The 133,191-nt window shown below is 31.4% G+C and overlaps 2 protein-coding genes across 16 annotated transcripts; one reads left to right on the forward strand and one right to left on the reverse strand.

Annotated features, from left to right (window-relative positions):
• Positions 1 to 19,893: 19,893 nt before the first annotated feature.
• Positions 19,894 to 116,814, forward strand: LOC113522925 (ras GTPase-activating protein nGAP). Of its 15 annotated transcripts, none has more exons than XM_052897449.1 (17): positions 19,894 to 20,029; positions 35,034 to 35,243; positions 96,840 to 97,065; positions 99,806 to 99,875; positions 100,227 to 100,354; positions 102,300 to 102,443; positions 103,921 to 104,066; positions 104,634 to 104,879; positions 105,755 to 105,954; positions 106,698 to 106,903; positions 108,084 to 108,196; positions 109,397 to 109,563; positions 109,984 to 110,229; positions 110,495 to 110,592; positions 110,681 to 112,673; positions 112,971 to 113,083; positions 115,472 to 116,814. In XM_052897449.1, the coding sequence occupies exons 2-17, from the start codon at positions 35,069 to 35,071 to the stop codon at positions 115,719 to 115,721; spliced, it is 4,521 nt and encodes a 1,506-aa protein (XP_052753409.1). In that variant the 5' UTR covers positions 19,894 to 20,029; positions 35,034 to 35,068; the 3' UTR covers positions 115,722 to 116,814. The 15 variants fall into 15 exon arrangements, with proteins under 15 accessions (XP_052753409.1, XP_052753407.1, XP_052753408.1 ...); XM_052897447.1 differs by having other exon boundaries at positions 19,895 to 20,132; XM_052897448.1 differs by having other exon boundaries at positions 19,895 to 20,110.
• A 657-nt stretch (positions 116,815 to 117,471) lies between these two features.
• LOC113522923 (uncharacterized) lies at positions 117,472 to 119,832 on the reverse strand. Its single transcript, XM_026908770.2, has one exon. It carries the CDS (start codon positions 119,705 to 119,707, stop codon positions 117,659 to 117,661), a length of 2,049 nt encoding a protein of 682 aa, XP_026764571.2. The 5' UTR covers positions 119,708 to 119,832; the 3' UTR covers positions 117,472 to 117,658.
• Positions 119,833 to 133,191: the final 13,359 nt, after the last annotated feature.

A 133,191-nucleotide genomic window follows, 5' to 3' on the forward strand; every position in this document is an offset into this window, starting at 1 on the left:
ATCTCTAGTTGGTTTGTATTATTGTTTTTTGCCCATACATTCAGACTGTGAAACACACAAATAACAGTTAAGTCCCAATTTAATTAAGGAATAAACTTTAAGTTCTCTTACCCAAGCTTTTTTAGTATTCAATTCTAATATTTTAGGACTATTTTAGGACTAGGCAACATTAACATTTCGACACTATGTAAAATCTATAATTATGTAGATTGCTGTGTGTTTAGAATTTTATTTTATAACATGAAGGTGGCAAACACGTATAACAATAATAATATTTTATTAGATACGTAACTGTTTGAAGGTACAGTTTAGAGACCGGATATAGTAAATGTCACAGGTAATCCTTGAATTTGATCAATATTTCTACCGGAAAATCTAATTTGTTGAATGACAATTTCGAAATAAAAATCCAGTTAATTAATTACAGACATAAAAACATCAAAGAAACACGGGTTTATTTAATTGATTTTTTTAATTATATTATGGTGTGATTCGGAGCAAGTATTATTTTAGCTTGTATCTACAACTAGATATAGGCTTTCCCCAAGGTCTTCCACCATGTGCGATCATCAACTTTTCGCACCTATTTTCAGATATCTTTGCACTTAGAAGGAGGACATCCTACGCTCTGTCGTCCTGTAGGCAGCCTCCACTATAAGACTTTTCTTCTTGATTCATCACTATTCTCGAGAAATATTGCCTCGTTCTGGATCATGGTTCCGATTCAATAGGTGCAGTATCAATGAATTAATGATCTGATATTTTCACTAGAAATCTTGCTTCAATCATAGCAAAATTAATATAACCTATTAAGCTGTGGATTGCGTAATTTACGCAAAAAAGTAGAGTTGAATTAAGATTTTCTTCTTTTTTGAAGTCGGTTAAAAATAGACTTTTTATATTAATTAGCTTACGAAACATCAAAGTAAGTCAAGTATAGAATCAGATCGTTAATGATGTGTCAGTCACCGCAACTCGTTGAGTGGCAAGCTCAGTCAAGTGCAATTTTCTATTAACTGACAGCACCACCTGTCGTAGTCACTAGTGTGGACAGAAACAAACACTCGTGTGAAATGTTAACTTCATCTGACAGAAAGACTAGGTTCGCTACTACTTTATCTAGCGTTTGTATAAATATAAATAATAGAATATAAGTAATCATTTATTAAATTATCACAAGACTATTAGTTTTAACGATCTCTGTAGCGTAGTGATGGGCACGTTGCGTTCTGTAATTATTTCTCCGGGTCTGTTTGTCTTTGTGGTGCCAAATTAGAAAATGTATTATTGTAAACCGAAGTCTTGACTCTCTGGATATTCCGTGTGTATCCAAGGTGTACCAGACTAGAGGTTCGTACACTGGATAGTCTAGCTTAAGGACTAAGTTTAACGAGACACAATTTGAGTAATATGCTGGATATTTTGTATTTTAAGAATTCTGTTGAATATTGCGATTTAGATAACCTTTTGGTAATGGTTTTTCACTCGATATACATACATACTATTACCATATTTAAACGGTACATCCGTTTTTACGTGATACGCATTATTATAAGTTTAATGAACTTTAGTGAAATCTGTAGTAAAATAAATAATAATATAGAATATTTTTCAAAAATTATACCGTGTAAGTTTCTTTTTTTTAATTAGAATAAAAAAATTTGAGTATTTGTATTAAATAGAATTATGGCAAATAAATATGTTTATAATTTTTAAGGAAATTCGGAGTTGACTTTTTTATCTTTGGGAATGTTTTATGAATATTTTTCGGTAATTTTTTGGAAAGAAATTTTGGGCCTTTATTTTATGAACCTGTAAAGAACAATGAAGTCCAATCTATATACGTACGAAATTAAATTTGTCTGTGATTTATTTCCTAAATTTAATTTATAGTTTAGAATGTGTCTATACTATACTACCAAAATAATGAAATAAACGTATAAATGAGCATGCAGATGTTCGACAATGGGTATGAAGTGACACAGTCAAGAGTGACAAATATTAACTGTCCTCAATAAACTGCTGGAACTCAAACTGGAATATGAAATGACATCAGCGCGATTCTGAAATGCTGTTGACTTCACTGTTATAAAGTACCACCAAGATCTCATCGTCTCAGTTTTTTATTAGTGTACCGTAATTACCCACGATAATTCGCCTTTTATGTTATCACCTCGCTTTCTGTCTATTAAAGGCATTCATCTCAGACGTTTTGTAATGTAGTTTATTATTACACAATTTAGCAGTTATAACAGTAAGTAATTACCATAATGGACGTGAAGTTAAAGGTAGAATCGTAACTTTAGGAATATTTTTTGGGCAGTTAAAAAAATTAAATAGAAGTTTAAAATTTTTTTAAACATTTTATTTGTGATTAAATACATGGTAATTTACTGTATAATAGAAAATTGATTTAGAAATACTATTAAAATATAACAATCATATTCTACGTATATATTTAATTGCGCACTCATTACTATTGAATTTACCATGTTGAATTACTGTAGAGATTATGTAATAAATAAATAAACTGGTATGTTTGTCCTACCATTTCTAGAAAAATAAATAAATTGATATTAGGGTATACTATTTTATGATTTCTAAAAATTGTTAATTATTATTTTCTTTTTTGTAAGATTTAGAATTATAATTTTCTTGATATGTTGAGCTTTCACTTGATAAGCACAAAGTAGCACTTTGTCCAGATTTAATACTGTAACAGTAATGACTAAACTGTGTAATATTGTGTTAATTCAAGACAAAGTATATTATTATTCTGAAAAAAAAAGAAACTTGTCATTTGTTGGACTGCATTATTGAGAAAAATGTAATGTTTTGTGTAAATTCAGCCATGGTCATTAATTTCTATTTAATTATACGATACAGATTTTTAGCTACGATAGTATCTCTGTATTGCGTATTCTTTAATAAATGGTTTACATTATTATCTAACTATGTACATATTTTAACAACCTCCATAATCACTTTGCTTCGTTTAAAATGTAGTGAAATTTTAAATCTACAACGACATCTCATGTATTGTAGTAGATAATCTAATTCTTTTATATGTATTCATAGTTTAATTAAATTTAGAACAGACCATGGATAAGTTTATCCGACATTTATTGATCTTCATTTATAATATTCTGCAGTGTTGCCAGCTTTAAATTTATTATTACAAAGTTGCGCTGTGTGTAATTCTAAAATTATGGTCTCTATGTTCTATTACTAAATTGCATTGAAATCCATTTAGATAATTATGTATGATTCGGATAAATATCTAAACACGTTTAACCTTCATATTTATAATATTGATAGAATAGGGTAACTCTACGTCTTTATATATGATCCTTATACTTTTAAATTATATGTACTCTCTAACTAAACCGAACAGCGGTATACCAAAGCTCTTGTCAGTTCTGATTATAATATTAACTTGTGGCCGAGCTCGAGCGTTTCTAATTTCATGGTGCTTTCTCTGACCTATTTATAGTCCACTGTATAACAAGTGCTTCGCCTATTTCTCTTGTCTTTGTAGTTTGTACTCTCATCTATAGTTTAGTGTCTGGCTGTAATTGGGTCATATTCGTTTACATCGTAATATGGCCACTTGAAGTTTAATAGCGCGTGCGCATAGATAATAATGTGCCTATTTCTCCTTTAAAGTTACTTGTATATGAATATTACGATCCATTTTACCAGCCATTGTACCAGTATTTCAGTATTTTATAATGTTACTTAATTAAGACTTGATTCAAAGTCATCGAAGTCATACAAAGAGAATGTCAGAAACTAGACTGTATAGGATAGTCGAAATTCAGCACATTTGCTAGTATATGTTATTATATACTACTAGTATGTGTCATTGTTATATTCTTTGATATCTGTATACAAAAGATCAGGAAAATAATTGTTTTACAATCGTCCCATCCTTCTGAATATAAAAACGTAAGTTCTAATATAGGTTATCCTTGGAACTCGTCTAGGTATATAGGCTTTGTGAAGTTGCAAAGCCAGACATAGCATTAGCAATAGATTATGTAATAGCAATAGCAGAATTTTTTATTCTTATATCAGTCGTTAACTGTCCACTGCTGATCATAGGGGATTGGCCATATGCAATAGGGGGTATATTTTATGAAAATTGTTAAAGAGTGTTTAAATACCGAAAAAAAATATATATAAACGCCTGAGTTAATTGGTTGGGTTTTAGAATTAAAATTATAATATTTGCTTACGGAACACAAATGGATAATGAAAGCCAATGTGAATATTTAAACTGCGTGCTAGTTTTTTTTTTTATTTGAATTCTACATTCAGTACAGAAACCTGTACAAGATAGAATATTCCTTCTTATTTGTTAATTTATTATTTACAATAAATTTATATTTATCGACGTTCTCCCCTCCTGCTTTACTGTTAATTATCATTACACGATAAATGCATATACATAAGTAAATATTAAAATAGCGGAGTCATTACAATTTTAAATAAAACGATTTAACCGGTGTAACGGTTTTTCGTTTTCAAACCGAAGATTGATAAATAATAATATATTCATATCCATAATTTGTCTACCATTTGCCATTAATGAGTTATGATTGAATTTGATCTTAAGTAAATTGTACATTGTACGTTTACTAATATGGTTTATAAATACATTAATAATATATTTAAATAAAAGTTTTTTATTTTTTAATCGTTTCTTAGAATTGAAATTTCGACATAGATCCTTAATGTTTTGACTCTATCTGTTAGAAAGTATCTACAATTCAATTGGATAGCATGATTTGCTCATTGTTATTGAATTTGGCTTGTAGGTCTCTTGTTCTTTCGCATATTGACATTCATTTCTGATTGTTAGTATTTATGCTGACAATATAGCCGAAGTATCACACTATGCGCTGAAAGTAGATTGAGAATAAACACTATTTCGTTCTCTAGCTTAAGCTATTTTAAAAAGATTTAAATTTGAACGGATCTCAAAAGCGTCCATCCTTTACCTATCAGTGGTAAATAAAAGGCTCAGTTAAACAGTAATAAGGTTATAGTTATAAGCAATAAGGTCAAAATAGACATGAGACGCAAGGACATATATGAAACAGCTAATTGTATCATATATCATTTGATAATCCATGTAGTGTCACGCTCCAAATAGTCTTTAATACATCCTTATATTGTAGACTTAATAAATGATTAGTAATAAATTATAAATTAACAGAGTAATTACTAGAATACGTAGTTTATATTCTTTTTGCGTAATTCACTAAGAATTTTTATAGAACCACGATTACTCATGTCGATACCTTCCACATGTTTCCTTATGAGTTAGAGATTGAAGTCATTACAGGGTTTTAGTTATCCCTTGAATTTCATATAATGAAAATCTTAACATTTTTTATTATTTAAAGTTTGCAATAAATTAGACAAAGTCCGCGCCGTCTTTATGATGTCATGTAATAAACAAGCAACTCAACAATTTTTTTCCAATAATTTGATTAAGAGTAAGCAATATATTTTAAAAAATAGTATTATTTTCCTGTGTTCTGTCTTCATCTTCCTCCTTCATTCTCTCCTGTTGTTTGTGTGCCATTAAGTATGTGTATGTTTAGGTATATCTATTTCTTTGTCACTTACTTTGGCCACCCATCCTTTGTCTTTTTTCGCAATGTTCTCTGCCCAAAGGTTATCTGGAAGAGATTGCTTAGCGATAAGGGTGTCTTTTGTATCACTCTTCATTAAATTTTACTGTATTTATTATTTTTATAAATGGTGCGATAAAGTGTAAATAATTTATTTATTTAGTTTCTGAATTTCTAAATATTTGTGCGAATTGAGGATTGTAATATGCATGAAGACACACAGTTAGTACAAGAATTAATCAGAGGTTGGTAGTTATATACACTTTCACAGCATATAATACTTGACATATGTATTTAGTTTACCTTGTAATGTGTGTGCCTTCAAGGCCTTGTATTGACTTGAAATGCATTTATATGCGTTTGTTCCCACGGTGAGTGGCCGGATAAACTTGAAATTTTTTTATTTAAATAATTAATAATTTCAAATTATTGATTTGGTATGGAATATGCATAACAAATGTACCTAGGATTGTTATATAACCACTTGATAGAAAATAATTATTTTTTCTAAATATTTGCAACATAAAAATGAAGTGGTGATTATATTCTTGCTCTATCCCGTATGACGATCTCCTTTTCATTCTCAAAATCTCGTAAGAAGGGAAACAAACATAACTAAAGCAGTGCAAGAGAAGGAAAACTTTTATATTATAAGATTTTACTTTGGGTTTTTCTTTTGCAAGAACAGCTTGAATGGCGAGTAGAGAAATAAGACAGATATTAATATGTTATATTTTTCTATTCGCTATTTTACAACGCCATATAAATCGAAAGGGGTGGTGGTGGCTTTTATTCAATCATCACATACTCTTCGATATGACAAAGTTCTGTGTAATAACTGCCAGTTACTGCTATTTTAAAATTATATAATATCATCAAATCCAATTACATTATATGTACAATTATTGTAACGACCATTATGTACCTAGTTATTATTAGATAGACTGTTGTAGATAATAAATTACTGCATTATTATCGGTCCCGGCAGCTGCTACCAGTGGATGCGATCGTTCATCTCATGCGTAGTTACTGATTAAAGCAACCTCACCATGAATGAACAGGCGATCTATTAGTTACAGCTGATCGTTAGCTAAGCGCCCGTAACTCGTAGTTATTTTTCAGTGAGTAATCGGTGGTCTTTGGAAAAATTAGTTTCTGTTATAAGCAGTACTTTATTATTAACTAGCTTTTAACCACGACTTAGTCAGCGTGACCGGGATATGTTCAATACCCGGGATAAAAAGTGTGTCTATATATGTGTATACTTGTCTTTTTCTACCCTGTATAGTGTGTACCAAATTTCGTAGTAATTCGTCAAACCGTTAAGTCACTAAGAGGTAACAAACAAATAAACAAACTCACACACACATTTATAATTTTATTAAGAATATTTGCGGAGCAAAATATTATTTTTATAATTGAAAATATTTTATAGCGTTCCTTTCATCACTAAAGCCTAACTGCAGTTGCCAACCCGCCTGCCAAGCGTGCCAACTACTGGTAGGTTACGCTCCTTACCCCGTACCTATATTCAGAAGTGGACATATTTTTTTAATGGAAGATAATGCCTTTTTAGGGTATTTTGCTAGTAATGGAGATGTTAGATCCTCTTTCCTAACAATCACTGCCCCCCCCCCCCCCACCCCCGGGGGCAAAATATTAGAATCAATATTGCTATAGCTGAGAGAAAACTATGTAGGTGATGGCTGATAACTACATAAATGCTTTTAGATGCATGTATGGAACATTGCGAGTAGGTATGTTGATCGCCTATTTATCGTCATACTATCATTCATGTTTAATTACTTATTGACTTAACGTATATCTAAATGAATCATAACCCCTTTGGTTTCGTTATTATTATTAATAGTTAAACATTATTATTTTATCTTTGTTTAACCTGCAATTTATCTGTAAGATAACAAAAAAAAAATGCTTTAAGTTATAGAATCTTTAAACATTAGTTATATGGTATTATTCTGGCTCTACTATCCATGTAGGTACCTTTTATATTAGTTACATAAAAGGAACTGGCTCTCAATAGAACTAATGCGGGTCCGTTCATCGATTACCTTGATTAATACAAACAAACCTTATGAAAGAAATATTATTCTAGCGGGGACATTATTAACCATTGATTGGAATATAAAACCGACACAAGCACATACCATAGAGAAGTATTTCTTTATATAAAATTTTACTATTGATGGCTAATATTTCTTAACATTGTGACGGCTGTAGTTATACAGTTACAAACTATTGGAGATAATCTTACAATTTGACGATTCATTAGTACAATTGCATACGTGTAGTAAATTTTTATCGTTTAGAGAGAACATTTTGGGACACAACAGAAATATTCGAATGATAAATATAATGTTCGATTGGTTACACATACATCTGAGACTGTCGCCAGTTCCTTTTTTTCCTTTTTTTCCTTTTTTAGGCTAATTTTGTTAAAGGAAATAAAGATATTCTTATTCTTATTCTTATTCTTTTACTTTGAGCTTGGCTGAACATGCTATCGCGTTTTTAGATTTTAATAAAATATACAGTTTCTGTCTATACTTAAAGCTCTCAATAGACGCGGTTTCAGATTACCGCGTATGCGCGTACTATGCCTAATCTAGCTATTTTACCACTTCGGGCTAAAATAAATATTTAACGCTCTTTATAATGAATGAGCATTTTAATTTCATTATGTCCTTTAGAGCCATCTGCCTGTCTATCTTGACTCTGAAGCAGACGCTGTATGGTGGCCGTCATAGGTTTTAATGATACTATACGCCGTTATATACATTAATACTGCATGCCGAAACCAATTTTTTTTATTTTTATGATGCCCATTAAATTCTTGCGTTAATCTTGCTGAACAACTTATGTATACATTTAGAAATTTTGAAAATATGTGTGTTTATTCATTATTGTCGATGAGTGTAACTTTCTCGTCGTATATCAGGGTTCTCAATAATTTATTTAATTTTGTTGTATTATTAATATATAACATCCCTCTTAAAATATTTCTAAAAGCCTAACTGATTTTACCAACCCGCCTTCCAAGCGTGGTAACACCTGGCAAAACTTCCCTTATGTGGAAGGCTTATGTTCAGCAGTGAACAGTTAACGACTGAAATAAATGAATACAATTATAATTGTTTTCTAATTAATTGCTTATTTTTTTATACTAGGCCACCAACAACAACGGAGAATATTCATCACGAAGTTTACCTCGCGTGCGGCTAGATGGCGGCGGTCAGGCTGGCACCGCGGGGGTCAGACTCCGATGTTGGGCTGCTCCGCCTTCTATCACTGAAGAAGAAGTGGAAGACGAAATTGAAGAAGATGCTGTGTCATTGAGAGCTTTACCCGTACAAGGTATGTATTGATTCTTATTTATTTAAATATATTTAGTATTATGTAGGGATTCTTTTAGGTATCCAACAATCGATGGAAAAATAGACTAATTTTAGTCTACTTCAAAAAGGAATGGATTTAGCAAATTAGAATTTTTTATACAATTAATTAACTATACAAGTCTCAAATAAAGTGAGTATTGTCATATAATCGATAGATGTCTTTGATTAAAAGTTTTAATATACAGTAGGTATTTATGAAACAAAATATACCCAATATTTTTTTAAATCAAACTACAAAATCCATCACGTGATTGCGAAGTTTGCATAAAAGGTTCTAAAATTAATTCCTTTACTTGTTGACTTTGTTTTAATACTATAATATACCATAAGTTTTGGATTCCTAAAGTATCTACAATAGATTGTAATAATAATAGTATCCCTTAAAATGAAATCAAAATTTAATTATAACCAACAAAATTTTACTGTAAAATGTTTCGAATGTAGATAGCGCCATCTAGTAAGACAACGATTTGTATTGAATTTTTTCCTAGTGGTTTTGCTACTCAACACTAGATGGCGTAAAATTTAAAATATTCTGTTAACTGAGTTTCGCGTATAGATGGCGGCTCTGGTCGAACATGCATAGTATTTTGTATTTAATTTGCAACTAGATTAATAAATAAATTTCGATAATTTTATCATTACAAGACATTATTTTCTATAGTTAGAGACTAATTATTCTAGTTAAATAGTCTAATTTTATTAATGGATTTTCAAGAAATTGTCATTGTTTCCTTAAATAAGCGAAACATCGCGTGTAATGATCGTTTAGATTATGTTCGTAAGGTTTTTAGTCATAACCACATCACATAACCGTGTTATTTGTGGTTGTCAAAAGAACGTCTGACGTTTTGTCATTAGTTGCAACTAGCGGTTCGACTGCGGTAAAAGGGCGCTTACCGTGACGCTCCAGCGCACCCACCCGGCACCAATGGATTACGAGTCAAGCTTCACGCCCCTACTGCATACTTGCGTCGGTTTTATTGCCTTCAATATTGAAGAACATCAGTCTTTATTTTCTATTTAATATATCTATAATAGATAGGTACAAATTATCTTTTAAAAGATACTTTTTCATTATCAGCTGTCGTAAATGGAAACTTTCGAAAAATAATAGACCTACTGAAGTTATCTATTTTAATTGTTTTAGGACATATATTTTAACAATAAGTAAAATCATATATTTGTAACATATTCATAAAGTACTAAGTAGGTATTTCAGCTGTGAAACAAAGTGATTTTGTTTGTGACCTTTAGTTTTCATTACCACGACGACATCTTCGAATCAAGACACACTAGTACGTTTGCTGTATTGCACCTAAGTTTCTTATCAAAACAATGAAACAATTATAATGATGTTGCCATTGGATGTCAGCCGCGGCCCTCCGCCCTCGTGTGGCGCAATCGAGCTAAAATGGGCACAATTAGATCCCGGCCGTTTTTAATTGACATCGCTCCCTAGGGACCGTCGATTCGTATATGTCATACCATGACTATCAATCTCTTTACGGTGAATATTTAACTATTAATTTACAAAAAGTGTATCCAAAAATAATGACAGTACTTTGCCTAACTCATTACTTCCTCGATCTTATAAAAACTTTTCAAGTAAATTGTGTAACAGACTTTCCACATTCGAATTTCTAGTCCAACGGTCTGCTTTCGTACCTTAAAATTGATTTATTCTCTGAGGAATTCTCATATGCGAAAGATACGCATTACAGACTTAGATAAATAAATGTTATCTGAAAATCACATTGTGTTCATATGTGATTTCTATCGTATCTTGAACCTTATATTAATTTGATTTGACATTTGTGGTTAATCAGATACAGGCTATTTGTAAAGCAAAACCAATTAAAGATTTTATACATTCCATAGATATGTACATAAGCATTTAACAATGTAAAAATCTCATGTTTGATTAAAGTTTACATTTTTGTATCGACTCAAATTTACTTATAACTCAAACTTACATATCTATTTTTTATGATATTATCTCTTAATAAATCATATAAATTCATGAAGATTAATAGTATAATATTTAAAAATGTTATTCCGGTATTCTAACGAAATATGAATATAATTTTAAGTACTACCTATTATGTTAAATGTACACGTACGTAGGTACGTAAAGTACGTTAAACGGTTTTAGACGAACTCGTTTGCTTCTGTGTACCGGTTTTATAAATGTAGAACTTGTATGTGTTGTATGTAAATATTATATCATTTCGTGCATTATTTATTCTATAATAAAGTCATAGGAAGTTTCCATTTCAGTATTATAAAGCAACGTTATACTTACTACCTCCTTTAACAGCATTGTATGTAAAACGTTAGTTACACATCATGCATGAAAACGTGTAACGGTAGGTGATTTACTGAATGACTAATATTGTAAACAATACATAATGCAGTTTGAAAATTATTATATTTAAAAATATAATAATTGTGATTAAATTTATAATACGTATGACCAGGATATTTACACTGACCGGAATAAAAAGTAGCCTATGTTCTTCTGCGTCCTATATAGTAAGTACGTGTATACCAAATTTCATAGTAATTGGTTATGTCATTAAAACATTAAGAGGTAACAAATAAACTCAGTTTGACATCTATAATATTAGTAAAAATACACTACATGTAGCAAAAAAATTCTGCACTTTATGGATGTAGTTTTTAATTCTTGTGTGTTGTTTCTTTTGTCTTCAAAGGTTGCCTGGTAGAGACCTTTTAACGATAAGGATGCCCATTGTGTTTTCACCTTTGTTGTTTTATAATCGCAAAATTATTCAGATAATATTGGGAATACATAACAAAGAGTATTATTATAATACACGATACACATCTTAAATTATATCAATTCAAACGTGTGTCCGCGACTTTGTCGACGTGACCAGAACAAAAAGTAGCTTATAGTCCCAGCCCTTAAAATACTACGGGTATGTTACATTTGATAAAGATATTTGAACCGTCAAGAACATCAAACTTACTTTCACTTTTATAAAATTAGTAAGAATATTTAGTTCAATAACAAAAAGTATTTAGTTAAGTACATTCAGTAACAAATATTTCTCTATAGATGAAGCTTATTATTTTGACAAAGATGTGTTATAGATATCTTGGTGGTGTATCTCCAATGTCAATCCATATTTTGGGGTCTTGATCGATGTTTAGATGGACAAAAAAGAGTTCTAATTGTATACATTATTTAAAATACTTTGAAAGAGCAACGTTATACATTTAATATACCGAATATTGTTATAATTATTACGTCAGTTAGGTGAGAGTTTGTAAGATAACACATTTCTCTTCTAATACAGTATCCATAGTATACTTTTTAAAAAGCACAGGTTAACTTGTTCTTTCATCAACGCAACAGATGATGTTACCAACTTTGTCGCTAACAAAACACGGTGTCGATTGACGTATCCAAAATAGCGAAGTGCATTCTAAGAGACACGAAATTCTAATTTCGGAGAAACATTTTGTCGTTGTTAGTCCGTTTCGTCATATTTTGTGGTGAAGAAGTCGCGTTATAAACGGTTTTTTGAGAGCGATATTCTGAACCGAGTCCAGAATTAGTATAGGTAATTTAAGGAAGATGATATTGCTGTAGTTATAGTGTTTTCTGTCATTTCTATGGTCATAATTATATCTATAGACGAAGCACGGTTACCAGCTTATCACTTTCCATTCAGGTAGGTCGTTATTTATTTATTTATTTATTTATTCATTAGTACAAATATGTGTACATGGCGGACTTAATGCTAAAAGCATTCTCTCCCAGTCAACCATAGGGAAGTGTCAGAATACTCGAATGCGGTAGTACTAATTGATGATATACATACATACTAAAATTACATATATAAACGAATAAATATATATAAATAACAAATATACTTACACATATATGACATATACTATATTATACACGAAATTGAGAATAATATAAAGTACTTACTGCTCGGATAAAAATAAAAAGTGTGCGTTAACGCTTTTTTTGAAAGATGGTTTAGTCGGTAGTCTCTTAATGGCATCAGGAAGCGCGTTCCAGAGTCGTGAAGAATGTAGGAGAAAAGAGTTTGAAGCGTAACCAGTACGGTGAGAGGGGAAAGATAATTGGAGAGTATTATTGGAACGAAGGTTACGTTCGTGAGTTTCAAAAAGATAATGGAATTTACTCCTTAAGTAGTTAGGAGACTGGGGGTTTCGAAGAAGAGTGTAGAGGGTACAAAGAGTTCTAACGTTTCTGCGTTGACGAATGGAAAGCCATTTGAGCTGAGACCGATATAAAGAAATGTGATCGAATTTGCGGAGGTTGAAGATAAAGCGTATGGCTTGGTTGAGGAGACGGTCCAGCTTATCAAGAAGATCTTCATTAAGATCTGGATAACACACATCAGCATAATCAATAATCGGAATAATAAGTGCGTGAACAAGATTAATTTTTGTAGCGATAGGCAAAAAGTTTTTAAAGCGATATAAGGAGCGTAGCGTAGCAACAACTGAGCGACTTACCTCCGCAACTTGATGTGACCAACTGAGTGATGAGTCTATATAAAGGCCAAGATCTTTAACACAAGTTTTTAATTTTATAACTAAATTGTTAAATGTGATTGGTGCCATTGTGTTAACATTAAGTTTAGCTAATTGTCTAGAACTGCCAATTACAATAGCTTGACACTTAGAGGGGTTAACAGCTAATCCATAGTTAGACGACCATGCCAGAATGCTGTTCAGATCGTTATTAATATTCGCTACAGATTGATTGATATCATCTACAGTTAGTAGAGTTAGTCTTACGTTAGTCTGTTTACTTTACGTACCACTAGTGACCCTCCAGGCTTTGTATGGTTTTTTGATAATAAAATAATGTAAATTACACGCTGATAATGTAGCTCTCTATAGGTGAAAGAATTATTAAAATTGGTTAAGTTTTTCATGAGTTTATTAATTACAAATAAAAAAATCCTTTCATTTTATATACATAAGATTAAAACGTTGCATAACACAATAAATAAAATTTTGACAAAATATTTTGTTTCTTTTCTGTATTTATTATTTATTTATTACAGTGTATTATGACAGTTATTAAGAATTCATGTACGCTCTTTATTTTACAAAAGTCCATATTTATGTCAGAGTTCAAATTATCATACCTACAATTATAAAAAAAGTGCATTATTTGTATTATAATATAAAGTTCATTAAACATAGTTGTTGATAAAGCAACTGTTACTGCACGCTTTTGATAAAATATAATGCGAATATATTTTTTTCTACTTCATAATATATTTATGGATTTATTGTGGACGTTTAGTTACTTTAATTCTTAAATTTTAAGTTTTAGTTGTACTTGCTGACCATTTCAGAAGAGATACAGAAAACTACACCATAAGGGCACACGCAAATTTTTCTTTTACTTGTTGTCATTATCTTACACAATAAACCACTTCCAGCTGTTTGAGTTTCGTTTAAAAGGCGACGCCTTTGATATGTCCGACATGAAACTTGTAGTCGTGACTCATAGCGAAGGACTAATAGGGAAGTTAAGGTGGTCGTTTGGCTTACACATCGCCTCTATTCCTGTGAACATGTTGACGTTCGCCCTGAATATTAATGTAGGCAAGTCGTTGACAGTATTAGTGTAATTCGAATAATTTAAAATTGTTGCCAGTACCTATGTGGTGTGATCTTTTTGTTTTTGTTTTGTAGATCGAATTGGGGCGATTTGTTATGTAGGATTTACACGCTTGTTAACCATGGTGAGCACAACAACCACAAATGTGTGGGTTGGATAACCTTGCAATCTCTATATGTATGGATTTATTATTTATTAAGCGTTTGTAGTAGCTTGGACAAATGTGTACTCACAAATCTAGCACCTCATTAAATAATACGTAGGTAATGGGTAGAAGAAAGTATAACAAATTAACGACAAGCATCGTTATGGTACAAAAAAATGCTTAAAAATTAGACAATTTTGTAATTATTTTACTGGATTAGGTGTTATTTTGCGGAATTCCATATTACTGGTTATTCAATTAGAAATATTTTGTAAATAAATAACATAATAAATAATAATTAAAGTCAATCTTTGAGTGTTGATTATCGCACACATACTAATAATAGCATAATTATATAAAGTAACCAGTGACAATTATGTAGTTTGTTTCTATACCTTAAACCCCCATATTCATAAAAACGTTAAACCTCTCATAAATCCATTTGAAAGAAAGCGACAAAACAGTGTAACAGTTTAAATAGGTTTGTAGAAGGTTTCAGTTTTTATGAATAAAGGGGTGAGAATAGTACCCGTGGCCCTCGTTTTACGTTTATTGTAGTACAGTTTTGTACAGTTTTAGTATTTATCATTGGGTATATAATTTGTAATGCCGGCGAATATAAACACACCAAATTCCTTACTTAATAAGTAGGGAATTTGGTGTGTTTATATTAGCTGTTACGGTTTTAATACCTACTCGTATTTCCGTAGTGACCTTTTATTATGGAGTTAGCGTAGCAGTTAAGTATATTTATGTACTTACATAAAATTAATGTTATGGCTATTTGCTGCGTAATACGGGAGATATGTAGCTCTATTATGCCCATTTCGATCTATAGTTTTTTACATCATAATCAAAATTGTATTTCTATTTATGTTATCCTTGCATTTCAATTTTCATTACAAACTGGTCATCGAATGTCCGGTAAAAGTATCCAAAGTCGATTAAACTGGAAAACATACACGTGCCCCTTAAATGGAGTGTACGGGTTTGACCAGACATACGTTATTGAACTTTCATGAAAGCAACATATCAACGCTAAGCATTTATACCAATCACCGATTCCGAACCATACTTGTGTCTGTGGCCATAGAAGTATTAATGGTTCTCCTTGTATTAGAGGATAATGGAATGTTTAAAGATATTAGTCACCGTTGGATAAACATTCAAGTAACTTTTTTTTTTTACTAATTTGATCCCGCTGTCTGTTACGTACTTGTTATATATTTTATATGAAGATCATATGTCGCATTAACAATATTATAAATGTTAAAGAATATTTGTTGTTGCCTATAAGGTGCAAGTTGTTTTAGTGAATGCGGAGGCTAATTTTATTATACCAGTACTTTACTCCAACCGAAATATTACGTGTAATACCAAAATTTTATGACTATAGATCGAGCTGTTATGGCGTCAAAATGTAACAAATAAACTTACATTTATAATATTTATTTGGTAAGTATTATAGTCATTTAAATACATACGTATACTAATAAGAAACATGTTGGAAAATAAAATTCAAACACATCGAAAGCAACATTTTAAAATTGTAATGTGGCTTACATTACAACTGAAGTATATATTGAAGAATATCATTCTTCAATATAAGATATCCTAGAATTCTTATAACTAAGGTAATAGAAAGTAGTTGTTTCTACTAATGATGTTGGCAAGTATGACATATCCGCATGGAAATTCCGCATACCGCGTAGAAATCAGGTTGATTTAGGCTTGAGAAAACGGCGTTACCAGAGTTAGCAAGATTTCCAAAATAATTGTATTTTTCTGTAGAATCACATGTTATCCTTAGTTCTATTAAACTTAAGGGTACGAAATTTAGTTTTAGTCTGTAGTAAAATAAGGTTAAAACCAACAATGGACTTGCCTGTCATACTCGAGAACGACTGCTACTTACATTGCTATTTACGATTTATTATTTAGATATTTATTGAACTGTTTAATGTACCAGAAATATAAAAATATACAACGACAATTAAACAATTCAAGTGAAATACAGTAGTATAAAGTACCGATTGAAATATAAACATAAAGGTACAAAAAGTACTTAACTTCATTTTATGGGATTTTGGTAAAATACTAAACATTAATTTCAAATATTGGTTTAAAAGAGTAAAAGTCCATCTTCTTGCATTTATTTATAGTACGATTGAATATTTCGGACTAGCTAATTTCCGACCATATATCACAGTACTCGTAATTGAATTTTGTGTTGTTTTAAGATGTCATAAGTTGCAATTCCAGAAAAATTGAACAAAACTATAATGTATACATGTACGAAATTGCAATTAAACTATCTAATAATATAATAGTTTATAATATAAATAAACAATACTAACAAAGTAAATTATAAGCATTTTTAAATAGTTTTTTTTAATCTATTACCCAAATCGGAATATAAATTCACCTGCAATATACAGGCAAGAAACTTATCTGTTTATTTTTACAAAAGTTATAGTTAATAGTCGACTAAGTTAAGTTTGTATTTAGACATCAGCATCTATGAAAATAAATTCGTACTGCAGATATTGGCTTACGATTAATTATGAATTAAGATGGTTTAAAAAATTAGGTAATTGATTATTTAGTTATTTTTAACAACGATTTACAATTTTATAATAATTCACTACGTATCACTTTGGGGTTGCCTGAATTACGTTTTATGATTTTGTTGTAAAAGTTGGTACCAAATCTTATTGAATACAAAATAATCACCTAAATCGACGCGGAACTGGATAAGATATTGTGTAATTTATATATAAAACAAAGCTGTCGAATTGAGGACCTCCTGTTTTCCCAATTATGTTGAGAAATGTTGTCATTTAAATGTAATTCATGTAACACTATTTCACTCACATTACTAATCTACTCTTCTAATTTGTATTATATAAATTTTGAAGTAAATCAAAACATGTTACCAATTTTTGTTGACTTGTTTCATCATAGGTTAAATTTTAATAGTTTGTAATTTAAAACTTATATTTGTAAACAAATTGCATCGACTGTATAACATTTGATGCAATTCGACACAAATTATATATTTACCAATTTTATAATATTACGTATATTATTTTCTCATGAAAAAACATATTATATTTGATTTCACTGCGTAGAATTCATGTTCGAAGGACCAATGGATCGTCGCACTTGATTAAATTAGGAATTCCTAATATTTAGATGTTTTATTTTTCCAAAGACTATATTTTATTAATTATTATAGGTGAATCGTCTTCGCTCCTACTATATCTTTATGCCAAAATTTTACCGGAAACACCGTATAAGTTCTAGTCACGCATCAGTCAATATAGGAAGGACCATATTAATAACTTTTTATTACCATGACATAGAAAATTGATTTTTAACAGTACTCTATAGTCGTAGACAATTACAATTTTCTATATTTATATAAATGGAGATTCAATGCTGTTTATTGATTAGTGTTCAATTGAGAACGCCTAGATCAATTTGGCTAATAGTTTGATGAACGTTGTTAGGGAAAGAAAACAAAATTAGATTTTGGACGTGATCTCTTAGGCTCTTCATCGGTATTAATTTAAGTTTCGTTGAAAAAGAGTACAGATAGGTAAAAAGCGTTCTTTTTACCTGTCTGTATTCATTTCATAAAGTAATTCTTGTAAGGGTTTCGAATATTTTCAGCTACAAAATCCTAAAAATATCAATGAAAATATATTTCTATTGTAGTTTATGTAGAAACGGATGTTTATTGTTTATAGTTATGCACGTACGTGAAGTTACACCGTTTTAGCGGAAAACGGCGCGAGTGGGCGGTTATGACCTGTAATTATAGTTGTGATGTACTTTTGATGTGGAACATTCTTGGCGTATTAATCTCAATCTCTAACGTAATAATATTCGTTTCTATAACCTTATTTTTCAATTACAAATATTATGTAATCTGTGTTTTCTAGATTATATAATTTATATCCAGTACATTATACAATCTATGTAATAAAAAAAAGAAGAAATTTTTTATTACTATTATCCCATTATTATTGTAAAGGCATACCACCATAATCAGTTTCCGTTAGGCAATCAGCATGTATTTTGTTGACTAAGAATCTACTAAAAACTGTTTTTAATCTGTAAAATTGATTATAAATGATAGAAATCGCATTTTGTTGTGTGAAAAAATCTATAGGGACAATTGGTAGTAGCGCAAATTAGGTCAGATATACAAAATATTTATGCATATATGTTCAGGGTAGAATATGTCGCGAACTTACTGTAAATACAAATTATTTAATTACTTTATTTCTAATTTTCTATACTCAGTTTCGTATAAGTATGCTAGATAGATAGTTATTTACATTAGTTACATCACACAAATAACAACAGATACATATGCAAAGAAAAACAAATAAAAGAATACATATAGAAAAAATGATTATATTAGATTTGTAAAATTTTTTACATTTCAATTCGGTAATAATTTATCCATATATAATAATGTAAATATCTTTTTAATTTTATCAAGAGACGCTGGTTCAGCGGTGGTGTATTATCGACATACTGCATTACTATTTTCTGTGATATAAGTTATAGGGTTGGCACCCTTAGGCACAGTGCAATTTAATATTTTAAATTAACATGTAATATTTTTGTGACGGTAAGCAATATATCAAGAAAATTTGGCAGTTAAGGCAAATCTATTTTATTGTGATTGTAGCTATAATAGTTCTTCTAGAATATGAAATGTCTAGTTTAAAAATAAAGAATATTATTATATACTAAGTGTTTGTAGTTTATATTGTGCCATGAAAATATTTCACAGATATTTTTGAAAAGTTTTAGAAAATATTGATACGTTTATATAAAATAGTTTTAACAAAGTGTAATGTTGGTGTTAATAAATCCATTAGACGTGTCGTATGCATATTTTTAGTGTGATATAAATTTCAACCGTTAATTGGCGGAAAATAATACATTATGAGCATTAATTGCGAGTATGACGCCCCTACTTTTCTCTGACTCAATGGCGGCAGCAGTGGCTGGCTGGCAGACAGTCCGCGTCGCGCCAGTGTGTAGCTTGTCGCTTCCGAACAGCAACACATTGGTTTTATTGCATTCTATTTTCAAATATCGAAAACTGTTTTCTTTTTCACGGCGGGATTATAGCACTCGTTGCTTTTGCCGAACAAAAGTAAGTGAAGTGCGACAGATTAAGTGCTTATAGTGTCTTAACTGTGATTTAATCAGCTGTTTAAGATTGTAACTGCAACGAGTAAGGTTTCTATTGGTGTATTGTGAGGAGTGTTTTTGTTTACTTTCCGTTATGGTCTAGTGATATCATAAATAGAAAATATTTCAACGTGTATTATAACAAACATAATATGAATTACACACATATTCATGACGTGACAATCAAAGTTATACTTGTTAATTGATTACTTTACCTACTGATAAATAATTAAAAATGAATAGGAACAGATAGCTACGAATTTTATACGACGAATATATATATATATATATATATATATATATATATACATATATATTACTTGTCTTCATAGATAATATAAAACACTGTTGAATAATAATTTAATTCAGTATTAACGTGCAGAATACTAACCAAGGTTATCAAATATGTAAATATTAGCTCTGATTATACTATACCTAATAAAATCAAATTCCGTCTTTTGCCCCGCTGGAATAATTAAAAAGTTAGGTATATACAAAAATATTTTTTGAGTAATTTATTACACTGTCCATTTTATTACTATTAACAAATTTGTATTTAAAGAGTTGTAATAAATTTAGTTAAAAATAATAAGTGATCTCACAAAGTCATTTCTTGTTAAGCAACGAACGAATTGATAATTCTCTAATACTAATTAATATAAGTTACATTATTATAAATATGTAGTTAATTGTAAACTTTCGTGTTGCTGACATATATTTTTAATATACTATCGGTATGTAGGTACTATTTACCTGCAATAGCATCGCGTTAAGCGTTATTGCACTAAAACATACAGTAATAACAAGTAGTTAATAACAATGTTAGCAAAGGCGGACTTATCTCTAAAAGAGATTTCTTCTAGTCCACCTGACACAGTAACATAGGAAGTAGTGAGCAGGCAGAAGTAGTGCTAAACAGAAACTAAAATAAATATTTACGCTTAACCGTTCCAAAATATATGAATAATCAGTTTAAGTCATAGGGGTTAGTTTGAATATAATTTTTATATTATTTAATAATATATAAGTATCTTATAAGTAGAACATGGAAGGATATAAATACTTAGGGATACCAAGATTGACCTAAAAAGATCAATTGTGTAGTATCTGAACAAGAAGCCAATATAGAGCTCTCTGAATCGGCGTACATATTCATGACGTGACAAAAAGAAAGTATCTTAATATAAAAAAATGTGTATTTTATTTAACTGTTGTTAAGGTAAAATACAATTTCACTAGATTACAACATCAATGGATAACATACATAATATACAAAACGAAGAAATATAAAACTGAGACAAGATTTATTCCTAAGTAAACTTAGGAAAATGTTTAAATATACAATATTCAATATTACAATCACTGTAAATTATTAAATCTGTAAATTATTTAAATTTATAATCAAATCCCACTAAAATTAAAAATTTGATTTTTTAGATGTTTGTTCTTTAGTCACGTTTATACAATACGGTTTTGAATGAAACTTTATACACACACCAATGGACAATATCTTGGATTCACATAAAAGTTACTGTCACACATTTTAATTCACGCGAGTAATGTAACGTCGCGATTTATAACTTGGTAGCCTAATTGTAACAACAGTAAAATTGTATGCTATTTAGCTAGGATTTTTTATTAACACGGTGGAGTTCAATGGAATTAAAATGTTGTAATTATAACCTTCGCATGTCGTCGAAAACAAAAAAGGACTATTCATCACGAGTATATCCGTCGTCCATAGCATATGTTGCGTAGGAGTCAGCCGCTCCATAAGTTCAAACATCTTGTCTTTATCTTTATCGATTTTGCGTCTATCCTTGTGTTTTTATTAAGTAATTGAGCCAGTTATTACGCTATCGTCGTTCGTATACATAACAGCAGATTAACTAGTTTGATCCAACAAAAAATCTAAAATTGCAACCACAGGCTCAAGTAGCATACATTAGGCCTCAAAACTGGCAAAGCATGAGGAATGAGCGCTATGTGCGACTTATTAATCTGTAATATTCATATTAATATCTAGATTATGGGCGAATAGCATATTCCGGATTCTTGCCATTATATTATTATGGCTTAGATATTTGATATTCTATGATATTCGTTGTATTTTATATTTTATTCTATACACAGTGAGCCCTCAATTTATTAAGAAGTTATTGTGTGAAAAAAGATTAGTAGATATTTCACAAAATTTCAGAAATCATAATCTAATTTAAAAAGCGACTTTAATCAAAGTCAAAAGTTTATTTCGGATAAACTAGGAAGTAAATATAATTGAACGCGAAAGATTAAAAATGACTAACATACAATATGAAAAACAGGCGAATTTTCCCTTTCCCTTTCTGAAGTTGCACAAATCGAGTATTGGGTTTATTGACATACTTCGTTTATGTTTATATTTCTAAAGAAAATGTAGACAATTCAACAAAATCACTGAAGCCATAATCAGCATATAGGTAGGGTAGGTATTAACATAGAGAGGGTTTCAAGGTTTCGATAAGCAGTAATGCGTGCGTTCTTGTTTCGTTCTGGAGGGTATGAAAACAATCACTGTCACTTGAAAAATATCAGAGTTTTGAAAGTAATGATAATATCCTAAAAATCTTATGACCTTAAAAATTTATATATAATATACGTGTATATAAGTGACGTCCATCGTTATTTGTAAATTTCATGGGAATTTATAATTTGCTTTTAGTATATTTCCTTTTCGGGTAATATAACGACAATAAAACATTAGTAATAGATTGGTAGTTTGGCAATCGCATATTCCTTATTAGTTGAAAATCGGAGAGTATTTCTTCATTGAATTAATTTTCTTTATATCATCTTCATATAAATAAAATAAAATGATAATCAAATAAACTAACAAATTTATATAATAATTAAATCGATTTTTTGCACATGATTCTTAGCAAATTTCTTTTTATATCAACTATTTTTTATTAAATTTTATTAAGAAATTCGAGTGCATAATCTCACGAAATGTTATCTAACACTCGTTTGAATACCATTATCCTCATAACCTTAATACTACAAAAATCTGATGAATATGCTTAATGGTAGTAATTGGATCAATATAATATAAAGATTAATTAAAATTAGACATGAAATTGTAGTGTCAACGTGTACAATATAATAAAGATACATATATTTGCATAGATTTTTGTTATTTTATAATATTTAAATATATTTTTAATAACAAAGGTTTATAAAAATGGCAGTGGTATATTACATTTCTATTTTTCAAAATAGAAATGTAATAGAAAATATTTTAAATACAATAGTTTAAGTAATATGTAATAATGATGTATATCATCATCATCATCATTTCAGCTATTATCTGTCCACTGCTGGACATAAGCCTCCCCCATAGACGGCCACAAAGAACGGTCCTGAGCCACCTGCATCCACTGCTCCTGCAATGCATTATAGGTCGTCACTTCATCTAATGGCGGTCGCCCTACACTGCGTTTGCCCGTACGCGGTCACCACTCAAGAATGATGTATATATGTAATAATAATATTATTGTAAAATGTTCTTAATTATACATTACATTGCGTTTCATGCTCATATTACAATAACGGATATTTAAGAAATATAATAGTTATAGGCCTGTATTTATAGGCACCTATAGTCTATTAATAGCATGGAATCTATCAAAATGTCATGATGTTATTAAAATTATACGTATACACTTTTGACTTATATAACGTATGGAACATTCGGACAAAGTATTGCATAAAAATACATAAAAAATACCATGTAAATGATATTTCGTGCACAACTTTAATCGGATCAACTTGCGAATATTATTGTTTTTCGTTGTTTCCTATAATTTAGTGATGCAATGATACTTTTCGCGTGCTCGTTCCGATTTACTTGGTCGATTCGATGGTATAATGTTTCGTATCGAGTAATGTTTCTATTGAAAAGTGCACAATGATCAATGTACAGGCTTGATCAGACATTAGGAGGTGTGGTCACGCAACGTGATTGTTGTGGCGTACACGTCCAGTCCGCTGTCTGACAGAGGAATCCAGTGTACATAATTTGACACTAATTGACAACTAAATCAGTCGAATTAAAATGCTGTAGATTAAAATTTATGAGGCGCTAATTGGAGAGTTGCATCTTATTCCTTAATTACTAGTTATCACTATCGTATTTTTAGTATTTAAAATAAATTGAAGATAAAACTATTTAAATTTGATATAAACTGTGTTCTTGAATAGTAGTGAAAATGTAATTGACATAATCGATCGAGATATCGATACCATGAAAAGCCAAAGCAGTAGTATCTTTAATAGGTTCGTGTAATAATATCATAATTTAGAAACGAGATTATTCGCTATTAAAAAAAAAACTATAATACTTTCGAATACAAATACAAGCAAATACAGTTAATGACTTTATTTGGCGTATATTCAAATTCCTTAGCATTATGCACTAAGATAAGGAAGCTGAAGTGGCAATGGGCTGGTCATATAGCATGAATAATCGGCAACAAAAAAAAAGAAAAAAAAGTTTCTTGATTGGCGACCGCGTACGGGTAAACGCGGTGTAGGATGACCCCCCCCCACTAGATGGAGTGACGACCTAAAATGCATTGCAGGGAGTCAGTGGATGCAGGTGGCTTAGAACCGTTCTTTATGGCAGTCTATGGGGGAGGCTTATGTCCAGCAGTGGACGGATAATGGCTGAAATGATGATGATGATGCACTAAGATAGAGCGTAGGTAATTGTAGTAACATTAATAAATCACAAGTCACTATGTTGTAACTTTATCTATTAACATACTTTTCTGTATCATTATTTTGAAGTTCATTGAACTTTACTAGCCCTTTGTCAACCAATGTGCGATCATAGTTTCATATAAACATATTTTAGTTGGCTTTGTTAATAAATAAACAACTTGTGTTTTTAAGGAATACGAATATAATGATTGTTTTTATTTATGAAATTATATACAATATGGATTCTGTCGCAGTTTCCTTGTTAGTTGACCTTCAATTTACTTTTAATATAGTTTTAAAAAAGTTTTCACAAAGCCAACTTCTTATATTGTTTCTATAGTCTTGTTTATACCGCCATATAATGGATGTCGTGATGTAGCTATAAGCATACTCACAAGTAAGGTATTCATTAAAAACCGTTAAGGCGGTTAGACGATAGGCGTTGCGTCAAAGTTCTAGATATCAAATATACACTAGAGAAATATTACACTTTCTTCGACAGTCGGATAAAACAGAAAAGCCTACCAAAGTTTATATATTGATTAAGGTTATGCATATCATAGGAGGTCTGATGTTACACAACACGTACCTCTCTCTTAATCTGAAAGTCTTATCAGCAACACCGTAGAACTTGTCAAACCACATTAATTTGTGGGGCCCAGTGAAACTTGCGCCTCAGCGAAAGTGACAAACTATTTAATGCGAATTATGGAAATTAATAAATTTTCTTTTCGATTACATAAACTCATAAAAAAAGATTTTTTTACATAAATAGGCTTATTTTTAGTTAATTTAAAAGAGAGGATAATATCTATTAGACATTTTTGTATTTATCGTTTTGGTATAAACCGATTTTATGATGATTTTTATAATTAAAGGGGTTTGTTTCCATGTGCATATTGCACTAATTTTGTCATGATTCAGGTCAGATTATTGGGAAACAACATTTTAAATTATTGAGACAGTACAGGAGGTTAAGAGTAAGTTAGGTGAATACAAACGAAGCGCTATTTTGCCCAAAAGTCGATGTGGAATCGTGATATATAATAGAAGTTTTTAATTAAGTCCCCCGTAAATAATGATTAGCTTTTATTCGGAAGGGTGGCTTAATGAACGTAGGTGGTTTCCGAACTGCAGGCTCATCTCACCCTCTGAATTGCACAAAATGCCTTTACCCTAGGCAATTAATTAGGTTTTGCATATTACGCACAACCCCTGTAACTTACGCTTGCTCTTTGCGTCAAAATGATATATATGAATCCTGGAGAGCCGTATAGATGTGTTTAGTTACGCAATAAATGCATCATACATTCTTAATATAAAGAAAAATGTAATAAAATTTCAGACTCGATAAGAGTATTTTATTTATCGAGTCCAAAATTAGTTGGGCTACCTTGAACATATAGTAATATGTGAGTAAAGCCAATATAGATAATTGTAATTCTAATAACCATAAGATTTCAAAAATCTACTACATAACTTATATTTCAGTTTCTCTTTCATTAAAGTTTAAAGAAACAAAAGTTGTTATTTAAATTTACATGCAAATTATCTTCCGTTTCGATACTTAATTTTTTTACAATCTATTATTCATAAATGTATTTTTTCTTTTCTATTATGTGCATAATTGTATTATAATAAAAGCGAAATTCACTTATTCTTTCACTCTTCGACTAAATACGAAATCTCAATGATTACTTGACTTACGAAGTTGAAAAGATCTTAAATAACTGCCTGCAGATAAGGAAATTTTTGTTCACGAAGGACAAAATTCTTCATTGTAAAAGCCACAAGCTTGCATAGTTTCCTGTGTATAATAATATAAATAAATACGTCTGGGCATTTTCAATATATTTAGCACACATATGGACGATATCTTAGAAGCCGTAGAATATGGCTAGTAATATTAATAATATAAATCAGTTTTTACCCGTGACTTCGTTCGTACAAATAAGATGTTTTAATTGACAGAGATAAAAAGACATATTCTTGTGTCTTCTATATAAAAAATTACGTGTATATCAAATTTCATAACAGTTGGTTAAGAACAGAGGTATCATGTGAACTCATTTTCATATTAAAATTTATAGCATTAGTATAGATGTAGAATTAAGTTTGCCCTGATCAGGTTGACGAACTTATGTGTATAGTTAGTGTCATATAATTTCTCATTTAAATACATTAATGTGTACTTGACAATACTTGTAACAATACTTGAGAACTATAATGATTGTGCTAAATACGGTTAAGATAATGATGTCAAGGTCGATGTCAAACCTTGTCGAATGTAATAGGAATCATAATAAATACTAAGAAGGATCTTAGTATTTGTTATGATTTAGTTAAAATAACAAACCACTACTACTAATTATAAAAAGTATTGCATGTTCTTTATATTTATATGTAATTATTTTGACAAGTTCATGCAATATATGAACCCTTGAACAATTAGTTTTTAATGCGAGTAATGAGCAAAGCATGCAGAAATGAGCAATATATTTTCTCTGAGATGTTCCTTGATAAAGGTGTGGACATTAAAGTTTAGTAGAGTAAATTAATTCACTTCGTTTTATATTTATCAAACGTGTGATCGAGTTATCTTATATACAAGTACGTACGTGTTATTATACTCACCTTTGACTTGACATTGGAATATTCAGATTGATTTTCTTCAGTTACAAACGTCAGTCAAAATTATCAATTAACTGTTTATATTTATTTATTGATTATTTTGCTAGCATTCAATTTTATAAAACACTAGCCGTTTTTTACGGTTTTTGCTCATGCGAAACTATTTTTTGTTCTCGTAAATTTTAGAAAGTTTCTTTTTAGTGATGATATACGTTATGTAAATCAAAAATGTTATTACAAGCAGTTTTGTTTGTGTTTAGATCAATTTGTGCTTTTATGTACTTAATTCAGATTATTTATAAATTTTTAAATAATCGATATTCCTGCCAATTTCGAAATTCTTTTTGTAAATAAATAAGGTCTCTTCTGTGTTGATCTTATATTAATTTTGAATCACGATTGAATCAGTTTTTTTTTTCTATTTCTTCGTCATTCACCTTACCATATTAAAGAGTCTTCGATAGTTGTAGGAGATCAACTAAAGACATACATTCTTAATAACAAATGATTACACAAAATCCTTAGGTTATTTATTCGATCCATGGTCATTATCTATATGAAAATTAATTAATTAATTGATTAGAATATACTAGTAAATACATTTGATTTGAACTATATCTTTACTTACGCGTACGCTTATCTATTTATTATGATCGTAACAAAATGTGATGGTATAAAATATAAACAGTTTAATTATTTCACTAAGTGACTGATTGTCAACTTCACGCGTATTATTCATAACAGTTTAAATACTGTTGTCTGTCTCCATGTTTGTGAGAATTATATTAAAGCTTTATCAATCTTTACTAATGTTATATCAATGTGAAAGTGTAGTTGTTTGTTACATATTGGTGCCTATAGCCCAACGAATGATCATTAAATTTGGTATACTTGTTCGATTTGAGATGGAAAAGATATAAGCTACTTTTCAGTTTTATCCCGATCAATCAACACATCCTGGTTATACGGAAAGAGTCAGGGGTCTTCTTAAATAAATTTAATATTTTTTTAATATATTCTTCAATTATTCTCGTATATAAAAGAAATAAATTTTAATAAACAGACCACACGGATTATCTTCTGTAATGACGACAGCTAAATAATATTATCATATTTATAGAACTGAGCATATGGTATAAATATTTTTGTTCGAACCCACCACATTAAAGTAGACAGCACGTGTTTTGCAAATTGATAGTCCGAGGCAACAGTTAGCTACAAGGATATTATTTGATTAGCCCCATTATTATATGTTGGTGAATATTGCCATACAATAGTCGTTACTTGTCGTAGTCATTCTATTCACGTTTGCCATTAAAGGTGTCATGTATACCCACAGAGCCTCTACCATATGATGAAGTTTAACCATTACTTTGTATCAAGTCAAAGTGCTATTATTTATTGAATTAAAGTTTCAAGACGAATTTACGACTCGAGTGAGCTATTTATTTAATACAGAAGTAGGATAAGCAATGAAATAGATTTGAATTTTAGTTGGTGTATTAAAATAAAACATATACCAGATTTTAAGTAAGACCTTTAGAAACATAAAATTGCATCCAATTGTGCACAGAAGTTTTTACGTGATGCCGTAACCAATATTCATATAGACAGATAGACAACATTTTTTTAAATTATTGTTGGCCTTTATTGGGCTTTCACTCCTCACATTTTCTTAAATATCTACCACGTACTGACATAGTATATATTATATAGATTTGCGAGTATTACATGATATACAAATAAATTAAATATAGTTAATAAAATAATTGTTTATACAAATAAATATGTTCTGACTGATCGTATATATATATATATATATATATATATATATATATATATATATATATATATATATATATATATATATATATATATATATATATATATATATATATATAAGATGTTTTAAATATCTTTTTTCTGTAGAAATGGGAAACATAATATTACATTTTTTTAATTAATATTATTAAAGTTTTATTTTATAATTAAAAAAAATGAAATTATTAAAGCAGTATATGACACGTAATATTGATAATTGAATACTGTACTCCTACGCTACTACTATGTAATTACTTATAACATTGATAATTAGTTTATCATAAAACAAAGTGCAATTATTTTCATAAATTATTGTATTGGTTTATATAATGAGATTCATGTTCGTGCAAATATTAAGCATCTGGTATTTTTTAAATAATTTTCCAGGGGTCTGGTCCTTTAACAAATATGCATATGGAACTCTGACATTTTTTTTGCGAGGTTTCTCTCACATTCTGGTGTGGGCAGGGCCTCCTCGGCCCCCATTTAAATACAATTATGATATTAAGATATAAGAAAAAATTAAACGACTAGCTATCATTTTAATTCACAATGTCAAAGCAAACATTACCTAATGAAATGATAATTAAATACCTACTTCTAAGCAGGTAAAAACCGTCAGAGTTCGTTACATAGGAGTGTCATTGTTATGATGATCTCATACTAAATTATTTGTAAACCTAAATCGATTGAAATGGTACCTCTTTGTTTTAAGATTGAGTCACAATTGTCACATAATTAGTCTGTGGTTATAATTTAATTATTAATATTAGATACTTGCTTTTGACCACGATTTCGTATGCATGAATTTTGGAAATATTACCCAGTTCGGATTTGAATTATCAAACTTCCTTTCTTGTCGTTCACGTACGTTATATAAAAACCTATCTGCAAAATTTCAGGACTCGATATTCAGCGGTTTTGGGTGTGCGTTGATATACGGGTTCGTCGGTCAGTAATATACAGATTACTAGCTTTTACCCGCGACTTCGTTCGTGTGAACAAGATATGTTCATTGACTGGCATAAAAAGTAGCCTAAATCTGCATATCATATAGTGTATACGAAATTTCATAATAATTGGTTAAGCTGTTAAAGCGCTATAAGGTAACAAACAAACTCACTTTCACATTTATAATATATAAGGATATATATATAGGATAAGGATGACAGTTTTTATTACAATTATGTACTCATATGTATTTCGTTAGGATAAATAAATAAAAATGTCTTTTATTATTATTATTTATTCTTTTTTATTATTATACGATAAATAATTTCGCAAAAAATAATCTTTATGTATGTAAAATCAATATGTTCATGATATTAAGAATATTAATTTGTAAATAATGAAGACCCTTTAAATTAAGCGTAGAATTAAATTAATTCTTCAATGAATAAATAACGTAAGAATTTAAGTAATTAACAGGTTTGTGGACTATTGACATAGTATTGGAATGCGCAGTTGTCTAATTTCCATTGATTTAGTTCGTCTACATAAACAAAGAAATGATATTGGCATCTTGCCATTTGTATGCGATTAACCGATGTGTCATCGATATTGATGTTCAGCACAAGGTTAATGTAGGGGATAAATGTAATTACATCATAAAGAAGATTATTCGTTGATAAAATAAAATTTTGCTCCTAATATACCAGCTTAGATGTTCTTATTCGATAATAACACATAAGAAATATTTTTTATGTAGGTAATTGATTATTATCAATATTGGTTTATTTCATATTTAATTATTCTGATTTTTAAAACAATAAAAATCATATATATTATTGATATATACGATATATTAAAATAATCACAAAAAATAAAAATAATAAATGTACAATTATATAACCTGTTGGTATTACTATAATACCAACAGGGTATTACAGTTAATAATTTCCTGTTTGCAGAAAATTGTTACAATCAATTATCAATAAACAGACTAACAATGACCAACAATTTTATGAGAATTTAAATTGTTAAAAATTTTAATTTATCAATCAATTTTTCCCAAAAAATTCTTGGGAAATATTCTGAAAACTAGAAAGAAAAGTCACGTAGCTGTAGTTTGACTGGCCTATCGCCCGAAAAGCCTTTCAATTTACGCTTGCCAAATGAATGGGAACGCATTAATCTTGTAGATTATGTTTTCATGATTTGTAGCAGTTTAGACCAAAAACATTGTGTGATGATTTATGAAGTTTAGTTTTTTTAAGTTAAATAATAGTTAAGTCGGCTCCAAAGTCCTACTAGTATTATAAACAAAAAAGTTTATAAGGCTGTATGTATGGACATTTGTGACTCTTTTTCGCAAAAACTACTGAGCGCATTTTAATAAAAGTTCGGCATACTGATAGATTATACTCTAACTTAACGTATAAGATATTTTATGTATTGGATCACACTGGCGAAGGCGCTGGATGTAGCTAGTAGTTGTTCTATTTATAACAAAAATATGTGAAATGTGACTTTACATATAAATATTTACATAAAATAACAAAATTAGATCTGAAACTACTATTTTATCATAGTGGAACTAATGCTTGCTTCGAAATAACCTCCATTCATCCAGAACATAATGACAGGACATACATGATATCCAATTATCTAATACTGTGCGATAGATAAAAATAGATGAATAATAAAATCGGTAGATTAACCATTAGAACTAACTAGTAATCCACTTTATGGTTATAATTTTTTTTACAAAATTTACTGTTAAAGATTTGAACATAATATGCTGTATAATATACTGAAATAACTCCAGTTTTTTTGCTTTATTAAGATGTTATTCGAACAATGTACGCTAGAATGCATTAAACGCCAAGTTATTTATGGTATTCTCTTAATTGCTCTATACGTTATTTCCATAATCGATTTGTAACGTTCAGATAGCTTCGTTTATTTCAAGACATTTCTGTCGAACACTTGTTATATCGGTGATAATAGTAAATGATAAGTCGGTGTCGTGTGTAGGCTAGCTAGGTACGATAGGTACTCACACCTTTGCTTGCGGGGGCGTGAGGATGAGTAATGTATCTGCACAGTAAGACACGTCATTGCCTACACTACGACGTCAAAATTTATATTTATCGTAATTTATAAACTTCCTACGTTACGACTTCCTTTGATGAGATATTACGCTTTGAACGGAAACACCTATATATTTATTAAACATGAAAATGTTTTTCTTTTTGTGCTAATGTTATATGATTATTATTTTTATAGGCGACTTTGGCTGTATGCATTTCTATTGTAAAATTATTCTTCAAGGTAGCGAGTATTACCTGGATGTTAAGTTCATTGTTGTGAACCAGGCCTTCAACTGATAATAGAGGTCTTTGTTAGTAGTTTTGTTTCTGTCTCACTTATTTCTTGCGTGAAGCATTGGTGTATTCGTTGTGTTTTGTTCCAAAAAATAACATAAACATTACTCCAGCATAAAAGGTAAATCGGTGTCAGGATAGCTGAGGAGTAGTAATAGACAAGTGATGCCATCAAGCAGGCCGAGAGCTTGCTCATTGTTTTCAATGGTTAGATGAATATAATTTATATAATGAATTTTCAATCTTCTTGTAATAGGAGAAACTTGAAATTATGTGTGTAATGCAATGCTGATGTCACGTACGTAATTTTTTCGGTATTGTAAGATACGAGTATCTTCTGTGAATAGTAACTTTTTTCACTTGTTCGCAAGTGTTGAACTAGTGTTTCAATTACTGAAAATTATCGTTAACTTATTGTATTGTTTGCATTTGTTTTATCAAGCAGTTATCAGATACTATGACTTAGAATAAAGACTATGTATTTAATCTGTATTTGTTTTTAATTGATTTCAAAAAAGGAAAGGTTTTTTATGTTTAATTACCTCAGAACTCTGTCATTTATGAACCGATTAGGAAAATTCTTTTTTATTTGAAAACATATTTGTAGATTAATTGTATAGAAATTTTATCAAAATTGGTTTAGTAGTTTAGTTTTTGAATCGATAATAACTGCTTAAACCTGGTCGATTAAACCTAGCGTTTCTTGTTGGAACAAAATTTGTAATGATTCGTAGTAAGCTTTCATGTCATTTATTTCATTTATTATTTACAAAGATAAGAATACCGCAGGTAATTTTGAATAATCTAGGTGTAGTGTTATACCGTTGAATCACCATCGACAATATTATGCTGGATTTTTTTGTATTCATTTATTGTATGCAAATAATTTCTTTCCGTTGTCCCTGAGCGATAACCAAACCTATCGATAAGGCATTGTGTCCAACATTTGTAAGACATTTAATATTATGCTGGTGGGTTACAATTTGATAAAGCATTAGAAACAATTAGCAAGAAACCAAATCAATATCAATGAGTTAGGAAATTACTGCTAATTAAACAATTAGAATAAAATTAGTCACAGTAACAAAAACTAAATTTAGTTCGTTCATTTAATAGTATTTTTTTTTGTCCAAAGATGATAATAAGATTGATATAAATAGTGATTTGGCACTTGCTTCGTATATCGGAAGACATGAAAACACGTCGTTGAAATTTTTGAAAGTCATAAATTTTAGTACAAAAAACCTAGTTTTTATACAGCAAATCCACTTATCTATAAAGAAATATGGGAATTATGTTACTTTTTTAATTCACTTAGTATACTGTCTAGTTAATTAGCCAAGATTTTATAAAGATAATCTTTTAAAATAAACCCAAAACGAATTTCGAAATGCACTTAAGTTGTTAATATAAACAACGTTGTTTTGTTAAAAGTGTATTTACTCTGTAATTCCCATCATTGTTTCTGTTATATTAGAACAATCGCTTTAGAATAAGCAATTGTTATTGTGTGCACAATCTGTTAAAGAGGTTTTAATTGTTTTTGCATATATTTTAGTCACCATCTCAAATTATTCAGTGAGAAAGACCGGGAGGCACACATTGGGGTAATGCTGCGAAAAAGTTTATCTCATCGAGTTTTTAATTAGGATTTCGTTGTTGGCTGTAGTCCAGGGTCTACTGAGTTTGAACAGAAGGTGTTCTAATCGTGACCTCCATCGTTGATTGTTAAACCAATATAGTTATTTTTAGAGTTTAAGAATGCATCATCACCCATAAAATATGTTTTATAGCTTCCCTCAGCCATTTGTATTGTTTATAATTTCTTATCATAATGGATTCTATTGAATAGTGGTCCACCTGCCAATTATTATTGTAACTGTCACGGACTGTTATTTGATCCAATTTACTGCATGCCATAAAGTACGTGACGTGCACTTTCACATAATCGTATGTGAGGCAATATTATTTAAGATTGAAAAAGAATTAGTTACTACTCAAAAGTCTCAAGAATTGATTTGTGCTTTTTCCTGTTTAATATCAGAATAATAAACACTATTATAATTTTTTAATTTGAATTACTCGTTTATTTTTTCATTTAAGTACCTATATTGGAATTACATGTTTGCTGTTTACTTGCTTTTAAAATGGATGAGGTAAATTATTCTATGTTCTGTTGCGCATTCTACACAGATTTCCTGGAACAAGTAGATATTGATGTACTTGTGTTAAGCTCAGGCGATAATGCACAGGGCAGCGCCCCTATATTCATTGAGTGTCGTTACGTCTTGTTACAACAGTGCACTGTGATTTATTCGCCAATTGTCGTCATCTACTCACTTGACCCATAACTTTGTACCTACCGCCAATGCCTATCAATAGAAATCTTGAATATTAAAATATTTAGATTCGTAATTCAGTTTAGTAATATTTTATTGTGTCTTGTAGAAAGTGAACACAAAAAGTGTATAAAAAAAATGTAAATGAGTCTACAAAGGCAGAAGAAGTCTAAATTAAACATGTGGAAATCCATAATTCATAGAAAAAGAAAATATAGTGAAGTGAGCACATGTGATCGTGAGTCGTATGCCGCTCTAGCGGCGATGCAAGGAGGTTGCGCCGCGACACTACCGCCATCGCTAGATGCGCTACGAGCATGTAAGTATTATTGCCATTTGACGCTAGATGGCAGTATGTATACTGCACATTACCAGACCAGTGAAAATTATCGTAATGTATGTATATATATTTTTTTATCATTACTTTATTTGAAACATTTTAAAATAATGTTAAATGTTTGTTTTGATTTTTTGGTCAATCACAACATATGGAATTAGATTTAAAAATTGATGTTTATATTTTAAATTTTTGTATGTAAACATAAAGAATATAAAAAGAAAACTTATTTAAACTTATTAATAAGATATTTTTATTATAAATTAATATACGTTTCATTTACAATACTAAATTTAAGAACGTTCATTACATTGCAAATGCACATAGAATAAACTAGGCAGTCTCCATGTACGGTATGTCCTTTGTTTTCAATACTGGCTTCAATGCAGACAGCGTACCAGAAAAGTGGTCATCGCTCTTGGACACCTATTGTGGGAAAATTATGATTCACACTATTGTGTTTATGATGCCAACCATGACAATCTCGTCCTCCGAATAAGGTTAATCTTTGTAATATTTTTGCGGACCTTACCCGCGTGACTGGCTGGACAATAGAGATTTACTGGTGGTCAATATCAATGTAAAATCGTGATTTTAATTTACTGTATTTTTACAGATATTTAAATCCATCAATGAAAATGATAATATTTGATCAATTTATTTTTTATGACAATCACGAATTTAAACTTAAATTTATAGGTTTTGTGACTTTGAAAAGAATATTTTTGTCTATAAAGATTCAAAATCTTAAGGATTTATTTGCTGTCTTTAAGAATTTTGAATCATTAAGAATTTTAAATCTTCAGTTTTTGTTGATGTATCTTAATAGTGTCTGGTTTTTTTCAGCAATATTGCCATTTTTTGACTTTTTCTAACGCTTAATATTTTGTATAAAATAAATAAATTAAAATTTTTAGCTAGCATTCTAAGATTCCCATGTATTTTTTCGCAAAAAAATAAAATACAAAATATTACGTAATAGTGTACATCAAACGAGCATTATATATGAATCTTATCTTTTATTCGTGTATGGGGTTAGCTAAACCGTTATACGTCGACCCATTGGGATCTTTTAGGTTTCCTCTTGTCTTATACTATCGATTTATAGATCCTATGTGTTACCTTTACGATATCCCACGATTTAAGACATCTATAGTCTCATGGTTCTGGATAAGCCGTTCCTAATAGACTCATAAGTATACTTGTCAACGAATCACAGTTGCACATTGTGTGTTGTGCACAATGTCCCATAGATTTCCTATGATCCATAGATACCTATCTTGTATCGTATATGCCTTACTGATTTGTGATCGGTTAAGGCACCCATTATGAGTCTTGCCTGTGCTCTGCCTCCACTTTAACACCTTTAGAAGAGTTTTTCCCATCCTTCAGACTATTTATTCCTTTTGCTATTTTATTTTCGCATAGTCTTCAAGGGCATAGTTAACAACACTTGATGCAAGTACTATAAATGGTTCAGGACCTATCTTTTTCGATTCTGATCCCTTTCTTGCTAACTCATCGATTATTCATTACTTTAAATTTTTGTATGTCTAGGAACCCATACGAAACTGCATAATTATCATTCTTAGTTTTAGAGTAGACAAGAAGTGAAGAAGTTTTTACCCAATTAAGAAATCGCATTTGTTCGTGATCTCGGATTCAAGAGTTTATTCAAATAATCATAATTTATCGTGCACTTCTCCATTGTCTCCGACATGTTTAAGGATATGTTTTATATTATATTTGCATTACTTTTATTTCGATTGATCAATACATTTATAATAATTAGTAGGTAATTCCCTCGAGGTGATTGGAATCACTCAAAGGATATTTCTCATAGTTGTGTTGTCTTTTGGACAATCAAACAGATAATACTCAGTAGAAACCACCAATCAAAGAGCGACAGACAATATAACTCTCACGGCACAATTTCCATGATTTTACGTAAAGATAACTACTGCATTTACACATAACAATGATATTTCTTCATAAAATACTTATAACTGTAGGTACAATGGAAAAGGTTGCAAGTAATGTAAACTTTTTTTCTACAAAGGTTGTTTATATACGTTAATTATAAAAATACTTCGGTAGGTACTTACCTATTATTTGTGTTCATTGTATTATAGTAGCGAGTATAACGGTATATTCAAATCTGAAAACTCTTAGTGTTTACTTAAAATTATAGCTTAATATGTAAGCTATAACTAATATGTGCCATACACCCACCTGAAACAAAAACTAATCTATTGTATATATGTAATATTTACAGTACAAATATGCAGATAAGTATCTTTATGCAGTTATAATTTGTAGAGAAACATTGAAATAGAATATTGACACAATTTTTTTATTTATTTATTTTTAAGAAAACAAACAGCCTCATTAAATCAATATATAGTCAAATTACATATATGTTGACCCATAAATACTTTTCACGTTTTACATTTAACACGTGCATTTTGTTAGTATTAAGTGTGGAATAAACACGATCTCCCATTTATTCTTCTTTTTATCTCCTTCCTGCCTTTGTCACCCTTTTGTATGCATGGTTTCCAGTTTTTATTAGAGAAAATGTGAAAGATTTCTATGTAAATACGTTATTTGTGTGGTCACGGATTAAAAATATAACGTATTAGCCACAGATAATGTAAATTATATTTTATATCCGGATTGTTTTAAGAGACGATGAAGGAAACAAAAAACTATAAAACCGTGCATGAACTTGGCCAACATGCTAATAATAAGCCATCTTCCTATAATATTGATATATAGTTCTGTCATAATCAGTTATTATTTAGATTCTTCTACACGTATATGATATAGGAAAGAATAATGTTGTAAATGGAACGGAATTCCGTTGCAAGTTTTGGCAACTATATTAGATATAGACAGCGTGTCATGTCACATTTTCTGTTATCATATGCGTTTTTTCAGTTTATTATGTAGTTTCGTAATAAAATTAGATTGTAATATAATTTCTAGTATTCCTGTTATCGGTTTACCTTATATTTTATTATTAAGTAGATATTTATATTATTTGTCAGTATTGTTAGAAATAATTAAAAAAAACCTTAACCTATTTTGGATTTCATATCACTTCTTTGAGATAATGTATCAACAACTTGAAATAAATAAAAAACTCGGTTAAATTTGTCATAGGTCAAGTAAAAGCTAGTACATGCCCACTATGGTTCGCGAACTTGATTCCTTGAAAGGATATATGTACAAGATAAAAATCATATTTGCTAAATATAGTCTTTACATTCTCGAGTAAAACTAATGATAAAGACGATACTATATACACTCTCACTGCTACATTATAGCTGTGTAATAATTTATCCGGGAATAGAAATGTTTGTATACATCGCAAATTACATATCATTCACGCAAGACCGAGTGGTTTACAGGTTTGACCCACATTGGCGGCCATCGCCCTTACCAATAACACTCCTGTGGGTTTTCAAATACACGTTTATTAACTATGATTATTTGTGGAATTTTTTAAATTAAATTTTAATAATTGCTAGATGAAGTGCTTAGTTTTAATGATAAAACTCATAATTTAATTACACCACATTGTTAATACTTTTTCGTTTGTTGAAATGAATACTAATTAAGTAAGTACCATATATATTTTATTTATAATGCTTATATTATTTGTATTCAATACACGTTCTTATATACAATTAGTTTATATTCTAAAAAATATAAGCTTGTACAATGTTTTGTAAAAAATTAGCTAATCCTTGGACCATGACTCGTCACGGACAATAAGCGACTCCTGCCTTTGTTTCAAACGGTGCCAAATTAACGCATCCGTCTTCTAAGAACTAAGAACAGACACGTATAGTGAAACTCTTTCATCTTTTAAGGTCGCGACATGCTCCATAGCTTTGCCTTGTCTCAGTTGACATTAATTATATGGCCTGGGTAGTTAGCAACGAGTGTTGCGCAGTCACGATGTTTATAGTAACAATATTTTTATATTTCTAGAAGTGTAAATATATTGATTCCGTTTAATAATCCACACGGTGTTATATACCACGTTTTCCTTGTTATTTAGTTCGATCCATATAAGTTAATCGAACTTGCCTAGAAACTCCTTTCCTAGACTAAGAGAGAGCGTTGATTCGCAAAAAGTCTACAAACGCTCAGAAGATGATCATTACTGGATTCTCATAGTTTTTACTCACTAATGCTCAGGAATTGGTACATCGATTACACATTTGATCATGATCAGAAAAATATCTGTTTATTCTTAAACATAACCTTATTAGAATATTTACGCACATGTGTCGTCTTTGTTGCATAGTAGATACCTATTTGGTAATCGATAATTTATAGATAAATAAACTTATTGAGTAGGTTGAGATAACATCTTGCACTTCGTATTTGGTCGTCTCTCTGAGTAGGCTGAAGTTTCTAGTTGTGCATATAAAATATATATAGAATTGTGGAATTGTGGCACAGATGTAATATCGATGATCAAGTATTTGATATACATATAATCGTTCTTTATGGTAATCTGTGGTTCTCTTATAGATTACGTTCTTGTTATGAATAAAACAATTGAAATAATAAAATATTTAAAAAGTGAAAAGCATTGTAGTTTAATTTGATAATGAGCACTTAAGGATCGATTTTCAACTATTCGCTGTACCTCATTAAAAAATATTTACTGGTCTATAAAATATGCTCTTTTGTACTTTGGGTTCGCTGAAAGAGCTCGATGATTAAGCTCGCCTTTGTACATTTGCTTATCTCTGTCATATTTTTACGTATTATTAATGTGTACAGTAAAGTATAAATAAATATTGATTTTGCTGTAATATCAAATAGAAATAATATCAAAAAGAAAATTAGTTTAATATGCAGAATGTTGCTTCAGTGTATGTATTTTTTCAAGAACGAATAAAATAATGATTCAGCGGAGAGTTGATTAACGAATGAGTCATTTCATTGAGAAGGCATTGTTAGTCTTGTGATATACTCGTAGATTAGACGTACAGTAGATTCGCCATATTCTCAGTTATTGCGTTTTATTTGCTGGTACTTACATAAATGTGAATGATCGATAAAAAATATTAATGTTATAATTTCTTGTTACAGGTAAGTTTCCACTGTATTTGCACAATCCATTTTTAGATGGTAAGTGTATATACCTTACATGTGTATTTAAAAGTTAAATGCCAGGTTATAATTGTAACGTATTTACGCTCTGTAAGCAAGGTCTTATTTATTCTATTGTTTTAATTCACAAGTGCAAATTCAAAGGCATAATGTATGCATTTGAAATGCTGCTTTCTCTAGATATCTATCTTGCTTAATATGTTTTCCGCTACTTACTCTGTTATCTCGCCCAGTATTTACGACGATGAATTTAAATTATCTAATTAAATAGGTAGGTAGGTAAGTAGGAAAAAATGCGTATAATATATAGATCATGTTCAAGAAGATTATAAAAATATGTAAACGATATTAATTATTCATAATAATATATTAGGGCGCTTAACAATCACTAAAATCAAAATCACATAAATTGTAATTGTTAGAATGTATTGCCAAAATATATAACATTAAAATAAATTAACTGTTCTTACAGTCATAAGAGAATATGATTCTCTCTTTAATATCTTGTATATGCAATAAATACGTCAGTATTGGTAGTAATTACTATGTACAATACGCATAATTAGACTTGTTACAATCGCTGAATCGTATGGTTTGTCCACTGTGGGCTGGACACCCACCGGATGTCTGCATTAATGGATGCTGTACGGTGCACCGTTACACGTTGCATCCGTTCGCACCCAATCCGGAACATGTTCAGCATTCAGTTTGTTTATGAAGTTATTTCGAATCTATCGCGTTGCTGTCTTGCGTTGTTTTGTTATTGACTCATATATACATATATCAGTATTATTCAATTAGTACTCAGTACTATGATTGATATTGTTTAACAACAACCGCCGATGATTATGTCACGAGTTATTGTTATAGCAATATGGACACTTGTAATCGGAAACAATACTGTATGATAATTTATTGACACAGATCCAGAAGTTATATGACTTACGTCTATCGTTGTTACAGTTTGCATTTTCTAATATTTTTAAGTGTCAACACATTTTTTATATTACGGTGAGAATATACCTTAACGTAACAATCGTTTAAATAGAAATTGTAGATCTCTTTTAAAATATTAGATATTTACTCACGTAAAGTATTCGCTTAATATTTTTTATAGAACTTAAAATGGTAAATAAGCTGCCGGTCCACCTAATGAAAAGTGGTACTCGTCGCCTATAGACATAAAGTTGTTCATTACAGACAAACATTACAGTTAAAATTTTGTAAAAATTTTACTAATAATTATACAAATTTTTTATCATACTTATGCGTTATTTATGAAAATAGAATTCCTCGATACTTAAAGAAATATTAGGATATGTTAAAAAGAAACTAAGAAATAAATGATTTATATGATTTTATTTTTATTAAGACTAACAAATAAAAAAAGTCAAGTTTTGTATCTTTATAGTATTGTAATAAATGTGCTCAGTTCCGTGTTAATTCGGCCTGATTGTTAAAGTTATGCGCCAAAAATATTATCCCGCAGAGCGCGGCAATGCAGATGTGCTGCTTCACGCATACAAATCGGGAACAAGCGAGTTCTGTCGTCTTACGAGTATTTCCTTGCAGTGATAATAATATTTATTATATTTAATTTCAATAATTAATATTTTAAATTTACCTATCATTAGGAGATTCAGATTCAGAATACAGAATGTATTAAAAGATTGATCCGAGTATGATTGTATGCATGTACAACAACACTTTAATTTTACATACAGTGTCTTTATATCTTGTCTAGTAATAACTAGACAAGATATAAAGACACTACTTCAAGGATAGTAACAATAGTTACTATCCTTGAAGTTGCAGTCAGGTTATATTATGTTAGAAATGCCTACAATAATACCTACATAAAATGTTTAAAAAAACCTTTCTTACTTTGCTAGTACTCGCGTATATTACTATCTTTGTTATACCATGTTGCGAGTTCAAGCATCATGGTTTGATGCCTTCCCTGATATTTTGATAACATAGGGTCAAAGAATCTGCGCCCACGTCGTGTATGTGATATTATTTTTACTATCGTATGAGTAGTCTTATCTTTGCTTTAGACAGGCCACGTGCACAAAGATACGTAGTCGGTTCCTTGTACAGTCCTAAATTCATGACTCATTGAGTAACAGCCGGCAGTACTATCCTCGTTTTCATTTTCCTTCTTTTGTTTATGTTACCTTTGATGGCGGCGCTTTTACTCTGTTTAGATATATTTTAATTATAGCCAGAAATGTTTTGTTTGGCCGTTTCTTCCGGCTGTTTGATGCAGTAAATCTCATCGAGGTATAAACAGTTGGAACGAATTTCCTCTGGTCATTGTTGGTTTATTTCGAATAAAGATCAGTTTAGAATAACTGATATAGCAGGTCAAACTTGACATAATCAAAAAATTATGAAAACTGCATATGATATGGCAATTTCGAAACACATCAGCCCTACTTTAGTATTGTAATGTAGAACGATCTTTGTTACTCAATTGTATTGCGCATGTTTATCAATGCTAGCGTTATTGTTTGAACTAAACGCATCAATCCCTATTTGCTTTTAGTATATGCGGCCGCTGTGTTGTTTGTATTTTTTTTCCTTGATGTGGAAATAATATCTGCATCTATAAAATTGTCGCATCTGCATGTGTACTTCCGTTCTAGTTATCGATGTCAATTTACTCATACGGTGTATCTACTCGTGTCGTACTGAAATATTCAGTACCATATTTCAAATGTGTTTGTCAAGACAATTTGGATTCAGATATGTTCACTAGCGAGGATGAACTGGAATATCTTGTACCCGGTATGTACACTTGTGATTTTAATAATGCACCAAAATAAACTATGTATGTATTTATTAAAAAGTACCTAACATTTTATATCGTGCTATTTTTTAGAAATTAATTAATGTATTTAGATTAAGGATAATGTATCAGATATAAATCCCTTGTAATTAATGTTATAATAGAAATTTGATTTTGAACGAGGCTTCAGATATCAATCGGCTTGTGATATCTGAAACTTCTTTTAAAATAAAATTTATTATAGCGACAAATTACTTTTATAATTATCGCTAATAATTATTACTATTTTTTACTTATATATATGTAAAAAATAGGTATACTTCATAGAGAATATTTTATTTGCAGATAATTCTTTAGTTTCAATTCAATAATATTGTTAAAATAGAAAAGTATTGAATTATAGCCTTTAAATTTTATAGAAAAAGTGTTAAAAATATGAGTAAATATACACGCGATTGTAATCTCAGAAAGAGTAGTTGGGCCATTTTGTTGATTCTTAGCATTGTTGTGATTGTGGTAACAACTTTTTAGAGAACCTAATATTATAAAGCATTTTATTAATGACAATAAACTCTTAAGGATCTCGATCTTTGGAACAAAAAAGTGTGATATACTTTGATCTATATCCGTAAATGAAAATTCTTCTTTTATCTACTTTAAGGTGATGGAAAAGAATAATTGCAGTAGGAATATAAATAGTACTGTGGGCATGCTATGACACTCCTAATCTATTATCGTTCTTGAGAAGTAAGGTGCTATGTCGGAGAATAAATGTCTTATATTTCGGATGGAAAAAACAATACACTCAATATTGTTACACAGTATAAATAGGTGATTGATAGGTACCACCAGCATACCACTAATCCAGACGTGTTAGTAAGAACTCTACCATCAACAATATTGATGAAGTTGGAACGATTGAGATAACATTCTTATATCCTTCCTTCTATAACATTAATAAAGTTATTAGTGATAGTATCAATATTTTCTCTAATAGATCGATCAATTAATTCATAAATTGTCTAAATAAAATTGAATCATCTGTAGCTTCTCGAATGTTACGTTCACAGAACAAGAGTCGACAAATACTTTCGACTTAGGAATTATAGTCGCGAGCATCATCATCATTATCTCCGCCATTATTTGTCCAATGCTGAACATAGACCTCCCCCGAGATATTGATATCGAGTTTTGTACCTCGTGACGTTTATCTAAGTCGTGAGTATATTTATTTATTTTTACCATTATATTTGCAAAGGTAAAAAAATATATCATAAGCTACGTAACCGCGTATCATCGTAAACGGTATATTTGTTTGATGTCACAGAGTTATAAAAAAAACATCAATTTATGTGTCCAATTGTTAATACCCAAAACGATGGAGTGATCTAAATCACAAATTTCGGTGGAACTACCTAGGTCAAATTTGTTTCATGTATTCCATAACATACTTTCCCTAAATTAACAATTTAAATTTTAACTATAGGTTTAGGGAATGTAACTACAGAGTTGGCCCCCACTGGCTTTCTTATTCATTCATTAGAAACAACAACGTGCGATTAACCCAAAAAACAAAAGAAACGCACGGCGCAAATAGAAGTAAGAAAGGATCAAATATAACTCTGCTATCTGGTTGCAGCGAAGAAGAGCGTTAATTTGTTGTATTTTTAACCGACTTTAAAACGAATGAGGTTCTCAATTCAGTTGTATTTTTTGTTATTGTATCCTCATAATTATGTCAGTTGTAAATCGATTTATACTGACTATTCTTTTTTTATTTGAAAGAATATACTTAGAGATTGGTTATATAGAAATTTTATCAAAATCGGTTCCGTAGTTTAGTTTTGAAATCGAAATGACTGGTGATGCCACAATTGAAGTCAGTTTTTTGTGGAACTCAATCTCATCGATGTTAAATTGCAAATAAATTTATTTCAAACAATGATTTATTTCTTTTCGTACACGAAAATTTATGTGTTGTGGCGCTAAGTTAGACATAGCAAATGGTTCTAGGTAAAATATTAATGTACAAATACAAAATACAAATACAAATAACTTTATTTTGTTTGAAAAATGGTATAAAAGATGGAATATAATATTTAAATATTGATCACATTTTTCACCAGAATCGGGCATACAAAATTTATTTAATTGTTCCACTATACTATGCTAATCACTAGTATTACTATCGTACGTACTATCAATAGTATTTAAAATACAGAATCCATACCTATATAATAAATATGGAAGTGAGTTTATTTGTTACCTTTTAGCGCTTTATCGGTTTGTTCAATCATGAAATTTGGTGTATGTGTATGTAATTTTCTGTTTTATAATAATAGGCGCCCATTAGAAAATTACTTAAAATTATTTGTACTCATGTTTTTCAGTCATAAACAGTGTGGATAATTTTAATGAGATAGGCATACTAAAAACTTTGGTTCGGGTAAAAGTTTTTACTTGGAGATAAATTAACACCTGACGTTTTAATTGTTCTTGTATTTAATGCATCAGTATATTAACGAAGTAGTGGTTCCTAAGTAGATAATATGATAATGCTTATCAATTATCGTAACGCTAGTTTTTCTATTAAAGCGCGTGGTGGGCGCAGCAGGCTGCATGCAGACGCGTTGCGTTGGTAAACAGTCTCTCTGCGGCTCGGGTCGCGAAGCGCGCGTCGCGTTGGCCGTAACTGCATAGTGCGCTCAAACTCTTTGTACCCTCAGTCGATACGCGCGCCCAAGTAGGCAAGAAGTCTGTGTTTTTTCCCTCCGTTCAAGTTAAATAAACTATTTGTAAGTTTGTGGTTTTACGTGTTTTTTTGAGTGTCAAATTTTGTATACATTTTTTTCCAGTGAATTATAGTGTCGTGACAAATAACATAATAGTGTGTTTTTCCTTCAGTTATTATATTTTTAAAATATATTTTTAATTATTGTGGTTAAAAAGTATATTACTATGTATTTCCAAAGATTTTTTACTGGAGTATTTTGAAAGTACAGTTTGTAAACAAGTTTTCGCAAGTTACATAAGTGTTACGAAAGATATTCCCGTCAAGTTGGCTCCGCGTAAACTTTCGAATGCACTGAAGTAATGTTGCTATATATGTCTTCCCTGTATCGGGGTTTAATAAAGGTCAACGATGTTGACAGTGGCCCGAGGGGCAGTGCTCCGTGATAAATCAATTAATCACTCAGCGTATTGATCAGCAGTATTGGCCCTACATCATATCACATGCCGCTGGGTCGCGTTACCGTGTAAGAGGATCCTAAATATAGCCACCTCAGCGTGTCATTGGCTACAAACTGCCACCCTGTGCGGCAGTCTATTATATCATTTTATATATGATGTTCCAGTGAAAAGCTATAAGTAGATATTCACTATAATATTATCAAGAAGTTCTTGAGTACTATAGCTCTATCACTGAAAAATCGAGATTTTTCTTCTATTGTTGTCAACGATTAGATCAGTTTTTTTTTTTATAAATAAAATCGTAATGTATAAATAAATATATAACGAGAATTTATATACTATTTATATATTTTCAACTCCGATTCACTAAGTCTTAATAAAATTATAATCAGTGTTTTTATTAGTTGCTTAGAATATGAAAATTTCTTAATAAATTTTTAATTGATGTGCTAGTTTGACAAAAACTTTGTCACATATATTTGTTTCAACAGTGTATCTATGTTAACATTTGGGAATTTTTTAAATATTTATTTACATTTTAGTTCTGTTTACGGTAGAGTTTATAAATGCTATGGTAATTTGTTAACCTATCGTAAGACGCCTGTTTAACATTTATAACACTCACTAACGCAATTCAATAGTATTTTTTATAAATAAAATCAATGTTTAGTTTTTTTTTTTTTCGGTATAGTCTAATGTGCAATACTTATTCGTAAACGTTTATAGACGCGAGTTAGTTCAACCATTTTTCTTCATTGGTCTTCCACATCAATCCTGTTTATCTATTTTAGTTCTACGATATTAACAACATTTTCTTAAATTGTGTATCGATTCGTGATTTAAAGGCCATCGTTTCGCGGTTCGATAGGTATCAATAAAAAGTCGTTTTGTTACACACGACTGAGTTTGGTAGCAATCGAGATATCTTACAACAAACTATCGTGCTGAATCTTTCTATCATTAGATACAATTTATACTAACATTCACAGACATAAGTCCTACTGAATTTCTTTTTAAAAATCTTACGTAAAAACTTGATATATTACACAAAATATTAATTACATACCTAACATTATTAATTCTTTTTACTTATTACCCGATATATGAAATTCTTTATTTGTTAAAAAAAATCTATTCCTGTTTTCTATTCTCTATGTGTGTACAAAGCTATTTTAAATATGATTACAGCATGAAGTATGTAGTATCGAGCTCTAATATTCGGATTATTAAAAAAAACTATTGGTGGCATCTGCCATGCCGGGTGGTATGAAATCACGTTTGCACATGTCGTGCCCGGCGTCTTGTAAGGGAATGTTGAGCGCCCGCATCCCGCTACCTGCCCCAGCGTGTATTGTTATCTCGTTCCCTACTGCCCCATCCAATACACAATACAGACCTGCTTACCCGGTTTTGTACAGAAACAATAGAAGCTTATTGTTTTCAAGTGTACCGTCATCGGTGCACTTGATTTCGTGATTACTTTGTATGTTCAATCGTATAGGTGTGTTGTATGTAGTAGTTATTTCAACAGTTGAACAGGAGTTATAAATTAAACATGAGTATAAATTACAATTCAATTGCAAAATCCTTAAAATATAGAACAGCATAAAAATGTTTACATGATGCAAGTAAGTGATTCCTAATAGATCAATGAACTTGGCAAATCTGCACATATACATAACAAGTTCTAACTTATTTTTCAGTTTTCCGTATAGAAGTCTCGAGAATTATTATTTTTTTAAAAAAAAAGCTAACTTCAATATTAATAAAATGTGCCTTACTTAGGAGCTGATGGTCATATTGTCAATGTTGAATGAACTTTGTTATTTGTATGCTTACCAAAAGGTAAAATTATAGGTAGGTAGGTAGTATTTTTTTTTTGTACTCTTTTGACAAGATTGTTTAACATTTGGTGCAGTTATCATGTAACACGTAAAGAGAATTGAAATAACATAGTTGATAGATATTTTTATATCACTGTCTTGGTGTAAGTCATTATGATGATGTCTCATTCTGAGTAAAAATAAAAAAAGACTACACTATGCATGACGTGTACCATATCATTCCTTAAATTCTAAAAAAATATTTAATGTGATAGATGCAACTGGAATTCTAATCAAGACCAAATGTTGTGTGGTGATTATTTACTATAAGACCACCTTAAACTTAGGAAGGTATTACTGGATTCCACATTTGTTTGGAGAGAGCAGATGAAAGAAGTTATTAAAATATTTATTTATTACATTTATTAAATGATTTTGTAATAACTTGTTTGTATAGTGGAATTACTATTAGTGTTTACTTTTGTTTTTGAGTTTGTTTGTGCATTGTTCACAACGGTCGCCTTTTTTACATTTATTTTTAATAATTTTATTCTGTTTTATACCTCACCTTTTTCTATTGTTTCTATGTTTTACTGATTTTGCTTATTTCAAATTCGAGTGCTACAAGTAAATACTACAAGTTCACATCACCTATTGTAGTTATATTAATTTTGGTATGTAGGTAATGTGAAAATCCCTCAACGTGTATAGTAAAGTTTTCACTTAAAAAGAAAATGAAAATTAGCGAAGATATTGATGTACGTATGTATAAAAAACGACATAGAGATGATTTAAAGACCTCCTTTTTTTTCTAAAATCGGTTCAAAATAATGGCGGCATAACTTCCAAACGTTAATTTGACAGCAGTGAAAGTTGATAGTAACACAGTCGCTCCCCTTGTGTAGTCAACATAAATCGCGGTAGGGAACCATGGTGACAGATAAGTGCTTGGTTATCGTCAAGCCAGAATTCCCCAAAAAGCCGATAACGCGCCGTGAGAACACGCGTCGCAGGGATAAACCAAGATTTTTAGACGTTAAATGCAGTAAATGTTAGTTGAGTTGATTATGGTAAAAGGTTTCGATGGGTTAAGGGTGGTCGTTTGATCTCAAGTGTTCGATGTACATATGACAAACAATGTAACTATATAAACGTAAGAGGTCTGTCATTAATAATAAACATTAGTTGTATCGGTGCCTTACTTGAATTAGAATAAAAAGTATTTAAATTTCATTGTGTTCCCTTTAAGTATGATTAAGCTAAAAACATTCAGACATCATTTAAAATTTTTATATTTATAATGTTAGTTGGATTTCTATATTGCCATTATTTTAATGAATCATCTATTGTCCACAAGTAAAATTATGTGTCCTCTCATTATTTTTTTTTTAATTACGATAAATATATTTGTAATTGAGCTGTAGATTTGATGTGAGGTTTTATAACTCAAAATTAAAGAATCAGTGAATTACTAGACTACTGACCTCTCAGAAAGTAATCTTTTCGTTGCTTAAAAACCTGGATTCATAGTATATTGGCAATAACCGATACGAAATTGTATTCGCTTTCCTGTGAAACCTAATAAGTCAAAGCGGTGGTCTTCACAGTCGAGCTGTCTTCAAAAACCTCAATTTGTTGTTTGCACAATCTTGACTAAACTGTGTCTGTCGAGTTGTGCCTGTAATTTGATCCTGAATTACAAACAATAAGGGTCGAGTATCCCGTACCTTGTAACTACATATCTTGTATCTTTATTCTTTAGACTTACATAAAAATGTACAGTTCATATACATCGTTAATTTAAGCGCTGAAACTGAATGATGCTTAGAAAAGGTACAAAATTAGAAATATGATATATTGTATAAACAATAAAAACATAGTAGTAATAATTCTATTTGCGAAAACTTATGGATGTCCTTAAGAGGACCTAATGGTATTAAATATCAAATGAGTATGGCATCTAGAAACCTTACTTGGAACCTCTATCACATACAATTACTAAAGATATAGAGCATTTTGAACTAACATAGATCGTAATATCACTATAGTGTTATATTTATCTTTAATTTTATCTGATTCCTCATGTTTAAAGCCCGATAAATGAACAGATGCTTCCGGTCTTTTACGAAATATTATAGGTATAATCACAACATCCGAATTTTTCAACTTCGTCTTGACAAATTAATGTCTAGTTTAGTATTATTAATTTGACGTGAAGAACGGAAACAGTTAATATCAATTCACAGCATATATGCAAGTTGGTGCGACTACGCTTTCTATGGAAAGTACATAGTTACCGCTATCATACGGTGCATGGAGTACGTTATGGTGACAATTTTCGCGTAGCCCTGTCGACTCTTCAGTAGCTTATGACGTAACATGGCAGCGGTCATTCCACTCCACTTCTTGGAAATAGTATCTGACTGGTGCAGTTTGGTTGAAATGTTATTTATACCATATGACAATTAAAACATTTGAGTTTGTTGCTTCGTCGTGTTGTAGAGTACTTACCACTTCCACACTTATTTCTGCAGTGAAGCAGTAATTTTGTTGCCATGTTTTGTTTTGGAAGGTCAGATTGAAGGGAGGTAAAAGGTATAACTGGTGAAATAAAGTATTAAGTTATAGACTAAATTTGAATGAAATTGGGCACACGTGTAGTCTTTTTGCTGGATTAACATATTTTATAAAGCTTTTTATCCTAATTTTTGTGGGCAAAGCCGCATGATACGGCTAGTGTTAATATATTTTGCAGTCATTAAACTAATGCAATGTCAAGTTCGTGGCTTGCGGTCTCGTATACGACTGATATCGAATAACATCGAGATAACGTGTTTGAAACTATAGGCTGATCGATAATCAATACATTATATCAATTGTCCTCAGAAATATATAACGTTGATATTGTGTATACTATGATGTGACAAAGTGTATTTTTTTTTAAAATGATATTGTTTCCCTGATGATCAAGTTTGATGTCATTTGTCTTGGTAACGTACCACTTTTTTTCTTTAGTGAAGTTTTAATTAATGCGTTGATATTTGAGTTACATATACATACATATCTGTCACGCCTGTCTCCCATTAGGGTAGGCAGAAACAATGGAACGCCAAATGCTTCGATTCAAACAAACCTCTTTCGCTTCTTCCACATTCATCAATCTTGTCATACACGCTCGTCGGTTACGGGTACTTTTAATTTGGCCCTTCTTCAGCACGTCGCCTATTTGGTCGACATACGTCCGTCTAGGGCGGCCCCTACCGACATCTCCATTCATTCTTGCTCGATAAATCTCTTTCGTAATTCTTCTTTCATCCATCCTCTCCAAATGACCAAACCAACGCAACATTCCTTTTTCGATTTTGGTCACTACATCGACTTTCAGTCCACACTTCTCTCTAATCACACTGTTTCTTACTCTATCTTTTAAAGTAATACCACACATACTTCTCAAAGCTCTCATCTGTACAGCATTTATCTTACTTTCATGCTTCTTTTATTTGAGTTTAAAGCGTTAAATGGCCTTTGATACCAGAGACTCACAGAAGTGGCACAAACGGTATATTAAATTTGTGATGCCCATTGCTGTATCATCATGTGAACCACCAGCTACTCCCAGTAGTCTAAGTCTTATGTGATTACCATATTGATTGACCTGAATAAAAAGTAGCCCATGTCATTCGCCATTCCAATTACTATGTGTATTTGCATGATAATTGGTCGTATTATTAAGGTGTCAAGGGGTAACAAAGAAACAATGGATGAATGGATGGAGGAACTCATTTCTATATTTATAGTATTAAAAAGGATATTTAATGTTTTGTTAAAAATGCTCATTTATTCAACTACCAAACTAGTAGTATATACACTTGGCGTTTGACATTTGTGTAGACTATTTAAGGGAACCTAAAAGGGTACTTGATTGTGCAAGCAGGAAATAGAACTGTTACTGATCGTGATTCGTGTCTTAAACTAATTTCTGTAACCGTTTGAATAGTCACGAATGCTATCTGGTTAACCAATAGTGGACCTATTTACATATGTATAAATGATGGACTTTTTTATTTAGCAATTTAGAATGTGTTACACCATTAATTGGGTATCAAATTAATTAACAGATATTACTTAAAATGATTATTTAACGCATAGCAAATTATTTATAATATTTCAATTTTTTTTAATCGTGTGTTAAATCAACACAAATCACGCTCAGCTACTAAATGTTGAAATTGGTAATTATATCTATACTATATAGATATGCCATGTCTTAGACTAACGCATAGAATATGTTTTTTTTTATCCTAATTGATGCAGACGAAGCCGCGATTAAGTAATCTAAGTAATTGTCCACAATATCTGTTTATTAAAATATAAAATAACTAATCAAATATCAAATATAATCAATCATCTGAGAGGATTTTAATCATATTCATGAGAGTTGGCTATCTTTGGTCATGTTAAACATGTATTGGTGCGTTATTTCTTAAATTTTCGGCTCCATCTGTAACGCTTGCATAAGTCGTGACATTTATAAAGTTTGATAAACACTTTCACTTCCCACAGTAATCTCGTTTCGTATCGATGCCGCATCCCTCGAAGCTTTCGTATCGCATAACATACTATAAAATGGCACATTATTAAGGCAGTTTTCATATATTTTCATAGCTTTCGTCGAGGTAATAGGTAAGTGAATTACTAATGTGGTGAAATCCTTGCATTGTTAAGCGTCTCGCACGTGAATGCATACGTTATAGTACCATAAACAACATAGAACAAGTTGTCAATTACGAGAGTTGTGCTACTGTTTACGACTATGCGTGAGACCTGCATGACTACTTACCTGCAATTCCAAAGAAACCCTTAGGTTCTGTGTATCGTATTCTACAAGATATGTGTAATTAGTATGCTCAGACTGCTGTGACTCTAGATCATTATACGTTACTGGTAATTAGAAATTATATGACGAATTTAGTTATAATTTACAATTGTTAGTACACACTTAGTAGTGATGTTATATAGTAATAGTATTGCCGTTATTCATGTAGGTTCTTTTTATTTTTACCACAATTATTCTTGATAAATTATACAATTCTAATCCAAGAAGCCTAACTTCTTAGTACTCAGAATATAAACAAGTGAATAGATAAAAAACATTTTTTAATCTACACATACACAGATAAGAACCTTGTCCTATCGTGTACTTTAGTGTATATATGTATCTCTTAATATTGTAATTCCAATAATATGAAAAATATATTAATATTTTTATCGTATTAACGATATTTTAAAGTATATCAAATAATAACCATTAATGTATAATATTGTTATCGAAAATAACTAATCTCGTTTACTTTATAATAAAGATAATCTGTGAAGCTATTACATTAGATTTTCTATAATGGGATGGAGGAATGGTTCGGCTATGTTGAGGGGATTAGTGATAGAAGACTGTGTAAGCGTGTCTATAAGTATTAACATGTTGATAGGGTGCACTCGTTTAATTTACGTAAGCGGAACATAAAAAGGATATCACAGTATATGAATAGTCAAGGAAAAGAAGCAAATTATCCTGTGTTCTTTGCCGTAAAAGTGTAAAATGTACAGAGCTCATAATAAAAAAAATCTATAACATGATCATAATATATATTTATTTTATTCTGCCCTTTAATAAAACACAATGTCTCGGAAATTTTGTATTCTTTATATAAATTTATTTTGCTTATATTGCTATATACAGTAATTTTTTACGTAATTACAAAATGTATAATATTTTGCAATGAATCTTATCTCGCAACATCATGTTACACTTTCATATTTTTATCAATCGAAATATTACATATTATTAGGAATTCATATTATTATCAAAGAATGATAAAATTCATCGGCACGGGAGTCAGTCTGGCTTCGTTCCAGGGAACTCTTTATTGCTTGACACTGTTTGCATACCATCCGTTGCCTAAATATGTTTCAATATGAACTAGATCTCTAGCTAACTTGGTTACTGGCCGGATGTGGAACTGAAATGACAAACTTTATATTGCTATTTGTTATAGTATAATTTTAATAAGCTACAAATCTTTATTTAATACGATTGACAATATTTAATAAAAAAAAAGTAATCGTTCCCACATTTTTAAAAAAGAAAATCTCATATAAAGTACATATAGAATACATAATTTTTTAGAACATGATTATTACCATGTAGTTTGTCTTTGGTAATATTACAATATATTAATTTAATTTTGTCTCATAACCAAATTAAGAGTTTTTAAAGTAAGCTTTTATAATAAAAGTAATATTTATATTTTGATAATTGGGTGATGCAAATCCACCGATAGTGCTTGGTAAATAATAATGCTAATAAACACTAGTATGATTTTAAAAAAATATCTAGTATAAAATAAAGTCTGCCTACAGTAGAGTATGTACCTGCATGAGACCTTATTTTAGGCGATACGAGTTATTTTAGTCGGGTTGGTTGGCTCGTTAACTTCAAAGATGAGGGGATACGTTGCACACAATATCATTAGTGATTAAAATATAATGTAGCCTTAAAATAATGGTTTTCCTATATTAAAAACTTACTTATCATGATTTTATTTACGTTCATAATGTTTGCATGGTTATATAAATACTAACGTAATTTGAAATGAAATTATTTTAAATAAACTTATTGAACTTGCTTCATGAAAATTGGATTTGTAACAGACGTCTCCTGAGAAATAGGCTATTATAACAACAAAGTGCGGACCTGCATACTGAATATTATGTTACAAATTACATTTGTAACATAATAATATGCTAATGTCTTTTAATGAAAAGAAGTAACTATCATCTATAGATATAAAGAACATTATGGACCTTACAGATTTGTGATTTAGATATTACTCCCTTATTTGTTGCCAATCCTGAAGAATAAGATGTTATGTCTTCGTACTTTGTAATTTTATTGTTACAGTTCAAATCGTAATACAACCATACAAGTACAGCTGCTTATCTAAGGCACAAGCTTATTATTTAATTAATTAAGCAACTAAAATAATTTTTTGTTATTCCAAATTGCATGAAAAAAGATATGTAAAAATGTAGTATAAGATTATGTATGTCAGTGTAAATATAACTCTGCAAACTAGATAGCAAAGTAAGGTAATGCACTGTATGCGTGCCTAATCTCTTTCATTGAGCAGTTGTAGGGCGACACGACACATGTCAATCTTCTTGGCCTACTACGGAGAGTTCTTAGCACACATTTCTATGGACATCTTATGTATTTATTATTCGAGCAAGAAATATAACCTATGACAGGCTAATGCATCATTACAATTTAGCTTGCATGGAGTAATTTTTTTTGTATAATTTGTTCATTTTCTCTATTTTTTTTTTATTTTTTTTTTATACAACTTAGAATGGCAAACAAGCTGACGGCCCACCTGATGGAAAGTGGTAACCGTCGCCTATAGACATGAGCAGTACCATGGACATAACAGAGTATACTGTTTCGCCCATGTTACCCCCCATGCGTTGCCATTCCTGAGGATTCAGGTGTTGTTCCTCTGTACCCAGTAAATTCACACGCCATATCCCACCATTCAAACCGCAACACAGCCATGCAAACACAACTGCTTCACGGTTGAAACACGAATGGGACAGAGGTACCCAAGCAATCGACTTTTGTACAAAATCTACTTCAGGTAGATCATGACATTACACTCGTATTATAAGCTAACATGTTTTGAATAGCCATATTTGTTTATACAATTACACGTTTAAAGTAGGAGCGAAATATATCTATCGATAGATTTGTTTTCCATTTGCTTAGAGAGGCTGGGTAGAATTTTTATTTTATCTATTTCTGCCTTGAAGCAACTATGTCTTCGTTAATGTTAATTATACTAGGTTTAAAGACAAGAGAACTGTAATAACTCCCATTGGAAACACATTAGTTCTGACGAGTAACTATGTCCAAGAGAATCCACGGATATTTTTAATGAATAATATTATAAATGTGAAAGTGGATTTGTTTGTTACTTCTTAGCACTATGAAATTTGGTATACACGTATTAAATGGGATAAAAAAGTGATTAAGCTATTTTTTATCTGTGAACATATCCCTGTCATGAGGGTAAGTCGTATTTAAGAGTTAGTAATAATATAATCTAATAATTTATGGAATATAAAATTTTTGTAGTTTATATATTGCTACCTATACTAATCCCGTATCATCAGTTTCACTTATACCCGTTACGTATAATTATTCATGCAGTTATTCCGTATATTTTACCGACTTGCGTCCGGCGCGGTAGCATGCACGCACTCATCGCATTCTATTGGCACACTTCTCTCAACGAAAGTTTGTTACTTATTCCGCTTTTTGCGCTTTCCTTGCGAGTAACCGATTCATTGATCTACTATTCTATTGAACTGATTGATTTGGTAATTTATATATTCTTGTAACGCAAACACTTACCCAAATTTTAGTAGGTCCACACAATGGATCAACAGTTACGTTATGTTTATGACCAGTCCTACTACATAATAATAAGCAACACTTTTACAGTTAAATTGTAGATTTATTAAATTCCCATATTAAATAAATATAAATTGAGAATCGGTTTTATATTAATTTTATTTCTGCACACAGTACTCTTATGTAATAGAACTGTATTTATTATATTGTTTTCATACTATTAAAAATCAACGTAGTAGATTATTCTATTCCATTTTCGTTTATCAATTTTATTAAAACTTTTTTTATATAATTTATTTCTTCTTTTGATCTTCTTTTTTTATTACATTTTTATTTCTTATCTACTTTCGTCGCTTTATCATTTTTCTACAGTTCTTTTTACTGTTGCTATTTTTCAAACTTTTACATTTGTTTTGCTTTTCTTTAATTTTGTATAATTCCAAATATATGTCTATTTGCATCTCAGTTGTGTGTAATCATCGTATATTTATTGTTTCTACATTTAGAGCCTTGTAGAACATAAGTGCGACCACCTTATATTTTGCTTTCTGTTTGAAAAGTATACACATATTATATAATTATTCCGGTGTCGTGCTATTTAATCTATCATGGAAAATGTTTGTTCTACCGTCTCGATCTGTTTACTGAGAATATTATATTATAGTAAAATATAGTCATCTCCTAGCTCCACGCATTTTTCTAGACTAACTTTTTATTAGGTATGCGGTACTATAGCAGACATATGCGTGTTCGTTTAAAATGTCAGTATCTGTAGTATACGTATCATCTATATATATCATATATTAACTTCTAGTTTTCGTAAATTAATAAATTACAATGAATGGGATTATTATCATTAAAAATTATTTAACGTTACATTCAGAATAACAGTTTTTTCCCATGCTTGAGATGAATAATATATGAATATTTATTTAAGCACCTATTTTATTTCAAAACACAATAGAGTAATTTGTGGTGCTTAATTAAACTATTATATTATTATGCATAAAAACCTAACATTTTTAAAATATTGCGAAATTTATGTATGTAACTTCTCATTGTCTTTTTTAGATTTCCCTTAATTAATATACAGGGTTATTCGTAAAGAGTATACCAAGCCAGATCACTGATCATGAAACATAACTTTCATACTGTTATTGGGATTTGGCTTGGTATACCCGTCACGAAAAACCCTATTAGAAATATAATATTCCTTATATTTAACAAGTATGATGTCATATTCTAAACGTTACATCTGATGTAGAACTGTTTCTATTTACTATTGGTACTAAAGTATTACTTATTGCGCAAACAAGAGCCCATTTTCGTACCAAGTTCAGCCACCCACAGCCGCCCAGGCTTCTCCTACGCAATACTGATAAGCCTTTCAAACTTCGAGGATTAGCGATTAATATCCGTTTATACAAGATTTGTAAGCAAACAAAGAAGTAATATATAAGTAAAGTAGTAATGGTAACATGCAATTGCTTGATAGCACGCGGTTTATTCTTTTTATAATTATGTTTCATAGGCGTGACAAATATGTATATATATGTATGTAAATAGACGACTGCTAATATATAATTGGGAGTAGTAAATTTAATAATATTATACAAAATAACAAATATGTATTCGTTAATATTAATTATACAAAATAAATCAAAGATATGAATGAAATCACGAGTAAAGTCTTAAACGCACAAGTAACCTACAATTTTACTCAACGTTTTGACTGTTTTTAATAAGTATTCTTTATACAGTTATACATTCGTGAACAAGTGTATACTGCGTAAACAACACACGTTATACCACTTCATATCAAGGCCGACATCTTCTAGAGTTATCGACATACCTTCGTCCTTAACACCCACTTTAAAGTGTAACGTGTAATATAATTGCTTAGTAGAACTTTAGCAGCTATTACTCTTATGGTTCCTTTATTTTTAATCCAAACATTCCATAAATGTAAGCACCTGCAAGGGTTATTCAAGTCGTTAGTACAAAAGTTGTTGTTAGATATGTTAGCAACTTTTAACAACAAAAGTTATATACATATTATAATTGTAATAAATAAATAATATAACATTTGTTACTTAATATCATTGTTGGAAATAAATTTATCAATTACTCGATGCTTTGACATAGACAGTCTGAAATGATTTTACTCGTACCTAACAATTTTTTGATGAAATTCAATATGTATTGTTCATTACATTATTATTAACCTCTGAAACATTTATAAAGTGTATCTTAGTGGTGTTATATGCGTATGACATTCCAACCCGTGTCTATGTTTGCTTGGTGTTGGCTAGTGGGCTTAAAATAATTACACAAGTGCATTGGTGCAACCAACCCTCTGGAGTTCGTTGCTCGCTTCCCCTCTACTTTATTACCTGTTTACCTTTATTTTCCTAAGACGATAGTAAAAGTGGTCGACGGTTTTCAACAAGATTCCAAACATTGAATTTGTGAGTGGCCATTACGATAGCCATCATAATATAGTCACTTTCACTTTTAAGTTTTTATTAGATATATTTTTTATTATAGTTATCGATTTCAACTTTTAAAATAATATAGCCACGGATTCGTGTTATTTACTTCATTTTGTATTTCGTACCATTTTTTTTATCTGTAAATACTTTACTGTTATTCTTTTAATCTCCTTTAATTTTTTTTTTTACTGTTTATTTCTTTTACTCTTCTATAATTTTATGCCTGGTAATCCTGTGTGTTGAAGCATGAAAACTCCATCAGCCATCTGCGCTAGCATGTTGATTATTGGAGCACGTTCAAATTTCAAACTGTGAATAGTAAATAAACGGTCCGTCATGGAGGGCGCAGGCGTGCGCGTGCGTCGTTTGCTTTGAGTCTCAGTGTGTTGGTATCTCTGAATGGAGACACTCACGCGGTTTCGTTGTAAAATGCTCTGTGTGCGTTCGTAGTGCGAAAGTGGATACCTCTCATTACATGCTTAAAAAGGAATGTTATTCCTGAGTGAATATCTGCTTTAAGGTTATCCATTTACTATTATGCTGTCCCAGTGTACATAGTTCCCCGGGCCGTGACGTGTGCGTTTATTTTTGTGTCTTTCTATTTTTGTGATGGTGCTGTTGGTATGAATAAACATTGTTATTTATTACCAAACACAAAACGTTTTGTTAACATTCTAAAGCAAAGAAAATGTCAGGTGTATAAAGAACTGCTTAGGCTCATTCATGTACATGAACGTGACGTACTGTAACTATTCTTGAAATGTAAGCGGCAAATACGATACAGTGTCTTGAGTCATCAATGTTATATACTTAAATATATATTGATACATTCAACACATAGCTAGCAATTAACTCGGAAAATTGAATGTTATTATAATATTATTGTAATATTTTTAAAATTACATGATACGATTATCGATTTTTTTTATGAATTTTTCTCTATTCTCCAATATTATGAATATCATGTACTCGTACTTAAGCTTTTAAAGGGCTTGTGATATGATGAAATCGTATTAGGATTGTTAAATGTCATTAATAATGTATATATTTTCTGGTATTCGTATGCGTATATATTTATAGAATACTGCGAAGTACCAAATTTTATAATAAAGTAGAAGTTAATTTGTATTCAAAACACACTATTATTATTTTCCTTAAAACTTGTATGCGGTATTCAATGTTATTATCATAATATAGCCCTAATGTACCTATAGACAATTATAACATAAAGTGCGGTATTCATATATGAGTACAAACAAGTCCACCACAGGAGCCATCGCTCCATCGCTCTACTTGTCCAATGGCCATATCCGTTGCAAATCGACCGCTTCCTCCAACCGTCTTCTGAATTGCTATTACAAACATGATTTATACCTGTCATTAGTTGCCATGTTAGCGAATGTCGCGAGCGGACGAGTATTATTTACTCTTCAAAACATTATCAGGTATATGTACCTGATAATATTTCAAGGAGCAAATTTTGCCTTCACTCTTTACATTAACGATATACTTACATATTGAAGGCAACTTTTAACATATGAAGGTACATTGATATCTTGAATGGTATTTCATTGTATTCCATGACTGCTAGTATATTTTCCTGTAACGTAACAAAAAGTTTTTGAAATTACGTTGTGAATCTTTTGACTAATTCCATTATGTATATCTGTTTGGTGTATCAAAATTTTTAGAAATAAGAGAAATTAACAACGCTAAATATTGTACTATTTTTTTTTATATAATTATGTTTAAATTGGTTCATTTAGTGGTAACTCTTTATTTTGAAAGTTTTACTGAACAGTAGGACTGACTTGAAAAGTTTATTTTTTCACATTACCATTATTTTGTAACAATTCAATCCAATCTGCAATTGGTTAATTTTCAAATGTTTGGTAAAAAGTAATGTGAGTTTTGATAAAGACAACACTAGGGAAAATTCATGTATAAATACGTGGGTCAAGTAGGTCATTAAGTTTTAATCTTTTGGCCTTTGCGTGCTATAAACTTTTCTATGATGAAGTGCCGGCACGCTAGCAGTAGGTCCATTTGAGACTTCGTTGTTATCTTGGAAAATATCGGGTTTTGTACTGGAAAATGCTAGTTTTATGTTCATTTAGCACTCATTTCTATTACTCTATAGCTAGAAACACTTTGGAAAAGTTTTGACCTTATTGAACTCTTCAATGCAATGTCCGTACTGAACTTATGAACTTCAGCTTCATGTAAAAGCCGAAGATTTAGAGATTTATTTATGTTACTAGCCTAACCCCTGGCCTTAATTATTATTCTATATTAATACAGGGCAGGGGCTATCGATGTATTAAATGTGATTCAGTATCCTTCAAAACAACATACGATAGAACATGTAAAAATCTAAATATCCAGATAGTTTCATTAACTGTAATTTATATAAAAGAACGAACTATTTAATATTCGTTTACACCCAGGCGTTCTTTTATTTTATAGTTTCTGAATTAAAACTTATATATTATGTGTTATGATTTTAACTGCTACGATGCCGTTCCGGTGGCCTGGCACCTTGAGACGGCCTTCAGAACAATGGGAAAATACTTGCTGAACTGCTCGTTATAATTGGTTTGAGAACTATACGTAATACTAGCTGTGGTTGTGACCCGGGGCTTTACCCACGTGTATTAGAATCAAAGTAGGTACCTTATATTAATACAGGTTATGGTCCGTCTGTTTATAGCATTTCATTCAAATCTAATCATTCATTTACATCTATTCGAATCTTATAAACATTTAAAAATATTTTTATACTATTTCATTTATGAATGAATCGCAAACTTACTATTTTATTTATAGTAGACACTAATATAAAAATATAAACAATGTAATTTTTAACACAAAATTATCATAGTGCATGAAAGTTCATTGGTCGATTCCGCCATTTTCTCTCAACATCATCCGCGCCAAGTCTCGCTCCCACAGTGAACTTTCCACTGAGACAATAGCTCGTTGACGATTTCACTCTTTTTGTCAACATGTCAACTAAGTGCATTGCATTGTTAATTAAATCTAAAAATACGTATAATAGTGCTTCCTGTATTGACGTCTTACGTTTGTCTTGTTGACTTTTGCATAAAAAAGTATCATCCACCTTCCTCAATAGGAATGTAATTGTAATTTTATTTATATCCCGTTATTACAAAAGTGAAAGTTCCTAATGCTATTTGGATGAAATTTAATACACAATAGACCATAATCTTATAAAAAATACCTTTTATCTTAATTCACGTTACGTGGGGAAAGCAGTGGGACATAATTTACAAATAATATTTTGTATTTTATACGACTTTATTTCATTTCACCTGACTATACTAGCTTGTTTATAGTTTCTGTTCAAAATGCAATATGATACAAGACTTGTCTCACAGGAACAAGTATTGTTCACCTGCCACATGTTAATAACCATATGGATACTTTATTATTAGATTAAAATACCTGTATCTGTATACTATTCTATTAAATAAATTTGCATCTTTTAGTGAATATTGAAAACTATAAGACAGAATGTGAAAATTTATAGTAAGATGTAGTGAAAGTAGGAAATGCTGTAGTGGTTGTCGTACGATGACAAAATGAATGATATTTAATCAAAATGAGAGAAGAACCATCTGGCCTAACTGGTTTCTTTAATAAACTTTCATGACAATCGTACATATTACATGTAACTAATTGGTAAATATTCCAATTAGGTTGCAGGTATATTTGTATGGGTATTACTCATTTTTACAAAAATACATTAATAAAACGTGTATGAAGGTAAAAAGAAGTATTAGAATATAAAGGAAATATAATAAAATTAGAAGAAATTGAAGATTTGTGCTGATTTTTTATTTTGAAGATAGCAAGATCTTAGGATTCTATATAATTATGGCCGAAAATTTGTTCATGTTATTTAATTTACATTTTTTATACAATTTATATACAATGTATATAAATGAAGAAGGAACTTTAAGCCATTACAATACTTATAGTTGTCAAAAGTAGGATAAGGGAATTTAAGGTTAATTAAAACTTTAATTACAGTTTGTTCAAAAAACAGCAACTGTAGTTAATTGTTAAACACTGATTAGTTATGGTTACTGCGAGCACAGTGGTCAGGGTTGTGTTCTTACGTTCTTAGGTAATCGTAGATTGCGCGACTTTTTAAGAGGAATATGGACAATGTTTTATTCCATCTACGTATTCATAATAGCCCATTTTTGTAACATGATTATGCACGGGTTATTATAATTGATAACGAAATATGTGTGAATAAACATTTAAAAAATAATAATATAACAGTTCTCAAAGTCCGAGTAGTTTTACCTGTAGCTATGTACTCGTCTACAACAATTTTAATATCGACTCATTTTGATCAATAAAAAATTGTACCGTTAATATAAGACGTTATATTTCGTATGGCATTTTAATTTGGTATTCTTTGTTTGGTATTATTTGTTCTTTAGACGACGCCAGATTATGTAAATTATTGTTAGTGTATTTAGTTATCAGTTAATTAGGTTATTCTCTAAATAGGGAACTTCAACTTTCTATTAAGAAGTAATTAGTTGTTCTTTTATGTACATACCAATTTTAAAGTAATTAAATGTAGTTTCTGTTCAAAACATTTATGTGTTTTTGTATTAACAAAACACCAATATTTATTTTTTAGTCAAATAACGTAAATCTTTACCATAACTTCTCTAGCTCACGCGAACATTTCATGGTTAAATCAATTAAATTTATGGATATGAGTAAATCTGAATTAACAAATCTTCCTCTTAGTTCTTGTTTATGGTAGTTATACTAGTAATTGTAATTTTGGAAGTGTTTTAGTGCAAGAAATATATTTTTATTATTATTTATTTATTATTACATTAGTTTCGATGTCATAATTATATCAGCCGGTAGCTGTTCATTGAACTGTTCCTGAACATACGAGTAGACCTCCCCCTAATGGAGGGTTTGCCAGTAATTGCCACACTTGGTAGGCGGGTTGACAACCGCAGTCAGGCTTTGCTAATATTTTAAGAGAGATGCTGCTGCCCATCTCTTGATCATTAAGTTCACTTAGTCGCCTTTTCGACACCCACGGGAAATTATGCTTACTATATATCTTCTATAAAACTCAAGATCTTTTTCTCAACAAAAATAAAATCTATAATAAAATAAGTATAATAGATGTTTTTGTATTAGGCGTGTAGTATTTAGTGGACATAGTTTCTGAACTGAATTAGTTTTCATACTCATATCAAATTAAATACCGGTTTAAATACTGGCGAGGTTTTGTATTCTGTTGTGTATATATTACATACTGTAAGTGCCATTACGTAATTCTTATGCTACAGGGATACCGTGAATAGATGTAGGTACGTTGCATGGATATAGAACTTCTTTGTTCGTCTCCCATTCATTAGCTGAATGTCGCTTAGTAGGCCCATTCTTAGAGAGTGCGTTGAACTGACGCGATTGTCATGTCCCACACTCAAGATTCTGTTGTAACGTGTTTTACGGGTTGTCACTGAGTTTTTGGTATCCTGAATGGTACGTAAGTACCAATCGCCAAGTTCAAACTTATCCAAAGTTATAATGAGTTGCATTGTGATTTTATCTTTGGCTTTATTAAATTACTTGTTTTCTCCTGAGTTTTCTATACTTGCAAATATTATTTTTTATATATCAAGTATGTTTTGATATGCTCTATTTGATTTCATATTAAGTTTGTGTAATGATTAAGCAATGGAAGAAGTAATTTAAGGCTTTCTTAGCCTTATAAAAACTTAATATAAGTTTAATTTTTTATTACAAACACAGCAATTGAAAGAACTATTTTTTCGGTCATATGCTCAATATTGCCAACTTTATCAATTAGACACTGCATCGTATTTGATTTAGACAGTGAGAATTTGCGAATATTTGTTAACAAATTTAGAGTAATTATATCGTAACATTTTCATAACAATATGTTAAAATGACTTTGCGTATTGCATTACCTCAGTTCTTGATGAAATCTTTGTAATTATATTCATGCAATTTATGCTCCGTAATTATTAAAACTTACAACAAATATAGGTACACAAGCGACTTTTCTGTACTCGTTTGTGGGATACAGTTTTCAATATAGTATTTCATACTTGATTAAATGTTCGTGTTATGATTAATATAACTAAAGATTGTGAATTAAAAACAATAACAAAATTTATTTTCTCAATTATGCAAGCAAATTATTCTCTATAAACTTTACAACAAATAAAGATTAAGGTAGTCTTATAGAAGAAATATATATTTTGTTTATTGCATTAATTATCGTCGCAGTAGATCATTGAATTAAAGATTATAAATTTTAATCAGTGAAAAACTTATTATTTTTTTTTTATCAGTTAAACAATAGGTTTGTTTAATTGCTTTACATTGATACAACAATTAAAGGATTGAGGTAATCTTACAAAAGAAATAGTTACATATGCTTTGTTTATTGTGTAGATTACCGTCGTACCTAGTAGATCATTTACGAGGTTCTTGTCACTGATAGTGATAACACAAGGTAAACAACGAATATGTAAAACAAATGACAGTGTTATCGCAAAAGGGGTACGAATTGTACACGTCAAAAAGACAAACTTAGTGAAAAATTACTCACAGTGTTCTAATATTTTGTAAATGAAGTGATGCAAATTGTAAATTGCAAACAACGGTGATTCCTAGTGTTTGATGTGAATTAAAAGTAAAGAAAGTGCAAATTAATTTATTGTTTCTAACATTAGGAATACGGTTTAAATTCGTGTGGTGTGTCAGGACATGAGTGAGAATGAGCACAGAGCGACGCCTCTCTCGGAGTTTCCACTCGTGCCTGAAAGGTTCGTCTACAGAAGAGGCGGCCGATGAGGAAGAAAGCTGCTACCATTCGCTTGGTGGTCGTCACTCGTTGAGTAGACAGCCTCAGGTGTATGTAGAAGACTTGAGCAATATTTCTCTAGCGGATTTCGAGGCTACGCAGGATGAAAAAAATGGTTTGTACCAAGTCTTGCATTTTCTTTTATTTCTATAACAGTTTTTACAAAGATGAAGATTCTACGTACAAGAAAATACACCGTAATTATGTATTTTGAAATATTTCATTATGGGTAAAGAACTGAAACTATTTTATAAAATATTTTCTGTAAATATAATACTTAACCACAAGCCACAATTAATGGTTTTGTTACATCTTTTTGTCATTAGTAATGTAAATACTCCATTTAAAATTTTCTGTAATAATCTGTGTTTATTACGAGTATGTGATGAAGTCTATAGAAATCGTGAAATATCTTTGTTCCTGTAATATATCTTTATATACGTATCTATAAGCTGGCGTAATGCACGCTTAATGCAACCTTACGTTAGATCTGTGGCCTACTTAGATGGATTCTATAATCACTTACCGTCAACTAAGTAGTGATAGAGTCATTATATAAAGTTGCCATAGAACAAATACAGAATTTAATAAATATGTGTCTAAGTGTTAAAAAGTTCTATATTATTGAATTCCGCACGAACAAGTTCTAGAAAATATTACCAAAAGATTATATATATAATTTTTATATTTGGTGACTTGTAACACAGGTTCTTCAAAACCTACCGCAAGCACCAGTCTTTCACAAAATTGGTCTTCACATCAAATTGTACCTCAAGTTATCACTTTATACTACCTTAAAAGGTAGTATCCTTTTGTGAAGAAAAAATAAACCTTTCATTCATTCATTCAATTAATTTTAGTCAATATTATTTATAAATTAAATATCTCATACAGTATGTGTTGCTACATTTATGTATAGTTATATAGGATATTTCTTTTTACAGGCATTAATTATTGACACTAACATTATTAATATTTTAGGTTGTCATAGTAAACACTATTAAAAAAAATGTGTTAGTTGGTTTCTTTATAGATAATGATTACTATTTTCATTACAATATAACATTTTAATTACTAAGACTGTTAAAAATATAAAATCAGAAGTATGTAATGAAATTATTTTGCTCAGTTATGTGCCTATGTGGCAAATACGGAAGCCATCATGGTGTGTTTATGGGGTGGCTAACCGCGATATAACTGTCACTTATGATTACAAGCCACTGCACTGCATACATGATTCAAAATTTGAACCATACGTATGGTACGCAATAGGAATATGGAAATAAATGTAAGTATTGATTACATTTTACACAAGTATTTAGCGTATTCATTTCTGAGGTCACATACTCCTCTTAAAAATGTTAGTTTCTTTATGTATTTATAATTATAATTTAAAATTGTGCTCTACAAAAAAAAAACCGCTTATAATCATAGTAAAGTCAATTATTTGGTTTAAAAAGCCAGCTTTTTTATTTAAAAACTAAGCTACTGAATCAATTTTGATAAAACTTTTGTGACAGCAAACTGAAAGTATATCTTTTCAGATAAAAAAAAAAATTTCTGATCAGTTTATAACTGACGAAGTTATGTGGTAACAAACAGAAAAAAATACAACGGAATTGAGAACCACATCTTTTTTTGGAGTCGGTTAAAAGTGCGCTTTCATAAATTGATAGCTTAATGTATATTGCGAAGCTAGTGGCATTAAACTAGTTTCATGACATTAACTCCATGAACAGTTTCACGTTTAAACATTTAATTTCGTAATACTTGTATTAGTTTCTTAAAACCGAAAGAGTTTCTAACATCATTCGATTTTTAAATAAACCTAAAGTGAATGAGTTGTTTATGGTCCTGCGTGCTCTATATTCGACTTTAAAATCACTTCCTATAAGGTGAGATCTAGGTCAATCCCAAAACCTTTTAACAGTAAAAAATACTGTTATGGAATATATTTCATAAAATCTCTTTTATTTAATTTATATTACGAAGTGTGTATCGTGCATAAGATTATTTTTGTAATGTATATAAATGTTCGAATATTCCTATGATCAACCCTAATACATACATAAATGTGAAAGTGAATTTGTTTCTGTGTTACCATTTGATGCTTTAATATTATAACCAATCATCAAGACATTTGGCACGTACTATATGGGCTGTAAGCTACTATTTATCCCGCTTAATCAAAATATCTCCGTCACGCGGACAAAGTCACTGGTCACTGGACAACTGTTACATCATAGTCTGATGTTACTATCCTTGATTTGATCTTGACATTGATATTTGCAATACATGTACCTACATACCTAGTTTAGTGGTGACTCATCATACCGGATAAGTAAGTATATAACACCACCGTTGCGGTTACTTAAATATACATACAACTATACACCGTTTAAGACACCAGTCACGGTCATATTTGATATGAAAAAAAAACATGTCTGTTTACGTTTATATCACGATCAAAATTAATAATTCCGTTCGTATCGCTTCGGCGCACCTGTAAAGCTATGGCTGCGCGGGCGCAACCGCCAGCCACTACTGGTTGGCACTAACATCCGCTTCCTGTGTTCCTGTCTCTGTTACTCGGAAACCCTTTGGTTGATGGTATTATTCAATAGTACTTAGTAGACAGACCTATGATATAATAAAATATTTGAAACTAGATGTTAATCCGAGATGTGAAAGATTTATTCTTTAAACATTTTTAAATATTCATTTTTTTATGATTTTATAGGAATGCAATTTCGACTGAGGAAAACGGGTAAGAGACACGTTCGTTACTTTTTTAAAGAGTTGAATTTTACAAGTTATTAATTTGTGGGAATACAATAGTGAACCATACTGAAATTGAAGGTCTTAGGATTAAAACTTAGGGCATACTCATCATTATACTGAAAACGAATTAAATCAATTATGCCGTTTAATTTGAATTTATTAACAGATATTAAGGTATAATATTTTTTTATATTTATTCTATTAATATTATGCTATAATTTACGATGTTAAAATTAATAGCGCTTCTATAAAATGCAAACGAAAATGTCAAAATTTATAAGAATGGAGGACGGAAAGATCCATAAAAATGAAAAGTGATGTTTTTTATCCTAGTGGATGTCCTATCTACATCTTGCAAAATTTTACGACAACCGTTGTGTAGAAAATCGTAATTCTATTATTAATTATAATAAATGCGAAAATTTGTGACGATGAATGGATGTTTGTTACTTTGTCATGCAAAAACTACTGAACGGATTTGAATGAGATTTGGATACACGAGTAGGTTATTATTGCTAAGTTAGGATAACTTATCACATAGGGTACTTTATGTACTAAATCACACGGGCGGAGCCGCGAGATACTGCTAGTAACATTTAGAATGAAATTTATTATTTATCCTAATTGAAAGATGAAAGTCATCCAAATGATCTAATGATTAATTTATGTATGATATACATAAATTAGTTATAAGCATTTTCAGCCGACTTCAAAAAAGCAGGGGTTCAATTCAGTTGTATTTTTTTATTTTTGTTGCCTCATAACTCTTATAAATTTTTTTTTTGTATGTAACGTTATGCTTTCAGATTGGTCCCATAGGAATTTCATCAAAATTGGTTTAGTAGTTTGGTTTTAAAATCAAAATAACTGGTTTTGCCCCAATTATAGTCTTTCTCTTTTTCAACTTCAAAAATTAGGAGATTTTCAATTCGGTTGTATTTTTTTGTTTGTTGTTGATTTGGTAAATCATTTCTTATCAGAAAGGATATACTTACAGATTGGTCCCAAAGAAATTTTATCAAATTCGGTTCAGTATTTTAGTTTTTAAATTAAAATAATAATAATTTAGTTTTGCCACAATTGAAGTCAGTTTTTTTTTTGTAGAACACAATTTAATTATTTATGGAATAAATATAAAAAGAAAATGATTTCTGTAATTTTAACACAAGAAATCCTCAAAAGTTAGTATTATCTTATAAAACTACAACTTTGTATAGCAGAAATGCCTACTGTATGACAATAAGTATTTATAATAAACTAACGGACGAAATGAAAACACTACCCATAAATATATTTAAAAAGAAATAAAAAAAGATAGCTAAAAGAAAAATGATTTTATTCAGTTAATATTTTGATCATTTTCAAACTTAAATATAATGTAACTCAATTAATTGACTGTTATTTGTAATCAGTATAACTTATTATTAATAAGTAAATATGTTGACATATATATTATGACAATATAAGTAAATATGTGACATTTGGTTTTGTTTTGTGGTCGTAGCATAGCCTAATTAATCGAATTTTGTATGCCAGATTCTGGTGAAAAGTGTGAACAATATTTAAATATTATGTACCATCCTTTTTACAACTTTTCAGACAAAATAAAGTTATTTGTATTTGTAAAATCCTATCAGTATTTTATACGTTGCTCGCAAATAAGTCTACACAAAAATTTCCTTCATTATATGTTTATTTCTAGTTCAGTTTGAGATTTATAAGTACTATATAATTAAAATAGGTTACTGGATTCTTTACATTTTTATGACAATAATAGGTATAAATACATGTGTTTTGTGATAAGAAGTATACGTCACTAAAGTGTCGTCGGTCGTTAGCCGTCAATACTGTCAATCTAGGATTATTATCGTGGTATGCCATCTCGTTTGCGGGGGCTAGTTTTTGTGTGCAGCATCCATTACCAACGGAAGCCGGGCTGGTTTTGTACCAACGTCGACACACACCAGCCTTTTGTTGTGCGATTGAATGAAATTCGAGGAGGCCAGGAAATCCTCACGTGTTAATTTATAGAATAAATAGGTACCCGTAACGTCGCAAGTTTACTTTCTCACCGAGTTTTTATAACATTCCTTATCTATTTAAGTTTGTCACGATACGTAGTGTCGAGTCGAGCCTCATGTTACGGCGAGTTCTGTTTAATTAGCGGCCGCATTGGCAATTGGCAATTAATACGTTCGTATGTATTCGTGTTTCAACCTCAGTTGTGTTTGCATCTGGGCGTGAATTTACTGGGTACAGAGGAATAACACCGGAACACAGCATGATATCATTTTTGATGCTCATCACAATAGTAATCTTAGGCGACGGTTATTTTAATATAACAATGTTTGGACTATTGCATTGTAATGTACTCACGTGTCTATTTAGAAATATCATCATCATCATATCAGCCTTTAACTGTCTACTGCTGAACATAAGCCTCCCTCTTGGGGGGGGGGGGGGGGTTACCACTAGTTACCACGTTGGATTGGTAATCACAGGTTTTGTAGATGTTTTTAGTGGGACGCTTCTGCCCATCCCTCGCTCTCTCTTAGCAGGCTCTTACGACACCTACGGGAAAGGAAAGGGTGGCCTATTCTATCCTGGGACCACCCAGCAAATTTAGAAATATTAGATTAACTTAAAGAATTTTTCCGTTATTTATTCGTTCTCAATTACAGTAAAATGTTACTGTTTATTAAACTGAACTTTTACTCACTACACCATTATTAATATGAAATAATATGTAATTTTAGTGACATGATTCTATTATTTAAAAAATGTAATTAATAACATTACGTATGTCCTTAAAATTAAACAAGGAAAAATATCGGATTGTTTATACTAATTTCCTCTTTGTTATAATTAGTCATACTAATAAAATACAGAGGAAATTACTAACAACAACAATATTAGTTCCAACATGTTTTTTTTTTCAAGTTATAGTACTAAAAATACCTATAGTGAATTTATTCGTACATTGCTCTCTAATATTCTATTTTTATATTTGGCACGTTATTAGTACTGAGGGAGTTCATTCGTGGCTCATATCATCGTACCCTCATTCATAAATTTACTGACTCATGTGTACAAGAAATGTGTTTTGCTGAATTGATTTCAATTAGAGCATTACTTCTTTGGTAGTATTTGGTACAATAACATTTTTGTATGCGCTCCCTTTTGTTATGGTTTCTGGAACTGCGTTTGTTTCCGGCGTCGCCGCGTCGCTGCGTCGCCGCGTCTTATCGCAAACAATGATTCCCTATGATTACAATACAAATAAAGAATAACGTATTATATGTATACAATTAATAAATACTACTAATAATAATCAAGGCAATTACTTACTTAATTTTTGTTGTAAAGCCAAACGTATAATCATATTATTGATTTGTAATAGTAGCTACCCGTATTGTAACTCTTAAACAGTATAATAATAAAATAATACATACCGCGTTCTCAAGGCGACATTAAAGTTAACTAAAAAAAAATGTATAATGGTGTATAAACTGATACCCAGATATAATCTGTTCAAATACTTTCCAAAATGAATTATGTGAAAAATACATTTAGTAGTTGGTAAAAATAATATTCAAAGAGCTCTGAAGTATAAAAGTTTATAATGAAAGCACTAAGTGACACAGTTGCTTCAGGTAACTGACTGAAAATAATTAGCTCTGAAAAGAGCACATGAATACATGTTACAACACAATTACAACATAGGTATGGCGGTAGTGCGTAGCATAGATAACGTACTCGTATGTGAAAACTGTGTCGGACGCAGGAAATGATAGTTCACTTGTTAAATTGTATAGGCAGGCAGTTGACATTTTTTAAATACGAAATCATAGATACCTAAATAATATTTTTAATACTTATGGCTTGTGATCATCCTAAAGGATCCTGAAGAGATATGGGGCAGCTTTGCATTGTTTAAACATGGGCATACAAACTTTTTACTAACGATCAGGTTGTACGTCTTAGTTTTATTGGTATAGTGAAAGCCCCAAAAATTATTTGTAAGTCCTATGATAAACAATATTTAAAAGTAAATATATATATTTTCTGGGAGTTTATTCAAAGACTATATGACATTCTGAATGTGTTTATTCATGATGTTATAATATTTTTTTTTTGTATTATCTAATTTCTTATATTCTATTTTTTTATTGTTTCAGGTAAGTTTTGAACAAAACAAAATCTTGCACCTGTACAATTTTGTACGAAGTAACAGGTAACGCCCTCTACTTTAATTTTAAGCAACTATTGTCTTGCTACTCACCACTAGATGGCGGTAAGAGCAATGATTAATTCTTTGATTATTGTGTAGTTTCCCAAAATTATTTGAATATTATCATTAGCAATGATTTAAAGGTGCTTATTGGTGGGTGTTTGTTTAAAAACAAAAAAAAAAAATTAACGTCATTAACTTTTTTATATTATTTAAATTAACAAAACGCCACTAGTATTCCGGCGATACAGATAATAAATTTTTGTTAATAATTTATTTTCTTATAAATTATAATACTTAGTGTATACAGACAGTGTTTTCGTCTAAGCGAGCCGTGAAAAATTAAAATTGGCGGGGCCACTGTAGCTTCAGTTATATCTGTCACTTTCTGTCACTATATCTGACAAATAATTTTTTCGTTATAGCATATATTGAACAATATAGTTTATCGCACGGAATCATATGTATTGGACATATCAAATATAAATTTTCATCATAGCAAATTAATCTTACATAATTTTGATTGTTCTATTCGTAAATATAAGTTGTTGAATAGGTACTTAGGTAAATATCTCTTATCGCTGGATTTTAAATGGATTTAAAAAAAATAAAAAGTACCATTACTTTTTCTAAAAGTAACCTTAGACAAACTAATAGCGACCTGTTCTGGATTTATACATATACAATTGGTATAAATTGCATTATGTGTGAATCCGGGGTGGCATCAGCCATTCAGTCAACTTCTTTGCCACACTAAGTTGCATAAATTTTTTATAAGCAATTTAGAATGGCAAACTAGCTGACGGTCTATCGGATGAAAAGTGGTAACTGTCGCCTATAGACATGAACAGTACCATGGACGTAGTATACTGTTTCGCCCATGGTGTTATGCCTCTGTACTTTGTAAATTCACTGCCATAACTGCAACAACTGCTTCACGGTTTAAACACTAATGGAACAGAGGCACCCAAGCAAACGACTTTTGCACAAAGTATCTTTCCTGGCATTATAAAAATAATTTTATTTATATAGATTTATATAAAATTTGGTTTGCAGATAGGATTAACATATAGTATATTTTATATATTGATTCAAGCGGGTGAAGCCGAAGTATGCAACTGATCCTGTATATGTTTGTATTTGTTTGTTGTAAATGATCATTGGAAGATAATTTTACTAGATTCTTGTTATAATTATCGTCAATAAATTTAATAATTAAAATAACTAATTACGATAAAATAAACGAAAAAATAATTACTAAATCACGATTCCCACTAAACTAATTTACTTATTTAATTTCTTCATCAATGCTGATAATATACATATAGTGTAGTAATTTCATACATATGTCGTTAAGTTCTTGAGCGAATAAAAAAGTATATTATTATCAAGTGTATTTGCTTGAGTATGTAAAATAAGGTGGCCTTTAATCTTAGTGTAACGGACAGACATTATCGCGAATATGACAAATGTTATTATTACTGTAATCTTTGGAGGAAACATGAGTATCTATCTATTATCACAAGATATCTCTTTAATGTTTTAAATAGTGCTAAACGCTTCACCTTCGAACGGTAAATACTTACAAACAAAATATGTACAAGTTCTACAACACGTATATGATCCAATTACAACAATAATTAATCATATTAAAATACTACGCGTGGCCCTTGGCTGAGCGAACAATACTGAAGAACCAGTTTAGTGGGTTCATGACCGATCGCCTCTCGCATAATACCGAGCCTTGGGATCGTGATTTATTCACGTACTTGCGCCTGCGGCAAGCAGAAAAAGAGAAAAGCATGCCAGTATTCAGAACCGCCTTCAGTGTACATTATAGAATTCCGAATGGTCTTAAAATCGTTGCAGTTGGCTTAAAAATATATTATATCTCTTATATGATATTGAAATTAATATTGTACTAATATGATAGTTTTAATCATGCTCTATGCGGTGATACATGGTGCGGGTGACAGATCACTAAAACTATTTAAAAATTCTTTTTAACGTTAAACATTCAACAAAACGGTTGTTTTAATTATTATTATAAAGTCTAAAAATCACTTTCAATGCAGTTACTTTACAATAAGAACTATAAAAATATCAGTTGTCACCCGTGTCATGCTTCAATGAGCAGAGTATAATCGTTATTTTACTTGAAGAAAATATACCACTTTCCCTGAATATTTTCGTACTATCTTATAATTATACTAAGTTAGCTTTTATCCGAAACTTCGTCTATAAGACAAAATATGCGATCATGAGGCTGTTGCTAGGAACTCTTTTCTGTTTAAGTAGATATATTTGATAACAATTACATAATGTTTCGACAAATAAAATCTGTACTAACTAGTATGAATGTGAAAGCGCGTTTGTCAGTTTTCTCTTAACATCTCACCGACACGTCTAATTCTCATAGTTGGTGATAGAAAACACGAGGTAGAAGGTTATTAACTTCTACTCTGGTTAATCCATGTGTCCCGGTCACGTGAATAAAGAATAAGGTATAGTTGGATTAAAAAAAGTTACTGTAATAATAATTAATAACTGGGTAAGAGTGTGTCGCATACTTATTAATCTCCATGATAAGGTCTGACGTCTGTTCATTAAAATTGGTTTGATTTATTTTTACATGAATCTTCTGTATACAAAACTTTAAAATTAGGTATAAAGTGGTATAAGTTATATAAATGTGGTTTCAGAAAAAATCCTATATGTCAGATATGTTATATCTAATGAAACCTTTACAAAAAATTCTATGTATGGAACATACAATTACAATATTACGTAATTGGGCTCCTTGGTTCTTTAGATTTCTCGACGAGGATTAGAGAATACTCTAGAAGTTTTCGAGTATTCTCGAGACGTAGTGTATAAGTACGAGTACATACACGTTTGCACTTACTGTGATTTATTCTCGATTATTAAAAAATCTTGGGATTATGTTAAAAAATAAATTACTTGCTGACTTATTACCATAATGTACAGTCAGTACTACACGATTATATGATGATGATGCTAGTCAATGTTCGTAAATATTTAAAACGGGTAATATAAAAACGATAAACAGTTTTAAAGTTTTGGTAAATCACTCATAGTTTTAATGTGATGAATATAAGCGTTGTTTCGGAGTTATTTTTCTCAATTTTGGTTATATTATTTTGAAATCTTTGTTTGAAGATATGTATTTTTTTTTTTATTTCTTAGGTATTATTATTCGATTCAGATGACAGATCATCTGAATCGAGCTACATGTGCATTATTGCATAAAAATTAAAATTATAATATTTTAATCAGTTTCGATAGTTAACTATCTGTTGTATGGTTTTCTATTAATTAGAGAAAATGGAATGGTAACCTCTCTGCGTTATCGGTATACGCTGGTAGGTCATCTGTGAGAGAAGATAAATGAGGATGAAAGCAGGTCAGTTTTTTTTTATGGGTGAAAATGGAATGGTAACCCCTCCCGCGTTAACGGGATACGCTGACAGAGCACCAGTGAAGGGTGATAAATGAGAATGAGAACAGGCCAGTTAGTCCATCATGATGAATTTATCAGGAATTAACCATGATAGTTTCTAGGGGGAACCGCGAGGAGGTCGACCTGGTTGGGTATATTGCTAGCAATGGGATTCTTAGTCTCCATTACTAACAACCCCTTTCCCTCCAAACAGGTCAGTTAGCCTATCATGTCGAATTATACAAGAATTAACCACGATGGTTTTTAGTGGGAAATGCATGCAAGTATATTGCTAGCACTAGGGTTGTTAGACTTCACTATTTTCCTCCCCTTGTATGGTTAATTTTATTCGTTAAACATAAGCGTTTAATTATAAGTTTTTAATTAAAAATTTTTAGTTCAGAATAGTATTATATATAAAAAAAAATGTTTTATAGTTTATATTGTTTCGGGTTTGTTACGATTCTGAGTTCTCAAAATAAAAGGAGCATAGATACTAAAAAGAAACTTGAAATGGTTGAATTTTACATTGAACGAAATACAATTTCCTATTTTGTGTAATGAAAAATATATTTTCGTTAAGTTTTTTTGTTTCTTTTATGTAGAATACTTGTAATCATATCTTAATAAGTTTATCTGATGATAAACTTTAAGATTGATATCTTCATCGCCATCCGATAGATATACTCGTAACTTTTAAATAAATGCATAGTTGGTTGACCAGCACTACCAGTAGAGCTGTATTTCCGAAGACGACCGACTTCGGCCGGAGATTGTCGAAGTTCCTAAACATGGCGGACGGAACACGCTTGCCGCTTGTCAACAAAGTTATTTGAGCGAGATCGCCCGCTTCGCTGGTCGTACCATAGTTTGACCAAGTTACACTTTACGCCGCGAGTTGAAGGTGCCTAAGTGAGAAATTGTGATAAAAAGTGTATAAACATTTTAGTGTGAATTATTATTTTTATTTCGTGGAGTTATATTTTTTGTTTAGAAAAGTGATGCATAACTGTTTACCTATGAAAGACGGTACTACTTGTATAATATGTGGACATGCATACCGATAAGATTTTTTATGTAGGATATTGTGAGAATGAGATTATGAGGATTAATTTCCTATTATTTATTGTGGATTTATATGGAATGTTGGAACATAAAAAGTTTATATAACTTTTTATATATGTGTTTTGTGGAGATTTTACTTATGTATTAAATTTATTGTTATAATAACATATATATTTTGATGCATTATTCAGATTAATCAACATATAATAATAGTCATTATTTACTTACTTTTTGTGATTTATTAGAATTTACTAAGAAAACATTTTCCGAAATTCCCTCGAGAACGATAAAAAACAAATTCTACTTTATAATATGAAAGTAACATAATTTAAAGTTTTCTACCAGTCAGTAATATTATGGCATTAAATAGCAAGGTATTAACAATGACATCAACGTGTAACATGAACTACTTACTTCTGCACTACTATAAAAATACATCCTAATACAAGTTAACTATTAACGTATCTATAACGGTACACAATTTTTTACTCATTAGCATCATGAGTTAAAGTTGAAACACGAACCCACCAACCCCTAAACTAACAGTGAGTCCCTTGCACGTGCCTACTAACTTCTAGCACAAAAAATACCGAAAATATTTTATCTGCTTTGTTATAAGAAATATAATGGTGCAAAAAAGCAATAAAAAGAAACAAAAACAATGTTAGATCATATAATTTATATATTTATGTTCTTGACTTGCACTTATTTGTTAGTGAACACAGTTGTCTAAAATAATATTAAGACAAAATCTGATGATAGGATCAAAATATAAAGATCTGAAGGAAACTGAATTACGCAATACAGTACGAGTACAGCACCTACATCTCATCGCCGGTTACCTCAATAAATAAAACGGGTTCTGTTTTATATAACTCGGTAAATATGTAAGTCGCTACAAGAGAATGTAAATTACAGAGATCATCCTATCCCTGGAGTATTTAACTGTGTCAGTCATATTTGAGGAACATGTAGAGACACAAAAGCCTCGCGCGAATATTAGAAGGGCATTAGATGGGGCTGACAGCGGGGAAAATGAAATGAGTAGAAACGTGATATGATTTTTAATTCATAATTTGACAACTAGACGTAAATATATTCTTGAATTCACTTAATATTTTTTATACTTTTGCTGTCAGACTAAGTAAATCAATTACATGACATTCATAAAAGATTAGTATGTAGGTAAATAGGTACGAATAATTTTTACATAATTAGGTATGCTTTTACTGATATAAAACAAGATACACGAACTTCTAATGTAAATATAAGTAGGTACCTATTCTTTCGTTGTTGGTATAAATCCGAATTGCTCCTAGGCTTGGGCGTTAATCTTCTTATGGAGTTCGCAGGTTCTCTTTGAAAGATCCTTGAGAGTTTAGATAAAACTGTTTTAGTTACCGTGTTGCCTTTTCAACTCTTGATTAGACATATTCAAGAATAACCATACCTAAAATTTATCTCTGATACCGTTGCTTCAGTTACTTTCAAATCTGCAACTGAGTGATATCAATAGATTACAGGTAAATACTTAAGTTTTAGATAAGACAACAAATTCAATATTAAAATTTTTGTTTGGATAGTTTAGCTGGCAGTAGATAGTAATACCTAATACTTTATTTTACTTTACGTCTTCTATCTCTCTATAAAATCCTTCAATATGTAATACAATCATGTTTAATAATTTTGACTGCAGCAGGTCGATCATTCACATTGAATTATAATGTGGGATGTCGTATGACTAAATAAAAAAAGAGCTGTAGGTGTCGTGTAATCCTGTTTATCTATGCACCCACGCCGAATTATTTAGTGAACTTTCTAAACAAGGGTTCGGCGGTATCCAACTGTTATTTAAAAAAGTAAACTTATGTTCACATGAGTCACCATTCGAGTCCCATCGTTGCCGTTGGTCTGGGTCACATTCCAGGCTTGCTGTCGCCGGCGCGCACCATCAAACCGGACCTATGCCAGTCCACTCTACTCGAGATCTTTTTTTTTCAACTTTACGTAATTCTTCGATACATTCAACCGATCAGTCAATACAATTCCAATACGTACTAACTTAGTTTTGATATTTCTCAATCTCGGTCGAAATATTATTTATTTTTCAATGCCTCCCGTAACTTGGATTTTAAATAAATAAACTTTTTCACGGTCGAGTCCCAAAGCGAAGGGGACGTTGGTTTTTGTCGACCATCTGTCGGCAGGTGCCTCTTTACATACTAAGCAGGTGATTTAAATTCACCTTTCTTTTTCGTTCTTTATTTTCTTTCATCGCCATTTAGTGAATGTTCGTATACTTATTTGTTTCCTGTTCATCATATTTTACTACAACTTGATTGAGCATAATGTTTACCAGAAGTCTTTTTTATAGTTATGTAAAATTGGAATCAAATGTTTATTTCTTTATTACTATTTTTGTTCCGTAAAGGTGCACATATAAACTTATAATGAATAACATGTAGTTAATTTGGTTCATATAAAGTCAAGTTTGATATTTTTTAGATACGAGTATGATTAACGACTATCAATAAAACAGTATAGTTTGTGAAAGGTATTATTATACTTACTCGATGCAGCGTTAGATCTTGCACACTCATCACATCAACATTTATGATTCATCATTGATCACTCTTTTTCTTTCCTTTAGGTATTAAATTTTTAAGAAAGTATAATTGAAATGATTTAGGTAGTTATTTATTAAAAATAATGTTTCTTTTGTTAATAATCTGACAAGTATATTGAATCGTTAATAAATAGATTTTAAGTAAAAAGGTACTTTATATACTCGAGGTTTATTTGTACTCATATTCCACGTTTATTCAAATCACAGTTGTTGACGAACGAAATAATGTGATGACTTTTAAGGCAGCACGCTATGAGATGTACATACATACGATGTAAGCTTTCCTATATGGGCAAAGATTTAGTTGCGTTCATTGCGCATTCAGATGTTTATTGTGTGATTCTTAATTTCACAGATGACAATTCTTTGTTAGTCATCAAAGTATGGACTAACGTATTGTTTACTAGCTGTATATCGCGATTTTACCCACGTGAATGAGTACATAAGGTATCCTGTGTGCTAATATAGGATATAATCTACCTATGTACCAAATTTTATTTAATTCATTATTTTTTGCGTGAAAGAGTAATAAACATCCATCCATCCGCTTCAAACTTCCGCATTTATTATATTAATAGTATTTCAACAATAAAGCAAAAATGTTCGGGATTTTGTATTTATGATTTTGGTCAGAAAGTTTAAAATATCTAGATTATCTTTAACACATGCGACTACTACTACATTTTAGTTGTTAACAGTAGTAATACATGAGAGGTTCTATAATATTCATGACATGATTCATGTCTATAAATCATGTACAACTCGCAATAAAAATACTGTGGAATAGTGTTTCTTGGTTTGAAGAACAGAATAATATATTGATTATTTGAATCTTTATTATAAAAACATACTAAAGTAATTTTTTTTTGTTAAATGTATTGTCACTTATGATCAAGTTTTTAGAGAATGTCTAGACTTCGGGAAATAAAAATCTATAAATTTTAAAATTGTTACTTTTACCTTAATGGAAAAGTACACGAACTATTATCACCTGAATAAAGCAACCTTATGTCATTAACAACAGGGTAAATGCAACATCAACGAGTTCGTTACCGTACAAAGATATTCTGTTGGGAAATCCTGTGTGCATCAGTGCATTTAATGTGTAAAGTATAGCCTATTGTCTATATTTTACGGTTCATTAGATGTAATTACTTTGGACGTAGTGGATATATATCTATATCTAAAACAACTGTGTTATTGATTTGCATATGTTATCCGTAACATACGTATATACATCACCTTACACAGTGCAGAGAGTTGTATCTAAGGCAGATGTTTTGATTTATTGGTATTATTATGTATCTTACGTGTAATTTAATATATTTTGTTATCAAAGAACAATTATGTCGACATAGAGGGGCCTATAAAAATTATTAAGTAACTCGATTAATGGCTAATTGTATCTAAGGTAAAATATTGTAAAAGTATGCTTTCAAAACCAATGCCGAAAGAACATTAATGTCGAGAAATAAGAAGGACAAAAGCTATAGTAATAATAAATGTCACATAAATAATCTAGAAATTAAGATATTTCATTTGTATTATGAGCAACCAGACATTGAATTTATAAAGAAATAACCCAGAACAATCATGAAAAGGGTAACTGCCAATATGAAAAAATGTGAACACTTTTAAAATATGTGTGCATAGATTTACAATAGTGTAGTTGCATAATAAAATGAATGTACATATTTGTATATACGTTGCGTTATTTATTGCTATTATCAAACATGATTTAAAATAAGAATTAAATATGTTTGTCACATACAAAAGTACATAATTGACCGATAATACGTATCCCTAACATTGGAACACTCAGGAAATGGGGTTATCTCAATGACAGCTAAATTGCCACGTTTCCGGCCACTACGTTTACCACTTACATTGAATACCAGTAATATTAACGATTGATTTACTTTATATTAATATCTTGCCGAGCTAAAGCTACTAATTATCCAACGAATATAATGCTGCATATTTAAGTAGAATGATCAAATGACTCATTCATATTGGTCATACCAAATCAACTTCAAATTGGCATATGTTGAATCACCAAGTTCGCGACTTAAAAGTTGCAAACAATTCCTGGTAAACCATTATCATTTCACTGAAGTGAATAGCTTTGTAGTTATTTAATAAAATAACATATATGGGTTATTTAGAACGTCGTGTCAAGTTTCAAAGTATTTTTTTTAATTAGAACATGACCCAAAAGTACTTAAATATCTATTAATAATGACACGAGAACATCATTAAATAATTGTTTACTTTGTCATTTAGATAACTAACACTATGTATTAATAAAACTTACATAAATATATAAGTGATTATTTGAGTGTGATTATTAAATGATATCCGATTTAAGTGTTCCGATAAGAGAAATCTCTTAATTTTAATAAAAGAAAAAAATACGATATCATAACGTTATAAATTCATTCACCATTATTATTATGTCAGTCTCTATTGAGGGGCTTTGCCAGCAGTTGCCACGATTGGGAGGCAGATTATCAACCTTTAGGCCTTGGTGGTTGCTTTAAGAGGGACGCTGCTGCCTATCCCTCGACCATTAATTTCCCTTAATCACTTCTTACTGGTAGGTGTCTCACTAATATACATTTGAGTATACTTTTCATAAATTAAGTAGAGTACGCAACTTCACATCTATTTTATTTAAACAAATCATAATGAACATGTTGTTTGGATATCTTTGGAGAATTTTTAAATAATAATAAGTGGAATTCTTAATTATGTAAATTAATAGCTATGTTATCGTCATCGTATGGTCATGACCTTGTGGTGGTGAATGTGATGCTGATCTAAGATCGATCCTAGTAGTATTCAGCCACAACACAACATAAGCTTAATGCTATTTACATTTCATTGCAATAATATAGAGCAATATTTTAGTATAACATATTGCTTTATCCAATTCCTATAAATATATCATATTTTCCATTCATGTAAATTTTATTTTCTCAGTTAGTGTAAAAACAGTTTATATCTTTAATTTGATATAAAGTGTTTACGTCATATTGTACAATTAACATAGAATTATTAATATAGAAGTTTTTAGAATTTATATTAATTTTAGTTTAATAGTAGTCAAACTTCTATAAATCCTTTAGTGATGTAACTTAAGTTTAATAGTAATAGAAATCATTTCTGTTTATTTAATTTTTTACCACATTTCACCTAAATGAAAATTCAACTCGGTTTAACTTTGTAAACCGTCAAACATTGTAATAATTATAATGCAAGCAACCTACAGCATGTGAAATCTTTTGTACGCTATTCAAATGTTTACCGCTAAGTAACTCTTTGTCATACCCAGTGCTAGAGTAGCGTAGAAAATTGCTATTACACAACCCATCTTGCCCTCAGACGTTGCTCCGGCTAGCGCTTTGTTTGTCTACACTATACCAAAACTTGTTATCGTTCACTCTTGAACTTTTAGCTGTAGCCACAGCTATATAACCTCTTATTTTCTTTTTATTGCGGTTCACAGCGATACATGTGGCAAATATTATTGTTGGTGATTCCTAAAATAGCCATGCTCTTCGTGTGAATCGTATGGTAGTCACGGTCTTGCCCTCATTTCAGTCTCTTGTTTGCCGTCGCGCTTCTGTAAGTAAGAGCTTTTATCTTGACCCTCTTTGCCCTATATCCCTGGGGCGTGATGATATATTCCTTAATATTTGGGTTTCTTTATCAGCCAACATTCCTAAGAAGCCAGATAACACTATCACGTTTGCGCTGCAGCCCAAATGAGGAAGATTTTATTTATGTTAAAGCTTGGTTTGTTATTATCTATGATTACAATAAACTTTTATGATTACCTAAAAACTTGTGCGATATAAATGGTAATAAATTGTTAAATCTTTTATTCATTAAATCTATTTTCGGTTTATTTTCTTAGAATATATCTGTAAAATTTACGTATCGTAACTGATATTAGAAATTGATCGACAATATTATTTTACTTTTTTGGCTAATAATAAATAATATACGGGTACTCTAAATCATTGCGCAAAAAGTCAATCTTGGAGCGAATGTAAAGTTTTTAATATAAATACGAATAGCTGCATTTAAATGAGGTAATAATATAGCTGATCAAAAACCACAAACACGTGTACGTCGTGTGTCGAAATGAACCGCCATTCTCGAAACAATCATTGGTTTAACGGTATCTATAGTCGTTTATACTTTATACGATAGGTATAGTTTGTTCTCAAACTGGCACATTTAAATTACGTGATGTGCATTGCAATGTTTATCTTTGTAAAGGCAAATTTATAGCAAGAAATGAGAATTTTCTTTATTTAATTGTAAATTTTTTTACGATACGTTATTTGATATTATTTTTATTTGAAATAGTTTTTAATCGTCTGTTTTTATATGAGAGGGTTTACTTTCAGATAAATTACAGTACTATTATGTTAAAATAAAAGTTAGTTTTTGCCAATAATAATAATTATTATTCAAAGCTTTCTTTAGAAATGTTCAAAACAGAAAGATAATATTTCTTTGACTGATTGTAGTATTAGCGTTTAAATTTTCATGCAAACTGCATAAAAATAATATTCAATCTTATCATTAAGGTACAATATTACGTATTTTACATATTTTACAAAATATTTATTTAAAATGAAAGAAAACAGTTATTCTATAATGTATCAATACAAGATTTGGTACACATACTCATACATGGCTGTGTACCAAATTTCATTTAAATCCATTTAGTTACGCGTGATAATGTTCTAACATCTTCATATTCACATTTATTATATTAGTGAGATGGTAAATGTACTGCTTAATTACATACATCCTTCTCTTGATCTTAAGTTTATGTTATTGGTCAGACTAACGCCATCGTAATCAGACTTCCGCTAACAAGTCAATCTAAATCTAACGGTACTCGGGTTCCAGATATTGAGATATTCATTTACGTTATAAAGATTTTTACATGGATAATATTTTTTACAATTATTTTAATTGGTAAAATGAAAGCTGATTTTTTATAGAGACTACAGATTGCTTAACTTTCTCCTCAGAAACTTTATCAAAACACTGTTAAAGTAAACCTTTATGATTTCTCTGGCTAATAGCAATCTAATGAAGTATGCCGTTCTATAAATTTCTTCTTATAAGAGGAGAGACTAGGCCATTGTAAAGTAATTGCCTCATAGCGGTCCTATGTAAATGTTTGGGTTCGACATATTGACAACTTTGATCCCTTTATAGTGATCACTTGATTAATGATGGCTTTGCAAACTTTTCGTAATTAATTTTGATAGTTTTTGGTAATAATTTTTGCTTTATTATATTATACTTTCACGTTAAAAAGAGTTTTTTAAAAAAGATACGTAATAATAATAATTGGTAATGCGCAATTCTATAGGTATTTTAATTTTAATATTGGTATCATACGTAGGTATGTATACGTATGTACCTACATATATATTTGATGAAGATTAATATTATAATGATATTAATAATAAAATAATTTACAATTCATTTTTATATCGAGGTTTTAAATATTTGATATGTTAATGTATCTGCCCTTTATACATATTCAATGTACCATGCTTCAATTTGTAAAATAAAAGTAAAAAGTTGACATAAGTTTTGTTATAATACCACTCATTGATTTTGTAATGGAAGGGATTTTCCAAATTCATGTAAATAATGGACGCCGCCTTATAATAATTAACAATATTTATACTCCTAAAAAATATCGCGAAGCTTCCGTCTTGATAATGAGTATTCGGTGGAATGTTTTTCATGTGAATAAAAACAGCAGAATGGTGTAAATGGTTTGCATGAGTAAAACTCGTTAATCTAGGCATCCGGGCTGTTGAATACTACTGTATAACAGAGAATTATACTAACAATCCTAAAATTATCTTCAATTATCTTTCGACACAGTCAGGCGGTGAGTTGGTCATTCAGTATGATAATACAGATTAGTTCCAATAAAATAACAAATATTCGTCTAGATTATTTAATTGATATGGTGCATGTATTTTTGTGTACTTTTATTTTGTATATATATATGAGCGTGAGCTCTTGTGCATGAGAGCGTGCGTACGTGCATGTGTGTGTATGTGTACCTGCGTGTGTGCGCGTAAGCGCATGTGCGTGCCTGCGCGTGCGCGTGTGCATGTGTGCGTCTGCACGTGTGCGTGTGCATATGCTGTAACAATTTATTTTTTACCCCTCAGTTATGTACTTCGATTTCAACAAAATTTTGATTTGTAGTTTAAATTAGATGTTAAAAAAATTAAGACTTGCATTTGTGTAGTACTTATAAATGAGTCTGACAGATTTTTTTTTAATAGCTCTTTTAATATTACCACAACAAGTAAAAAAGGAATAATCTGAGACGCTTGCTTTTCATACAGATTGAGGCATTTATTTAAATGTCTGTAATTTAAAATCTTTATGCTCTGTAATATTATAGCAATATAAACTATTATAGTAAGTACATTGTTAGGCTGCATAACAGTAACTTTGTTATAAGATATTTTGTTGCATTCCAGTCTCATGCGGTAGGAAATTACTTACAAGAGCCTACCCGTATGATACTTTCGCAACTATGTTTTAGTTTCAAACCACGTCTGGCGTCAGCTTGCCTCTAATCTTTGTCAGATATGTCTCAGAAGATAAACGTGAATATAATAGTTAATTTCTCTGAACCGCTAACTTTCAGTTTTATGGAAATGATTTTGATTACGAGATTAAATTTGTAGTTTGTATTCATGATAAGTCTTCTCATTGTTTTGTGTTTGTATTTATTTATTTATTTGTTTAAATTTGTAAGCACAGTTCAGTGCCTACAAGTCAGAGATCTTCAATTAGCCTATATTTTTGTATGTTAAACTATAACTTCATCAATGTTGAACCGATATCGATAGTTTTATTGTAACTGATAAGATTTACTCTCGTGCTGATTCCATATGTAGAAACTTTTTTAATGGAAATAAATTTCAAAATATTTTATTTAACATGTACACAATTTTTCTATCTCTAGATTATTAGAAGGTTATATTAGCAAGAGGATGTACAAGTATATGTTTGACTATCTCGTACTATTTTTTAAATAATTGCTGCCGCAGGTAGATTACAGAACGAACAGAGAAAGTTGCCTATAAGTGTATCAGCAAATATCTAAACAACATAATATATTAAAAGATCAAATGTACTGATAAAATAAACCAGTCGTTTTTATGATCTTGTAAATTGCGTTTGTAATTCCTGCTAGCATTTTCCATAACATATTACCGGCGGGCTGGTATATATTCCAACATATAATACCTTCATAAACATTTGCTTTATAAACATTGCCAAGAATAAGAATGGAAAGAATAACGTATCTAATTTATTATTCCATTCTACAGCTGACGAGCAAATTACGTAGATAATTCCTTGCTGGATAATTTGTAAGGACTCCGTGAGAAAAATAAGCCTAGCCTGTTCAGCCGTTTACCGACTTATTTTTTACGTTCATACTTTACTTGAAGTTTACTAATTATAATATTTATGGGCGAAGATATGACATGATTGCTTGTTTATACATTAAATTTACAATACATATCTGCTTTAGTTTAAAAATTATGCAAATTTGTTACTCTTTACTAATAATACTTTTGGCTTTGTTTTACTGCATCGTCAGGAATATTAATATTATCGACAGTATAGTTAAAAGAATAAACAATATAGTTTTCTTATTATATACAAAACATTTCTTAGATAAAGTTTAAAGACCCATAGACTTGGTTACTGCAATGTCGCGTCTACAGTGCGGTGGCTGCCTTGAATCATGATTGTGTGCGCGTTAGTCACGCTACTGGCAGCTTGCAACTCAGGGCTGTTACTATTTATCTCGGTACATTTCGAAATACTATTATTTCGTATTTTATTGTACCTGTTCATTCTACGTCATATCATATTGAAGTTAATCATATAACATCTATAAATATTATTTGCTAAAATCCAATAATAGTAACATAAGATAAATTAATCACTGCGTAATATTATGTTAAACAAAAATTACCTAAACATATAATAACATCTTGAAACATAATATTGTCTGATTGAAAAATTTAACTCGGAATCTTTTTTATAAAAAAAAAAAAAACACTACTAGGTTAGGTACATTCTTTTGCGTAAATACGCATCACAGTATACACTCTTGTACTGTGAAGTTATTGTCATTGTTGTATATCCATTCCTTAAAATCCTCAAATGTAAAGAATTAATCAATGTACACTCGAGAAGCAGCTTGTTTTGTGAACATATTTTAGGTTTCGAATCTTATTTCGACTGTGTCTGAAATCATGGTTATTTTGTCTTTAATTATCGTCAGTGCAGCTACGCGCTGAGATAATCACATTCGTTCCAGTGTTGATTTCATCGTACACCCGATTGCAAGTTAAGATCACATTCGCTTCTGTGCCTCTGTTTCACGACTTGACATCCGGTATTTTATATTTCTTTGAACGTGGTACAATGAACTTGTTTCGTTTATATTGAGTTGTTTCTTCTTTAGTTGTTTCCTTTACAGGTGTCTCCCTCGAAACTATATTGTTATATACTTCATTATTTTTTTCAACAAGTGTGCTATTATTTTTCACTTAACCTATATAGAAATATGAAAGCAGAGCCATACAAAGTTACGTGCGACACGTGCTGTTTACTTATCTTTTATAGCAATAGAGACTATTTACGTTCTGGATTTATCTCGACCTTGTACCTTTTTTAGTTTTGTAATAACGAAATATACAAAACACACGCTTTCGTTAATTAAATTAACTGATTCGCTCGTCGCGAGCTAATTGCAAACGCTTGCTTATACTGGCATGGGAAGTTTCTAAATAATAGTATATTTGCCTGATATATATTATTGCCAAACAGAAACATGGGGCAATATATTGATTTTTTAAACATCTGTTATGTTGTTTAATAACCCAATTAACATTATTGATACTCATTATAATATGAACGTGATAAAGCATTTAGAATCTGTTGTTCATTCATTAGTATTCATACGGATAATCTGAAGCATTCATATGGCCTGTTTTCATTAACTTATTTATTTGTGCTACACGATTGGTCACTACAATCTTATCATTAGGAGATAAACAATGTTGTTTCGATCAATATTCCCTGATAACAAATTAGAAGTTGAAGGCGTTATTCATAAACGAAATTAGTGCAACCGTATGTGTGTGTAGTTCGTGACTGAACGGTCGTAATAATTTGACGTCCGGCTTGTTGAAGACTTGACCTTCAAATAGTTTTATTAGCGAACTAAGTCTTATTATAACTAAAAACTTGCTGTAATACATTCAGTATTAGGTATTAATTTCCGGAATATTTGTTTATTAAGGGTTGGCTAATGAACTACATAACACGGTCCAGGTACCATCATATAAAAAATAACTACTTAAAAGATCTTATTACCATATTGCATTAAAGTTAAAATATTATCAATGATGATAAATGACATAACACTATCATATAACCTATAGCTAATCACTTTTATTATTCCTCATTTAAACTTTCTTATTGATTCATAAACATTATGGGCCTGTTATATTTTACACATAAGATTATTTAAAAAGTAATTGAAAATGATTTTAAATCAAATATTCAATTTATATCATGTTAATATGATATTCACGTAAAAGCTCAATTTATTTAAGTTTTAAGTTAGCAGTTTATTATTAATTAATTAAACAATAAGACTAGATTATTAATGATACCACTTAGCTGTCGATTATAATCGTAAATAAGTAGTTTAGATTCAGTGAGTTCATGATCACCCAACGCAATAATATGTTAACTATCACAAATATAACTAAAATGCACAAGTATATAGTACATATATAAAACAAAGCATTTAATAAAACAACGTTCCGCATTTAATAAAACAACGTTCCATATAAAATAATATCTAAGTGGGTAATTAGAATGCATCACTTTTTTTTATTTTCTAATATTCTTTTAATACCTTAATATTATTTTAACAGATAGATAAGTAAAAAACAATTAAGATTATTTGTGATAAAAGAGAGTGAAATGAAATCTCGGAGGATCTTGGCAGGAAATAGGTTAAAGTGAAGCGAATGGCAGCGGCGATGCGGCGGTTTTACTACGAGGAGGCCAAGAGGCCCTAACGTGGCGTGCATCCGCCATCGCGATCACTATGTCGAGTGCATTGTCGCATAGTGCCTCGCCCACCGGCGACGATCAGAATAGACGCCGTTCCGTTTTTTATGTGCCATTATTTGAAAGTTTCGAAAATTATTTACCCTTGACCCCGGAAGAAAAAGAAGCGCTAATAAATGGACAAAACCTCGATTGTACATCTACAAGACCTAAAAGAAGAAATGTTTCAGATAGTGTAAGGTTGCAAATTCCTTCGCGGGTCGATTCATCTTTTACGGAGAGCGAGAGTGATATAAGCGTTTTCAGTCCAGAACGTCGATTTCGACGACCTTTATCGTCGACTGTGAGCTCTAGTGAGGCATTAACTAGAGTGGGTCATCGTGAATTAACTAGCCCCAGACTCGTGGCTGAAAGTGGTCTCATAAGACCAAAACCAAGATTACGAAGTACAACGTCATGTGAACATCGATACGATAGAATATATTCTCCAATGGGTGGATCGATCTCATCTAATAAACTTAATAATTCATCATCTCATATCGGGAATAATATAGAAAAGATAACATCTAAGAATCCCTTGCAAAATTCTAATTTATCTTTAATAGCGGACTCTCCTAAACTTTTAACTCCGAATAAAGAAAAATCTAAAACACTTCCACAAAATGTTAGCTTGTCTTCTCCTATTAGAGGTAGTAGCAGTTCTACATCTATATTTAGAACTCCTAGAATTACTGTTACACCAGATAGTCCAAATAAAAGTCCCGGCAAGATGTCGGGTTTAAATTTTATTCGACGGTCTAGAAGTACAAAACTATCTAGAAGCAACTCGCTTCTTCGTAGTATAACAACGAGACATATTGAAGAAGGATTAGAAGAACATATTGCAGTAGTCACAGATCTGACCGATGACTACGACAAGTTCGTAGATGACAATGGCGGTGAGACGGAAGTGATTGGTGCTCTTATTAGGAAACATGAAGCTCAGGTGGCGAATAGTCCTCTAAGTATCCGACGTGGATACTTAGATGTAGACGACGACGTTGCAGTGCATTCAGGTGAGTAATATTATCTTCCACGAAGTCATGTATTTTGAAACGGGAAACCGGCGCTTATTACGTAAAAATAATGTTATGATATGTAATATTTGACATTTATCATTTAATTAATACATAATACTACTAGAACGAGACTTTTTAGATGAATTTAATTAAAGGTATGCATTGTAGTTTAATAATTTATAACACAAAATCAAAAAGCACAATGTACTTGTAATAAGATATAAAGAATATTTCACTGATGCATTAAATTATTTACTCATGATGTATTGTATATGCATATCGATGAAAGATATTAAATCACCAAATGTTGATCAGTTGCATATTTACGTGAATGACTCGATGGTTTCCTATGAGTTTGCGTTCAACTATTCATATTGCTATACAATGTGTTCTAATTACATGAATAAGGTCCAAAGTGACAACGCATCTGTTTATAATAGGAATGTCATATCCTTTATCTATCCATTATCACAGAATAATTAATAGTAGGAACTAAGATTTTGTGCTATTATTACGAAAAGTAGAAGTCATCTTCCACTTTGTTAGCGTATATTAGTAATACTAGTAATGACAATAAGAAACGGCTACGCGAAACTTTTGCAGTGCGTTTATCATAGAGTAGCAAAGATTTATCGTTGCTGTAATAACGGTCCTAAAGCAACAATGTAAGTTTAGCATTGTTAGTGGCACGTGCTCGTAGATAGTCTATTGATAGGACAAATGAGTATATGCCAGAACGGACAATACCTGGTCTCAAGTCTATTTCAGGTAATTGTTTTGCTCCCTATTGACCTATTCGCATTGTATTATTTACTCAAAGTTAAACAAAGATCATAAATTAAATTTTTATACGTATGTTTACCTCCGAATATTTTAGTTACTACTATTGAATATTAGTTTCATTTGTATACCACCTTTTATAATTATCATATTCTGTTTTTGTTTGTATTGGCAACCTTCAAATTCTCTCTAATAACAAGTATAGGCCGAATGAATAGCTGTTTACCTTCACTAAGAGACTGTCGTATTCCTAGTAGGTCGTTTTATTACGTATTCAAAATGCGTCTTCAATACAACACCACTTTCGCTCTATAGAGACGTTTGGCTACGTGAAATACTTTTTAAAAAATGGTAATATTTTCTAGGTAAAACTAAATTCACGGATATTTAAGATGGATGAAATGTTAAATTCTAGTCATTTACCATCAGGCGAGCCGCATGCTCTTTTACGCCCCGTAAGTATTATAAACAAAAACATCCTATAAGTTTATAAGATTCGGTAAATTTTTATTATTTATTTGAATTATGAATTGTCAATTCATCTAAGGCCCTAGTGGACTTCAGTTTGAAATAATATTATAACCAACACAATTTAGAACCATCCTGTTAAACTGTTAGTTAACTCGGCCAGTTAACTATAAAATTAAATATCAAAGGTCAGAGAAAGCAACTTTTTTGTAGAGATAACAAGGTTATTGTGATTTGAAATGTTTTGTATAATATATGTATAAATAATATTCACAAAAAAATCTTTTAAATATAAAAAACAATAATATCTACAAAGTTATTATTTTTCTGAAAATTGCATTATTTCTGTCTTTTACTTATAAGGAGAGAGACCCATATCTAACAGCAGGACAGATGGGTTGTGATGATAAATGATACAATACACGCTTCGAAACCAAGTACATTACAAAGATAACAATGTAGGCGCGGCTTGTGTTTAAGAAGTCCGTGATATTTTACATACAAACATGTTATGTATTATTACAATAGTGTTTGTTTATCACGGTTAAGTACTTCCTGGTAGACGCTTATCAAATGAACACAGCGATTGCGATTTTTATTATTAAATTAAATCCATTAAAAGGACAAAGGGATTCACATAAATTTAGTAATTTAATGTAATTTTCACCAATTGCGCCTATCCGATTTGGAATTACAATTGTAACCAATTTTATTTTTATTTTACTTTAGTTCTCTTAGACTTTAGTTCTATAGACTTTCAGAGTAAATCTTGAACACTTGTCATTTTCATAGAATTAAATAAAGTCCTCGATTATTGCTATATAAATAGTCAATCACTGTCAGTTTTATGGTTGCTTGTTATGTCGAAGGTCTAAGGTTAAAGTTGTGCTAGAGCCAGTGAGACTTTCTAAAATGTACCAAACTATACATATTTTTACCAACGAATATTAAATGCAGTCTTTCAGTGTTATTATTATGTCATCATCATAATGTTCATTTGATCACAAAAATGTCAATCAAACATATAAGTAAATACTATCACTATTCGACTACGAAAACAGAATTATGATATCGAATATAGTAGGTATAAATGAAATTTTTCGTGGTTAGTTCTATTAACGCAAAGCCTAAATAGCCGGGATTAGAGATTTAGGTGATGAAGATTCCTTATATGACATAGGCATTCACTTGGAAAAAAAATCCTGAAATTCTCACAGAAATAAGAGATTATGAGTTTCTTGTGTACGGGAGCGCTATAAACAGCTAGTTTATTATTTTTAAATAATTTTAGGCCAGTTAGCCCATCGTGACGAATTCAACAAGAATTGTTCACGATGGTTTCCAGGGGGAACCACATGGAGGTCGACCTGATAGGACATATTACTAGCAATGGGGCTGTCAAACTCCATTGCTAACAATCCCTTTCCCCGCAGTTTAAGAAATTGTGCCAACTTATAGAATATTAATGATTGCTATTTGTCCAGTTACGAGATGTTGGTGAATATTATTGTCAAACTGAAGTACGGCAAGGGTCAATATCGCGTACTAAATTGAAACGTGTTTGTATCTGCCTTTAATGTTCGTACCTACCTTGTTTATTCTGAAAACTATTTTCCTGTAGGCGATAATAATGGTTAGTAATGTACATAGGAACAGTAGACACTCCTAACTCATGTTTTTGCCATACTTGCAATAATGGTAATGGGCTAGAACTTCGAAGGAACACATGTTGCGTTCACACGTAGCTATAGTTCGTTGACATCGATTATTCTACCCCTTAACACGTCACGGTTATTGTATTTTGCAAGTAGATGTGAACGAATATTATTTTTATTTAAATCAATTGCTTACTTTACGACTTTACTTACGTTTACATATTTAAGGTTAACCAACCGTTTGTTAGTATTTTTTTACCTGGTTAGGTATATTATCTCCCCTCCCTCCAGAGCGGGGAAGGACTGTTAGTAATGGAGACTAAAGGCTTCATTGCTAGAAACATACCTAACCAGGTCGGCCTCCGCGTGATCCCCCTGGAAACCATCGTGTTGAATTCCAGTCCTTATTTATCACGATGAGCTAATTGACCAGCTTTCATTCTCACCTATTATCCCTCACTGATGCTCCGCCGGCATGTTAGCGCGGGCGGGAGCACCATTCCATTGTCATTCATAAAAAAATCACTCCCTCCTGTTTGTTGATATTAATGTGTAGATGAAGAATAGTGTTTATGTATACAATAAATTTTGTGGAAAACTGTCAAATTTAGTAAATTTAAGATTGATTAATCGATGACTGATTGCAGAACTTTACATTCGAGTCAAATTTATCATATAAATTTTTGGGGTGTTCCTATTTTGAATAGTACTGTCCATAATCTATTTATTCATGAAATTGAACAACTTTCTCGTATAGAATAAGAAGAAAAAAGGTAATAAAATATTTCTGATCCTTTCATATAATATGTACCTACCTACTACACTCGATCGATTTGGTATAAAATCGTTTAGAATATGTTGGACTAGCAGTTAGAATAAAACTTGGTACATATTGATATATTTATATGCTGCGAGGATATCGTCTAAGTTGTTGAATCAGAAAATGTGACTAATATACTGGCATTTCACCAAATCTTTTTTGTTTTTATGATTAATTCATTGACGAAGAAGTTTAAAAATATCAGACAGTCATCAGAATTTTTTAAATTCAGAAAATTAGCAAAATAGTAGCTTCGTTCAATTAATCGTACATTTCTACATGTCGCACGTGTATGCGCATACGCAGTGGTCATGGGCGGCGTGCGGTCGACTTCCGCCGGAAACCACGCCATACAGGTATATAAGCACACGCACAATCGGCTGCTGTTTTTGATATAAGTAATATAACAATATACATATAGGTAACATATAGAAAAACTTGTCTAGAAGATATTATGAGTACCCTATTTTTTATAACATGAAAAGGAAAAAAAAAATAATTTGAATCAGATTCCATGTATTCTTTTAAGTTATATGATAGTTTGATACAAAAGTGGATTAAGAAACAGATGTTACCCTGAGTAATTAGAATAGTAGCATTTGAAATAATTTTTCGTTGAAGTATGAAATAAAAATTGATTTTATTTACTTATTATATACAGGAATACGTTAAAGCTCTTGTGAATTAGTTTTACGTAATCAAAATATTTTAACGATACCCATGTGTCGAGATTAAGAAAAAATAACGAGTAAACAATTGGAGATGTTCATCAGTAAAAGAATCAACTGTTTTATACGCATATTGTAACATTGGATATTGAAAAGAGAAAATGAAACATTAAATTGAAAAGTAAATATTCGCCTTCGAAACCAGTAATTATAAGCTTTTACACAATAAATGGGATAGTAAAGCAAAGTGTTATGCAAATAAAAATAAATGTATCTGCTTTAAAAGTAAGGTATATAGGTAGGTAGGTAATGTATATCTATCTAGATATTACCTATTTGCCTTTAGTTATTCTTTGATATAATTATTAGTACCGATTACCATACTAAGTAAGTAATAAAAAGATAAATTTATAATAAATAATTGGGGACAATTATAGATATTATATAATTAAATTGTTTTGATGCTAAGCTTGTTACTTATTTCGATTTGTCCGATCATACTCAACTTATACATATTTTATTAAAATCATTTAAATCTCGTATCAGGCAACATATTTATAACGAAACGAATTAAGTAAATAAAGATGTGAACGAAATAATATATTATATAATTAAATTAAGTAATATAATTATCGTGGCATTCAACAAATTTTCGATATATGTAAATACGCATAATTCGAAATATAGACAACATTAATAACTCTGTAGTTTCAATCATAACAATTTTATGACAAGGTTGTTCATGAATCAATGTCAATTGTGTCTTCTACAGGACGGACATGAAGAGAGACTTGTTTTACATGTTTTTCAATTGCTTGGGTAATAGTACAATTTTAAATATTATTCGAGTACATAGTTACGTGTATTGTAATTGCGACCGGATTATGTTTATTGCTTTTTTCCTTTCCATCCATTAGTTACGGATAGCGTTTTACTTTATACAAAAACACTTTGCTATGATATTTATCTCTCACATTTTTTTTTTCAGATACATCATACGAAAAAGCATGCCGCCGTGGTTCAGCGCCGAGTACTCCGGTGCCGGGAGCACAGGCACAGCACAGTCCCTCCCGGCTGGCCTCCTTTTTCTTTTCCAAGAGATCTTTCAGAAGCAATCCTCTCAAAAGAACAAAGTCTGCAACAAAATTGGAAAGGGAGCGCGCGTTGGCTGCTGTACCCACTCACCCACCGTCTCATGCATTGCGAACTTCAAGGTACGTTATATTTACAGAACAAATATATCGTAGCGAATTCATGTAATCTAAAAATATAAAATTATCAATTGCCCTAAAGTACATCATCGAAAGAAGTATTACCATGAAAAATGTCATGTTAGACATGGGCGCTCACCTAAATATGTTGTAAACTTTCACATTTATTAGCATTAGTCATTATTATTATCATTATTGCTACCATTCACTTACACTCGCAAAAGGCTTATTGCGCAGTGAGTATTCAATGTTCAACATACACCTGTTTAAGGTTAAATACAAATACTTAATTGTCTTAAACGTAAAACTAAATTGTATAAATATAGTATTTTTTGTATATTGTGTATGTTATTGTGGTATTGTGTTTTTTACAATAAATACGAATACATACAGTATTTGTATTTATGGTAAAAATACAAATACATACAACATATATTATTATACTTTTGTACCAATATAGCATAGTAATATACAATTTAAGATATGAACGTGCAATGTTAGTGTTAAGTAAAAATGCTCGGTCTAGAGTAGATAAGTGTGACGGATGAGAAAATATAAAAAGCTGCATCAAGTACATCACAGTTTTTTTTATTTGTTTACATTTCTATTAAATCTAGTTGTCGTATAATTAAATTTTTTCGCTGTAACGTTAGGTAGGTAGGTCTCAATAAGATTGTAATATGTACATGTACATGATTAAAGGTTATATTATGAAGTAGATCTCGTGGAACAACATCAATTCGCATGGCATTTAACTTTCTCTTACAATGATTAAGCAGATCTTATTTAATGTTCATAACAAGACTTGATAGACTCCCATAGATCATACTTGTATATATATCTAGATGGAGCATTGAGTATTAAAAACATTCCAAAAAAATAGTCTGCTAACGGCTGTTGGATGCCTCGTTTTATCATACTGTTTTAAAATCAGAAAGTATAATGTTGGCACATAATAAATATAAATAAATACAATCACTGTTTATGTGATAAAAAGTTACAAATTATGGAATTAATATAATTTTACAATTATAATATTATTTACTTTTTTTTTCTTCCTGTGATAAGGCTAAGTCGTAAGTTATTTACTTTATTGAAAAGTTTTACAATAAGTAATTAGTATAGCAAGTATGTAAATTTCTAGTTGAATCAGTTTTCTTAAAGTCAATTAACTGAAAACATCGTTTAAGAAAATGTAATTTGTATAATGGGCCAATAAACCATTCCCTCGTACGATAAGCTTCGTGTGCACGGGAACAGACGGTGTAAATTAAAGGCTCTTCATTAGCACTTTGCTAGCTACTGTAACAGATACTGTAAAGTAGAATCGGCAATATAATTTGCTACACTATTTTGAAATAAGTGTCAAAATCATTATTTTTTAAATCATTATCTTTATTGCACAGACTCCTTTAAGGACAGGCATTAAATTCCTTTTTTAAAATTTCATAATTTAACTTGAAATGATCATGTATATATTATAAATTTATATGTATAATATGTGTATCTGTGACTATACGTAATATAAAATATACCATATAATAAAATAACAGTACGAATAGTAGGGAATAGGTTTTCTTAGTAAATCTTATATTTAGGATGTTGTAAAATGGTCTACGTCCGGGAATCTGCCGAGAATCATAAAACATCGAACCATAGTTGTATCGCATAAAAGGAATACACTAAAATAGAAGGAACATTTTCCGTAATGTGTAATGCCACGCTACAAGTTCTTGCAAAACTTGTATGCGTGTATTTAGCGACATGTCGTGACTTTACAGCGTTATGCAGTGCCAGGAGTGTCGCCCCTCCCAGTCTGGAGCTGTTATTTAACGAACGCCTTTTAATTACTTCCCTAATGCTAACACGAAACTTTATTATAAATGTCTATATTAATACAAGGCTGACATAAATTAGTATCTGTAACAGTCGCAAAATATACAGAGCAGGTACCTATATAGCTTTATCCAATTATTCATATACCATGTAGTGAACATTAATGTATGTACATTACCGAATTTTGTGCTGTTATGTAATGTGAGTGCTTTTTATCGAAATTTTGTCCTCCTTGTCACACATTTATTTCTATTAATACTCAAATATCGAAGTAATATTAATATTAATAGACGTAGATATTATGGAAAAAAATCCTAGAAACTATATCTTTAACTGAAATCAAAAACCATTTAAAAGCTATTATTCACAAATTTTGCTGAAACTTAATTTTTTTTTATTTCGAGCCAAAATCGTAATAAACTGCGTTTTTTTACATAAACACATAGTAATAAAACGCAGATCAGAGCAGTTTATGTAAATTATTTTTCTTTGTTACATATCAGAATTGTGCTTAATAGCTACCTGATCGAGCCTATTTTTATTGTTTAGTTAGGTATTTTAAAAATACAATATTTAAATCTATTCAGTCGTCATATAATAAGTATTCCTCAAATTTCACATGGATATAAGAATCATAAGTGCTCGAGAAATGACACCTATTTCTATACTAGAGTTGTTCTCTGACATTGTTTATACTTACAAAGAAACCGGCAAACATATGTATGCCTGATTTTTATTTATATTTATAAATATTTTTCGTACTCCTTCTTAAATGAAAACTCGCTAGTTTTCCTTGTTCGTCTTACACGTGTAAGACTGGGATTATCGAATATCATATTACGAAACGGAACCCCAAGGGAACCATATACTGTGATTTATTTATCGACTGTTCGCTTCATTGTTGCAGATCTCATGAAAGCCTTTTGTCGGCTCATTCACCTGCCGTATCCACCATGGATTTAGGACCACCCAATCAAGTAAGTTTAAGTAGATTTTTATGAACAGTTCTTAATTTGTAGATAAGTAGTTTTATATGTAAATTAAGGCTAAAAACCGACTTCAATCGTGAGAAATTAAACTAATGTGGGACTTTTAGTGATCAGCCTGCCAGTAATTTCGATATAAAAAGAATATTATAACAAATAATAATTTAATATCGGTTTGATAAATTTATCGTATCACGTAACGAGCCTCCCAAATATCTTTACAATTTATAATTTCCAAAAATAAAACCTACAATACTTCTGCTAGTACTACTGGGTACTTTCATGTTATCATCGACAATATAAAACTATAATATTACTTAAACAATGGTTATTTGCTTACAGGTGGAGATACGTGCCTTGCATTCTTCTGTTCTGGGCAGACCGCACTGTTTCGCGCTGAGTGCTGAGAACAGACCACCGAGATACTTCGCCTGCGCGTCGCGGAAGGAGCGAGACCGCTGGATATACAGGTGATTTTATATACTACTTAGATTACATACAAGTTGATGGATGATCGACTTTATAGAAAATAGTGACACTATTAGAATTATACATTACTCATAGTCGGCTCACTGAAAAAAAAACCCTGAAGTATGTCTTCAGAAATCTTGTTTACAATAGACCGACTATACATAATATACATAAATACATATTTTACAGTTAACAAAATTAGAATAACCAACATAAACAGACTTATTCCCATAGAATATAATAATGTTGGAATTCTATTAACAGTGGTAAAGCAAAATATTGACACAAATGCGATTGTTTTCAAGTTCAGGTTACACGTTAGTTGAAATTAAATATTTAAATTACATAGCTTTGTCTGACATATTACCGGTGAATTGCGGTACAATTTAAGTGAAAGGCAAATTATATAATTGAAAAAAAGCCAGCTTAATGTATAAAAAATCGCTGGTTTTAATATTTATTTTATATGTATATACAAATATGGTATTCAGTTTTGTAGTAGTAGCTATGTTAAACGATTTTCTATATATTTTTTTGTAATGGATTAACATATAAACTAAAAACTGATTTTATAAATTCTTTCATCTATAAAAATGTACATTATCAGCGAGCAATGTAGGCTATATATTATTTAAAAAAAAATTACCCGTACAATGTTGGGCCGGATCATTGCCTAATAAAAATAAAACAAGTTTAGTTTTGCGAAATGAAAACTAAGAATTATTATTATTAGAAAGCAATAATATTAACCACAACTGTTATTGTGGTTATAAATACAATGTACCTGTTCAATCTTTCAAAATTTTTATACTGACTTGTAAAGCAGGAAACGTTAGTTGTAAATTACATTGTTTGCGTTCAATTTATACTAATATATTTATTTTAAAATTAAATAGGTACTTTCCTTATTGTTTCTATAAAATATTTATTAAAATGATTTCAGACATAACACTGTGTGTGTAAACGAAATAATGACTGTATTTCGCGAAAATATGTAAATAAATATTCCGTATTATTTTTATTGTTAATCTGCATCTCTACCTGCATTATGGAAAATCCATATTGTAAGAATAACCTATGTACCTATTTATTTTATAATTTAGTTTTTGTCAACACCATTCAAGTTATTTAGTGTGGTGCATATAATATTATTGTTATTAAAGAGTATACGTTCTTACATAAACTCTAAAGTATGATAGTAAAATGGATAAAATTTGTACATTAATAATTTGGGAGGATTTAAGTACCAATATCATACGACGAAGGCACTGAAATTTAATCCTTTTTTAACTAAAAACAAATTTTATTTCAATCTTTTAATAGACTAAAGTTATAAGACTAATAATATAGTAAGAATCGTGATTGTCTGTAGTTACAAATAAGTAGGTACCTAAACACATTTAGCCTCGAGCCATCTCTACATATTAGAATGTGATGATTCATGACAGATAAAAAGAATATAAGGCCAAAGTCCTATATCCTTACGTATAACAGTTACTTCGCCTATCTTTGTAGCATGTATAGAAAGAAAGGAACTTTATTTTGCTCAAATATACGACAGCTTCCACACAGGGGTTAAAAAAATAACAAAAAAGTAATAATAAAAAACTACAATGGCATTAAGCGCAGTCCTCGTGGAAGGTGGTAACCGTAGCCTATGGCCGTCTGGGACTTCAGTGTGAATGTCACTTTCAAATTTGCAAAAAATCATCTTTAAGGAACTTCACACTTGTAGAATGTTCTGAATGTTAGATGTTAATTTGTTTCAGAGTATACAGGGATTTAGTTATTTATAAAATAAATTCGATGTAACGATATCTTGCAGTTATGTTGTCCAACATAAATATATTATATAATGTAATTTTCATTTCACAAAATAATTTTTGGTCAAATAGTAGTATAAAAAAGGAATACACTAAATTCAGATTTATGTTCTAACTTCAGCTTGCGGCAAGCGGCGCGGCCAGACGAGATGCGTACACGCCGGTGCGAGCGGACTGTCAAGTTGTGGTTATTGGAAGCAAAAGATATACCTCTCAAGAAGCGGTACTACTGCGAAATTTTGCTTGACGACACACTGTATGCAAGGTGAGATTTTTTTTGAAAATCCAAATCCTTTTTCTATTTATTTATTGTCTTAAAAGCAAACCCTTTCAATCACAAAGAGAACCATTCACAAAAATATACAGTGGAATTAAGAAACCTTTTTCCGCATTTTTTCAAGTCGTTATAATTAACGACAAAAAATCTTTATTAATTAATAAAGATTTTTTGTCGTTAATTATAACGATAATATAATATATATATATATATATATATAACGATATATATTAATTATAATTATAATATAAATGAGATCTAGAAGAGATCTAGGAAAGAAGATCTAGAAAAAAAAAGATTTTATATACAAAATTAGAATGTTCAGTGCGCAATTTAACTTTCTTGTGAGATCAAAATAACGTTTTTAATTTATTCAATGATGAAATTATTTTTTTATTGATTATCAGATACGAATGTATCTATATTCGAACCATTTACGTTAATTTTGGTTAAAAAACTTATCGTTGTAAATACTAATATTGTAATTTTTAATCATATATATTTTAGTATTATATTTTGTATTGCATTAATTATTTCCAAATTATACGAGAATTTGCAATACCTTATATAAATATTTCAATGCAAACACAGTTAATTTACCTTGAAATATATAATATAATACTATATGAGCTTGACGAATAAATACGAGGAAAATATGATTTCTTCTACAATAAAATCATTGTTGACATTATTATACATAAGGGAAGCTTCTAAAGGCGTTTACTTGCGGAAAATATTCCATTTATTCATTTAATACCACAGAATACAAAGAACTCTAATACTCGTACATTTCAAGCGTCTTATTTAAATATTCTTTGAGATTTGAAAGTCCTAATTCAGGGATTACTAGAGAGCTATGGGGTGTACTTTATGAGGGTTAAAACTGGTCGACCGGATCCATAACGCTAGGCTGCGTTTTCGCATAAAATTTGTTGATGTGGCATATAAAAAAGCAATGCTAAAGAATAACTAGGTTAGGCTTTAGTAAATAAATAATCCCGTCAGTACTATTGGTTTACGCAGGCGGGGAAACAATAAGGCACGATAAGTGAAGTTGATGACAGTTCAGTTGACCTATGGTAACTAATCTACTAGAAATTAACCACGATGGTTTGCAGAGGAATAAACACGTCCATGGTTGACCCATGGAAATCAACTTGACAAAATATAATTAGTAATGGGGCTATTATCCTATTGTTAACAACACCTTTCCCCCATTAGGATTAGGCTGTGATAGCAGACTACATGCCGAATATAGTTCAGTTGATACTTATAAACGTGCAGCAGGATTATGTCTTCAAGAGAAACTATCCCTATCGATTCACTTAGTAATACATGGTGGCTTTTTTCATCGAGCGTCATAAAAAATTTGCCCAGAAATTGACAGTTCTGGCTTGAAGCCTACCTGACGTAGGTTTAATACGACTTTGGTCGATGACTAATGAATAATGAATTTACATTGCAGATCATCATCGAAGCTGAAAACGGATTTGTGTTTTTGGGGTGAGGTGTATGAATTCAGCGCGTTGCCGGCAGTACGCGCCATCCACGTCAACGTGTACAGAGAGCCGGAACGGCGCGCGCGCAAGCGGGATAAACACGCCCTTATTGGTCAGTACACTGCTCATTATTATCTTTATAGCTCCTTCAAAGGCGCAAAGATAAACATAACAGAAGCTTAATTTGATTTAGGAGAATTACGTGTATTGTTTTTAATTTGTATTTCTTAATGATAAGAGAGTTTCTACTAGGGCAACAAGTTCTTTATACTGAATGTTTGTGATCTTACTATCACTAATTATAAAGGAATTTAATAAAAAAGTATCGATCCAGTAAACACTTAAATTTTACTATATTTTAGCTAAATAATTCTAATATTTTAATAATTTATCTTTGAATCATATGTATAAAAATAATTGCTATTTGCTTCGTCATGTGGAGAGCATATAAAACCATTGTACGGTATATGTTAACTTTAACACATGTTAAAGTCCTTAAATAACAAAAATTAAGTTGATAACCGCGTTTCTCTGTTTATTTCTAAACTACACAACTTATTTTTATCACAGATTTTATTGTCATTTAGAATTTTACTAAAGGTTTGTATTTACACCCATACGAAGCCGAGGTGAGGTGTTAGAAATTTAATATAACGTATTTATTTTATTGTACGCACAGGTAGTGTACGTATCCCGGTCGACGACGTATCGTCTCGATACCTCAACGAGCGGTGGTACCCGCTAAGCGAGGGCGACAAGCCGCAGTCGCCGGGCGGCCGCGCGCCGGCGCCGCTGCGGCCCGCGTTGCGTATCAAGTGCCGCTATCAGAGCGTCGACGTACTCCCCCTCGATAGTTACGCGAGGTTCCTCGATTACCTCAAGAGGAATTATCGGAAGTTGTGCGAGTATCTCGAACCAGTTATAGGTGAGAGTGTAAACTTTTATATTGATTAAGTAATTGTTATTTGAAGCGCGAGTATTAGTTTGTTTGCAGGGCGTATGGGGCAGTATGTAATCACTATCTTTATTAAAATTGGGATGCGGATAACATTAGATTGAGGAAATTTCTTCGTTGTTGTCTATGTGTATCTGTTTCTTGATTGCTAATATCACTTATATAGATAGATGTGAAGAAAGAGAATGGCCGAAAGAATAGGTGGATGGTCTGTGTGAAAGATGATAGCATAAAAGAGTGAGCCCTAGTTTACTAAATGGAAAAAAGCAAATAATGATAATATACTGTGTGGTCCTGATATAGAATGGGTTACCTCTTCATTTAACATGGGTATTGTAAGGGTACGGTAATGGGTAGGTTATTAAGGGAACTTAATATTCGAGGGATGGGTAGCAGTGTCCCTCTTAAAATATCAGCCAAGCCTAACAAGGATAGCATGGCAACTACTGGCAAAAACACCCTTTATGGGGAAGCCTACGTTTAGCAGTGGACAGTTAATTGATGTTGATATAATAATAATGATAAAAATAAGTATCACCACCAAACCTTTTCTGTCTGCCCTATTGTTGACTAGTAGAGAACGCCTCTAGGTGTTATGACCGCCATGTGTACCTTTGTTTGTATATAAAATATATAAAGATAAATAAATAAAATAAACATCACTTCATCATATTTATTAATTAATTATATGAATTTTATTCACGTATTTCATATCAGGGTTACCTGATAAGTTTCGGATTCAATAGGAACCCTTATTATATTAAAAAATCATGTAAAAAGACTTGTTATGTTGTCACGTTCAAGTCATATAAATATCTTACTTATGGTGGTATAACTGTACTCAGGTGTGAAGGCGAAGGAAGATATCGGATGTGCGCTGGTACTGTGCATGGCGGGCGCGGGGCTGGCGCCGCGGTACCTGGCCGACGTGGTCGCGCTCGACGTGCGCCGCACCGGCGACCACTCGCTCACCTTCCGCGGCAACTCGCTTGCCACCAAGAGCATGGAGGCGTACTTGAAGCTGGTCGGCGATCAGTATCTGCAGGTAATGTTCGCAACGTTTGAAGCCTTGGGTGGTTTTTTTTAATGGATGATAATGGAATGGTAACCCCGCCTGCGCTAATGGAATACGCTGGCGGGATACAGGAATAATAGATGAGAATGAAAATGCAGGTCAATTAGTCTGTCGTTATGAATATACCTATAATTTAACACGATGGCAATGGGGCTGGTAGTTCTAATTGTGAACAATTCCTTCCCGCCAGCCTCAGGTAGTTCTCTCGTTGATACTTGAGTCAAAACTTAACCATCACGTTACTTCTTATCCTTTAAGCAGATATACAATCAGGAAGTGGAGGGAAGCGGTTTGAATCACTGTAACCTAGGCAAATTTTTTACGATTAGAAACATCGTATGTTCTCGGAGAAAGGAGTTGTCGGAACCGGTGTGTAAGCATGAGTTATATAAGAAGCAAGAGGTATATATAAATATAGAAGCAGTTCGATTCTGTTCATCGTTTACGGAGTACCGGAAGGGGGTTGGTGTCTGGAGTTAAGATAGTTTGAATAATGATTGGAAAGTATTTTTCAAATGATAACATTGCCTTTTTTAATGGATGATAATGGAATTTTTGTTATATTGTACATTAATTTAGCGAAATATCAATAAGGGATGATAGGTGAGGATGAGGTTGGATCAGAGGGGCATATCGTGGTGCATACTAGCAACGGGTATTAAAATCCCGATGGTTAACAATTGGTTCACCCCGGCGCGCGTGTGGTGCGGCAGGAGACGCTGGGCGAGGCGGTGGCGGCGGCGGCGGGCCCGGGCGCCGAGTGCGAGGTGGACCCGATGCGCGCGGGCGGCGGCGCGGCGCTGCGCCGGCAGCAGGCCGCGCTGCGGGACACGGTGGCGCTCGCCTGGCGCTGCATCGCACGCTCCGCGCCCGCCTTCCCACCGCCGCTGAGGGACTGCTTCGCCACCTTCCGCGAGAGGTTAGCCACCTTAAATAGACACGCAGATTTTTTTTTTTATACAACTTAGAATGGCAAACAATCTGACGGCCCACCTGATGGAAAGTGGTAACGGTCGCCTATGGACATGGGCAGTACCATGGATATAATGGCACATGGAATGGCATGGCAAACACGCTGACTTCCCTTTACATGGAAAGTGATAACCATCATTTATAACTATGATATGCACTATTATATATTATGTTATTTTTTTTCTTTTTATACTACTTAGAATGGGAAACAATCTGACGACCCACCTGATGGAAAGTGGTAACCGTCGCCTATAGACATGAGCAGTACCATGGACATAACAGAGTATACTGTTTCGCCCATGATACCCCCCATGCGTTGCCATTTCTGAGGACTCAGGTGTTATTCCTCTGTACCCTGTAAATTCACGCCATATCCCACCCTTCAAACCGAAACACAGCCATGCAAACACAACTGCTTCACGGTTGAAACACGAATGGGACAGAGGTGCCCAAGCAATCGACTTTTGTACAGTCTCCCTCTGGTGAATATGAGGACCACGTTCTACCATTAGATGTTAATTGAGAAACTTATTGCTTTAGACGGCTTAGAAACTAGATTCCAGAGAGCGAGATTCGAAAGAGAGAGATGAATAGTAGTAGTTAAAAATAAGTTAAAAATTAAAAATTTTAGATCTTGCTGGACCATTTTTCAGTGGATGTCAATATTCATTCACTCTGCTAGAAAAGAAGTCTATGGAGTGGATTAATTTTAATTATTATTTTAGTCACAATAATATTTTAACACATTTTTAAGGTATGATGAAAATAACGATAATTTGTTAATAATTATAAAAATAAGGTCATCTCATCATCATCTTCGTAAAACATAATTGTTCACCTCAAATTCCAAATTTCGTATATATTCAACAATTTTCAGCCAATTATATATGTGTTTGTTTATTAATAACTCCAGATAGTTTGTCCAGAATAGAAGACTGTGTTTTACACAAAGCATTTATCAAAAAATAACTGAAAAATCTGTCCATTTTATTTTGTAAGATCTTATGTAGGTTCTAGTAAATCTCAAAAGTAGGTCTATATATGAATTTGGTTTTAAATAATTATACTTATTTATTTGTAATAGTGGGTATTTTAACTGTTATATATTATTATTTTACGTTTTCCAGGTTAATGTCAATGGGGCGAGAGGATATTTCTGACAACCTGATTAGTGCGTCTATATTCCTTCGCTTCCTTTGTCCAGCTATTTTGTCACCAAGTCTCTTTGGAATCACACACGGTAAGATACTACACTTAGACTTATTGCACATTTAAATAAATTTTAATAAAAATAATTTAGCCCCCTAATAGTATCTGTTGCTGTCTTAATCTATGCATCTTTAATAGTCATGACATGGTTATTTATGAAATAAATCATACCACTCGAAATCAATGATTAATAGTGATTTCGAATACTCCTTGTCTTGGGTGAAAGGGATTGTTAGTATTGGGGTCTAACAACTCTGTTGTTAGAGATAAGCGTGTATTACTGGAAATGGAGCTGTCATATCGACCTCCTCGTGGTACCACTTGGAAACCATCGTGGTTAATTCTTGTTGAATTCGATAGGTTAACTGGTCTACTTTAATTCTCACGCGTTATTATTAGTATTACGGTAGGGTAGGATAAACAAAAAAAATTTGGAGTCACTGCACAGATTAGATAATTTTAAAGAGTTTTCGCTGCTTTTCATCGCAGAGAACAATTATAAAACACTATAAATTTGTACAACTGTATATATTACTCTGAAGATATTTGGCGAGTGTTTGTATACGACTGCGTGGCAATGTGTTTCTATGAATTGCGAAACTGTACCACGCAAATTTTCTACTGGATTTGTACGGAAAAATACAAGGTGCAATCAAAATCGTTAGCGGTACATAAAACTAACCCCTTTATTCAAACAGAGGTCAAGCGTCTCATAAACCGATGTTAGCTATTGAAATGTTTTGTCTTTTTTCCATTATGCTAAATTCTCATTTTAAAAGAAAGAGACAAAACATTGTAATAGCTAAAATAGATTTGTATTAAATTTTAGTTTTTATGAATAAGATAGTAATATTCTATACATGGTAATATAAAGCATAATATTTTATTAGGACACGAATTTTGTGACAACAAAAAATTTGAGTCTTCCATACTAACTCCACAACCAATTGCGCCGTGTTAGTATGAATGAATGAATAAAAATTTATTTAAATAAAACCATAACACTAACATTTATATATTCTTTATATGTAGTAGAAATCAATCAGTGTTATGGTGAAGAAAAAAGGTTGAAACCTAAAAAAAAATTCTAGTTTTTGGACTCATGTTTCTTTAATGATAATGTTCAATTTCCTAGGGAAACATTTCTTTATAGCACTAAAGCACTCACTATAAAATGTATACTGTGAATAAATAACATTGTAATTTATTATGGATCAATTAATATTAATAGAATACCCGAACGAGCGGGCCGCGCGCAATCTGACTCTGGTCGCGAAGACACTGCAAACCCTGGCCAACTTCACCCGCTTCCAAGGCAAGGAGGCGTTCATGGAGTTCCTCAATGACTTCCTCGAGCAAGAGGCTCCTAATATGAAGGCCTTCCTCAGAGCTATATCGGTAAAGTTATATCTTATTTTTAATATGAAACTATTTTTAAATGTTGACATTGTATGAAGCATGGAATATTTAAAATTGGATATCCACAGTAATATATTTATTGTAAAAGCTTATATAACTTTATACATTATACTTGAGTATGTATTATATGCGTGTATGTTGAACAGCACCTCTACCATAACAGCACCAGTCAACAAATGCCTTTGACTACCCTATTAGGAATATTAAATCATTAAAAATTTATCGTAACTTGCTAGTACGAAATACTACATTAAAGGCCATTAACAAAGTAAGAAACCAGATTGATGCCAGAGGAATAACCCTACACGAGTGTAATGTTTTGAAAATGTCAGCTTTATTTATTAAACTGTGTGTGTTCAAAAGTAGTGGATTTCGACTACAACGTTAAACTACTTACAGACACGTCCTCAAAATCAGCAACAGTTACAACAACAACAACAGCAGCAGCATCACCAAGACGGAAGCAACCGTAACTCTTCAGCATCTCAGGGTTCTACAGCTGGGTCTGAGGGTTCTAGAGGCGAGATGGTCTCAGTGGAAGCAGACCCCGAATGGGCTCCGCACGTTGACCTGGGGAAGCAGCTGGCTACGTTGCATGGACTGCTGGTAGATAGTCTGCCGAAGCTGCCTGCTAATAAGATACAGGTAAACTATTAATATATTAAATAAATAGGTACCATTTACCTACAAAAATTTTTCATCGTATTTAAATATAATAATAATAGTGTATTTAAAATATACCAAAATTTTCTGTACAATACATAAAATATTCAATTTTAAACGGTGTTCAAAATCCAGTACTATATTCGATCAAGAATTGATAATAGTTTTTCTAATCTAATTTAATCAATCTTCAAATGAAATTTAGGATAAAAAAAATATTACTGAAATAAATATTATTTTTTTCCAGGAGTTGGATCCATTATACGATATATTAGATGAACTAAGCAAGAGACTAGCGAGCAACGACAATGGACCTGTTTCACAAGCAACCGATAATATCTTTAGGTAAGTACAAAATAGTTATAATAAGAAAACAAATATCTTTATTTTATATTAAAAAAAGTCGATATTAATATAAACACCTATATTTTAGATTCAATGATCCCACGTGCAGTACACCAACAAAAGTTAACAACACAGAATCTACAGTCAATGGTCAAATGAACAGCAACTTCGCTCACAGTTCACCTATTATGAATAAAAATGGCGTCCAGTTTAACATCAGTCCATCCAAATCAAATGCCGAGGAATCCAAATATAAAGGTTCTTTTGTAACCGTCGCTAAATCGCCCAGTTTCAATTTACGCTCAGCAACGTTACCGAGAAATGGATATGGCTCGAGCCCAGTGAATCAAAATGCGAACCCTGATCGATACAGCTCTCAATACAACAGCCAAGAGCATTGCGTCAATCCAAAAGTCTTACAGATTGGTTTTGGCTCCGACCAATATCCAAAAGGCATCAGCAACGGTATAAATGAAAGTCTAGAGAGAAGATTCCAAGAGAGATACAAGCCCAACAACTATAACCAAACTCAGTACCACAACTCTAATTATAACAACACCGAAAGATCTCCAAGTAGTGACAGTATTAACCACAATTATTCCGTTAAAGATATGCAAAATATTATAAAAGAAACAGCAACATTGGAAGAATTATCCGATTTGTTGAAGTACGCTGATGATTCAGACATAGTTGACGATAAACTTATGATGAACAAGAAAAATTTAGCTCAGTCAAAATCTAATAATAATAACATTGTTAACGGAAGCAAAACAAACTATACTAATAATGGTTCAAATGTTTCTATAAGTGGATTGTCTAATGTAGCAAGCTCTGGGTATCAAAGCATCGCTACATATAGCCAAAGTTCTAGTCCCATCGAAAACACAACACATCACCATCAGCCGTACGAAAATGGCGGTCAGCCTATGAGTCGCTATTCGCAACTAAATTACCAAAAACAGAGAGACAAGCAGCATTATGATAACAAAAATGAGAAATTCTATCCAAAGAGTCCAGTACAACAAAAAATCGAGTATGATATTCAAAAGTATGGCATTCAAAACTTTACTACAGCTGATAATACACAAACAAACACAAATATAAGTTCAAAAATAGCACCGTTGGTGTTCACAAATCCAGTCTATAATATGGAAGATAACCGTCAATCTCATGATAAGAAGAAACACAATGAAAACAGAAATTCAAAACGTTGTCCTTGTGGTTCATCCAGTTCATCAATAGATGAGGAGGGTTTGAGCACAGACAATGTGGAAACAAACTCAGAAGAAGGTTCTACCAACTTCAATGAAGACCAACAGAACCGCAACAATACCCACCGAAAACTCACCAGAGATAATTGTAATTATGAAGACATGTACCAAATGAGCAACCATAGTCATTCGCCAAGGATGAGAGATGAGGAATCGTCCAGTAATTCGCCAAGTTTAAGAAAGACCAGTAAAACTCGAATGCCAAGAACAAATCCTATGCTCTCTTACTCAACAAATCAGAATCAACTCAACTTGAAACACTTTGGCCAACGAGGAGAATCATTGTATGAAAGTAAACCTCATCATATCTCGACGGATTCAGGCTACCCAATGAGCAGGTCAGATTCCAATGTGGAAGAGGTGAATAAAGAAATGTATAGACTACAAATATCAAGAAGTCAAAAGGCATTATATAATATGGAAAATTTAAAGAGTTCACCTGAGAAATACGCTATAACAGAGAACGTGATCTCCGAAACAAATTATCCATTGGACAGAACGTATTCGGGAGCAAAGATGTCAAGTAGTAGGTTGAATGAGGATTTAGAAAGGCATCAGGATTATTATGGGGTACGAGACAGGAGGGATTCTCCTCAAGGGGTATTCAGTCGAGAGTCACAGTCAAGCGAGGCTAGCGAGCGAGTACCGGCACGAAGTGAACGTGAAGTGACAGGTCGTGACAAAATGCAACGGAGGCTTAGTTTGGATTCAGCAAGGGATCTCACTGACAGTTCTGATGACATGGAAGATACGCTATATAGTACAACAGGGCGAAGGCGTGCTTCAAAACATCAAAGAACTATTGAACAGGTATTATTTTATTATTTAGTTTTATTTCTTTCGTTTAACAAGATAATCAAGTTTTAGCTACATTAGCATCAGATAAAATTAAGTTTTATTAGACATCAATATCCACAACCTATACTAGGTACCTTGTAATTTGTTTGATTCATCTAGATATAATGATTAGACTCAAAAACCTCCATAAACTTCATATAAAAAAATAGTTACCTAGGTTCGTCGTTTAATCAAACAATCATCAGAAAATATTTAAAGGTAATTTCGTATTTATGTTTCATTTCAACAATTTTATTTGCATATTCACAGTATGAACGTGAGATCGAGAGGTTAAAGCACTCGGTAGAACTACTGCGCGGGCGGCTGCCAACTGAGCCTGGTCAAGACCCCAGTGACGCCAAAATGAAGGCCATTATATCCAGGTTTGTATAATGGTATATTTATCAACAACTGCCTGCACAAACAAACACTAAACTAATTATATTAAATGGATTTATTTTGTAAAAATGTAGGCGATTATCAGATAGAAGTTATGAACATTGCTCTTATGTATCTCTCTATGTATCTCTTATGTATGCCTCTGGGAAGACTTGCAAATATTTGAACATTTTTGAAATTAGGCACATACATGCTTTGAATTTTAAGCACAAATATTATTCATACTTTCAGATTACAATTGCATTATCGCATTTATTGTAAATCATTGGTTATTGTATTCATTATGTATATATCTATAATTTATTAGTTCCCAATTTAAATATTTTTTACTTGTCAAATATTGTTCAATACTATAAAATTTATTACATAACAGCTAATCCTTAAGTTTAATGTATGAGTTGTCACTTCTCAGATATCTTTTGGTAGATTTTTATGTGCTTTAATAGTCATACAGTACGAAGTTCTTTTATATAAAACTGAGACTTTAGCACATATAATTTGTCGTTAGGTTTAGTTGTACGTACTGTTGATATTGAATTTTTTATGTAGCTAGGATGATCTTTTACAAAGAAAGTAAAATTGTATTTATTATACTTATAAATATGCAGAGGTCTCTTACGTACATACTTAAGTTGCTTAAAAATAAAAATAAAGCATACATTTCCTTTGACTCCATATATAGCCCTTTTCAAAAATTTCCTTGGAGAGTCTCTCGCCTCTAATTTTTGATGGAATTCTAATAGATTACAAAAAAAAAGTAAAAAATCTTGGCATTATCTTTGACAGTACTTTATCGTGGTCTCCGCAAATTTCAGAGGTTAGCAAAAAAATTTTTGCTGTTACTAGCGCCTTGAATAGATTACGCAATTTCCTTCCTGTTACCACCAAAATTGCGCTTGCACACTCCTTACTCCTGCCCATTCTTGACTATGCCGACTCCTGTTATTTAGACCTTACTGAAGAGCAATTAAACAAGCTTGAGCGTCTTCAAAATTTATGTATTCGCTTCATATTTGGTCTTCGCAAGTATGATCACATTTCTCAATTTCGTACTCAACTCAAGTGGCTCCCTATCCGTTTTCGTCGTAATTTACATATCCTATCTCTCCTTTACGCGATTCTTTTTAACTCCATTGTTCCTGATTATCTTAAAGACCGATTTGTGTTTCTTAGTGAGGCCAATGGCCAAACTTCACGCAGTGTCAATAATCTCCGTCTCAAATTTCCAACTCACTCCACTTCCTTTTATTCCAATTCCTTTACTGTACAGGCAGTTCGTCTGTGGAACTCACTACCTACCTCTATACGGTGCGCTCAATCTCTCGCTAGTTTCAAAACCTCTGTTAAAGCCCATTATCTCTCCCTTTAAGTAACAATTTTTTCCCATGTTCTATCTTCATCTTCCAGTGTCACTCTCTCCTGTTGTATGTGTACTTTTAAGTTTGTGTATGTTTATGTATGTATTTGTTTATGTATATATATGTATATACATGTATATGTATATATCTTTGTATATGTTTGTTTATATATAATTAGTACTAATATAATAGTGCGCCACCTACCCTTTATTTTTCTTTGTTTTCTCAATGTTCTCTACCCAAAGGTTGTCTGGAAGAGATTGCTTAGCGATAAGACCGCCTTTTGTATCATTTCTTATTACAGTTAAATGTGTTTACTATTCTATAAATGGTGCAATAAAGTGTACATAAATAAATAAATAGCCCTTACACACTTCTTTTACACAACAAATGCCTTCGAAAAGTCGACACAGTTTCCACATATTTTTTAATTTTTTTTTAATCTATAAGACAGTATCAAAAAGATATAACCATAGTAAGCATGTAGGGCAGTTTGTTCGAACACCGAAATGCGTAATTTTCTTATTGCGTAAACAAATCGTCGATCGATTGATACATTATAACATCTATGTAAACTTTCCAATTACAATTTTTGTCAAAAACTGTATCCAAAAATCGGGTATTATCTGCTATTGCTACTGGTTGATTTTGATAATTTATATTTAACTTTACGTTTCTAAGTGATATTACTAAAGTACTACATTGTTTTATTTATCTTTTTTTTCTTTTCTGTCAGCCATTTTATAACATCTTGTAATGTATTATTAATTTGGGTTTGAAGGTCCTCTTTATTTTTACGTTTTATTACTATAATATATCAGCGTAAAAAATTTATTTGTAATTTATTATATCGATTAACAGGAATACATTATATTTATTATACCTATATATTTTAAATTTTCACACGGGCTTTTTTTATTATCAGGCAAATTGGAAATATAATATTCAAAACAGAGTCTTGGGGACTATGCAATATATCATTAATCAAATAACCAAGAATTAATAAACTTTTAGGTTAATCTGCGTAGAAGAAGAATTGAGACGAGAACAACGTAAAATGGCGGCAGCTCTGTCACACAAACAGCGCGTAATCGAAGCGCAGGAGCACCGTATCGCGGCGCTGGATGAAGCTAACACAAGACTGCTGTCAGCGCTGGTTCACTTGCAGCAGCGCGCTCCTCACCCGTCGCCCACACACCCCTCACACAACAACACTCACCCTACGCCACATTCACAACATTCACACCAAGAACTACAGATTTAACAGTGTCCACAGTTTGATATATTTTAAAAAATTAAAGAGACAATTTCAACCTTTGAACCGCTGACAAAATTATGCGGGATCTAATCCAGTGACAAATGATTTATGTGTATACAATTTTTACAATATTGAGGTCAGTATTTAGTCTGAAGAAATTCATCTTACGAATTCGAATAATAGCAGTCATATGATGCTGTAGCGTGCATTTCAAATAATTGTTAAAAAGTTCCTCCTGTAATGCTATTACAACTTTGCATTCTATTACAATTTTTTTCGGCGCACAATTATATACTTACAGCATCAACTTTTTAATATTAAGACTGTAAGTCGAATCTACTTACATTTATATTTTTGTGTCTAACGAATTTACGAGTATGTATTTTACTAATTTTGATGTTTCGAAGCACAATATAGCAATATAAGCACCTAGGTTTTCTATCTACGACATTGCAATATCAATCTGTGAAATATGAAGTGGATGTTTGTTATAATTTTTTTTTTTATTTATGATACAATAACAGTTCTGTCCGGTAATGTGAATCACAAATTGTTTTGCCATCTATCTGTAACTTTGTTAAATTGTTTCACTAGTTTTTAAATGAAATGCTTTAAATGACATTAACGTTCGTCTTGTATCAGTATTCTTAATTTTGTTAAATGTTCACGTCGTGTCGCGTCAACGTCATGTCTACAAAAGTTTGTTTTGTTTTCTGTAGCAATCATACCAAAGACGATTGAATATCCCTTAGTCTAGAGTTGTAGTGGCCTAACCTTGATGCCACTACAGCTGTAGTTCTAGTGTTGTATTTTAAAATGTTATAGATTTTATATTATAAGATTTGTATAATATTTTTAAGTAAATATAATAAGCGAAAAATATTTTTAATACCTGCGGAGTATTATTATAAGAAAATGAGATATTAAAATGGAGTTATTTAAATACACTATCACTTTGAAAATATCAAATTGATGACGTGAAGACAATTTTCGAAAGCAACGCGTACGTACTGAGTATGTTCAGTGGATATTTAAATTGTAAATATACCCAGGTAGGTATATATTATCCTTATAACATTAAATTATATAAATTACGTAATCTTGGGTTTTATTTTTCATATTCAACCTTTTATTATTTATTAGTTATGAGTAATGTTCTTAAATATTTTATTGTCGTCTAGTAAAGTTTCATAATAGTAAAATCAATAAATGTTAGGTATAATTAAAATTATTCAATTCCTACAATATAAGTTTAAGGAAGCAATGACATTACAATAACAATTGATCACACGTAGGACAGTTCTTTGGATATTTTCTGGGCTTTTGTAAATGAAATTTTAATAATAAATCATGTGCTAATATCTTCGAAATATTGCGTGAAAAGAGTCAAAAACTATCCTTTGCTTGCTCTGCGGGTCAACTTAAAAAAAAGCCACAGTAAAATCGAAATCCAATATTATTAAGGGAAGTATTGAAACTGAACTTTTTTTTCAATGAAAAAGTATTGTCTAAATATAACAAAAAAATTGAGGGTTACCACGCTAATTTGATGGTGTACGCCCGTTTTAGTATGAGAAGCTCGAATTTTTTGTACTTAATATTATTATTTGATTATAAAAGACATATTTTAATAATAATAAATGTGATTAAAAACAAAAAAATATGATACACCCGTGGTTAACAATTGATTAATCTTGAACTTGATATTTTGCTGTGACCAGATAAAATAAACCCATTAAAATGTCATATTTTATTTATAAATTTCAGAAAATTTTTAAAATTGTACAAATTTAAAGTTAAACTTCTTTCTGAAAGTACTTATGCATAAACTTAAAAAATTCAATAGATTTTGAAGAAAGGAATATACGGCCGTATTTGCTTATGTTGAGACTCGAACATGATGATGATAAATATTGTTTTTTACCATGTTTGTATACCTATATTCATGACTCAAGTTGCTCGATGCCGGCCGGAGGGCAACAGTAGCGTTTTTTTGCTATCAATAATTTTCGTTCTAATGACTCTTTAGAACTGTATGGATGTATTATATACATATCTTGTACCCGCCGGACTAAATAAGAGAAATATATTTCTCTAAATTTTTTATCAGGAAATGCAGCTTGGCACATCGTGGTCCACATTAAATTGTTAAATTTAGCTTGCGATCTAAATAATTGTAATTTGTATTGCTCTGTAAATTTTCGGAATTTCTCGTTTAAGTTTTGTTTGTGTACCCACGTCGTATGACCGGCGTAAGTTGGATCCTTTAGTGGAGCTATATGACCAAAACCCTTTGCAGCAATTGTTTGGAATATTTGCCAATACATTGTGCTCTTATGCAACATTTCAGATTTTTCTAAGTGACAGTATGGACCGTGAATACGACGACGCATCCATTCCTTTAATTCTGGAACTAAATGTATGTCTGGTAACCGTGCAGCTATATTCACCTGTCTCATCAATCTCAACGCACATTTTAAGTAATCCTCTGGCCTAGGGTTCTTCCCCAAACAAGTCGTAGATGACTTTTTTGTCTTTTTCAGTTTCTTTTCTTTTTTATCTTTAACAGTGCCGTCGACTACATGAAGCATGCTATCTGTATCCCAAACTCTTTTGAATTCTTTTTCAACGTGAAGACGTTTTTCGTCCGTATCGTAAATTGTTTGGTATTTGAACTGAAATGGTGAATGTCGTGTCGGTTTTTGAAAGAACGGTAACTCGTCCGGAGGGAATGTACCTTCATTACCATAATCATAGTGGTGACCGCAGTAACATTTAGTCTTCCTCACATATTCAAATACAGAATCATGCCATTTTTTTACGCAATCACATGGATCAGCTTTGGGCGGAGGTGGGCGTGCGGCGAACCCATAATGTATATTTATATACTCTCCTTTTAAGTGTCTGTAACCCCCATGAATGAGATCACCAACTGGTGGCAATATCGACACAGTGCCAAGTACAAATACTGTTTTGCCATGGATACTGTATACGCCATTAATAACATATTGAGAATTCCACATGCCTGTATTTGGAGCAACGGGTTTTCGACGCCGAGACACTTTTTTCTGATTTGCCATACTTATGCCATACGTCTTTTTCACCTCTGTAACACATAATTTTGATCCACGAATACGGCGGTGACTATTACGCTTATATGTTTTCATAGATAAAGCGGTAACTGAAGAATGAGGTTCAATTGATATAATACCAGAAATCTTGTCACAGTATGATCGAGGAAGCCTTTTTTTAGGAGGTGGTGGTGGTGGAGGCGGTGGAGGAGGTTTAGGCATTACCGGTTCTTCTTCGTAAGGCTCATTGAAATCATCTAAGTTAGGAAGCGGAGGTGGTCGTGGTCGCTTGTAGACGGGTCTTTCGTAGAGTACTGCAACCATTTTCTGTAAGTATGGGGAACATAGAGGAGGCTCAACCTTAGGTTTAGGTTTTGGATTCGGTTTTTCCTTTTTTGTATCAGGACGAAATCTTTCCCGCAGTAAAGCTATTAATTGTTCTAGACCTAAATATAATATGCCAGATAACATGAGTTTGGCATTTAAACAGTATGAAGATCTTTTTCCGTCAATAGTATGTCCATATGTTATTAAAAATAATTGTGCAAGCATCTCTTTAGGATCATTACGTCCAAAATATGCGGAGTTCATTAGGTCTACAGTGTTAGGACGAGGGTATAATCCTAGCTCTCGCATGACATGAGCAGTTCTTATAGGGCGGCCTTCAAGCAAATCTTGATATATAGAGGACTCGAGTGAATCTAACGCAATCCTTTGTGGAACACTTAATGCATGATACCACTTCGGCCCAATAGATTCTGTTATCCTTTTCAAAATATATTTTAGTTTCTTCTTGCGTAGTTCCCTAAGTTCATCCATGAACACTTGTCTCTCGTGCATTTTCCGCGTGTATACGACCTGCATGCGACGATGAGCGTGCTCGTCATGGCTGCTTTCTGGGCCATATTTTAATTGTACCATAGCTTATTAGTAATGGAATTTAGAAAATACAATTTTGTCTGGAAAAATATAAATCTCCAAATCTTAATTTTAGGTACTCAACAGTTTTGAAATGCAATTTAGAAAAAAAAAAACCAGCAATAATAACTCAAAATGCATATTTTACAATATCAAAATGTTTTTTTTTTTCTTTATTATTTGACTGATGTTATTTTATTTGACATTAGGTTAGTTATGACATAAAAATAAAACTTCGTATACAATAAAAGTGTAATATTAGGGAGTATTTTGGATTTATGGTGAAATTAGTAACTTTATTACATTTTCTGCTATTGCTAAAAGGAAACATTGCACAAAAGTCATCTGCATAGGTACCTGTGTCCCACCCTTAGAAGTAGTATAAGATACTTATATAATGACGAACTGGAAATGCAATTATGTAGACGAAACAAAAATAGTTTTATTTATAATAATAAAAATAGCATAACGACACGTATTTGTTATAATATCAATTCGTGGATGTTCAGAATTTTATTTGTATTAAATTAGACGTTTTTTTTTAACAAAATCTTTGTATGTTATATAATAGTTGTATGATAAAAACACTAATAGTTAATTTTAGTAAGAACCTTACGCAACAGATAGGTACAACTTTTAAATTTACCTTTAGACGAAAATGAATTAGGTAGATATTTATTTTGCGATAATGACAAAATACAATCTCTAGTCTCTCTCTACAATCGAAGCATTTGGCGTTCCATTGTTTCTGCCTACCCTAATGGGAGACAGGCGTGACAGATATGTATGTATGTACAATCTCTAGTGTGAGTTTTACGCATTAGCTGCAACTCTAGCGGATGTTTTCAGAAACTCGATAATTCATAAAACTTATCGAGATAAATATTTTAAAATGAGAATTTTTTTGTGTCAAGGTAATATTTAAGTTCGTATATGTCAATAAACGTAACAATAACATATACGTAATATTATTGTTAATATTTTTTTTATGCAACTTATTCTAAGGCAAACAAGCTGACGCTCATCTGATGGAAAGTGGTAACCGTTGCCTATAGACATGAGCAGTACCGTGGACATAATAGAGTATACTGTTTTGCCCATGATATCCCCCATGCGTTGCCATTCCTGACGACTTTTTTTTTGTTTTTTAATGGATGATAATGGAATGGTAGCCCCACCCGCGCTATCGGTTAATACCGGCGGGGTTCCAGTGAAAGGTGATAGGTGAGGATGAAGTAGGTCAGTTAGTCCATCGTGACAAATTCTACAAGAATTGTTCACGATGGTTTCCAGGGAGAACTTGTGGAGGTCGACTTAATAAGGCATATTGCTAGCAATAGAACTATCAAAGTCCATTGCTAACAATCCCTTTCCCCCCTTCTTGAAGACTTAGGTGTTACTTCTCTGTACTCTGCAAATTCAGTGTCATATTCCATGTAAACACAATTGCTTTACGGTAGAAGCACGAATGGGACAGAAGTGCCAAAGCAAACTACTTTTCTACAGTCTCCCTAAGATTCTACTAAGTTTTTCGTCCACTATTTCCTACTACATATTTTAAACATGTGTCAAACTGGTATTTGTATAATAGATGTGTATTTTCATTGACCTTTATTCATTTAATTATGATACTTCAAATATTATATTTTTTTTTTATAACACTGAGGTACCAAACAAGCATACCGCCCACCTGATGGTAAGTAGTTACCGTAGCCTATGAACACCTGCAATACCAGAGGCACACGTGTTGCCGACCCTGAAGAAAACTCTTTACCCCCTTTTGAAGAACCCCACGCTGTAGGCTCTTGGGAAAACCTCGGCAGGGAGCTCATTCCATAACCTGAATGTTTATGGGAGGAAATATCTCTGAAACTGCACTGTACGCTAGCATTGAGGCTGTAGGATATGAGGATGAACTCCCTGTCGATGGCGAGTCGTACGATGGTAGATAATAATGTATTATAATATAGGAGATAACTTACACGGTTTTCCAATAAGAAACACGTAATATAACCGAGAACAAAGTGCTGCCATCTATCATCGAATAGTAGCACATTTCCCAAATCCGTGTATTAAGTAGTAAAAAATGGACAGTCTTTATTTTAATCACATTATGTGATAAAAATAAAAACTAATGTATATGTAACTAAATTATATATATTTATAATGAATGATCTTCTGTAATATAACTTTATTTAACTAAAAATATTAAAATGGTCTTTACATACAACACAACCCCAAGTATCACAAAGGTCATTTTTAAAAATCACACCTATTATACATCACTTATATTAACGCATAACGGTGAACTACATACAGCGAAGCTATTTTGTTAGTCATACACCGGACAGCAGGGGCCGAGGGACGCGGGTCGCGATCAGCTGTCTGAAACTCGGCCGGTCGTAGACCCGGGGTGAACGCCCCTTCATCCATCACCTGAATATTCCCTCATTCATGACACCCAGGCGAATTCATCTTAATATTTAAGCTATATAGTTCCCGATGTCATCAATCAACTCTAACTTCACCGCGGAGACCGCAAAATATAAAATCGATCGACTGGTCCAGAGATCGTATAAACGTTTAGTGAATGAAGTTTGATTTGACGTAACTGTATCGTACGAGTTTTGATATTCAACACGGAAATTTGTTAGTTCAAATCCATAATACATTGACTACGATAAAAGATAAATTAGTTGCACACATGTGAAACTATTCATGTAGCTTTACCTGACTAACGTACTAGCTACTTCGTTTCCTGGTTACCTAGGTCACTCGCCTATAAATATCACTTCTGTAATTACTTACCATCTTACAGTGGCTCTATCTTTACAAACATGGCATAGCACACCTGCAATGCCGCTGGTGTTGTGGGTGATCATGGGCGGCGGTAGTCACTTACCATCAGGTGAGCCGCATGCTCGTTTGCCCCCTGTGTTGTAAAAAAAAAAAAAAAAGGAGATAGGCGAGGTAAGTACTTACATGAATGCAGAAAGCTAAGCATCTCGATAATAAACAGCATCCTTAAAGGTTACAAAGGTTATTTCGGTGTCTATTGGTAGTAAGCCTCCTTCCGGATTAGACCCTTTCCAAAGAATTTTTTCGTCATAATAAAAAATTCGTACGAGATCGGAATCATTGCGGTTGCTATGTGAGTGTAGTCAACGTGTTCGACGAGTGGGGCCCCTCCCCATGTTAATAATGGAAACTAAGGGCCTTATTGTTAGCGACTCCATCGACGAACTCGCCTGCCACCTGTCCAGAAAGCCTGGTTTTCAGCACGATGGTTTTCAGGGGGATCACGTGGATGGCGTCCTGGTTGGGTATATTGCTAGCAATGGGGCCTAGGTCTTCATTACTAACAATCGCTTCCCTCCCGCGCAGGGGATGTTATCATTCCGTCATTACCCATTAAAAAACGTATTCGCCGGTGTTTCGTTAACAAAATATTTGTTAGATTTTGCCGCCTGTATATGTAAAATAACATATAATTTTTTTTTGTGTATATTATTTTGTAAAAAATAACAGAACCATGCAGTATATGCATGTAAAGAAAATACCGTCAATTAAACGTACGATTGTTTCATATTTACAATTTTCAGTACAAAATTCTGTTTTTTTTTCTTTGAGTAGGCAGGTATATGCTGTGTGATCGTGGCATAGAATGGACCACCCCTTCCTTTCCAATGGGTGTCATAAGAGGCACTTAATATATAATATAATAATTAACTAAGTGAACCTAATAGTCGAGAAATGGGTAACAGTATCCCTCTTAAAACACCAAACATTGCCAGACCGCCTACCAAGGGTGGCAAGTACTGGCAACACCCCGCTTATGGATGAGGCCTATGTAAGCAGTGGACAGCTGATATTATGAAATAGGTTTATAAAAAAATTTATACGTATAATGAGTTCTTTAAAGTAGAAAAAGTGGAGTACAAAAATTAAAAAGTTGAGTAACAAGATAGGTAAAATATAAAAAAAGAACATGACAACACATTAGAGTGTAATTGTACCTTTTAAATTTTCTGTGATTTACTTGTAACACAAACAAGAACGTTTTATCATATGTGTTTGTATTCAACAAACAATAGCTATTAATACAATTTATGTCAATAGAACTTTTGGTTTACCTATTGCATATGTAGATATTTTTAATTCAATTCAAAGTGTGCACGTTTGAAATAAATACAGCGTGATTCACAGAGTTCACAGCCGAACGACGACAAAGAAGCTAAATTAAAAGAATTCTTTCATGGAATCATTGATTCAATTAAGCATAGTGATATTGACATTATGACTATTATCGTTGGAGCCATGTGTGTGCAGTTTAGACAGACATGATTGTAAGTATTACGAGTATTAATGATGAGTTTAATAATTTAGTTTTGCTTGAGAGCAGATAGATTCTTAATATTTAATAGGTAACTTTTTATGAGATACTGTACTATATGGGGTTTTAAACCAACTAAATAGTTCTAGCATATAACTTTTTAATATTTGTACTAAAAATAAATAAAATATTTATTCAAGCAAACTTAATTATAAATGTTTTTGAATAGTATTTTTTTTATTAATCTTCACCCAGTTCGGTATGCAATTTCAACTGATAAAACCTGTACTATAAAAATTATCCTACCCTGGCCTACATGTTATCGTTTCGTGGGGATTTCGGCAAATCCTATCTTAGTGAGTGTGTTAGATATTTATTTTAAATTATATTAATTTTCTTAAACATCTTGTGTCAAAATGTGTACCTACATTTATTAATAAAAATCAGACTAACTACTTTAAATATAATAAAACGTTAAAATTCTTATTATACCAAATTTGGTAATAAATTATTCTTGTAATGTATATAGAACACTAATTTATATTTTAATTAACTTTATAATTATTTATTGTCATGATACTTGAATAAAAAGTAATGAAATTGTAAGAACACGTGGTCTCGCTGACTTGTTCACTCGAATTCGGCCCTGTAGATATAAAAGATTGTTATTTGGGTGGGGAGACACTTCCTGTCCAACTGTTGAACAGAGCAGAGCTCCCTGACGTATCAAGAGTGAACAAGTATAGTAAACCACGTGGTTATTATATAAAATATATTATATCACAATTATTTTTGATGGAAGTCCTAAAGAAGCTATAGTTAAATAAGTGTCAGGGGATTAACAGAAGTTGGGTATTTATGTTATATATTATATGCAAAGTAAAATAAGTAAATATATGATTTAATAGTATGATACTTAAATTAAATGAACTAAGGGAACTTGTGCTTCAATTCTATTTATTACCAAGAGGTTTACAACCTTTATATTGCTAAAGAATATATCGTATACTTGTAAAGTTAGTATATATATATATATATATATATATATATATATATATATATATATATATATATTAAATATTATAAATACTGATCACATTTTGCCAAGTGCATGTATAAGTAGTAACGTAGTCGTATATATAATTCACTTTTGTGTTTCTGATACTCTAGCCTATCTGTAACAAAAACTGTTTTAATATTATGTCTGTAACCATACTCGTGGCTTTTCTAATAAAAACATTCTCACGCGAGCGTAGTATGTGAGGGGGAATTAACTGCTCTTATTTATATAGTACGTTTCCAGTTCGTGTTTACGATTTCCTCTATACGAACTTTCTTACATCCATTGAACGTGAGATGCGTATCGGTGTACCTAGGTAGTGTCTATGAGCGTTCACTTTCCTCATGCAGGAAGTATCCACTGCCACTTTCACTCCATTCAAGATCACAGTTCGCTCGTTCCGCCTCAAGCTGCGCCTGAGTTGCGAACAATGACTACATGCTATTGTCTATATTTGTTATAATTTTTATTGCATGCTGAGATGAGATTGCATAATTGTACTAAAACTCCATAGAATGCTACATTATATATCAATTACTAGTTTATACCTGCGTCTTCATATACTTGGATTGGGCTTACCACATTTTAAGTTAGACTTTCAGGAATACATCTGTGAAACGCATCGGCAATGTGGTGCACCATTTCTTGCTTAATACCGATACAAACATACAGGCAGACAAAATTCTGAAATTTAATATTTTGGCTTTTATGGATTTTTTTAGAACAGTCATACCAATTTTATTTTTATGTATCTTCTAGATATGTATAAACATCGTATAGTTACAATTTTATTATAGTTATGTCACACATTCTCAAATTCTGTAAATATATTTACGTATTTAATTATTTACTCTTTATTGCATCACTTAAAGAATAATTCAAAACAATATAATAATATATCTAAAAAATGCTCGGTTGAAAAAACATATGCAAATAATCATATGTTTATTAAAAACAACTTCCATACTTATGAGTAAAATCGTTTGTCCAGACTAACTCAATATACAGCCAAAATTACTAAGTATAAAAAACTCTAAAGTTTGGAATATAGGTTTATTGGTTATTTTATTACAATGATTTTGTTTTATCCCGCTACCATTAGTATGTGTGTGACTACTAATACTCGAAAATTGTCCATCACTATTCCTACCAGAAGTTCTACAAATGGTAGTTTGGGCGTCGAACGGTTAACATAAGACTCCGAGCAGCGATCTAATAATTTTCCTGAGGATGCCTCGTGAAACACGTGGCGCAAAATGTGCGCGAACAAAATGGCAGTTGTAAATTGATCACTAATATGGAACGTTGTGGAATTTCTGATAATAACATTGGTGGTCAATCTTCGAGTGTTGGCAATCACACGCATACTAATGGTAGCGGAATTCAACAAAATAATTATAATTAATTAACCAGTCATATAAACTTTCGCAAAATAACACTTGGTTCAGTAAAATATAGGTTAATTTTATAAGGCAAACATCCGCTAAGAAAGAATTTTTAAAATTTTTAACTTACTCTTAAAGGGGACACACAACACCTCGCGTACAAAGGCGCGGCCAACAGACTAGCTGCTGTCCGCGCATTGGTAATTACTAAATTACACATGGAATCTTGAAAAAATGTAAAATTTTATTCTGTACATGACACCATCGGTTTTGATAAAAAAAAATAAAATAAATAGAGAAAATTTTATTTACCCAAAAAACAGTTTAAGTGAAGACCCCTCGCTTTTGTATTAATTTTTTTTTTTTATCTTAATGCTGTGCAGTAATTTTCGCTTATGTTTTTACGAATACATAATACAAAAATCATTACAAGTAACTACTTGATATTAACTGGAAACACTCACCTTTTCCAAAGTTACATGTAACCTTCAGCAGCTTTCTAAAAGCGGTTTCAGGCGCCATTTCTCCAACAGGGTCATTGACCGGACCCTTATCATGGTGTATGTGTGAGTGCACGTGTCTCGTACAATGCGTATACGTACGCTGCGCCTGCGCCGCTGGTATTGAAAGATATACATTATTATGCAACCGTAATAGCTGGATAAGTATGATAATATATATATATATATTTATGGTATGATTCAGTTTCAAATACAAAACACATCCATATTTTTTAAAACATAACACCCCCAATAAATATAAATATTATATATTGTGACACTTTTTTCAAATTAAGAACTCAACTTTGAGTTGTAATTATTACAAAAATTGTTTGACCCCATAATAGGTATAATTTAAAATAATTATAAAAAATTAACATGAGTTGGTAAAAAGACCTAGCGAATATATCGCGTAACATGTGTTTTATTATGGTTTCTGGTGTTATTAAAATTGAATATATAAAATGTTGACTATTTCCATTACACATTATACAAAACTATTAAACTGGTTTTTATTAATTCATTAATCAGTTTATATTAATCACGCCGAACGAACATTTAAAATATTTTTAAGACAAAATATTCTTTAAGTAGAGTTTATCAGGGGACGTCACAGGCACATCTTCTAAAATCCTAATTCTACATAGAATTAATCGTCTATGCCTCTAGCTACCTGGCCCGAGTGAGCATTTGAATCTGAAGTCACTAGCTAATTCTAGCTAAACTGGATTTATGACAGGCTTGCTAGATGCGAATTTTGATTTTTACCCAAACCTTAAATATGTTTTCTCGAAATTGATACTATTTTCAAGACTTTTATCGTTTTTCACTATGTTTTTTTTATTTGCCGTGTACCACAAAGTAAATAACCGGAGAAAACACTATTCCTTCCATTTTTACCTTCAGCTTTTCTTACCCTCATCTTTCCTCATCCTATCCTCTATTTTATTTCTAGAAGGAGACTTTGTACAAAAGTCATTTGCTTGGGCACCTTTGTCCCATTCGTGTTTTTATCGTGAATCAGTTGTTTGCTTAGCTGTGTTTTAGTTTGAGTGCGTATGGCAGTGAATTCATAGGGTACAGAGGTACGCCCTAGTAGTCCTCAGGAATGGCAACGCATGGGGAGTATCATGGACGAAATAGTATAATCTGTTATGTCCATGGTACCGTTCATGACTATAGGCGACGGTCTCCACTTACCATCAGGTGGGTTGTCAGTTGTGTGCCATTCTAAGTTGCATAAAAAATAATTTATTATATTTATATAATTTTATACACCTTACATTTACCAAAATTGTCGAAAAAAATAAACCAAATTTTTGTCTAAGAATTTCTTCAAGAATTTCACTACTTCAAAATTTCAAGGCGATTCTATAATGTTACAGTACAGTTCACGTAGGAGTTTACAAACTTATTTGTACGCAAGCAAAAGCAGTCTAGTTTTGTGATTAAGAATTGTCATCTAAGAAGAAGAATTGTCATAAATCTAAGTACTAACTTAGATTTACAATCCCGTAGTATTTTTTCTGGCTGAAAATTTGCAGTAAATTTACATTTTCCCCTTGTGCCTAATTGTCACCCATACCGAGTATCTTTTATTATTGTTATAAAATAAACAGACACAAAAATTATATACGAATAAATATCTAAATTTTTTGCTCTGGTAGATAACGGGTTAAAAATATATTTATATGTAAAAATGTGAAATTCTCTACTGTAGAATATTTATATGTAACTTAAACTAAAGCACGAACTCTACCGTGATTACTTAAGGTGAAATGAAAATCATTAACCGTACATAAAACGAAGAATCTACCATACAATTAAAATAGAAATTTCGTAAATGAAAAATAAAAAACAATAAAAAAGTTAGACCCTTTCATTCTAACTTAATAGCTGAACGTACTAGGCTTATATGGACAGCATAATTTTTTTTGTCCTTTTTCTACCTATGTTCCTTTGGGGAAAATATTGAGTTCCACTGATATTACACTACCTTTATTGATATTAATTATTACGACTTATGACGAACTTAAATAATGATATTAGTTATTTCAATGTACGAGTTTTAATGAATAATGATAGAATGGCAACTCAGCCTGCGCAAAAGGTATACGCGGCAAGCTACTAGTGAAAGATAATAGGTGAGGATGAATATGAAGTTAGTTAGCCCATCCCGATGAATACACCTGGAATTTAACGCAATACAATGGTTTCCAGGGGGGATCACGGGACCAAGGGACCACGTGGAGATCGACCTGACATACTATAGTGCTCGCAATAAAACTGGTAGTCTGCATTACTAACAGTCCCTTACCCTTATCGATGTACAAGTATCATGTATTATGAATGTATTAAAAAAAATGAGTACTGGAAATAAGACCATACTAATGCTACAGTATTCCTCCAATGGAAATACTCAAAAAATAAAAAGAGATCAAAAAGTATATATGTAACAGTTTATTATTATAAGTGAAATTACCCCTATTACATATTATATAAAAAAAAAAACTATTTATACGTTAGAAACTTTACCCATTTGTTGCTGATGTCTGAATCTTTATTTTAGTTACGGAATACAAGAATTTATTGAGATCTTACTATCGTATTGCTGACAAGCTAGCTGGCAAGTGACAGGTGGTACTTCCCAATTCGTCTTCGAGCTCAATGTGGCCGTGAATTGAAAAAGTAAAAGCGAGAACCGACAAGATTGTATCCTTTGACAAACGCCCTGCAGGGAGGGCGATGCCCAAATATTGGGTGAACAACCTCTTAATGCTTTGAGGAGACATTTTATTTTTACCATAGGTACGTATCTACTGCCACTGGAGTTCTATCAAAGGACTTTATACACGATGTTTCTTTATAGAAATTAAAATATGACCACCCACGTTAAGTAATCAATGTATCCACCTTACTTGAATACGTAAGTAACTAAACTATTTCATAAATCTAATAAACTTATATATGTAATTAATATAGTTAAGGTAAACAATATATCTGAAAGTGATTTTGTATAGATTGATAAACTAATCAAAAACGTATGCGTACATTAGATTATAACATATTTTTATGAAATACCTCTAGTACTTTTTTATTAGCTAAAACAATTGGAAAACATCATGCGAGAAAACAACATGTATGCGTGCATTAATGTGTGCATTTGTTAACTCTTAACTCTGTCATTTATAAACCCATTTGAAAAAATATTTATTTATCTGAAAGCATATATTCTTAGATTGATTTTATAGAAATTTTATTAAAATCAGTTCAGTTTAGTTTCTAATTCCAAATAAATTATTTTGCCACAATTGAAGTCGGTGTTTTTTTTTTATAGAACAAAGTCTTAAATTATGCTTTATTTTTTTATTTTTTTCTGCTGCTTCTACTCCTGTGCTACCTACTTTATTTTTCGATCTCCTATTCTCTTTCCGAAGTTGGTTGGTAGAATTTACATTATTAAGTAAGAATAATTATATATATATATATATATCTTTGCTAAAATAAAGATAATCTTTTGCGAATTTCTTTCATCAGAATCGCCTTGTTATTAGTTTATTTGTCGGTCATATCGCTATTCATCGCCAACTGTTGTCACGGATACCCCTAGAGACAACAAAATAAATATATTCATAATAAAAACTTTTTTATATTCTTTTAAGATTTTTACGACTTATTGATGAACATGTTTGTTTTGCTGTTAGACGCCGTCATTGCCGTAGTATATTGAACTATATATTTTCACCACTCGTGCCCAATAACTACATATCTCTATTTAAATATAATATTTCATCTCTCTAATTAAATTAACCTAATGTAGTATTAAAAACTTTAACGAATAGACATATAGTAAGATGAAGGGATGATTAAGTTTCATTTGTCCGAAATGACTGGACGAATTTGTTTTGATTTTTTTTTTTCTAAATCAGTTTGGATGTTTACAGCTTATAATATGACAAATAGACGACGCGTTCTCACACGGATGCCCAAGTTGTCTGATCTGTTTTTATACTAGACATATTTAATAAACAATGTTGACATGATTTTTCTATTGAAATATTGTGTAATAAAACAGTTACTGAAATTAACAAATGAGTAGAATACAAAGTTATTATTGTCCAATAATTATGTTTTTTTTTTTTTAATTTTTCTATTTTATTTTTAAATTACAGAATTTTATATAAAGTCATTATAAGATTGTTTACAAAATACGCCAAGTATAAAAGAATTGAGTATAAAGTGAGATTTGAAGGTTTATTAGAATCGACAGAGTTTGTACGCACTTGACACCTTTAGACATCGTGTATTATCCAGTGATTTTAATGTTATTTGCTATTATAGCAGTTTAAAAAAAAAGATAATTATATCCTGAAGATTAAAAAGATTGCCTGTCATCGACTGATCGCTTGTTCACCTAAGAAACAGTCACTGATCGCCCACTTTCTTCCTTTAATGTTCCCCTAACACACCAAAATACTTTAATTAAAAAAGTCAATGCACCCATCACCACAGGCATCTCGTCATCCGTATCAAATAGCAAGGGCGGGATGCCTCTCAAATTGTGCATTAAATTGAAATAAAAAAAAAAACAATCAAACTGATAGCTCACCTGATACAAAGTGGTAACTGACTGGTGTAAATTAGGGTGTTTGGCCTCCACGCTTTAATTTCACTGAGATATTTCCTCCCATGACCTTCAAACCGAAATACAGCCATGCAAGTATAGTTACTCGGCGGCTGAAATACTAACGACATAGAAGTACCCAAGTTGACGACAAATTTCTTTCTAGTTTCCTTCTGGTATTTATATACATATAATAGAAGAGTAACAATTAGAAATAATTTCCTTTAACGTATACGTAATTCATAAATTAGAAATTGTTCACTTTGACGTAGTTATGCTGTTTTTAAACACTTGAGTTAATATTTTACTAATATCTACAAATATGAATGGAAATGTGTTGCTATTGCTATCAGGTTTCAATTATAGCGTGCCAGGGACCGACTAGGAGTCAAGGGCAACGTCGTCGTTCAGCCAACCAAGTTCAAAGGTCGCCGAGGTCACGGCAATCAGATCTGTTGCCGAAACTTGGGGTAACTACCGGTACATGAGTAAACGAGCATACAGAATCAAATCTGCCTGCTATTAGAGTGCCAATTATGTGTCGTCTATATTAAATCTAATTAAATATTGGAATATTTTTCTATGCAACTTTGAATGGCAAACACGTTAACTTCCCTTTACATGAAAAGTGATAACCATGATATGCACTATTATATGTTATATTCTTTTTTTTCTTTTTATACTACTTAGAATGGGAAACAATCTGACGGCCCACCTGATGGAAAGTGGTAATCGTCGGCTATAGACATGAGCAGTACCATGGACATAACAGAGTATACTGTTTCGCCCATGATACCCCCCATGCGTTGCCATTCCTGAGGACTCAGATGTTATTTCTCTGTACCTAGTAAATTCACGCCATATCTCACCCTTCAAACCGAAACACAGCCATGCAAACACAACTGTTTTACGGTAGAAACACGAATGGGACAGACGTACCCAAGCAATCGACTTTTGTACAAAGTCTCCCTCTGGTAAATGTTATAAAGATGTTTGTACGTTTGTCATTGTACTCAAATGACAAACTTACACATCAAAAGGATTTGAATCAAATTAAGTGTATGTGTAGCTCATATTATATAGGTTTTTTTTAATGGGTGATAATGAAATGGTAACCACACCCGCGCTATCGGTATACACCGGCGGGGCACCAGTGAAAGATAATAGATGAGGATGAAATAGGTCAGTTAGCCCATCGTCGAATTCAATAAGAATTGTTCACGATGGTTTCCAGGGGGAACCACGTGGAGGTCGACCTAATAGGGCATATTGCTAGCAATGGGACTGTCAAACTCCATTGCTAACAATCCCTTTCCCCCCGATATTATATAGGGAGAAATTGAAGTGGTTAGTTGAATTTAAAACTGGGAATCTAACCTTCCTAGGGATTATATTAGAAAGAAAACCTTTAATAATAAAAACTGAAAAACTATAACAAATGTTGAGCTCCTTCCTATACTGACATAAAAACTGGACGTGCATGTTATGATAAGTGGAACGGATTATATTAGACAAACTTATTTTTAAATAAAAATTCTCATGAGTCATAATATATTGTCATTGTTTAAATATCAATTTTACTCAA

The sequence above is a fragment of the Galleria mellonella genome, unplaced genomic scaffold, assembly GCF_026898425.1.
Source record: "Galleria mellonella isolate WM207_F2 unplaced genomic scaffold, CSIRO_AGI_GalMel_v1 utg36, whole genome shotgun sequence".
Classification (NCBI taxonomy): Eukaryota; Metazoa; Arthropoda; class Insecta; order Lepidoptera; family Pyralidae; genus Galleria; species Galleria mellonella.

Excerpts from the sequence above, each read along its gene's own strand:
- LOC113522923 (XM_026908770.2), bottom strand. The coding sequence starts at position 119,707 with ATGGTACAATTAAAATATGGCCCAGAAAGCAGCCATGACGAGCACGCT.
- LOC113522925 (XM_052897441.1), top strand. The coding sequence starts at position 90,440 with ATGTCGAGTGCATTGTCGCATAGTGCCTCGCCCACCGGCGACGATCAG. Across the intron at positions 106,904-108,083 it reads TTCGCCACCTTCCGCGAGAG|GTTAATGTCAATGGGGCGAG; the intron begins GTTAGCCACCTT and ends TACGTTTTCCAG. Across the intron at positions 109,564-109,983 it reads CCTTCCTCAGAGCTATATCG|ACACGTCCTCAAAATCAGCA; the intron begins GTAAAGTTATAT and ends AACTACTTACAG.